The sequence below is a fragment of the Gymnoscopelus braueri genome (assembly GCF_963280865.1).
Source record: "Gymnoscopelus braueri genome assembly, chromosome: 17".
In the NCBI taxonomy this organism is placed as follows: domain Eukaryota; kingdom Metazoa; phylum Chordata; class Actinopteri; order Myctophiformes; family Myctophidae; genus Gymnoscopelus; species Gymnoscopelus braueri.
The window spans coordinates 28,398,202-28,539,619 of NC_137617.1; the positions used below are offsets into that span (position 1 = coordinate 28,398,202).

Sequence of the window (141,418 nt, forward strand, 5' to 3'; positions counted from 1 at the left end):
AAGCAGACAAGATTTTGCTCTTTTTCAAGAAAAGTGTCAGCAGAAGCTAGGTGAAGCTAGGTGAATGTCATTTTCAATAACCATAACGGCACAAACTATTGACATGAACATCTCTAAATAGCCTAAATATACAGTTTTTACCCTTATATAAAGTGGGAGATTATCGAGCTACAGAAAGAAATATTTAGGACATTTTTAAAATAATCCCCTTAAAGTCTTTGAATTTATACTGTGTGTATCAAATTGCAGACAATTGCGTCATTTTATTTAATATTTTTTCTGGGTAAAGACTCCCATGCTCTAATCGTGCCCCCCACCCCCCTTTGAAATTTGTCTTGGGACGTACAGTAGCTTATTATATCTGTCTCCTGAAAAGTGGATTGATCACAGCTCACGTCACGTACATGACATCAGGGGCGGATTAACCCTTCGTGGTGCCCGGTACTTGGACCCGGTTCGGTGCACCCCGGGACCGTTTTGTAAAGGGGGACATCTGGGGGAAAAAATGACGCTTCACCGGCGCGTTTCAATGTTGTAGCTCCTTTAGCAGCCCTGCTTCAAAATGTCGGCGTTTCAGCATTTTTTTTTTTTTTTTCCACGCCGTTTGGTGCCCCCCCGGGTTGGTGCCCTGTGCTTCAGCACCTCAAGCCCGTTGGATAAGCCACCACTGCATGATATCACAAAACAGAAGAAATGCCTCACCACCCTCAAGTAGAGCTAATTAAGGGTGGTGAGTGATGATTCATTTAGCAATCAGTAGCAATCTCGGAGAACAAGATGACAAGAGGCAGCATCAGACGAATAAGTGTGTTCTAAGGTTTATTAAACACAGGTAATATATAGTACTGGTGACATTATGTGATGAGGAGATATAAGTCATAACGGATACAGAAAGGAACAGAGAATGACAGGAATAAACTGTACACACAGTCCAACATGATGGCGTGATGTTCAACAATGTAGACGAGTTGTACTTAAACAGTGGCTGTATAATTGGGTATACAGTGTCTCGATAAAGTGGTGACCATGATGTCACAAGTATATATATGTATGCATACGCAGATGAGTGAAATGTAACGGCTATTTAATTAGTTAGTAATGTACACCTTTCTTTTGTACCGTAGTCTTGTTATGTGATGTGATGTGTCAGCTCACGATTAGTCATAAATTGATAACGTTTGCTAGTATTAGTGATAGTTCGCTCGCGACATCCACAGAGTTTGACATTGTTTAACATTCTCATTGTCGTTTTTTTTATGCAAGACACAAGACAGGACGCACAAAAGGAAAAGGCAAACGAATATCGACTCATTTTTCAAGCCAAGTGGTCATGTAAGTGCAGTTATAGTGATGGGCTTGCTACTGTAGGTCTTTTAGAAACAGAAAGCTAGCCAAGAATCTATGATTGCAATCGTTCAGTTTTACAGTAGCACATACATTTTGTTCTTGTTATAAGTGTTCATTTTATGTAAATGAAACCCATCTGTTTGAGCTTAAAAACCCATAGAAAAAGAACAGGATCTGCTTATTTAGGAGAGTAAATCACACGAGGCTTCAACCTCAGTGGGAGAGCAGGAAGTTAATGTTGCACAGGTGAGCAGTTAAAGGAAAAAATGTGCTATAACCACATGAACCCCAACGTCCCCTATTCTGGGGGAAACTTTTACCAGAAATAGGGAGGAATAAAAATACTCTGGAATATTAACATTGAGTATCTGTATGTCAATGAGTGCTGCTTATTATTCGTTTTATTTATTTTTACTTTATAGGATGTTTGTGAAGAAGTAGGGCCCAGTAGCAGGGTTGCCAGATATGCTTATTATAATTTCCACGCAAGAGTTTATTTGAAAATAGCCGATCTACAAGCTCACAACGTGTCGCATCGCGACGCGTTGTGAGCTTGTAGATCTGCTATTTTCAAATAGCTGATGTATATGTTAAAGTGCTCATGTGGCCCATAGTCGCTTCATTTGGGCTGGTTTTCCTAGACCTGGTTGCTTCTTTCTCTCACAGAATCTGGCAACACTGCCCAGTAGACAGGAGGACAAAGAAGAGCAAGGAGAGGAAGAAGAGGGAGAGAACACAAGAGAGGCAGAGGGTGAAGAGGGAGATGGTGAGGATGGTTAGATAGTATGGTGTCAGGAGGTCAGGAAGGTGTCGGAGACGGTTGATGTAAGCAGTCTCCAACCAACCATTCTCAGCAACTAGACAACCAGATAAACCCTATCCTAAATTCATTGTTAAGCAGTCAGTGGGAAAATATACATTTAGATTCCAAACACAGTGGTACAACTCCCAATTCCCACGACTCCATTTCAGTCCTGGTGCAGGAGGTGTGCTGTGCTTTAACTGCTGCAAAGCATTTCACACATAATACTGTACATCACCGTGGGCCAAGAATGCAAGGACCTGCTTCTATTTCAGCAGGCTTCAAGAGCTGGAAAAAGGCCATTGAGCGATTAAGCTTACATCATGAAATGTCTGATTGTCACAAGACGGCAATAACAACCCATCTGTATGAAGACAGAATCAGTTCAGTGCCAGCTGGCTAGCATAGGTGCATCACAGCGAGAAGAAGCGAGAGCATGCCTCTTAAAAATAATTGGTGCCGTGCAGCGTTGGCAACACAGGGTTTAGCTCTCAGGGGCTATGATTCAAGTGAGGGAAACTTTGATCAACTACTTAAGTAAAAACAGAAAAAAGACCCATGCCTCACCAGGTGGTTGGCAAGTAAAAAGGATGTTTACACATTGGGAACAATTCAAAACGAGTTCCTTGATCTCCACCTCCATTGTTTCGGGACATTGCTTACAAGATTTGATCACTTCCACACACTTGCAGTTCTCCATAATGATGGATTGCACTGCACTAGAGTAGTGGTTGAATTATCTATCTATTATTGTGCAAAATCTCTGTTTTGTGATAGATTGAGTGAGTGTATCTGATCTCCGACCGATCACCGGCCGATCGACTTCAAACTCAGCGTGCGTGTCGCCGAGGAGTCCAGTGCCAGGCATAAAGTCGTTTGGATAAGCGGTTGCTTACATGGAGATTCACTTGTCCAAAACCGCCGATCCAACCGATATGCCCAATATGGACATACACTGCCGACTTCAGGGATCTCACTGGTCAATAGAAAAATGCTATTGACCAGTTCTGAATTTTCTGCCCAAAAAGTGGATACTTAACACAAAAGGTGGGGTTCTGAGAGGCCCCCCTTGGAGAAAAGACTTTCAACACCACAAAACTGCCATTGTTTTGGTGAGTAGCAAAATTATAATAAGCATTATGGGGCGTGCTGGGACCAAAATTCAGCTCTGGGATTTTCCGAACCAGCCCACCGTTTTGTCAACGGGGGGGGGTTTGGTTTTGTCAACGTTTTAACCCAGCAACCCTATGTAAATTACGCCACTGCTGAAAAACGTCCCAGCCCAACAGTAACGTAACTAATAATTGGGCCGCGCGACCCGGAAATTACCGTAATAATCCTAAAACAGGAGCAAAAAAAATGTTTTATAATTTATTTTTTTTATTTTTTTGGGTGGCCCACCGGCCGTCTGGCGGCCCGTAAATGGCGCGGCCGTTCTGGAATTTTCCCGAATTTCCCAGTGGCCAGCACGTCCCTTATAAGAACTTAAGAACTAAATAGTATTAACAATGCCATTATAAACCATTATAGAATGTTTCTTAACCAATAATAATGTTAATAATAAGCATCTTATGGGGGGGCGCCCGCTGGCCTGGCGGTCCAGGCGCATACCACATGTAGGCTCTAATGCTCTCCCTGTTTCCTGTCACTGTGTACTATCAATAGAGGCAGAAAAGCCCCAAAATAAACTTATAAATATCTTATAAGCTGTTAATGCTTGTTAATAGGATGTTTGTTTGAAATGCTACCTTTATTACGAAAACCTCCGTCAATGCAGAAATCCCTGGCAGAGTGTTATAGAAAGCTGCCCAAAACGAAGGACCAGAGCTAGGAAAGGTTTTCTCATGGACCCTGTAATTATGCCATGGACCACTAGTGGTCTGTGTGGACCAATGGTTGAGAAACAAGTGGCTTACGTGGCCAGGCGTATAATGGAGCAGCAAACAGGGCTGGTATAAATATTCAGAGAACAGGCCATCACTCAAAGAGAGCTACCTACCGCTTGCTCCATATGTGCACTCAGGTGCACAATGTTGTGAACCTTATCACCCAACAAGCCTGTACTGCCTCGGCTGCTATTCTCAACTCACAATGGAACAGGCTCATGAGTAGCAGGGAATTTTATTTGGCAAGTCAGGGAAGCTTAAGTATATATTTAAGGGAATCGCAAAAACTGGGGAGGGGCCACAGCAGGCAATTTGACCTATTTGTCCCACAAGGTGGAAGTGCAATACATGCTGTGCTGAACCAACATATTAAGCATGTATTAAGTGCTTTGAGTGAGATGGCAACAGGTCACTAACAAGAGCAAGAGTTAACAATGCCGCTCACTGTTGCGAGTTGGTGAAAAAAACACACTTGTTGTTCCTCAATAGCAAGAAAGCAAAAAACAAAATAATGTACTCGTCATGTGACCAGACAACGCAACTTGCTCGCAATGGACTTGCTTGAGGTCACATGCTCGTGCACTGCTGCTTGCTGCTCTAATCAGATGTTTTGGTGTCTGAATGATTGTTCTCAAAATCACTTTATTCATTCATGCAGCACACTGATAATGACAGGGGGGAAACACACAACAGTGATTCTTCCTAAATCATAATTATAGTATGCATAAAGTGAAAAAAGACTCTAAATGCAATGGAAGATTGCAATTAGAGTATTTTTCACTTTATGCATAATATGAGACATTGTTTAAGTGATAACATATACTCACATTTGTTTTTGTTCAAAGGTAATCTGTCTGTCATTCTATTGTAGAATACAGTCATTCATTTAGGAAGTGGTCAGCGACAATGATTGGACGCTGGTGATGGATGGGTAGGAGGAAATTCTATTGAAAAAGAATAGCTTAGGGGCACGGTGGCACAGTCGGTAGTGCTGTCGCCTCACAGCTAGAAGGTCCTGGGTTCGATTCCCGCAGGGGACGCTGTGGGCGCTGGGGGCGTGTTCTCTCCTCCGCGTCATCAGTGCCCATACCCTAGGTGGGGTTGGCGAAAGGGCCTTTCTGTGTGGAGTTTGCATGTTCTCCCCGTGTCTCCTAGGGTAGGTACCCTCACAAAAACATGCAGTAATCCTGGTCACTATACTGCCTCCCCCTGGCCAGCTGGGGCGCCTGATGGAGGGGAAGGGAACTGGTTGGAATAACGTGTTCCTTCCACGCGCTACGTCCAACCAGGGAAACTCTCCCCTGTCAGGTGACAAGAAGGTCAGTTGGCTCTCATGCATTGAAGGAGGCATGAGCTCGGCCCTGGCCTCCCTAGGTTGGCAGAGGGAAGGTAGTGCCCAGGATTACATAGACAATTGGCACTGGGTGTAAAAAATAGGGTTACAAAATCGTGGGACAAAAATGTAGAGTTAAAAAAAAAAAAAAAAGAATAGCTCAGAGCAGTTAATTATTAAAACATGGAAAACATTCATCTGAACTAGTTCATCTTTAGAACTTAGTTCAAAAGGCATAATTGTGAACTATGAACGTTTACTAGATTATGTTCATTTGTGTGAACTTTAGCTCTAAACCCATTTAGACCTGGAATTCATCTGTGTCATTTTAATTTATTTGGCTATTTAAAAATAGCAGATATACAAGCTCATAGCACGGCACAGCGCTATGAGCTTGTAGATCTGCAAAAAAAAAAAAAATCTAGATTTTTTTTGCAAATCTTTGAATATATATTTTTTTAAAAGAATAATAATCTAAATATCAAATAAAAAAACTGGTCTCAGCAGGTCTACATGGGTTAAGCAAATAGTACATATTGTACGTCATGTGTGTGACTAAATGCATTTTAGTCATACCATCTCCGGAAATGGCTGCAATATGTGACTAAATATTCACACTATGGAGCCTTGAGTTCTACTCATCAGTAATTGCTATGAGGAACTTGTGCTAGCAACTTATAGTATAACATTTCATAGCCATTCTTTACCTTTAGCCATGATTGCCAAATGCAATACTACAGCTGAAAGAAAGAAAGGAAGACGGAAGGTGTTTTTGAAACAAGACCACACAGGCACAGAATTCATTGCCGGCATTGATCCATGCACTGAGTAATTAATAGAACAACACCCTACATACAGTATATCTTAACCCAGAAACCTTGTATCTCCATATTTCAACTTTTTTATGTTTTGTTCGTAAATTAATGCCTTACTTCATCGTACAAGAGTGTCGCACAAAAGTAGAAAAAAAAGAGCCAATCTACAAGCTTACAACATTGCATTGTGACGTGTTGTGAGATCTGTCTGCAGGTTTTATAGATATTTAACCAATGAAAAGTATTAACAAGAGCTTGTGATTAACGCTTTCAGACCGAGAACGCATCTGTGTGTCATTTTAAGATTTATTTGGGCTATTCAAAAATAGCAGATCTACAAGTTTATAGCGCGGCACCGAGTGCCGCGCTATGAGCTTGTAGATCTGCTATTTTTTGGGGGGAAATCGTGAAAATGTGTGCAAATCTTTGAATATCTGTTTTTTCCGTAGCGAACATTTTTAACTCTGTTACAACTTCTGGTTGGTCCCTGTAACAAAATATTTTGAGATGGGGGTCGGCGGCCAAAATTCATATAATTTTGGGGGTCCCCTTGACATGAAAAAGTTTGAGAACCACTGATTATAGCAACATTTTTTTTTTATTTTTTAAACTAGGATTTAGAAGACATTTGTAGAATCCCCCCAGAAGCAAAGATTTGAGTTACAAATGTTTGCTTTATATATATTCAAAGATTTGCTCAAATTTTCACGATTGACAGCTTGTAGATCTGCTATTTTTGAATAGCCCAAGAAATCTAAAAAAAATACACAGATTCTTTCCCCGGTCTTAAGGGGTTAATGACGATATTGGATCCATTTGGAACACATGATCTTTTTTTCCATTTCCTGAAGAGTAACCGTTTTGGACATCCAAGGTTTCCACGATAGCTAAAGCAGTCTCCCCATGCACTCATTGCCCAAGGAGGAAGAACTTCAAGTTGTTTGTTGCCTCCAAACTTGGAGCGAAGAACAACAATGTGCCAAAGACATGATCACAGCGTGCCATCGCCTTAAGGGCTTTGTGCTTATAAACTGACTGAATGTGCAAAGTAAACAATGAGTTTATCTAAATTATTAACTTCTCCAGATGAAATGAAAAAGAGGCACGGTGCGAGTGATTTGTTTTTTAGAAATTATTCATCTTCCTAAATCACTTATTATTATTGTTCACAGATTGCTTGCCTCCTTTAAGAAAAAAATGTCATAGTGCTTTTCTATGCTACTTTAGGCCACTTCAAGACTCGCTACCGTTTACCGTAGGGCTCGCCCCTGGATTTGTCATTATTATGATGGGTTAGTTGGGCTTTCCACTGCAAATAGTAAACAGCCTGTATGTCTGTTCACCATAAATGTGGTAATTCAGCATTTGTTATGGATTCCTGACCCTCGATGAGTCGATTATAGACAGACAGTATGAATTTAAAAGGCAGCAATTTAATTGGTTTAACTTTATGTTTCTCGTCATAGCTCCTCTTACTTTCACTGTGTGTGGAAGCTGTTAGTAGGGGGCGATGGGCAACATTTTGCTCACTGGATGCAAGGTGCTGAAATTACAATGCACCGTACATAGCGATCAAGTGCAGGTTTGTTAATTAATGTGAAACACTGATGTATCCAATCAAAGCTGAAATTTAGGACATAATGTGGACATAATGCTCCAAAGTTAAACTTTACACCCTAATTCGAAAAAGATTATCACGGTGCTGAGATACAATTGTAACGATGCAGTGCCATCTGTACGCCAATTCAGAACAAAGCCAATTAACAGACAACGACTACACGGAAAATGTAGAACCATATCTCAATAGCTAGGAAACGTGTGTGCTATTTTAATTCATAACCTAACTTGAAATTCAATAGACGGCACACACACACAATCTTTGTCCTCCAGAAACTTTTCCTGATGTCCTTCTTTTTGCGAAAACAATGTTACCCCCTCCGTGCTGGTGTAATACAGGGAGAATCTCCCTCCACATAGCCCCCATGAAATATTTGCCTCAGGGCGTTTTGTCAAACTTCTCCCACTTCAAAGTGTCTCAGCATCCAGAGAGTCCACGGGGGCTTTGGCATCAATTTTGGATCATAAAGTGGAAGAGAGAGCCAGGAGGAGAGAAGGACCTTAACAAGGAACCACCAAGAGCCAACCATGTTTTTGCTGATAAAACCCATGTGAACTGGGGTTAAGAGACTGGCTGCACTGAAGTCTTCGAGGGGACCAAAGATTTATTTACATTGCTTCGTCTTGTGAATTAATCTGGAGGCCTATTCAGCAGTCAGTGTGATGATGACCAAAGTAAAATAAACAATACAGCTCTGAGCTCTGCAGTACACAGGCAAGGGATAGCTTATTTTCCCCTTGTGGAAAATCAACTCATAAATAATTTATTTATATGGTTGCATGCCAGTGTCATGCGCCAAAAATTGCAGATCTACAAACTCGCGTTGCACCGTGACATGTCGAACCACGACCTTGTGAGCTTGTAGATCAACTTGAACTAATACTAACCCCCCGGCCCATTAAGACCTGAAGCCGATTCTACAAATGTTTTCTAAATCCCAACAGTTTTCTGAAAAAACGTATGTTTCTATATCAGTGGTTCTCAAACTTTTTCATGTCAAGGACCCCCAAAATTATATGTATTTGGCCGCCGACCCCCATCTCAAAATATTTTGTTCCACAGACCCCCAGAAGCAAAGATTTGAGTTCAAAATGTTCGCTTTAAAACAATATATATTGAAAGATTTGCACACATTTTCACGATTTTTCAAAAATAGCAGATCTACAAGCTCATAGCGAGAGTGCCGCGCTATGAGCTTGTATATCTGCTATTTTTGAATAGCCAATGTGTAAAATAATGCTTTTTAGCTCAAATCAAAAAGTGACACAGATGCGTTCCAGGTCTTAATGGGATAATACTTTGCTACCCCTGTCTTCAACAGATCACATCCAATAGGCAAAAGAGATACAGTATACACAGGTAACTACTGTATGCACAGGTAATTATGCCAACCAAAACCTGCTGTCTGGAGGCCCAGAGAAGCTGGCGTGCCTCCCCCACTAAAAGGACATGTGTTCCCTGGGGTGGATTCCAGGCGATGACATCCTACATTTGAGACCAGACATTGAAGGTCACCTGCCACACTGCTGCTTATCCACACAGCACTTAATCTTCTCTCTGTCGTATACAAAAGGCTCAATGGGGAGCTGCTTCACGGGGGTGCTGGGAGTGGTGAACCCCAGCTGGTGGCCACAACATGGGCCATCTCCTGCTGCTGACGTTAAGGGCTTATTTAGAAAAAGTTTGAAAGCTTTTAACCCCAGCCACGGTGTCCGCCGCAGGATGACAATTGGTTTATGGAACCTCCCGCACTGCTTTGTGTCACAACACAAGCCAATATTTTTTATAATACCTTTGCCAATATGGAACCCGGAATATCTATGCACACATCTGCGTGTGCGTGCGTGTGCGTGTGCGTGTGTGTGTGTGTGTGTGTGTGTGTGTGTGTGAATGTGTGTGTGTGTGTGTGCGCGCGTCTAATTCCCAGAACAATAACACAGGAAAGGAAATCACATAAAGTGAGATGCTGTCAGCTGTATTTTTTACAAAACTGTGGTAATTCACAGCAGCAGGTTACACGGCCTTCCAAGGGTTGTGAAAAATTAGAAATTAAAAGGATACATAATCCAATACATTCCACAAATGCACTTTATGTGACATTAAGAAAATGTCTCCCTCGGAAATTGAGTCAGAAATCAATGCAGCTCTATTATTTGTTTGAGCTCCAGAGGTCCATAACAAAGTTCTATATTTCTCCAGAGAGCGACCCTTGAACTCCTTGAACTGAATATTGATCACATGCCAAATATCATCGACTATAACTTCCTTCACATTCAACTGCATGGACACATAAGCGCACACACACACACACACACACACACACACACACACACACACACACACACACACACACACACACACACACACACACACACACACACACACACACACACACACACACACACACACACACACACACACACACACACACACACACACACACAAATTGAATTTTCCTACTATTCTTATCCATCCAAACTAGCCTTAGGCTATCTGTGTGTGAGGCTGAATTTGATAGAAAGAAAACAATATGTGAAAAGATTCATATTTGTAGACTTTATCAGCTGGGTGGAAAAGCCTAGCTTCCCAATGACGCCATAGCCATTACAGTCAGAGCCAGATTTAGTCTCCTTTATGGTAATCATCATCATTATTACTCAGAGGACACACACAGACACACACACACCGACACACACATACCCTGAGGGAGATGAGCAGAAGAAGAGGGAATCATTCTCGCCATCCACACATTGGCATTTTCCAATATCTCCTCCTCACCATGCAGGCCATATTCACTTTATTTGTTTTCAACACTCTACAGTAATTTCTCATCCTTCATTTTGATTCTCCATTTGCCAACACAGATTTAGAGCAGGATTTATTACCTCTCCCTCTGGCTCTTATACTGTATATCATGGATTACCAAAAAATTGCTACATTTTCATCCAGATATAGGCTACTGTACGCAACGCAACAGCAAAGGATAGGCTAGTCTGTCAAGCTTGCAGCTGATAGACTCCAGTGGCCGGTTGCATGGTGCATCTTAAGTCCCTGTCCACACATGTGCCCTGGTATGGTTTAAATCCTCTGAAAAAAATCATTCCTGTTCAATAAATGTACATTTTTGTCCCGTCAATAACATCCTTAAAAGGATATTCACAGTACCATTGTCTTTGCTCTGTCTTTGCCCTCAGTTGTCTCTCCCAAAGGGTGGGATAATAATCAAAGACAAAGTATAAATGCCCAACGTAACGCAATCAAATTGGCCAACAGAAGCATCGACAGTGATCTCGACTGGTCTGTGCTTTGTACATTCTGACTTGAGGCACTGCCTTGATGGTTCTTGCGCAGACAGCCGTGATGTGTTGCAACATTTCTTTTTGATGTACATACACATTGCATTAGGTATACTTTTTTGTGCAAACGGCCGCAGGATCTTAAAAGCAAAGCACTCTTTTTTTAAATTATTTATTATTATTATTTTCCAATCTCACAATGCGTTACGTCACATTGTGAACTTGTAGATCTGCTATTCTAATAGTCATACGATGAAATATATAGGGCTTAAGTGCTAAAGTCACCATTAACATTAATTAGTAAAGATTATTTGCTGGTAAACTCACAGACCGTCTTGGCCAAACTGTATTTGCCAACGTATTGAACGTAAATATGCGGAACAGCTTTTTCTATAAGCCAAAACATCGGGTCCAGCTTTACCTCCATCTGTTCCGATCACACACAAATGCACAAAAGGCATAGAACAGCGCGCACACTCATACCCCTCTTCCTCTGGTATTTCCTGGCCAGGTCATTTATCACACGTCCTCCACTATAAGCCACTATTCCTTCCTCCTCTATCCCTCTCTGCTGACCCAACTCTCCCCCGGTTCCTTTCCTCATTCTCCCCCCTCCAGGCCTTTCAGCTGCAGCACGATGGGCTGTTCATCACAGTGAAAAGCAGCCGCACGGCGCACACACACCACCACAGCAGCAGCGGCCCTAGCGGTGCCGCGCCGCGAGAGACCGTCTGCCGTTGTCAAACAAACACACGGCGGCGGCAACAGCAGAGCGGACCACATCGCGGCATAGAGGCTGTGGCCCCGCGGACAAATACAGAGAAACTGAGACAGATCCTTCTGAAACCGTAACATAGACACAGGCAAAGTCCCTCTCTCCCTCTTATCTGCACACACAAACACGTTCTGGTTCCAGATAGATTGCTTGAGAGAATTGTGCTGCAATCGCAATGTGGCACGGTGCTATGTATTCTCAGACTGCAGTGCCAGGGTCATTCCAGTTCAGTGTTTTCCGATGATAAAATATTCCTTGGATCCTCTTATACTACTGTATATAATCCCCCAGTCTGCACCCCCATACCGTCATGCACAGTACAAGCATGCAAAACTCAAATTGAGTCAAATTATACGAGGTCTTCTTAGTGTATGTAGGATTTCCATGCGACTAGGGCTGCAACTATAAGATTAACGATTATCGATTTTCTTAGCGAACATTGTATGTACAGTTTTTGACATAACTAATTTACAAAAATGTCAAATTCATTTTTTATAATTGACTAAATTGATTAGTCTGGATTAAACACTACTTTGTCAAAGGTGCACGCAAAAATAGCCAATCTACAAGCTAACCGCGCTATCTTTGCTATTTTTGAACCTTTCTTTTTACATTTTCACCTCTGTAACGGACCCATAGTGGGGTTTCCATATTCACAATGTGTGTCCCCGAGACTTATTTTGAAGGGTTTCCCGCCCACACGTCAGGAGCACATCAGCCGCATAGAGTTGGCACTGATTGGAATGAATCAAGTTCACCTGTGGTGCTGACGCTCAGCATGGGGGCTGCAGATAGCAGTAGATAATAAAACCTGCCTCGGTGGTAGAGGAGTAAACACTGCCTCACTATAATGGGACATGTGTAAGGTGGAAGGAAAATGTTTTGTTTTATTCCGGAAAGTATGGACAAGGCTTAAGGACGGACGGATAAAGGAAAGGACGAACAAACATCAAAAACGGAATGAGACTGTGAGAACAAGGGACGATCTACAATGTCCATTGGGTGGAATGTCATTTTATTTGTTTATGATGTATCGTTTTCAGTCTGAGGGACATCTCATCCATGCCACAGAAGGTTTTAGCACCTAGCTGGAGGGGGACAAGGTATATTGATTTCAGTTGAATGGTTTATTGGCCTTATTGTTGGTCTATTTTTACATGTATACTGATATGGGGGTTTATGTGTAATTTAGTGATGTATGTGTATGGGTTTTATGGGGAAATGAAGTATGGTGCCATTTGAGATTTTGATGACGTGTTTTGGGATTATTGTCGATTGATTTATGATCATTGATATGTATTTTATGCTTTCTTTCATTCAGTTTCTACGTTGGGTTATCAATAAAGACTTCATCAACTCATCAGTCGGCTTCACCTCTTAATGTCCAGCTGGATCCGCTACAACCTCCACGTTAAAACTGTTGCATCACTATTGTACTGGACTTCACGGTCCAAACCGCAATCCACCATATTCATAACATGCATACAGCACATTCACTTAAACGCAAACTTAAGTAGGCTATTGTAGAAATACACATTTTTAAGTTCACAAAATCCACTTTGTTTGCATTAGTTTGTGCAAAAAGTGTGATTTTCAGATAAATTATTGGTAATATTTGCACTTACATCATACCAATGTAGCTGTATGGTTCTATAAAAGTTGAGCATCACTTTAGAGTAAAATATTAATGTGAGGGGACCCTCACTTGTACACTTACTGTAAGTACACAAGCCCTATCTATATTTCGGGCAAGTGAACATGAACTTTGGGGCAAATATGACCTGTACTTTCCGGTGGGCAAGTGCTTTTGAGACCTTGGTGTCAAAACATGTGAGCAGTTGAGTTTTCTTTTCTTTTCATTACAACATTAAGTGGGAAGACGTGAAGCAGTGTGGAGGAGACAGAAAGTACAAGAATAGAGCATGGAGAGCCACCGTAAGACTGAAGGACACTGATAAGTGTAGTTCAAAGAGATTAACTCTTGAGGAGAAAGAGACAAAATTACCGTATGGTTCATGGAATTCCTGTGTGCCAAATGAGCACTTTTATGTCATGTGAGCACTGAGCAGTCTGATTATCTTTCTTTCTATAATGTTCATGGGAGCATTATCTAGCGTGATGACTATTTGTATGATTTTTGTTTTTGTTTTAACAAAGTTAAGTGGAAAGACATGAAGCACTGGAGAGAGTAAAAGAGAGGGAGCCAGCCTCCGCCTCAAGGACAGCGTAGATTCCGTAGAAGGAGAAAGACACAGACAGGTACAGAATATGGAGTAGAATAACAAAATGCAATCAATATGAGGTAAGAATAAGACCTATAGTTAAGCTCAAAAGTAGAATCTCTCTCTCTCTCCCCAATCCACCCTACAGTATGTGAAGCATATAAACAATTTATTTTTAATGAATTTCAGGCCCTGTTTAAAGGGTGACTACTATGGGGAAAATCACAGTGGAACCCTACTGCCCAGTTGTACAGAAACCCAGAAACATTTACTTTACTTGTCGAGGTGAAACCTAACCTTTTCTGTTCGCAGCTAAATGTGGATAAATGGATGTTGCAGGAGAGCTAATCTGCCAAGACGCCTTCTATCAGTCCATGCACTGGCTAAGCCGTGTGGTAAGGCTGGTAATTGTGCTCTGAAGGTATCACTTTCTCTGTTCCGTCTACAGAATGTGCTCCCTGTATGAGAAATGTGTTAGAGGTCAGGACATGGCAAATGTGCCACGGATCAGTTTGAAGATAAGCTACCAGAATGGTAAGAACTGACCGAGTGGGTGCCTGGTGACTAGCTTGTGCATCATGTCGTGTAGTGAATGGTGTCTTGTTTGCTGTGTGTGTGTGTGTGTGTGTGTGTGTGTGTGTGTGTGTGTGTGTGTGTGTGTGTGTGTGTGTGTGTGTGTGTGTGTGTGTGTGTGTGTGTGTGTGTGTGTGTGTGTGTGTGTGTGTGTGCGTGCGTGCGTGCGTGCGTGCGTGCGTGCGTGCGTGCGTGCGTGCGTGCGTGCGTGCGTGCGTGCGTGCGTAAAAATAGTAAAAAAAATAGCAGGTCTACAGGCTCACGTAGCGATGGGACGCGTTTTCACTATTTCTGCGTGACACCGTACTAAGCTCATTAGTTTAGTACATACATCTGACCAGCTCGTTGGTGCTTTGCGCTCCTGCATCTTTCTTGAGTACATTCACGTTTCAATAAAAGGAGAGATCACACCAATTTGATACAGGCAAAATGTTTGTTAGATAAACTGCAGATTTTGGCGATTAGACTGCATTAGCATTTAACGTGCATAGATTATGGATAGGAGAGAAAACCCTGATGGAGTCTAGACGCTGGTGGTGGCAGTGCAGATGAACCACCCTCCCTTCAGCTCTTGGACTTAACGAGGTGGAGCTGGGGTTGGTGGTGGGTTGCTGACTGAAAGGAGAATGACAGGTTGGAGGCAGTGGTATTTGATAGAACGGAGCCCAATCGCTGATTGGCTGGCTGCAGATAGGTTGTAGAATTCGATTGGTTAGTAGTGCTCACGCTTAGATGTGTGAATGAAAAGATTTTGACAGCGTGGGAAAACGGAAGTGACGCAGACTATAGCCAAGCGCTGCTAACATGAAAGGGTGACATCTTCTTTATTGAATTCACGCTTAGAGCTACATATGTTAATGTGGGACGTCCTTGTGACCGGCGCCCGTGTGTTGGTTCCCACAGCACCAATTTGCTGGTGGCTGGCAGCTCTTGATGTCTTTGGCAGTGTCCTGCTAGTCTCATTCTCCTGGCTGCTATTTTCTCGCTCACCCTTGGTATTCCCTCATACAGGTTCTTGTTGGTAACATGTGCACTCTTGCTGATGTTAAGTACTGCACGCAACATTCTGGTATAGCACCCGTCTAGAGACTTCTGCAGGGTTGGTTTCAGGGTCCAGCATTCACTGCCATAGAGGAGAACAGACTACTGTTGCATAGAAGAAGCAGAGTTTAATTTGTCAGGGGAGGTTGGAGTTACACTGGTTACACATGATACACTGGTCATGCTGTTCAGGGCCTTCCATGCAAGAGCCTTCCTCACTTTAAGATCTTGCTCGGTTGAGTTGACCCATGCGCCCAGGTACTTGAAGTCCTTGACTTCCTTCAGAGCAGTGCCTCTTGTTGTTGTCAGTGGTGGATGTTCCGATAAGGTTTCTTGGCATTTAGCCGAAGGCCAACCTTTAGCACACTCTGACTCCACTCTGGTCAGGAGTTCCTGTGCTTGTTATACGTGGTCGGAGAGCAGGCTGATGTCGTCCGCATAGTCCAGGTCTGTCAGGAGTGGACTACTGTGGGGTGTCGTCTCGACCTCCTTGATGTTAGAGTGATTGATTGATTGATTGATGTACTTTTATTTAGTAAGACATGAGAATCACAGTACATGGAAGTACAAATTCACAATACAAGGTCTACTAAACTGGAAGACTCATTAAGCACTTAGCTTGTTTAAGATGAGAACCCCATGCACACAAATCATGATGACATATAAGAGACAGACAGATATACACACTACTATACAGAATGTCATACAATCAGCTTTCAGGTTACTGGTATGAAGAGTGAAAAAAATATATACAAAAGAAGAAAATGAAAGAGGGGGGGTGGGGGGGGTAGGTTAAGACTTAGACAGGGGCCATTTTCGAATTGCAGCCTCCTGAAGGTGTATCTTTAGGGCAGTTTTGAAAGTGAGTAGGGTTTTACACTCCTTTACTCCTTTTGGTAGGGCATTCCACATTTTTGATGAATAGCATGAGAACGAGTTCATTCCCTTAGTTGAGACAAATCTGTGTTGAACATGATTTGTGGAGCTGCCTCTGGTGTTATGATCATGGACTTCATTAACATTTTGGAAGTATTTTGACAAATACAGGGGGATCCCAATGTTGTGGTGTATCTTGAAGACCAGGCCCATAGCAAGTTGCTGTACTCTGTCCTCAACCCTAAGCCATTCAATCCTAGCAAAATGAGCAGGGGTTAGATGGGTTTTGTGATTGAGGCCAAGAAGTAGCCTTACAAGTTTGTTTTGGGATAAGAGTGAAGCCAAGATCCTGCTCTCGTCCACTGATGGCCTTCCTGAGTGCATAATCCAGGACTATGATGAAGAGGAAGGGGGCTAGGGTGTCTGTCCCCTTGCATTACCCCAGCCAGGATGTCAAACTCCTCACTGTTGTCCAATTGGGGTCACCACCTTGGCCCTTGTTCCTGCGTACATATGGTCTCTATTGCCCAGAGTAGGTTGGGAGGGACACCATAGAAAAATTAAGAATCGCCTCAGGTCTTAATGGGTTAAATTAATCAAAAAAGTCATCAATAATATTCTTTGCGACACACAGGTATTTGGGGATGTGGCCAAAGGAGTCAAATCCACACAATAAGCACCTTGGCTTGCACCTCCAGCACACTCGCGTGATGTCGATGCCCTTCCTCAATTCGTATATACTAAGGTGTGATGTCACTGTAGCTAAAAGAATAATTGCCAAGGAAATAATCGTGAGTTGCAGCCGTACTTGTATGTATACAGTCCTGACCTCTGACCTGCCACTAATTAATGTGTCCCACAGCCCAAAACCCTGCTACACACATATTACCATCAATCACCATTAACGACGATGCTGCACAAGCTCCTTAGCCACATGCAAACCGGGGCACTGTGGTTGTAGTGACTGAGCCGCTGTGAGAGAGGAGAGCAGAGGTGGTTCCTTCTTTTATTTATCCTCTCTCTCCTCCCTTGACATAGGGGGGGAGGGGGGGGGGGGGGTTAATGGTACCGCCATGACAAGGTATGCACTTAGCACGACATACCAAATACGAAAGACAAAGAATTGCAGCCTTCGATCTAATTGACTCAAGCCAATTCATTAGATTAATTCATCCCAGGCAACAAATTGCTTGGAGGGTTGGTTAAACCCCTCAACAATCACCCATGTTGACTCAAGAGAGCGCTGGGGGAGCACTGGGGGGCCGTGGTACGCATCCTGGTTAGGCTAAAATAAATATACACACACCGACAAATGTAGGAGCGGATGTGAATGAGGGGTGCCGATGTTGTCCACATTCAAGGTTGCCAGATCTGCTTATTATAATTTCCCAGCAATATTTTATTTGAAAATAGCCGATCTACAAGCTCAAGATGCGACGCGTTGTGAGCTTGTAGATCTGCTATTTTCAAATAGCTGATGTATATGTTGAAGTGCTCATGTGGCCCATAGTCGCTTCTTTTGGGCTGGTTTTCCTAGACCTGGTTGCTTGTTTCTCTCACAGAATCTGGCAACACTGTCCACATTGACCACTTATGTCATGCTGTTTGAAATCATCTGCATGTTAAATTAAAGTTAGGTGACTCTAGGGATATGCTATATAGGGTAGTAGATCCCCGTGTGTATGGATATAGATTGCCTGTGTCCCTCATCTACCTTATGTCTCAATATAAAGAAGAAAAACGCTCGAGTGCCTACTTTCTATTTATGCCATTAGGCAAAATGAAAGGAAGAGAAATATGTTATCAAACTCATTAGGTTTGAACCGATTTGATGGCTTTCAACTCAACTACAAATTCATTATTGAAGGATGTGGATATTTAATCATGTAAAAAGGGTATTTTTACGATTCATTCAAGACAATATATAAATAAATAGAATTAGAAAACACAATATACTATTTGGCTCACCCTCTCTTTCACACAAACATTGGGATAACCAAACCTGTAAGGTTAGACCTCTGGAGAGCATGAATGCGCTCAGCACATTTCATGGCAATCTGCCCAGTTGACTTATGGGCAAGTGGGGAATAAAAAAGCTACCAAGTACCTTTGCCTAAGGATGGAACTAGGGGAAAGGCTATAGGGTTACCAAAATCAGTAGGGACTATCATCTGGGGAGCATGAAGGTGCACAGTCGGAGCATGTCGTTTTTGAGTTATCTTATTTGGGAGTAAGTCTCAACTCTATAACTACTACAGTTATCAATTGATCTATATTGTTATTACTTTGCACCTTGATTCACCTTCATTTTTCTTTACTTGTGGAGGAACTTGCTGCTAGTGTAGTTATCAATTATTTCCTGAAAGGAGCAAGGAAGCCAATTCTGTATAGATAAGCAACACCACAGAACAATGATGGATTATTTCTTCACAGTGATGAGAGTACTGAGAACGGGATATTTTATAGAATTTGGATAGAGATGCCAACTGACTGTGATTCGATGCACAGTTAAAAGCATACTAAATGATATGCACTGAGCAACCTGTAACTGGGTTGTAACTGTAAGTTTGAATATTTTTGTTTTGCTTTTGAACATACAAGTTCTGTTTTCTTAGGGATAATCAAGTTATGAAAGAAAAATTTGTTTAGTCCTTTATTGTCATGAGCACTCATAACAGAGCACCCAAGTCTGACGTAATTTATGCATCCTACCTCGGTCTCGGTGTTTCCCCTATTCAGAATTCCCATAGACGTGTTTAATATCGCTTCATATAAGAACTGTGTTACAGAAATAAACAAATGAGCCCGGAGGTTTGACTTGAAGGATATGAAGCATCAACTGACGGTGAGAAAACGCTAATGTTGCCGCCGCCGAATTAGTAAAATCTTCGCCCGAAACAGACTGTATCAAATATGAGTGACTGACTATCGTACTTTTATGAGCCTTTATTCGATAGGTACAGTTGGGAGAGAAAGAGGAAACATGGAGACAGAATAGGGGAGTGAAACAAACCTGATTCGCCCATATATAGGCATGTCACTATGACTCGGACATAACCATAAACAAAGATCCGGTTGTCCAGAGCCACAGATTCGACCACTATGCCCATATTCAATTAAATTAAATTAAATTCAAAGGAGCTTTATCGGCATGAGAAAACACACGTTTACATTACCAAAGCAAGTTCAAAATACTGTCGAACTGTCGCCGCGTCGTAGGCCCACAGCAAACACACACACACACACGCACACAAGCGGCCACGGAGCCGTCACTCCCACAACCATGAGAAGTTGATGTTTAAGCTGTTTGAGCGAAGCTTATGTGTGCTAATAACACAACCTGGATTAGAACATTGCACGTGTCAATCTGCGTGCTAGTGGTATGGAGATGACATCCAAAGCGTCCTCCAGCTCATAAAACGCAGTGTATGTGGACACGTAAATGAAAGTCCTTTGTACGTTTGCAGCGTTCTCTGTGTGGCAGTGGCCGGCACTCGGCAGTGTGTAGTAGTTCCACACATGCAGTTTGATCACCCCATTGCTCGCGGGGCTGTAACCATGGAGACGATAGATCCCATAGCCCGAACTCCGAATCGCCGGTGTTTACATATAAACCCTAATTAACAGCTTACATTTTGGGAAAGTGAAAAACGTGCGTCTTTATTTTGTGCATATGCAAATGGTCAATGCCCGTGTGCAAATTCAGATCAATTGCTCCAGCCAGTTTTGGGGATTGTTCATTAACGTGATCTGTGCCTATCAAATGGACAAAGTAAAGTGAATAAGTAACACTTTGACAAGATTTGCCCATGAACATGGCACTTGATGCCAACATACTACGACAGTTCTGTGGTTTCACTGGGAAATGCAAACATGGGAATGTATTAGCAATTCCACTGATGAAATAGGATGTCTGAGAGAAATAACTACCCCTTGGTGAAATAACATTTTTCTAAAACACACTTTTGGTGCATTAGGTCATTATTTAAACATCCAAGTGTGGCTGGAAACATGCAGATATTGCTGAGAAAGAAAATATTCATACTTAGCTACGCACAGATAGCTGTGAATAATTAATATTCAAGGCTGAAACGGCGCTATTAAAAAGTTGTTCTGGGACCGATTCCCATGATTTAATGTCAGCAATGTAAAAATCATTTCCTTTTTCTTACCACTACGGAGCCCAATCTAATGACTGATTGCATTGCATTCAAGGTTGATGTATTCTAAATACCTGCACCTCATTATAATATCCCAGTACAAAGTGTGCACCACATGATACCAGTGCAGCAGCAGGAATCAGCTCATGAACCTGCAGATATTACTAAGCCCCCACAAGGAGCCACCACCTTTTCAATAATGCATCGAGAAAAGCCCTTACACTTTGAATTCCTACCGAATTTTTTTTATTTTTATTCATCCCATCCATGCTGATATTTTATGCATTTCCAATGAGGTGTCTGCCATCATTAGGGCCTTTTTATCGGTTAAGTACTCTTTTAGGCCCACACGGTTAATTTATTTCTAGTCGATCTTAAAATGAAAAAGGAAGAGGTGGGGATGAAAAAGAAAAAGATGATGTGAGATGATGGACGGGCATTCCAGGCAAGCCGACGCCTCTGAAAACCCATTTGATAACGGGGTAGTGAGCATGACAGGTTTACCAGGTTTAGACCAGCCTGTGAGAGAGACATGAGATGAGTCTGGAATGACAAATCAGGGAAAAAGCCAATTTAATCTCCAGTCACTTGAATATGGTTTGCTTGGGGAAAGTGTCATTATTTCTCCCACTGTGCTACTGAATATGCCATACATGTCTGCAGGTATAAGTGTAACTGAGTAGGGTTTTTTTTTTTTCATCCCTTCCTGCCGACAGTCTTAAAGAGATCTTTGCTCCGTTTTTTTTTCTCTGTTCGTACTTTCAAATACGTTTAGTCCATCATTCCCTTCTGAATATCGGCTACATTTCAAAAGGGCTCTGTATTGCCATCAAGCCTAAGTGGTACCCAGTTTACCATCCTCTGAGGGTATATGGTTTAAATAAGCAACACTGGAGCCCACACAACACACTCATTAACAAGGCTCAGAGCAAACAGTGTTTCAAATATGCACATCAACTATTTATTCAGCTGCTGCACACACCTTGGTGTTATATAGCCTGTATTATGTATGAGGACTACACTATTACCCTGAATGCTGCAGTGTTTTGGGAAAACGCGTGGTGGTACATTAAACGGTACGGTGAAATCAAGTTTACGTGTTTTGAAACCCGTAGCATATTGTAGAAAGTACAGAAAAACAGACAGTGGTGTAAAGTAACATTTACTCAAGTACTGTACTTAAGTACAATTTTGAGGTATTTTCACTTTACTGGAGTATTTCAAATTGTCAGTACTTTTACTTCTACTCCACTACATCTCAGAGGCAAATATTGTACTTTTACTCCAATACAATTATTTGAAAACTTTAGTTACTAGTTACTTTGCAGATATAAATCATTACATTATAAAACATACATTAACCACTTTAGCCTTATTTTATACCCAGGCTATTTGAAAATAGCAGATCTACAAGCTCACAACGCATCGCATCGCGACGCGTTGTGAGCTTGTAGATCTGCTATTTTCAAACATTTTAGTACTTTTACTTTTGGTACTTTAAGTACATTTTGATACCAATACTTTTGTACTTTTAGTCAAGTACATTTTGAATTACGGACTTTTACTTGTAATGTAAGTATTTCTAAATTGCAGTATTGATACTTTTACTTAAGTAAAATATCTAAGTACTTTTTCCACCACTGAAAAAAGACAATAATTCTTGTATCCGTTTAGTGTTATCCACGACCCTGGTGGAGTTACATCAGTCACACATGCATCTACCCCCACAAGAGAAACTCTATGAAGCGTGTGTGTAGTGTGTGTGTACGCGGTGTGTACGCGGTGCGTGCGTTCCTTCGTGCGTGCGTGCGTATCTTGTGCGTATGCGTCTGGTTGCATCACACACCTCTGAGCTAACACCTAGGCGTTAACTGGTGTCAGTAAAGCCCGTGAGGACGGGGACAGACTAATACTGGTGTCAGTCTAACAAATGCTGCTGTCACTCAGGCCGTGTGTGTTCAGAGGAAATAACTGCCTCTCTGCTCAAACACTACCGCATGAGATTAACATGAGGGAGCGCCGCACGCTGACAACTTTAACGAGAGAAGGCGAGAGAGAGAGAGAGACGGCGGGAAGAGTGAGTCACAGTGTGTGTATTCTTCAATTTGACCTCTCGATAACTTTTGTTCTACGGAATGAGTACACTAATAGCTGATATATCTCAGAGAAGACAAACGAGTTATGGGAACGTGATTACATGATGACACGACAGCCCCACAGAATTATGGCGACCACATGGCGTTTATTCCAGCTGCGCTGTCGAGCCATTACTATGGCCGAGATATGTTCCTGGTGTCTTGCGATTATATATTTGTCTTTCCGGCTTTAGAATACATCTACAAACATGAGGAGGTTGTAAAATGATCACACGTGGCATAGAGAAAAGGAGCATATAGAATAGCTAGATATGGAAGCTTGGACGGATAAGGCGTAGTCCCAGATTCATGTAATTTATGCTATTTAACCTTGACATTCCGAAGACAAAGAGTATTGTAATGTGACTGTAGCATTTAGCACACAGACAAAACATGCACAGAGCTTAGCGCAGAGAGACTTAACCCCATTTTCATCCTCTTAATTGGTCAAATATTTGCCTAATTGGCTGTCGGGGTCATTAGTGTATGAAATTGGTTGTATGATGACACAAAGGAAAGAGATGGGCTGTGAATGAATTGGCGGTGGTTGTGATGGTGGAGTTCAGTTGGCTTGCAATGGTCCCATCTTGGATACAATAGGATTAGGCCTGAGGGCAAGGCAGATGGGCTTTTCCTCTGATAGGCCGCCTAATAAATACATGTAAATACTGAGCGGGGGACATGCTGTGAAGCTATTTGGCGGCTAATTGAAAAGCAATCACAAGCCTCTCCCTCTCCATAATACTGGCACAATACAATTAGATTGTTCTCTCAATTCCCTTGCTCTTTTTTTTCTGTCATTTTTCTTGATTTGTTTTGTTTCATTCTCCATCCAGTCCACTGGGGAAAAGGGGAGCTAAATTGAACCATTTTCGAAGTGGTTCTTCTGCTCTGTTCTCTTAAGTATCATTAGTTATGAGTGTACAGATGTATCTTCAGGGCTCACAGCATGTATCGGTATATCAACTTCACTGTGGAGTTTGGTTTTCTGAGAAGTTATCAAAGATCTTTGGCTCACAGTGAGATACCGTGTCCTCGTCGCTCTCATCCCACATTGGTAGTCGACACAACGCGTCAGCCCTCATCACCTTCTCTCCTTTCTGTGTGGCTCCTCCCTTTATGTCTCTATCCCTTATTTTTTTTCCTTTAGCTACAGTAACTCTCTCTTTCTGCCTTTCTCTCTGTCGACTATAAATTCTCTCTTTCTTTTCTATCCCAGCCCTCCCCCCTCTTCTGCTTCCCTTGCTTCCTTGGAGGGTTTCAGTCTTTCTTGGCACAATTTCTAATGCTGACTGCTCGTCCTCGCAAGACTGAGACACAAGTCTCCCTTGCACTACATAGCAAAACCCACTGTAATCTCCTCTCTGGCAGATTCAACCTTTATCCATATATTCATACTTTCTTGTCACCGTATCGTTCCATTGGCTCACTTTTCTCTTCTTCTCATTCATGTTAGGCTGATTGGCATGTAGTTTGCTCACCTCCATTTTCTATATTGTTTCTTTCTGAGCCTATTGTTACACCATCTGCCAAAATACACACTTCCATTCCTGTCTCTGTCTTGTTTCATTACAGCCTTTAGGGATTGCATAAGGGAAACGTTTATTTAACCACTGAAGCCCCATATACTTTGTATACAAACAGCGAAAATAGCCATTCTACAAGCTCACAACACGTCACATAACAATGCGTTTTGACCTTATAGATCTGCTATTTTCACTTTTGTTATTTTATTTGGGTGAAACATTGAAACATTTAGAAAATGTGCAGCCCAGGTGGGGTCATCCCTATGTTCCCCGCATTCTATGTTCCGTCCCCCACTAAGGTTAGGGTTAGGTTTAGGTTTAATGGTCCCGTGCAGGTCTACTCTAGGCTTCTAGAACCAGACAAAATAGTTCATACTTTAAACTAAAAATCTAGCAATCTGCAATCTGCAATCTTGAAACAGGTGGCATGTTTAACAACGTTTATTGGATTTCACGCAATGATCCGGGAGCTTTGGAAATGTATAATGAAGATGAAGTTGTGTGTCTAACACATGCGTCATACATTTTTATCAAACCGCAGCATACAGCTGTAAAGAAAAAGAAAAGGTCTGCATGAAAAACATTCCTAATTTCATAAAGGATCACCTGAAAGAGCATAAGGGTTTGTTTGTTTTGGCTTGGTTGATGTTTTAGTCTCTCCCTCTCCTTCTCTCTCCAGTTAATGAATAAACTGAAAATACATTTTCTGGTGGGTTCAACAATTTCATCCAATCAGGATACATTTTTATTGTGTTCCAAATTCCAATTTTGTCTCATTTCTTTGTTTCATCGCTTCCAATTTCACTTGTTTAACATGTATAAGTTCACTCTCCTGATTGGTTTGCATTGATTGGTGTAACCTGAAGATGTATTTTCTGTATACTAAAGAGCTGGAGAGACAGGGAGACCCCTGTTACTGAGCAAACACCTGTAGTAGTACTATATTCCCATAGTAGTCTATAGCAGTGGTTTTCAACCTTTTCTCGCGTCAAGGACCCCCAAATTGACACATATTAGCCCACGGACCCCCATTTGAAAAGATATGCCAGGGGCTCAACCATTTTGATTTATTGGGGGTCCCAATCTACACTGTATCATCCATCATTAGTGTTAATTTAACTCTTGAGTGTGTACAAATGGAACCAAATGGACCCGATAGGGTCCATTTGGTTCCATTTGTACACGCTCAGAGTTACAGACACATAAGGGTCAATTTGGTTCATAACTATTGATTTGGCTGGGGACCCCCTGGAACCCCCTCAAGGACCACTGGTTGAGAACCACTGGTCTATAGCAATGACTATAGCGATACTAAAAACTACACTTCAGCTGGGAGAAGCTGTCCTGAAGAGGTGGGTTTTTGAGTGAGGTTTTGAAGGCGGGGAGGGGGCCTGGGGGGACCTCCAAGAGGTTGGCCCTGGAGGTCACTGCTGGACCTGAGGGAACGGGAGGGGAACATAATGTTGGAGAAGATCGGAGAGGTAGGGGGGAGGCAGATTATTGAGTGCCTTGTATAGGTGGTAAACAGGATTTTGTAGTGGATTCTTTGTGGAGCGGGGAGCCAGCGTATAGGTCATGGAGGACGGGGTGTAATATGGTCTCTGGAGCGGGTACTGGTGAGCAGACGGGCAGCCGAGTTTTTTTCTTTATTAAGATATATATATATATATTTTTTTCTCTGCCTTCATTGACAGGAACAGCAGACCGACAGGAAAGGGGGAGAGAGAGAGGCCGTCGGGACCGGGAGTCGAACCAGCGATACGCTGCCAGGCCAGGCCGGACCACCAGCCCAGGTGCCCAGACGGCTACGCCAACCGTCCGGGGCCGGGCAGCTTATACGTTTTGAACGTATTGGAGTTCGTTGAGGACTTTGTGGAGGTGGTGCCGTTGAGGACACGGTTGCAGTAATTAAGCCGGGATGTGATGATTGATAAATGCGTGAATGAGTGTTTCGGCAAATGGAAATGTCAGAGAGGGCAGAGGGCCGTAGGCGGGCAATATTCCTGAGGTTTAAAAAAATGCAGTTTTGGTGATCTGGTTTACGTGTGGGAGGAATGAGAGGGTCACGGGTGGAATCGCATATTACACCAAGGTTACGGAGGTCCTTGTACTGTGGATGAACAGGCCAACATGTTAATGCAATTTGCGTTTCCCAAATATATTCGGCAGAATCTGCAGCATTCCTGCACTCATTTGGCAGTGAGGAGGACAGGACACCAACATATAATGACTTTACTTTAGCTAATCAAAAGCATTTTCATTTCAGTTATTTGTGATCACGCTAATATGATTACGATAAACGTCTCTCGATGACCTGGCTCAACCCCATGATTACTTTATTCTGAAACACAGCAGCACAGGGAACAGTTTTTAGGCTGGAGCAGTGAGCAATCCAATTATCTTGGAAGGAAGCAGAGAAGACCCAACACCGAACTAGCTGGAGGAAATTCATAAATGACCTATGCTCCCCAAAGAGCAAAAGGGTTTAAGTCAAGTAAGTCAGTGAGCAATGGCTGGCTTCTTGGTAAGGTACTACTTATTAGAGAAATGTTGTTGGCTTTTTAATACTACACATCTATGCTTTATTATTATTATTATTATTATATACAGGGTTAGGTAGCTCTCATTCTCTTAACCGCTGCATCACACTGGTTTCAGATGTAGAGCACTGCTCAAATTTGCATGAACCATTCATGGTCAATTCTGAACGTTAACAGAGCAGGATATCAGGCTTGTGCACATGTGCACAATTTCAGGATGATTGAGATTTATCAGGAAAAAAACACATTTACGTGGAGTTTCAAAAATGATGTTTCCCGTTTTGTGCGTACACACACACCGTATATTTCTACACCTAAAATATACACAGAGTTTTATCCATTTGGCTCCTGCAGTTTGAAGTAACAGAGGCAGTAGGGGCCTGACCTGATTTCCTTTTATTGCATTCTAATATCATCAAGTCCTGCAGAGCCGTCTCTTGTGCTGAGCTGCTGTGTATTACCATGTCATCACTTATTCATGACAGACTCTAAACACAGTGCCGGGATCTACAGCTGCGCAGCCCCAGCCTTAAGAATCATACCCTGAAATTCACACCAATGGAAGCCGGAGGGTCTAGGTTCATACCACAGCAACCAAGCACTGCGCAACACCCAAAGCGCACGCACACAGCACACACACGCACGCACGCACCCCCCCCCCTCCTCAGGCCACAGAGAGACTATGAGGAGTGTGATGTCAGAGAGATCTTCCACATCTAGACTGAAATGTAGGAGGGAATAACAACACCTGATAACAATGGTGGTTTGGCTTACGATGATGAAGTGGAAGAGGAGGCAGTGCAGAGAGAATTCAAGGCTAAGAATAAGTATATATGATCGTAATAATGACGATATGATTATGATGAAGATGGTGGTTATTATAGGATCCAAACGGTGGAAGACATACGGAAAGGTTAATTATATTATCTTAATATAAAACAAGCAGTGGGTATATGTACTGTATGTGTGATCCAGCCAAGTTCAAAAAGAGTAAAGCTTCTTTTGTATAAACTGAGCATTATACTACAAGTTTTAATCTGTTTGCTTCTCCTCGTGAGACTCATATTAATCCCATCTTTTATACATCACAAAATAGTAGTTTAACTTCTATTCTTCCTGCTGAACAAGTCAATTCTCATGAGTCTTGAGTCTTGACCATTATTATTATTATTTCTTCAGAACAATGGCGCTTGAATACAGTCAACGGTCGATGAGGAACATTTAGAAATCTATTTACCAAAGTGTCAGCACGCATCAGTGCAAATATTTTAGAACGGGAATTGGACAGCCAATTCTCGCTCTCTGGTAGGGAAGTTAATAGACTAGATGAAAGAGATAGATTTTCTCATCAGGAGTTATTTGAGAGTGCAATGGTCTTTCCAGTTGATGGGATGTTACTGGCAAATGAGGCCCCAAGTAAACCGGGCTTGAAATGGGTCTTACTTTTATAGATACAATATCAACATTGCTGGAGGCCAATGAGCACAGTGTAACTTTACTTTGAAATCGCTTAAAATGATCATTGTTGGGATCAAGGCGTACCAATTAAAAAAAAACTGGACATTTGATGGCACCCATTTAACACTCCCGCCACGTTCAAAAAGCACGGGCTGCGTAGGATGATCGGCCTATAGCTCGGTCTTTCGCTGCACGGAGTTATATGTCTCTCCCTTGGCTGCCTTGCTAATTGTTCACAGTGTAAAGCGGCTCCAATCAATGAGCTAAAGGTCTGATAAACGGAGCGTGTCAGGTGAGCTACTGCACCAGATCCATTACCTCCTGTAATGCTCTGTACATACATACCACGCCTTCCAGCCTGCCTCTAACAAAACAACACGCCATCAACACTGATGTTTTTTCACGCTGCACTCTGGATTGAAAACAAGCCCACAAAGTGTGCATTTAACCCTTCAAGACCGGGAAAGCATCTGTGTCATTTTTAGATTCATTTGGCTATTCAAAAATAGCAGATCTACAAGCTCATGGCACGGCACCGAGTGCCGCGCCATGAGCTTGTAGATCTGCTGTTTTTGAAAAATCGTGAAAATTGGTGCAAATCTTTGAATGTGTTTTTTTTTAAGCGAACAAATTGTAACTCAAATCTTTGCTTCTGGGGGATTCTACAAATGTCTTCTAAATGACTTGCTATAATCAGTTGTTCTCAAACTTATCCATGTCAACGACCCCCAAAATTATATGTATTTGGCCGCGGACCCCCCCCCCCCCCCCCCAAAAGCAAAGATTTGAGTTACAAATGTTTGTACACATTTGTACACAAAAATTTACACATTTTTACGATTTTTTAAAAATAGCAGATCTACAAGCTCAATGACACACAGATGCGTTCCCGGTCTTAATGGGTTAAACAGTTACGGCATCATTCTGTGACTTTTGAACATAAACAACCTAATTTAAGGGGATTTTACTGTACCACACAGGTCAATGTTAAACTCCTCTCATTCTTCAGAATGTCACTAGATGTTCAGAAAAGACTTGACTGAAAAAAATATCAAATACGTCAGCATGAATAATACAGATGATAGGTGACAGACCTTCAAGAGAGGAGGACTGTACTACTACAGACAGACATGCACCAAAATCTCTCCAAAAACCAATACTGCCACCTGTTGGTAAAGCAAATTTCACCATCTGGAGGACGTATATAAATGTAAATACAATAATGCAGTAATACCTTTAGTCACACACACACACACACACTGTAAGGGATCTCAGTGTTTCCATCATGACATTATCCCTCATAAACCCACTGATTAACATTTTTATCACAGATAATCTTCATCTGTGTCTCAACATGAAAGACAAAGATCAGCAAGTCAACAGAATATCAATGCAACACTCCATATGGAATTCTTTCTAGTGCAGTGTGCGTGTGCGTGTGCGTGTGCGTGTGTGCGCGTGTGCGTGCGTGCGTGCGTGCGTGCGTGTGCGTGTGGAAGGGGGGGGGGTCATTCTAAGTGCGATGACAGTCCCTCAGCCCACATTACATGTGGACGCAACAAGACACATCCAATACATACAGTACATGCACATGAATAATGCAACAGCCTGAGAGGAAATTAACAAACGAGGAGGACCCACTTAAGATTCTACATCACATATCCATCTGAGGCAACTTCACATTCTTCTCTCTCTCTCTCCCCCCTTCCTCTCTCTCTCATACTATATCTCCCTCACAGTGTCCCACCAAACACCCCCCCCCCCCCCATTTCTCTCAGGCTAAGTACATATATGTGTATATTCGCCGCTCTGCATGCCAACACCTGTCCAGTTCAACCAACACACAGGCTCGTTGAGGAGCACAGATGAGAGAGGCCGGCCTACGAGGGGAATAGGAAACCAACCCACCAAGGGAAAAATAAAGCGATAAAAAAAGATGAAGGGAACGAGAGAGAGAGCAGGAGACCGGGAGAGAGAGAAGAGGATAGTAAAAGAGCGATCAAGATAATGCAGAGAGGAGAAAAAGAGAGGGAGAGGAGAGGGAGAGGGAGAGAAAGCATCTGAGGCAAGCCAAGCTCCCCAGGAATTATTGAGGAGCGTCTGTCAGTTCGCGCCTGTATATCCTAAATAATGGATGAGATCCTCCAATGAGATAAAAACCTAAATTCCATGCGGTTACAAGGACATGGGCTGCAGTGAATACTAACAAGCCTCTGTGCACTTTCATTTCACTTAACGTGTGATCACGGCAAGCCCTCCGTTGCCATCCAAGTGCCGAGCATGCATAGAGTTGAGAGTTGTGTATATCATCATCACCTGCCTGGTGCACTGTGCCTCCTGCACGCTAATGAGCTAGCTGCTCCTGTTCCCTCTGTCACATACTGTAATAGTTAAGACACTTTTTGTTCATCTCTATGCTCTCTTTTCAGATTTGGCAAGCTGTTTTTCATATTCTTTCTTTGACAATGCATCTCCATCTCCTGTTTGCTTATTTATAAGGCGAGTATGTTGTAGCTAATGAATGATGTATGATGATCCCTAAGGACCTGTAGCTGTAGGTTGCCCCTGTCATGCACTGTGCCCCAACGTCCTTCTAATCATCTCCTCCTGACCTTCCAGTGACTCTTTCTGGATCATTGGAGTTTGTGACTTTGTGTCAGTTTGAGGTGCCGTAGGCTCATTTACCCAGCCCAGAGGCAGACAACATGTACACTCGCTCAGTAGAATCAATCACACCCCACACTTCGCAAACAACATGAACAGTGTAAAAGGCACAAGCAGTGTGTAACGCAGAGCAGTTCACTCCCTGACCCCCCTGTCAGTGAGCATTCATGGCAGCCCACACCATCAACAACATACACATCATGCAATCAAAGCCCCAAGGCCTGGCTAAAATTAGGACCATGCAATCTGTTCGAGAAAGTGCTGTTAGTGTTCATTTCTTTTTTATATAGATTTGTTTCTTTTTTTTAGGAAGGACAAGGTACAAAAGTGTCAATGTATTGTACAATTAATCGTACTTCCATTTTCTATTAATTATTTTCCTTATTTTCAACCCACCCACCTCCCTGATTTTTCCAATGCCAGGTGTCCGTTGTGACAAGCAAAAAACATATTTGTATGGAAATCTGACAGCAGGAGGCACAACGCACACCTACTGGCCTTAACCTTGTCTCACTGGGTGTAGCTTTTGACAAACTGGGGTTAATGGCATCATGCTGGGGCCAGTCCTTTGTACAAGACCAGGCTATGCGGGCATGCATGGTCAGTGTAGTATCATACACACCCCTTTAGAGAGAGGGACGGACATGGAGACAACCGAGAGGTCCTATGCCATCAGGCGTGTGTGTGTGTGTGTGTGTGTGTGTGTGTGTGTGTGTGTGTGTGTGTGTGTGTGTGTGTGTGTGTGTGTGGATATCTGGAAATGGTTGCACCCCAGTGATACCATTCTTCAGACAGAGGGGGGTGCATGTGGGTGCATGGGGGTGGATGGGAGAGGGAGGGAGAGAGAGAGAGAGAGAGAGAGGGCTTGACAGTGGAACAGAGTGAAAGAAATGGAACCATGATTTAAAGAGAGTGTGAGGGAGAAAGATATGTGTGTATTGATGTCAGCTAAGAGAATGTAGTACAGTATGTGTACTGTGAGAGTGTCTGTCTGTCTGTCTGTCTGTCTGTGTGTGTGTCAAAACAACATCAAACATAGTTCTAGTGATTAGATTACAATACAAGGAAAATAAATTAAACAACTCACTCATTTTGTGTCCAAAGTCCAAACTGTCTTGGAAAGATCTTCGGCTTGTGTTGGATGAAAAAGTCATCATCAGGCTTATCAAATACGTCCCATTTTGTTGTCACTTCGCCATTATTTAATATTTTCTGCAGACAGTGTAGCTATTGTGTTGATGTTGAGGTGCTTCTTTGCTTCTCTTCTTGGTTGAAAAAAGTTAAGGAGAAACCGACCGCCACATGTTAAGTTGGCTCCAGCTCTTAACCAAGGGTGACACAAAATTCCCGCCTTTTGTTGATAGCCTAATAATAAAGCAGTCACTGCTTGTTTACTTTTACCTTTTCAAATGTTATTTTTCTTCCAGTCTTTTGTTTTTGTTGACTGAACTCTTTCTCAGAGAGCCATTTGAAAAGGCCTACTGGGCTAGGTAGGCAGCCAGGTGTTACCAATTAGGCATTAGTACAGAAGTCCTGACGTTTGTATCGTTTATGATAGTCAGTAACTCATATTTGATACAGTCTGTTTCTGCCGAAAATTTAACTAATTCGGCGGAAGTAACATTAGCATTTTCTCACCGTCAGTTGATGCTTCATATCCATATGACTCAAACCGCCGGAATCATTTGTTTATTTTTGGAATGCAGTTCTTACTTGACGCGATATTAAACACGACTATTAGGGTTAGGGAATTCAGAATTTTGGGGAAAACCCGCGACCCAGGTAGGATGCGTAAATTACGTCAGACTTCGGCCTCAGGTTGTGATCAGTGTTGCCATATCTTCCGAGAGAAATAAGCAACCATGTCTATGAAAACAAGACCATAGAAGCGACTGCCACTGTGCCACATAAGTACTTCAAACCTATCTACAAGCTGCTATTAAAAATAAATCTTGAGGAAAAAAAAGTGCAAAATGTGGAATAATTTTGAAACATTTTAACAACACAAATCTGGTATGGCACAATTATTATAATTTCAGATGGGGGTCCATGGACACATACATGTTAATTTGGGGATCCTTGAAATGAAAATGTTTGAGAGCCACTGGTTCAAAAAATAATTAAAACAGTTGGAAGCAAGCCCAAATAAGCAACTATACTTTAGAAACAAGCCCCAAAAAAAAACACTATATTAACAAGCAACAAGCGACAAGTTTCCCTGCTGAAAATGAAGCCAATGCGGAAAACAATGAAATATAATTATGAAAGCAGTTCTCATTAATGGCCTTGAGGTGGGTGTTGCTATTTCCCCTCCTGCTGGTTGCAGAAGAATTGAAATGTCATTCCATATGAAGTCAATGGGACTTATTTCAATTATCATGTATGCCTTTTTGTTATGCTCCCTTTTTTTATTTTATTAATTATAGGCTAAAGAAGGGTATGTTTCTGGTTCTACTGAGTGAAGACCCACCCTCTCTCCCCTAATAAACAAAAGGTTTAAGGGAAAAAGTAGGTGTGATAATGATGTACCGTGCATGCTAAAATCATATAGCATACTATTATTTCTGACGTTCATTTTCCAATGCATACATGTATTCTTTATTTGTTGTTACATTTTGGAAAACAAACTGCCAACTTAAGGTTGAGGTGCCCACAAGATTTAGCAGCCCACTGAAGTTCAGTGACTGAACCTGTGTCCATTGGTAACACCATGGACCGATTTGTACGAGTTTTGGATCATATCTATAGGAGTAGTAGCAAAAAGTGTGTTTTTAAGAAAACGCTAAATGATCATGTCATGATCCAAAGATTCCAGGAGTAAAAAAAATGTGATTGTCGACATATGGGTCAAGAGTTATAGGCCAAAACATAGACTTAACCTCCCGCCCTGTCGAAGACAATTAATTGGGCCTGGCTGGTGTTATTGATTGTCACATGACAACCATGCGTTGGTTGGGCTGTAGTGGTAAACACGCTTCTCAGCCCAAGGGCCAAACGTGTGTTTGGAATACTGTGGGTGGTATAGTGCTCTGATTCGATGAGTGGTGAATCTGCAGCGAGCGCCGAGTTCACGAATCCAATTTAGTGGTGGAAGGGCACTCTAAGTTCTGCCGCTCAGAGAGTGCTCATTTACAAATGCACACAATGTTTTTGGCACTTTGCTCCAAGGGGTGATTTATAAGAAATAATGATGATGCCAAACCAGGAAGACATCAACTCGATGCAGTGCACCGTGCGTTGTAAGAGTGTCTGTTGTACATACACTCTGAGAGTGTACACATTTACCTGTAAAAGGGAAATTAACACTCCAGATTTGACAGTGCAGAGGAAACCAGCAGCCAGCCCAGGAGATACTCAGATACCATGACAAATAAGCTTATCCTTTGTGTTGTTATGGAGAGAGACTAGCCTATAGTAAGTTTGCTATCTATCTCATTCATACCAGGGGTGGATATGGAAAGAGTACTAATATCCTACACAAGTAACTTGTGTAGGGTACTGTAAGTATTGCTACTTCAATTAGATATAACTCAAGTAGAGGTTAGTGGTGTTGAAAACTACTCAATTAAGTACAAAAGTAACACTTTTGTATAGTTACTTACATCATAAAAGGGCCAATGTGGCATCCGAAGCATATACGTTTTAATAGGAATATGTCCTACCAACCAGTCCCTGTCCAATTCATCTTTTCTTTATAAGAAAGCTTTCTCACAGACTGACTGAAGAGGGATCAGACATACAATGGAATATCCTGACATCCTAATTGATTCATAACAGCATAAGGCTAACTCAGTGATTATTGCCTTTCCTTTGTAGTTGATGGATACTACATCAAGCATCTACTTATGTGAAAGAAAAGGTACAATTAAATGAAAGCGTGAATCATTTACTAAGTAACTGTATAGGTAGGCCTTAGGTTTTTCCTTACAATTGTGAGAGGCAATTGAGAGGAAAAAAGAACAAACTCAGAATGGTAAGATATAACTCACAATTGCGAGGGGAAAACTAGAAATTCAGGTGTTTTATTTTTATTTGGTGATGGAAATGGCAGCTCACATGGCAGCTGTATCTGGTTCTTAGCTGGTCTCTTATTCCAAACACACGGTGTATCTCTCGCCCACCTTGATATTTGTCTAACCTGGCTTATCTCAGTTTGTAACGGTCTGACAAATATTCAGAGGCTTTGTGTGATATATCTGAGCCGTAGATCTCTCTCCAACATTGATATATCTCTCAGAATGGGCTGCGTGGTGCTGGTACGCTGACAGCTTGAGATGAGACTGTTGAGACAAGGAAAGGGCTGGGAGAATATTCAAAGAGAGGGAGAGGGAGAGAGAGAGAGAGAGAGAGAGAGAGAGAGAGAGAGAGAGAGAGAGAGAGAGACTGAGTTGAAACCGTGCAGCTTCATTCAGCCTGATAGGAACACAAAAAGGCAGTAATGTGGCTACAATAAAGACAGGTTAGACCAGGTTCTCAAACTTTTTCATGTTAAGGAATTGACATGTATTTTGCCATGGATCCCCATCTGAAAATGTTTGTGCCAGGGACCCCCAGAGTCTTAATACTTTCAAGATGTTTTAATATCCAACGTATAAAATATGGATAAAGTGGTTTAAATGATTGTGATGCTGTATTAGCACATTTTGCTGGGGACCCCCTGGACCCAAGGACCCTGGACACCACTTTGAGAACCACTGGGTTAGACTGAGGTAGATGTTAGTCTTGAGTAGCCATACGTTCAGAGAGATCTCCCCTAAACTGATAGTTCTGGTAACATCTAAATTCAATGAATGGGCTAAAACTGGGTGGAGACAATTCAAAATGTTAAAGAATAACAGCACCAATGCAAAAACTTTAGGACGGTCCTTCATGTTGTTCATATCATTATGTTGTCTTGGCTTTTATTCTTGTTGTTTACGTCCGATATGTTGTTAATGAACTGTGATTGTGCCTCTGTGAGTTGTTTATTATTGTTTGTTATGTGCTGATGAGATGTTCTGTACAGCACTTTGGTACAACGAAAGTTGTTTTTTAAATGTGCTTTATAAATAAACTTGATTGGATTTGATTCATAATATGACGGTATGTAGATTGCGTTGGTAGGGGTCTGTGGGTTTGTTTGTGCAGTTTTTCTTCCAGCCCATTTAATACATTTTGATTTCCTCAGACGTAAATAGGTGGAGATCTCACCGTCCGGCTTCTAAGCTGATGTAAGCCCACTAACAAGAAAATGTACTTCCTTGGTAACCGTAGTAATCTTTCTACAATGGTGTGAACTCCATTGTCACCAGAAAGTCCAGTCCACACATGATTATGGTACTGGTCGGCTTAATTAACAACTTTTTTGCTCGTATTCTGGGCAAAAAGCCAGGCTATACCTGGGTTTTCATATGTTGTGTGATCATAGGTATTAATCAGTGTATTAGTGCATTAACTGTTCTATTCATTATTTAATTTTAAATTGAAAATTTAAATTGATTATTAACATTAAGAAGTGGTCCTGGATATAACTGTGTCTTTAAAGAATTATAAATGATGTCCTTTAACCATGCAGTAGTTTTTTCATTATTCATTGTTAATTCATTATTGATCATGTGAAAATTATTAATATAGTCACTCACAACCCATTCATACTACACTCTCCTCTTCTCTTTCCAAGACAAGACAGTTACCGCACATGTGCCCCTACAACACAGGTGCCAAATAACCTCTTAAGTGGTTACAATAGGACAGGGAGTACCCATAGTGCAGAGAGGTACATATAAAAAGCATTTATGAGACAACTTAACAATCTCGTCCCCCCCATCTGCCATACTGTACTCTCCATCCACCTCACGGCCTCGTGTGTGGAGTCCAGGGGAGTCGGTATACAGCACGATCGTTATTATCGCAGAGCAAGGGGTCCTATGGTGTTCCGGGGGCCGGTAATGGCCCACTTTGAGACGTGATGGTAGCTTGTCACAGGAGGCCTAATGAAGACAAAGTCAGGGGTTGTGGAGTGGGGATGCGTGGGTGAGGAGGGGCTAATGTTCCATTAATGGAAACCTCCGCTGTCCTTGACAAATCATAGGACTCGGAGCTGGCGCTCACACAGTGGGCGTATGTACTATAACAAACACTTACGGTATGAAACACACACTGATACACGTATATACACGAGGCCTTGCGTCACCAAAGGCGTACGCCCACGTTTGACCATTGTGACTCCATAATGTAGAGAGGGAGCAGAGTGAGGATGGCAGGTGTAAAATGTCTCACTTCACTTTCACGACGCCATCATACAGCACCATTCATAATCTTCTCATACAAGTCTAGAATGGGTGTCACAAATTAAGTAATCACTGTACAGGTAGGCCTATAAAAAGAACGCAGTGTTCACTTTATAGTTTAGTTTAAAGCATGTGAAGTTGTTTATGACATTATATGCCCTATGCTTTGTGTGACTTTGGCCAATAAAAATCTATACAGGCTTGTATACTTTTATGAAAAGGGAGGGAGACTATAACAATAACATTCAGTGATGTCAAGGGAAGCGCAAAACCAAGATCAGTAGTGCATGCTCTCTCTCTTTCTCTCTAGAAAACTGGTGTATAATAGGGCTTACCCTGTAGTCCAATTAAATAGGCTGTAAATTCCATGCACCTCTAAAATGCTTCTAAAGAGCTCGGAGATGTTGAGTAGAGCTGTAAAGGGATGAAAATGGCACACGTTGTGGCTCTAGCCTGCAAGACATCCAACGGCTATATAATGCTTTTCTGGAGCCATTGATAAAAACATTTGGAAAGTGGATGGTGTGGTGTGCTGTTAAGTGCGTTGTCATCCCCACACCAGGAAAGTTAGGTGATGAGTGGTCTAAGATGGGAAGAGGCATTACTACTAATAGAGGAGCATTGATTTCTCACAACCACACTATACATCATTCCGATGGGGGATATATAGAAAAATAGCTATGCTTAGGCAGGCAGATAGATGGGGGGGGGGGGCGCCCTACTAACAGACCACACACACATAAGCACAAAAACAAACCTGTCCTGCCCCCAATTGCATCCTGGGGCCTCAGTACATGTTGCAACAGAGTGATGGAGAGAGTGATGGAGAGAGTGGGTTGTAAAGGACTTCAGACCATTAGCTTCATTGACACCTGCCAAAGGGGGGAGTGGGGCCGGTGAGAGTGCTGATGTGACACACAATAACATTATGAAGTTGTTGCAGGGAGAAATGGCGGTGTGGTGCTGCTCTGACAGACCTGGCATTATTCACTCTGTCCTCCCCCTGTACGGGAGCGTCATGGGTAATAACCCCAGCTCTCCTGTCACTGCAAAGGCAGCCAAGGACCCGGTCCCCACCCCATCGCCCGAGAGCACAACAACACTTACAAGCACTTTTACAAGGGCTTGCAAGCACGCACGTCGCCTCATGCAGTCACAAAGCCACAAGGATATGTTCACTGTACTGTCAACCCAATTCAAATGTTTGGCTCATTCAAATTGGATTGACATTGGTTTTATCAAACAGCTAAAAAGAGAGAAAGAGAGAAAGAAAGAAAGAAAGAAAGAAAGAAAGAAAGAAAGAAAGAAAGAAAGAAAGAAAGAAAGAAAGAAAGACAGAAAGAGGAAAGATTCACATTCCTATTTGTTCAGAATGCACAAAAAACAATCTAACTCCAATTTGGATAGGAAATCAAATTTGGGCTGGATTTTGGCTGCCAGTCTGAACAAGGCCCAACATGCACAATGGACCACACACACACACACACACACACACACACACACACACACACACACACACACACACACACACACACACACACACACACACACACACACACACACACACACACACACACACACACACACACACACACACACACACACACACACACACACACACACACACACAGAGACACACTCACTTGATTTACACCTCCATACAGACTCCCCACACATTTGCTATAATAACAGACAAAATGATCACAAGTTGTTTACAGCAAACACCTTCACCTGAGGACATTGCCAGAGCTGTGGGAAAACTCAGCTATAAATATTGCGGTGATACTGTAATGCCGCAGTTTATATTATCATAAATCCTATCATTCCTCTGGTGTAATGATATGCACCAGCTCACGTCCTCCTCTCACCCTCACTGTTGTTTATGCTACAGCCTTTTAGACGTCATGAAACGTTTATAATTGGAAAGGGAACAGAAATGTATTTCATGCTTTTTTTGAGCAATCCAGCTGCAACCCCCCACCTGAGAGGGGAGAATGAAGGCATCAGCTCTCGTCTACCAAGACTCAGGTGCCTTAGCTTCTGGCTGACTGACTACAGCAGTGGTTCTCAACCTTTCAGGCCGCGACCCCCCAACATAATCATATTTGAACTGGGGACCCCCCCACCCTGACAAGCACTTGGAATCGTAAAAGTTGAGGTATTTCATTTAGTTTGACTCAGCAGATCTACAAGCTCACAACGCCTTGCGTTGCAAGGCGTTGTGAGCTTGTAGATCTGCTATTTTCAAAATGTTTGCCTCTGTCTTATATTATTTGACAATTTGGCCCATGTTTGACCAGTTTTTATAGTATAGTTTGTTGATTAATTGTTATGCAGTAATGGTCTTTTTTTTCTTCTTTTATTTCTTAGTTATTTATTTTTTTAGCTATAAAAAGGTCTTAAAAGTCCTTAAATTGTCACTTCACTGTCATCTTGGGACCCCCCAAAATCATGTGGGGTCCTTGTTTTTTAATGTTTAAGAACCACTGGTTTAAACAACATTAGGAAACAAGCCCAAATAAGCAACTAAACTACACTTTAGAAACAAGCCAAAAAAAAACGCAACCCACAACTAGAGATATTTTCAAGCAACTTTACAGAAAAACAAGCCCAAAGTCGCATATAATAAGCAGACATGGCAACACTGGTACTGGGTACAGTGCAGCGGGGAGAATTTCTGCATGCGGGTAGCAGCATCTATAGCCATTTCTGGCACACTACCAGAGTGCCCTCTTGTGGTTATTGATGGAACTGCACCCAACTGAGAGTGCTGTTTGATGCATTGCATGCAGGTGGTAGTGTGTGTGCTTGCTTGGTAATCTAGGCTATGTTTGGGTAGCAATAAATCAATGGGGAGCAACAACACATTGGCATGTTTTAACATCTTTCATATGCACTGACTGTGAAAGGAAAGACTCTAGTAGCAATTGTTTTTGGCCAGGTTTTTGTGGTCTGTGTGGTTCAGTCATGATGGTCTTGCCAGGCCTGCAATATGAGTATCATAAAGTAAGTTAATTGCACCAGACAAACAAGAACTACATGTTTCATGATGGTTATACTGGGGACTCCCGTTATAGGCTATATACAATTAATTATGTTCTCATCATATATTTGTGTGCAGAGGAGACCTTGTGTGCGGAGAACCTGCTGCCATGAATTCTGAGAGAGAGCTGTCAGGGAGGTGATGTTAACCTTATCTCTAAGGAGTTGTTGGACGTAAAGTTGTAGACTTGTCAGGATTAGAGACTTTCGAGTAATGCAATCCAATGGTTCTCTCTCTCTCTCTCTCTCTCTCTCTCTCTCTCTCCCTCTCCCTCTCTCTCCCCCCCCCCCTCTTTCTCTCTCCCTCCCCCCTCTCTCTCGCTCTCCTACAGCCACATTACATAAGGATGGCATTTGCTCAGTTTCACATAAGACACTTCACAGAGGTTGTAGGGCAACTAGCGGACCGCTGAACGAACCATAGTCTTTCAGAATATGCTCTCTACACTCTACAAGCCACATTAAAGTTTCAAGCTTTTTTGCAGTAAAAGGAGCTCTGACAAACGGTGATGGGTTTATTATAAGCTGAGGCCAGACGCTGACAGCATCAATAATTCATCTGTTTTCATGCGAGTTCATATGCCACCGACTTAGTTGAGAAAAATACAGGGCACTTGACTTGGGAGGGATGCTAGCCTGGTTGCTTGGGTCTTCAACAGGGGGCCCAAGACCTCTAATAGGTCCTCAGAGTACAGGGGGGCCACCACATTTTTTATGACGGAAAACACACATGGACATGAATCCAAATATTATTAGCAAAGATAATGTGTAAACAAACAAACAAACATTTAATTTACACAACACAAGTGCTGTCAAACTAATCTATGAAGCCATCAAAGCTGCAGTATCACTTGGCGCCTTCCATAGCCACTCCAAGCCAGTATGACATCTCTCAGATAGACATTGATGAGACAATCAGCTAAATATGGTGAGCTATAGCTTGAAAGCCTCTTATCAAGTTACATGGAAGGCTTACTTTTTTTTTTAATTCAACAAAACAAACAAAATTTAGTTGGTCAGCAATCTTTAAAATTATAAATTGATAAAGCGGTTTTACCCCTTTGAACACATGATAGACTGTGCTGCCTATATAGCACACGGAGTCAATGGACTGAAAGAGCATCATCATAAGCATAATCCCCAAACAATGGGCGCTTATTACTGTAATGATTCTTGGCCTTGTAATAATCCTCTCAGGGCAGTCAATGGGCACTGAGATCCAAAGACTTCATAAAATGTGAAAACAAAATTACAGCTTTTTATCTTCAGTATTGGACACTGGAACACAATAACATGGAACTGAGCAGTGGGGTGATAGATATGACTGCCAGTTGATGTGCTGGCAACAAGCACCAGTTTGTTTGTTTGTTTGTGTGTTTGTGCGTGCGAGTGTGCGTGCGTGAGTGTGCATGTGTATATGTTGGACATGTATGTACTGTGTGTGTGTGTGTGTGTGTGTGTGTGTGTGTGTGTGTGTGTGTGTGTGTGTGTGTGTGTGTGTGTGTGTGTGTGTGTGTGTGTGTGTGTGTGTGTGTGTGTGTGTGTGTGTGTGTGTGTGTGTGTGTGTGTGTGTGTGTGTGTGTGTCTGTGTGTAAGCTTCTCTTCTTCCCTGGAAAGCCCTGCCCTGGCATAATCTTTACATTTACATCTGGTGGCTCCTGCTCAAACTGCCAAGACCCTGTGAGTGTGTGTGAGTGGTCCTGGACCAGTCAGGTGTCCTTCAAGATATGCATTGCCGTGATCACTCTGTCCTGTAGATCTGCACCATACAGCATCCAAAGGATCAGACCCATCCTCACCAAGGAGTCTGTCCAGCTCCGTATCCAAGCCTCAGTCATCTCCAGGCTTGACTACTGCAACTCCCTCCATGGTGGCCGGCTGGCATGCTCACTCAAACCCCTACAACTTGAACCTCCCAACATTTTCTTGACTTCTGGTTGCTGCCTGCATCAAATTCCACTCACTGGTGATGGCCTACAAGGCAATCAAGGGCATTGCACCCCATGTAGATTACTATTTATATGCATTTGATGTAGTACCTCGTGTTTACCTTGCTCACTAAATTGCTCTGGATTAGTCTGCTAAATGACTGAATTGTAAATTGATATCTCCAGCATATAAACCACCCTGGCCTACACCCCTCCCTGCACACTTAGATCAGCTTAGATCAACGACATCTGTCCCTCTCTTCCCTACAACACTCTGCCGTCATCATGCTTTGCAGATGTATGTCGTTACTTATTCACATGTGATCTCGATAGATGTACTGTATGCTGTTTGCTTGTCTACAGATGCTAAGGTTTTGTGTTTACCTGGTACCCTAGTTACTTTGTAGCACTTTACCTTGTCCATTGTTGACAAGGGTTCATGCAATTTACTCCAATCTTAGACATAGTCGGTCTCTAGACATAGAGTGTCTGCTTTATGCCTGAATTGTTAATGGTGTGCTTGTGTGCATAATATACTGAATGTGACTGCAATGTGTTTGCGCATGTGTGTTTGCGCGCGAGCATGTGTGTGTGTGCGTGCATGTACGGCCAAAACATTGGCTGCCTGCCATAGGAATCTGACACCTGAAATCACTCATTTGCTTCCCCTTATGAGCAGTTTGAACCATTAAACCAACCTTTTCACCCGACAAAATATTCTGTCAACATCATTTTATGTCCAGTCAGTGCAATTTCAGAATATTCTTGCCCCTTTTTACTATCTGGGAGGGCTGCCTCGTAATGGAAAATAATCACTCTGTATTACAATCCATTGTATTACCACCCTAAAAAAAAAAGAAACTGTGCTGATGCACAGCACATTCTCTGAACGATGAGTCCCAGAGAAAAAGAAAGAAAGTGCAGCTCATAAAATGGGCAAATGCTGAACTGATGTGTACTCCAATTATGCTACTTGTGTGCTCGCCTGGCGAACCCCAGGAGGTCTGTAGAGTAAAAACAACAACAGCAGCAGCACCACAGCGCCACACACACACTGACACACACAACTAACAAGCTTTGTAGAGTCATCTGAATAACACTTAACCGTCAACAGTGTTGTCCTTCTGAATAACAGCGCCGGTGAAAAAAAGGCAAACTAATCCTGGCTGTAAGCCCTCGTAAAAATAGGACTGGGAGTAGAAAGCAGCCAGTGTAGAGTCGGAAGATTAGGCTCAGGGATTAGCTCTCCATTTGTTTTTTCTGAGAGCATCCGCTGCTGGAGGATGGTGGAGAGAGGAAGGGAGCCTGGGAGCACTGAGAGGGCCTGGCAGTACACACCGGCCTGTTACTCTATTCACCACACTGAGTAGGAGAGGAGAGGGGGGTGAGATGAGATGAGTTGATATGAGATGAGGGGAGAGGAGAGGGGAGGGGAGGGGAGGGGACGAGAAGAGGGGAGAGGAGAGAGGAGAGAGGAGAGGGTGGAACCTTTTTCTGCACACATATACAGTACAGTATGACTTCCAATGGGTAGAAGTTTTAATTAGAGGAGAAGCCCCTTGAGATGCATCATCTCATTCTCAAGGGGGTCGTCAAGCACAAGATGTGTGAATATACCTGTGTGTGTGTGTGTGTGTGTGTGTGTGTGTGTGTGTGTGTGTGTGTGTGTGTGTGTGTGTGTGTGTGTGTGTGTGTGTGTGTGTGTGTGTGTGTGTGTGTGTGTGTGCATGTACTGTATGTATGTATGTGCAAATGTGTGTTACTAATGTAGATCTGTGAGCAAAATTTCATTCAAGTCGCGCTTTATACATCAGATTGTGTGCCGTGTCAACGAGGGGGCTTTGCATAACTCCACTTCCTTCCTCTCTACCCAACTAATGATCATACTTAATCACAAGAGGCTCCGCCACAAATACGCCAGTCTAAAAAAGCCTGCCTTGCATAATGGTCAAGTCTGCCTGCAGGAAGGCACACTTTATCTCAGCGGAGTCTCACTCACTTCTGCTGCCTCAGCATTCATTAAGACCAGCGGCAGCCAGCCAAGGAAGCAGGGGTGAAAACTTAATGTTTCAAAGCGGATTGAATCTCGGAGGGAGATTTGGTTCGAACCGATATGCCTAATATTTTCATACTGTTAGGGAACCGCAAGGTGCAACATGCTGCACTCAATTTGCACTGAATAAAGTGGGCAAAGTGGGAATTCCACTTTGTCCAATAGATATTGGAGCACACTGTGGTTATATGCAGTCTTAATATATATATATATATATATATATATATATATATATATATATATATATATATATATATATATATATATATATATATATATATATATATATATATATATATATATATATATATATATATTATATGCAGGCTTTAATATTATACACTGTCTTAAAGGTGTCATGACATTCATTTTCACTTTTTTTATTTTCAATGTTTTATTTGGGGTTTTATGACCTCAATTACACCCAAAAAACCTGAACTTAAAACATTCAGTGGATTTTCTGTGGTCTGGGGTTTTCTGAATAATTAGGCTGAAAAGTAATCTGAGCTTGGCCCTTCGACAGTGAGGTCACAGTCGATTAATCCCGCCCACTCTCCTCCTCGCCCCTCCCCTCCCCTATCCTTTCCTTTGGGGGGGGGCGGAGCAGAGGCGATGATTGACAGGCAAAATCCCTCACCAGCGACACCCGCAGGCAAAGATTTCTTTTTTCATTGCAGTTGAAAAGGCTTTAGAAATGTGAGAGAAAAACACCTGCCATGGATCACTGGAATGGAATTTTCACTTAAAACTTTTTGTACACTTTTGAAGGACCAGGACAAAGACTTTGAATGTGGTGTAAAAGTGAATGTCATTAAACCTTTAATGGTGTTTACATGTTATGCAAAACGTTACGCAATATGCAATTAAATTAAGCCATACTATAAGACTCATAAGCTTTATATGTATCTCTGTAATTCCCTTTAAAAGGCACAAGTTGTCACAGTGCTTGTGCTTGTGTGCGTGTGTGTGTGCGTGCGCGCAAGAGAGAGAGGGGGGGGGTAGGCAGACATGTCACGTGTCTACATGTATGCAGTACAGTTTTAGACAGAGCTTGCTCTCTACTGTCTTCTAACAGAGCTTGCTCTCTACTCTTGCATGCACACTGCATTTCTGAGGGCGCATTTGCCTGTGTAACTTCCTGCAGATGCACACATACGCATGCAAAACCGGTCCATTAAACAGACTCACAGCAACACATGTTCTTCAATAACAATAACTGAATTAAGTATGTTATTGTGGTATTGCATAGTATCATATATTTTATATTTTGTATTGTATAGTATGTGTAACCAGGTAGACCTGTTACTATGGCAGCATCAGCCAGGTGCTCCCGTTTCAAATTAAGGGTGGGGTTTATTGTCACAGGAGATAAAAGGGCTGAGCTGCTTTCATTCAGGGGATCCCCTAGCTTGCTGTAAGGTTGGCGTGCCTGAGGAGGACAAGAGCTGGAAGGCATGGCGTTTCTAAATGTATCTGCATATTGGCCGCCTGGTGAATTAGTAAGTTATGGTAAAAAGTATGCCCTTAGTCCATGCTGTGCTCCTTCTCCTCCTCTGTTATGCCAGCCCAATATATGGTATTGTTGTATGTGTTTGGTTATTTATGATTGTTGGGTTTTAGTCTAGTGTGTATTTTAAAAGTTTGAATACTTTATACAATGTTGGATATTCAAGAAGGATGTTTTATGAAGGAAAAATAATGAACAGACTTTTTTTTATGAAGTCATTCTATGTCTTATTTCCATGCTCATCCTTGGTTAAACGAACCTGTGCATTGCATTGTTAAAGAGGACCTTCCCTCTAGAAAAAGGTGGCGTAGTCTAGTAGGCATTGTATATTTTATTACTATTATTCCCATTAAAAAGCCTCCCCCTGCTACATATGGAACAATGTTCTACACTATTATTCATAGTATTAACATATTAAGAGTTGATGGATGGATGTATGTATACTGTTTATAGTGTTACATTTATGTTAATTAGAATAATAGATATTTTTGATAATATGTATGATATGTAAGACAATGAGGAACGTTAACAAACTGAATAGGTTCATCATTAGGTAGGCACGGAGGAGGAATTTAGGCCTGATAGCTATTGCTTTGTCTAGTTATGGTACAACTTGTCCTTGTAGCAGCTATTATAACTAAGGTCTGTCCCTGCGCTCTTTGGCAGAACTACCGTACCACCGACATGAGTGTTATTGTAATTCTCCCCATGATATGTACATTAAAGCATAACCATCACCACCTAGAATATTGTCTCGATCTCCTCTTGCCTCACCAATTACTGATTGATCCATACTTCCACGACAGTACTGTGATTGTGAGTGCTTTCTAGCCATTGAAAAATGAAACATATTGTGGCATTTTCTAATGCAATCCAAAAGAGAAAGTGGGAAAGTGAAATATAGCTAAAAGCAACAGGGGATACACAAAGCAGATTTCAATACTTGCATCATGTGCAATTGTATTTCATCATTTCTAAAGCCTCTGGCCACCCACAGTGGCTCAGGAGGAGGTAGAACGGCTGCTTTGGACTCGGATGGTTCCCGCCGGTTCGATCCCTGGCTCCCCCTGGGTTAGTGTCGACTGTCGAAGTGTCCTTAACCAAGACACTGACTGAACCCCTATCTGCTCCAGATGAGCAGGTTGATGCCTTCATTGCCTTGCATGGTTTCCTCTGCCCATTGTAAAGCGCTTTGGATGCTGCAAATTGAATGAGATCATCAAGTTCCATATACTCAAATGAATCATAAAAGTATACATTGTCATGCTCTAACATGCAGGTGCAACAAAACGTAGCCTACTGGGACAAAATAACTGAACATACTGTACATATACCAGTGTGTACACTACAGGGCCTATAATGACATAATAGTTGACTAGCTTGTCTTGACAGTTGAAAGCAGTTTACTTCTGCTCCACTACATCTCAGAGGCAAATATTGTACTTTTACTCGTTTACTAGTTACTTTGCAGATTTTGATTATTATCACAAAACATACATTAATCACTTCAGCCCTATAGACATTTCGGCCATTTGAAAATGGCCGATCTACAAGCTCACAATGCATCACGATGCGACGCATTGTGAGCTTGTAGATCTGCTATTTTCAAATGATTTTTACACATTTTATACATTTGAAAACATGTGAAATGGGACATTCTGCATAAAGAGTAGCCTACTTACTTTCTACTTTTGGTACTTCAAGTACTAGTCCATGAGCCAGACAAGATTTCATTATCGAAAGACTGGGCAAAACCATACCCATATTAAATTGTTCATAGGGTCAATACGAGTAAATAAATATATGATAACCTCTCCACAGGAGCAGCTTTTTCATGGTTATCACACATTTTGTTATTTTCCCCATACGTACATGACAGGTGAAAAAATGACAAAATTTAAAAAGGAGTTATCATAATGAAACTTCCTGAGATGATTACTTACATGAAGACAATGATTTATCGTATTACAAGTTTTCTGAAATTGTATATTTAAATATGCAAATTAGGCATTACAAAAATATGCCCGAATCAACGTTGGAACATTGGACAAAGCCAGAGTGAACATTCTTATTTAATTTTGTTAAGATGTTGGAGTCAAAGGTTTTTAACGAGGGAATATTCAATATCTGGCTCAATTTTGGGGCTCTGGCTCATGGACTAAATGCCTAATTTGCATATTTAAATATACAATTTCAGAAAACTTGTAATACGATAAATCATTGTCTTCATGCAAGTAATCAACTCAGGAAGTTTCATTATGATTTCATTATTCGTCATTTTTTCACCTGTCATGTACATATGGGGAAAATAACAAAATGTGTGATAACTATGAAAAAGCTGCTCCTGTGGAAAGGTTATCATATATTTATTTACTCGTATTGACCCTATGAACAATTTAATATAGGTTTGGTTTTGCCCACTCTTTCGATAATCATTGCTCAATTTTGGGGCTCTGGCTCATGGACTATACATTTTCATACCAATACTGTGTGTACTTACCCAAGTAAATCTTTATTTCCGTACTTTTACTTGTAAAAGTAGTATTTCTACATTGCAGTATTGATACTTTTACTTGAAAAGTAAAACAAATGTGAGTACTTTTGTGCCCAATGCCTTTTGTGTGCCAGCTGAGCTCCGCCCCCCCCTTGCGGTATAAAAAGCAGGCGCGCACACTCAGTAGGTCTTCTTTTATAACCACGTCAGCCGGAGTAGTAGGATACCAGCTTCTCTAGAACAACCGGAGCATCACTGTCTAAAGGTAATGTCAAAACAACCTTTTTATTCAATACGTAATCCCTCATGCATGTTTCCTTTTGATTGCACAGCCTTTGCAGTTTGCACAGGGCTTGTTGTTCCGAATGGAACGATGATGATCTCAGGTAGCGAGGCAGTCGGAGCCTTTTGTTAATGGCCGTTGACTCTGAGCACTGTCTGTAACTATTAAGAGAACTATATCGTTGGTTCACCTTGTATCTTATCTTATAGTCGGTGTGAACTCTGCCATGCACTTAGCTTAGAACGATTTTGAAAACTCTTTATAGTCCGACTCAGTTAAAGTTCAGTGCTGGGTGTGAATGGCCCTTTAGTCGGTTGTTTCCGTAGCGTTAGCATAATGACTTCAGATATTGTAATAAAAGCTGCTGTGGCAACGGTTTCTATAGGCTCTAAACGTTGTACAGCATCAATAATACACTACCGGTAGTTACCCTCCTTTGTACACTTAACAATGGAGCGGTGCATAACGTGTCCTCCTGCTAACAAAGGACCATGTGGTTGTGTAACGTTAGGCCCCGAACGCCGGCTAATGGCAACATTAAGTGAACTTTTAGTGATTTATCTTGACCTTAAGAGTCGTGATGAAGCACTTTACTGTCGCTCACCGGGTGTGACAGATGGTTAAGTCAGCTCAGCTGGGGTCTGTCCTCAGGACCGATGCAGCTGGTCTGGTCCAGGCTGTCTATGTGCCGGCCGGCCTGGGCCTGTGCTACATGACATGTCAGCACTACTGTTGCCAGGTTTTACGAGAGAAATAAGCTACCAGGTTTATGGAAAACAAACCCAAAAGAAGCAATTTAAGGCAACATGAGCACTTTTAAACCTAAATGCGTCGGCTATTTGACAATATAGCCGATATACAAGCTCACACCGCGCGTTGTGAGCTTGTAGATCGGCTATTTTCAAAACCTTGCTATAAAAGATGGAAGATTTGGATTTTTAATAGCCCTGAAACATGACATCATACCATGACAGTCATGGTGCCGAGTCCCCCTGGTCTAAAGTTGTGTTCGATTTTTTTCACATTGCCATCTCTCACATAAACGTTCAGATTGCAAACATAAAGTGCTTACCCCCGAGCCACGGATGTTACAAGGCGACGCGGACCGCGATGAGTACCCGTATCTCCCGTATTGTTCAATAAAAAGCATTTAAATCCCATCGCAGGCACATTTTTTTTCTTTTTTTGTAATGTATCAGAGTGCAATACACCTCCCAACCATTAGTGTCGCATGGTTGAAAGTATCGGAGAAAATGGCCGGCGATCGGATTAAAATGCTTTTTATTGAACAATACGGGAGATACGGGTACTTATCGCGGTTCGCGTCGCCTTGTAACATCGGTGGCTCGGTGGTAAGCACTTAATATTTGAAATCTGAACGTTTATGTTTATGTGAGATGGCAATGTGAAAAAATCGAACACAACTTTAGACCAGGGGGACTCGGCACCATGACTGCAAGCGTCATGTGAACCATGGCTAGATTTTTAAACATTCTACAACACAAAAGCTCTCCTGTGGCACAAAATATTTTAATAATCTATTGGATAACCACTGGCTTAATTTTTAACTGTGGAAGCTTAAGCCCAAAATAAGCAACAACACTTAAGAAACAAGCCGAATAAAACTGCAACCTACAACTGCACGAGCCCAAAGTTACTTATAATAATCGGACATGGCAACCTTGGTCACCACCAGCAGTCGGGTCCCAGATCACATGCCGCATGCGCTAAACCCACCACGCCCATGCGCAACTGAGTCACTAGCTGGTGTATGATATCCCCAGGCAGCAAGGGATCAAGATTTACACAACATGCTTGGCTGGCTTTAAGACATCAAGCTCATGTCCTTAAGGTTATCCTATAGTAATAGAGGTAACCTTCATGTCGTTTGATTTGTGATGGGGTCGGGGGCATCTGGCCCCAGAGCAGACTGTGCCAGATGTGCTCAACAACAGTGAGTGATCCGTTTTGATGCCTTGAGTTTTGTATTGGTGTCCAAGTTTTCTGACTTGTGTCTACTTGTGTTTCAGAATCATGTCAAACGAGGAACGCACCTTCATTGCCATCAAGCCCGATGGAGTTCACAGGGGACTTATCGGCGAGATCATCAAGAGGTTCGAAGTGAAAGGATTCAAACTCGTGGGCTTAAAAATGACACATGTAAGTGAAATCTGTACCTGCTCCAAATTTGCATTAGTTGTACTTTTCATATAATAAGCCGAACGTTTTTAAGTTCTATATTTGTCATGCCCCACATTCACATGTGTCCTTGAGTACCTAAGACCTTAGAGACCTGAGACCAGATTAGCATCAAGTCAAGTGTCACATTCACAGTTATCCTTCCGTGCAAGCATCTGCCCATGGGCTTGGAGGTTAAAGTCTTCAGTCAGTCTCACTTCTATGTGGCCTATATATTGTTTGTTCTCCAGATGAATTATCCATAAATGGTGTTATTCTTATCACTAAACACTGATATATGCACTGCTTTGCTGGTAACTGTCAGAGGGGGTTTAACTCGTGCTTCCCCTGTGCAGCCGGTAGATTATTTTGTCTAAAGATGGTAATGGTTTTGTTTTGTCCCCCCCGTCACAGCCCTCTGAAGACCTCCTGAAGTCGCACTATGAAGACCTTAAGGACAGACCATTCTTTGCCAGCCTTGTCGACTACATGCACTCTGGCCCAGTAGTTGCCATGGTAAGATGGTGAAACGCAAACAGTTGGGCAGTGTTTAACTGTGGCACTTGGTGTCTGAAGTGAAAGAAATTAGTCTTTTTTTTAATACCCTAGACAAAATGATGGACTTAAAAAATGGTTTACCGCACAAGGAATATAAAAAAAATCACACCCAGTGTGAAGTGGGCGGTGTGGTCACAGTGGTCATCACAGTGATGGAAATTCACTTAAAGAAAAGTAATATTGTGGACCAACCATTGTACACCCCTAACTTTAAAAAAAAATCATAATTTTTTTTAAGGTGCATAGTCCTATTTATAGGGCTATGCACATGTGTCATGTGTTCACTAGCCAATCACAGTCCTGAATAGTCCTGAATTGGCCACCATAGTGTACAATGGTGGCCAATCACGGTGCAGGGTTAGGGGGGTACAATGGTGGCCAATCACAGCGCAGGGTTGGGGGGGTACAATGGTGGCCAATCACAGTGCAGCGAATGTCGATGTCCAAACCTCACATATAGGGGCGGTTTCACCGCCCAAAAATGCTAAACTTGCATCTCCCTTGTGGTTGTTTTAATTCCAGGTTTGGGAAGGCAAGGAGGCAGTGAAGACTGGCAGGGTGATGTTGGGTGAGACCAACCCTGCTGACTCCAAACCAGGCACCATCAGAGGAGACTTCTGCATCCAAGTCGGAAGGTAAGGGCCACTAGCATACTGCTGCTCCATCAAAGTACAAAGTTACCTTGAGTAGGCCAGTCACAATGATTACAAATCGCAATTATTTGAGATCATTATTTTGGCATGATCGTTTCCATGTTAGTGTTCACGTTTTGAAATATTTTCAGACTCTGCAGATCTAAAAGCTCTGCGACTCATTGTGAGCTTGTACATCGGCTATGTCCACTTTTTTTTTAACAGCTGTTGAGTATAAAATATGGTGTATTTTGGTCATCATATGAGGCATTATAGATTTTTCGTAAACTTGTTGATTATTGGCATCGTCATTGTATAAAAAAATAAAAAATAAAATCATAGCCCTGTGCAACTTTTTTACAAGGCCTAAAAGCCACACAATTAAATCGTTAATCCCTATTATTTGTATGACAATTAATTGCAAGTAAAATGTCATAATTGTGACAGCCCTAACTGTGAGAGCATCGCTGCTGTTTACATGCCAATCTGGAAGTGTGCGTTCTAGAAGGCGCTGATGAGCATACAATGCTGGCACTTGATCTCTTGGCTCAATTTGTTGTGTGAACAATTGTTTTTGTTTTCTTCCCCTGCTTGTTCAGGAACATCATCCACGGCAGTGACGCAGTCGACAGTGCCAAGCAGGAGATTTCCCTGTGGTTCAAGCCAGAGGAACTGGTGAAGTGGACCAACTGCGCACACGACTGGATCTACTAAAACTGCTCCGGCCATGACGTTGACCTTACACACTGGTTAAGGACCGGTTCACTTGCCTCCAAGCCTGGTTCCCCCAATATTGGAGGATGGAGGAAAAGAGATCTGTTTGTAAATCAGTGTTTTTGACATCTCACATTCCCGTTGTACCTCATCATACTGTACCTGTCTGATTGGTCTCTTTGTAGGCCTGTTGTCAGTGTATTGCTGGTTCCATTTCTATTCCTTATGCACATTGCATCACCCAGACTAAATGTACTGGTTCCATTCCTGACTTCTATTCCCCATGAACATTGCATTCCCCAGGTATACAGAAAATGTACTTTGTGTCACTTTTGTTAAATGGAGAACAAGTTTCCAATAAAAAGCACTTCATTCCCATCTTTGTGTCTTAATCTTTCACGTGTATGGTCAAATGGGTCAATTTATATAGATTATAAACTTGAAGAGACCCAGATTATTGAACTGATAGTCGGTACTATGGAGAGACTGCTACTTGAACTGAACCTTCTGTGTTCTTCCTTGTTACAATTAAACACAAGTAGATAAGACAGGTTCTGACAGCGTTGACGCTGCATTACATTTTTAAGAGACAGATTGATGCTTAGTATAACTCATTTAGTGCCACTGGACGTAAAATACGTCCAATGTAATAAGCCCTGTGCCACAGGACGTAAAAAAGAACCAAGATATGATGATTTGAAAATGTTCTGCTCCATTCACTTCTTGTTTAACTTCTTACTGAAAAAGGCTGTATCTCGGCTCCTAAGCTCTTTTTTTTTTTACAATGAATTTTGGCTGTGGCACTGAATGAGTTAACCTGCCCATTAGTGCAGGCTTTATCTGAAGAGATTAAGAATAGATTTGCAGCTAGCGCCAGTGGCTGAACTGGGAAGGATGCCAAAAGGCCAGCAGATAATGGCTGGCATTTTTCTCACACAGCAGGCTTGGAAGAGAACCATGTCACCTGTGACCTTCAAAGGTTGAAGGGCTCAAGTTTGAAAATTAAACAATTTAGGAATAGACAGATTCTGTATGTTCCAAGTAATTATTTTATTCAGTGTAAAAGTTAATCTTACAAAAACCACCTTTTCACAGCCATGCGGAAACAGTTTGCAATGCTTGTAAACAAAATGAGCAATCATTACAACCAATAATGTTCCATTTGATTTTATTTACAAATTCAAGAAAGTCTATCAAAGCTTGATCACAGCACAAATTTACCATATGAAAGGAAACGTGTATAGACGCTATCAAAAAGATGTACAAACTTTAAACTGCAATCTAATATGTACCTCAAGGGTCAGTGTTAATTTCAATAGATTTATAACTATTCTGAACATATATTTTTTTTATTTGTATCCAAAATAAATTTCGAACCATAACTTAACCCTCTCAATTCACAATAACAGTTTCTGACAATAATAATCCCAATACGATAAGTCATTTTTATCAAATATATATAGCACCACGATATAATGGTTGAATATAGTTGGGGCTATCACATACAAAAGACCCGTGTTAGTATCCAAGGAAAAAAAACAACTATCTCCAATCCAGTCCATGGCACTGTACAGATCTAAAAGGATTGTTTGGGTGTAATCACTGCAGAACAGCTTCCATGACAATCCTTCTGAATCTGAGTGTGGGACGTGACTGGGAGATGGACAGAAGGAACAACCAATGACAATTACAACAAAAACAAGCTCAGAACAACATCAGCACAATGTTTTCTTTTCTTTTTTTTCCAACAACATGCATTCAGTTGATCAACGCACCCAGTCCCAAATAAGCTCCTCACTCAGTTCTAACTGGTCCTGATGCCCGCATAAATCCTGTGATGGGCTGGATCTAAGAAATGTGGTAGCATATTGTATTACACTTGCTAGTTTTCACAGATCTTAGGGGTGGACATGTAGAACTACTGGGTGGGGGAGGCAAAGATGTTCATCATAGATTGGGAGTCAAGTTGAGAAGGGGATGTTTAGATTGACTACTCACAAGGGAAAATGAGAATGGCTTTAAAAGAAGCCTTTTTTCCTTAACAAAAAGAAATATGCAAACAGTGTTGATTGTGCGTTTGATTATTTTGGGTTATCTGGGAGAGGGTAGCAGCAAAGTTAGCCCATGAAACAGTCTTTTCTTTTGTACTAAGATATTATGCAGTTTGGTCAGTAAATTAAGATTGTGACCATCGTTTAAACGCTCAATTCTCCCCTTCCAAAATCAGGGAGGGAAATGAATCCTAAATGAATTAAATTCTAACCTGAAACCTATATATGATTGTGAGACACTACTTTTATTGCTCATTTGGTCTTGTAACCATAGCCGTCTAGTTTAGTTTAGTGTATCCAATGAAGCTGTAGACAAAGAAAAATGGAACCTTGTAGAAAACAGATTAATCGATAATCCTGTTAGAAATAACAGTGGAAAAAATCTATAGCAAAGCAAGAAGACGAGAAGAGCTTCACTAAACATAGCCTTGAACGTTTGAACACAAAGTGTTTCTACATCATCAAGCCACAACACAGAACAGTGGGAGTAATAAGCAATAAAACATTCATACATCAAATGGGAAGCAAGATAAGACCTTTTTTTTCTTTTTTGAAAGGGCAAAGAAGTCTTCTTTGCGTTGCTTTTCACAAACCTATGAAATTAGATTAGACTTGTAATGCAACCATCTTTTGGCGACGTCATGACGTGTGACATGCTGTTGAATAAAATAAAAAAACATATTTTCAAGGTGAAAAGTGTCAACAGGACGCAGTTGAAAATACATAATTTGTTATCAATCTAAATGTTGCATGACTGTTGCCAAAGCATAAATCAGGCATTATAACCAAGAACATGTTTCCAAAAAATGCTTCCTGAGAATTGAATTGTGAACCTTACTGGTATAAAGACAAGTTATGTATCATTTGCCATCACTGAATAGCTTAAAACTATTATGCTTTTCAATATAGTATTTGGCCATATACAGCAATGCTATATTGTCATTTATCAACCCCAGCTCACAAAATCACAGTTATACAATACAATTGAGTTAAATCATCTCTTATGTAAATTATATTTAAATGTAGTGATCTTGTCATTAGAGGTGTAAGACGTTTATTCAACATAAAATAATATGGGAACTATTATTGCATATCAAATTAGAGGACTTTGTGTGCTGTGAAAAAATCTTCCATGTTTGGTGTCTAGTTTTCAAGTGGAACATTTTAAGTTATAGTTTGCATATGCTATTACACTGCCTAGTTCACACGTTCTCTTTACATTTGCTAAACTTGCCTAGCATGAGGAGGTAGTAGATAAATAGCTGCATAAATCTAGCTGTAAATAACAAAAGAATGTGGATTTGTTTTTCCACACATGCATGCAATAGAGATAATTACAAACTAATCAGGATTTTTGCTCCATTCCATCATAGCTGCAAGAACCTGTTCTGACTAAATAAAAATGATCTGTGTATTATGCAACTTTTAGATCCCATTGTCTGTGTGAATGTTGCCTTCAAAAGTAATAGTAAAGCAGTGCATCATTTGTACTCTTATTACTGACTAAAAACATGTTATTCTGTGGCTCAACTGAATAACTGACTCGAGTTTGCATCCATATGGCTCTGACAAGAGAACTACCCAAGCGATGAAAAACAAAAGTAATGCTTTGCATATCATTGTAATGTCTGACACATCCGTTCATTCAGTTTTCACTCAACTGCTTGGTTAAGAGATCATTACTTCTGTTTTCTCAGAGTAGACAAGCGTCCATGCTTTTCTACGACCACATTTTTATTACAAATGCTGAGTGAGAAGAGCTTCCAGCTTCAATTTTGGACCCCTTTGTCCTCCGCTGGGTATGAATGTTTACACATGGTTCAAAACAGTCAGTAAATCTGGCTGCGAAAGCCGATACCTGAAGACTTGTAAAGGTGATTTTCAACAGGCAAATCTGACTGGTTTGACTACCTGTAGTGCAATCAGTGACAGTGTTCGCATAATGTGCCCATAGCGACCACAACTTGCATACTATGCATGGCCAAAGAATTTTCTATGAGTGAGTATGCAAGTTTGGACAATGGGAATCAAATAACTTGTCAGAGTGTGCCCCATCATACCAGTAAGGTTTCTGATTTATACAATATACTCTGCTGGTCAGCTATTGGGACCCCTTGAAATGTTACCTTTTTTTTTTTTTTTTACCCCATCAACAGCTTCACTATTTGTTCTCAGTATTATATAACAAATTTATAATTTAAGGATTTCTGGGGGGAAATTACATCCAAAGTAAGATAATCTATTGAGGTTTTAAACATAGGAAAAATAAACCTTAAATATCAGAATAATTGTAGATAATACGTTTTTCACAGTAAACACTGTGTTTGGTCTTAGTGACAGCTGCCTAAATTTGCACAGTAAACAAGCAAACCCAACATAACTAAATGTGTAAACATTAAACAGGATTGCTAATTGTCTGTGTTTTCCAAGAATAGGTACATTTACCAGATACATGTGGAAATACATCCTCCAATTACCAGGTTCGAGGGATCACTGAAGAGTCTTTACAGAGCTAAGTGCAGAGTGTGCTTGTAAAAAGCCACTCACATTCATGCATGTGAATCACTGTAATAAGTTGCAGACAAGATTTAAAGGAGAAATTCTCCCAGTACGTTTAGAAATGTATTAACATTTAAAAAGGACAGGTTACCAAAATAGAGTTCCAATTATGACCCTAGACAAAACAATGAGTCACAATGAGTCTTCATGCAACGCATTGTAAGCTTGTAGATCAGCTATCTAATAATTTTGACTTAAAACCACTTTAAAAAGGGTTGAAAAGTCTTCACCTATTAATGACATGCCCAAAATAGGGACATCAGGGTGAAAGTGGTTAAATGTATCATGATCTATTTTGATTCTGTAATTTTTTTGAATTATTAAGTGCAGCCGGGGAAAATGTCAACCTGTTTTTAAGAGAAGGTAACAAGGGGGACCAATGCTGAGCGTCACTGTACTATTCAAAACCCACTCTTTAAATCACATCTGTTATAGCTATATACTGTAGTTCTATATGAATAGGTCTCATCATACTTTATGAATATAATCACTCTGATACATACAACATCACACATTTAAGTACCCCATCCAGCCACCAAAAAGAAAATACAAAATAAGTAAATCATTTAAGACAAATGAACTAAAAACACTTGATAAAAACAGAAAAAAGCAAAATATATATATATCAAGACTTCAAGTACTATAAACAAAGCAAGTCCTCCTGGCAAAATTGTTCAAAAAACAAAATTATAATCAAAATATACATCATTCTGTTTCCATAATCACCCTCTGTTCTCTCTCCAGGTCAATGGGAATTCTGCCTGTAACGTTAGTAGCTGGCTCTCATACCTGATAAAAGAAAAAGAAATCGAAAGACCTGGCTCAATGAATGTTTTGTCACAGTTTCTACAGGTCTCTGTGCGTGGCCCAGACTTGGGTGGGGTCAGAGTATTGGCAGAGGCAGGATGGAAGGCCGAGACAGACCTACGTCTAAGCAGGACTCTCAAGGAAACGAGGGGTTTTGTGTGGATACTTCCAGAAGTCTAATTGTCTGGGTGGCTTTTCAGAGAGGAGAGGTGCTCGTTGCGGAATCATCCAGGGTGGTACGACAAAGAGAATGCCCAGATTTCAGTAACCCACCATTCCCCGGGTGGTTTTTTGGAGAGGCACAGAGCAACCCCCTCACTCATAACCCTGTAGGTGGTGTGAGGAGTGATCGAGCGTTGTGTGTGTATGTGCACACACGGCTACGAGGTTAGAAACAGAAAAACAACAAAAAAAAGTTAACTCTTGGAGAAGGACCATTCTCAGAAGCATGAAACAAGCCTCCCCTCCTCCGCCCTGCCATGGGAGGGGTGCAGTGTTGGTCTATGAGTGTTGGGTTTCTTCTGAGGTGAATTTGTACTGTTGTTTCCCGCCATCCTGTCCCTTGGGTCTCCATTGGTGCACCGTGACCCGTTCCATCCTGCTTGGTTCCTCTGACCTCAGGGCTCCTGTTTGATGTAGTAGCTGCCTGAGCCGTTGCTCTCTTGGTCGGAGATGCCCTGGGAGAAGGTAAACTCATCCACCTCTGTCGCCTCCTCCTTCAGTCGCAGCAGAGACTCTGGCAGTGGGGGGGCAGAGACAGAGAGAAGGAAAAACAAGATGAGTAAGTTGACAAACATGCTTCTAATATGAGGAAGAACCTTAGTGTTGGTTTCCAGTTTCTTCCCAGTGGTTAAGTCAGATAGGGTTCTCCATGCACAGCAAGCACTGACTTAGCTACATGTTGTCCCCAGTTGAAATGGAAACAAAATTCATGCCATATGATCATCCAAAAATAGCGCAGTTATGTGGCAATACATTGATAATGTTCTTTTTTTTTTTTTTTTTTTTACAGTGCGGTTTTGTTCTTTACCCATCTTCTTTACCCCATCTAAGCTTAACACATTTCAGATTTTTTAGCTGTTTTATGCCAGAGATTTTTCATTGAGAAAAAAAAAAGTACTCAGGAGTCGAGATACAGAATTATTAAGTTTTAAGTTAACAAGGAAGTGGATGGGAGTCTAAATCTTCAAAAAATCATATCTCCTTGGTCTTTTTTTTTTTTTTTTACGCATATATGCGTTCTTGGCACTCAAGTGATGGATTCAAAAGAACGCATATATGCGTTCTTGGCACTCAATGTGTTAATACATTGTTGCATGTCGGTCGCTCACCGAAAACAACGTGTTGCATGGGTAGCTTGAAAATCTGTCATTTTCGTAGAGCGACACAGTCATGTGACAAAGTACAAGTTAGGCTTTAACACAGATAACACTTCTTGTTTTGAGAAGAACAATGAGATGACAGAAGAACATGAATCACAACAAGCACACATTCACCAAGTTCATTGAACAGTTGAAACATGCAGCATCAACAGTAGTAGCATCCGCCACACAGCTCCACTGTGAGGGACCTACTTTGGGGGTTTTCCCAAACCGCTCCTTTAAGCAGCACCCTCTGCTTCGGAGCGCTCAAGTGCCGTGCTTGGTTTTTCATTAGTGTGCCGTTTACCTGGTTTGTGGGTTTGGTGGAGGTGGGTGCGGGGCCGGGGGCGAGTGGGCCCCTGGGCGGGATAAGGGGGCGGACTCTGCTCTTCGTCCCCCGAGAAGCTCCTCCTCCTGCCTGCCTGACTGAAGGGCCGTCGACCAACTGGAATCTTCCTCTCTAAACACCAAGCCAGACTCGGGGTAAGCTACCAGGGGCTTATTACATACAGGGTTCAGTTCAAGTCGAGCTTGTTTTAATGTTCAGATTGAATGTAAGGGGGAAAAGGTTAGACCTCAGGTGAGAATTGAAGCAGTAAACCCTCGTGCCATTATCATGTTGCTGTTGAGCCCATCTGAATAAGCCCCTGGTACTCATGACTGCCAGACCCAAGTAAGCAGATGCACCATTAACTAACAAGAGCAAAGCTAAAGCAACGCCATCAAACTGCTTGAGAGATGCTCCATGCAGATTATACTTTAGTGTACTGAAAGATCAGTGCACCATAGTTTGGTGTGAAAGCCTAGGCCTTTTGCTTTAAAGTGTCAACAAAAAACACCTTTGCTTCGGTGTCACACGTCACGTCATTCAATCCAAAAAGGGCCCAAAACACAAATGTCTATATCTTTCACACTGTGCCAAAATATTCTGTAACATAGACAAGTCAATCTGCCGGATAAAAACATTCCATACGTACACACCAAACACACAATCTGACCAGTGAGAGTTATTAAGATGAATGTCCACCTCTAGAGAAACTGACAAGTGACAAGAAGAGGATGGGGAAAGGAGGAAGTGGAAAGACGGGATGGAAAAGAGGAAGCTAGACTGACAATATAGGAAGGATTACTCACTTTTCTTTTGTCCCTTGTACTGTTGGGCCTTTTTCTTCTGTTTGGGCACAGTTGGTGTCAAATCTCTGGTACCTGAATAAGAATTAAAGTACTAGGACTTACATTTTGAAGAATACAGTACTTTAACCACCCTTTAACCAGCCCTAATTTAACCCATTTAGACCTGAGGCCTTCTAAATCCTGGATTTCTGAAAAACTTTGTATTCAATCGTTTCTCTATACTGTATATATAGCAACAACTAGACACAGAGGTGTTCCCGGCTTGAAAGGTATAACAACGTATAGGTGTTCCAGGTCTAAATAGGTAAAAAATATATATATATATATATTGAAAAGGTTTCAAAAATAGCCAATCTACATTAAAGCTCAAAATTAAACAGGTTTTGTTTATTTTATTCTACGTTTGCCTATAATGCCAGGGTTAAAGTGGTTAAAATGTAGAGTTTAACACCTGACATCCAAGTCTCTGAAATTCAAGAAATGCATCAGTGTGCATTGCTCACTCTGTGCAGCGGGTGGCTGGAGTTGGTATCCGGTCAGCTGACACCAGCCCACGGGGTAGAGGTCAGGTGACTCGCAATCCACCCATTGGTCGTACTCGTCTTCCCAGCCGTCAAAGTGGATCCGCAGCAGCCGGTGGACAATCCGCGTCACCGTGCCGACACACACCAGCCGTGGTTCCATCAGATCCACGGCCTCCAGCTTCATGCCCTGGCGGAAGCCGTGATTTGGGACATCCTGGAATGCCGAAAAATGGCAAGAGGGAACAAAAAATAAGAATAAAAATAATCATTTTACACACTGTAAAAGCAGATTCTGATAACACAAATTATTCTGATATTTTTTGTTTTTGATGTACTTTTAACCAAATCCAAAAACATCTTCCATCTTCACAGGGGAACTGGAGGCAAGGCAATTAAAAAAAGGATGAGACTTAAAAAATATATACTATTAATGAAACATACCTTGTTAAAGAGCTTGACAGGAGCAGCTATTGAACCCGTTTCTCTGAGGTAGTCAAACCATTTAAATGGCAGTTTAGTGTACCCTGAGGGACAGAATCATGGTGAAACTGGTATATTAGAAACCCTATGCCAAAACAGGAGGCCACAGACAAGAGGTCAAAATAAAAAATGAACTAAATTGTTCCAAGTAGATTAGGTTTCTAATAAAGACATTTCATTCTGAGGATATGAGCGCCGAAGGCTGATTTGGGACAGCTGGGTGTGTTCGAAGGTTAACCCATTCAAACTGGGAAAGCGTCTGTCATTTAGATTTTTGCGTTGGCTATTAAAAAAAATCACACCCAGTGTGAAGTGGGCGGTGTGGTCACAGTGGTCATCACAGTGATGGAAGTTCACTTAAAGAAAAGTAATATTCACAGTCCTGAATAGAGTCAGCGGTGGCCAATCACGGTGCAGGGTTAGGGGGGTACAATGGTGGCCAATCACAGCGCAGGGTTGGGGGGGTACAATGGGTGGGGGGGGTACAATGGTGGCCAATCACAGTGCCGCGAATGTCGATGTCCAAACCTCACTTATAGGGGCGGTTTCACCGCCCAAAAAGTGTGACAAACTACTGATTCAGAAGGCATTTGTAGAATCGGCCTCAGGTCTTAATGGGTTAACGAGGAAAGACGGGTACCTCTAGGGGGCGTGAGTTCAATCTCGTTGATTTCACAGAAGCCGACGGGGTAGATGGAAGGAGACGTGGAGTGATAGCAGAACCAGTCTGAGCCATCCACCGCCTCCGAGCCATCGATCCCAATCATGAGGTACCCATCAGCCAACACCTGTGCAGAGCAGACAGAAGACTGAATCACAATATATGGAGGAGGGTGGGGCCAGAGTCATGACAGCGGACTGAAAACCCTCCTCTAAAATACCATGTCATTCACTTCTCTAGTAGTGCCATCTCTCACTTATATTTTGTGTCAAACCGGCTCACCTTTCTTACAGTGGCTACACATATAGCTGAGAGATTGAGAGGATCGATGGCCTCAAGTTTCATCCCGTCCTTGAACCATTCCCCGTTCTGGTCCACATCTTTCACCTAGCGGAGCAGCAAAGAGGCATTAGCAAACCTTCTCACGCCAATACACATAAGACCATCCAAAACAAATACCGACCCAAATGTTCTTAAACTGATCATGAGACCATTCAATACTAATGAAGACAAGTTACAAATAACACACTGGATATATAATGCACTTTAACCACTTAGGGTTTATTTTGTCGTACGACGGACAACGAAAATAGCTGATCTACAAGCTCATTAACGTGTTGCATTGAAATGCGGTTGATTGTAGAGCTGCCATTTTTGCTATCATTGAGAAGGTTTGACTATAATGACATGCTCAAACGGCTGAAGGTTGTTCAAATGTAAAAAATAAATAAATAAAAAGAGATGATTACATTAATGCAAATTAGAACATTTAAATATACTTAAATTTACCTTCTGGAACAATTGTGAAGGAGCATCAACCTGACCCTCCATCTTCTTGGTCACATCTGGAAAACAATGAACAAGAGATTTATTTATAATGCTTTTGTTAAAGGAGGTTACATTTTCCACTAAATGGCCAAATTAGATTAGCCATTAAAAATAAAATGTATATTTAGTAAAGGTATTGCTCACATGCAATAAATTGTAAAAAGTCACACACAAGTTCTCTCTTTATCTTCTTTAAAATACCTTTTTAAAACATACTTTTATAGAAGGGCCTTTCCAGGGAATAAATGTTATTCGAGTCCCATAATTGTTTTTATTCTATTTTCAGTTTTATGTAAAGAACTTTGTTCCAAGAAGTGCTTTATAGATAACTAATGTGTGTGTGGGGAGAGAGACTGGTGGTTTTAGAGAATGGTGGCACCATGCCAGCACACAGCCTGCTAAATACCATTGTCTCCACAACACAGCATGGAAAAAGGCAAGTTACTGCAGGATGGTAATACGTTTTGTTCCGACTAGGTGATTTCATGTGGTGTCAAATTTATGGTCTAGCCTACACAAGTTTGCCGACCAGGAAGTGTCAGGTGATCAAGTCAGGGAAATCGGGATTCTAATCTGGATGCAAACGAATTAGCCAAATTGTGACGTGATCACAACTCAGCCAATCACAAAGGATATCAATGAAGGTTAGCCATCTTTTATGTTAAGAGTCAGACTTTGCTCAGACTGGAAATCCAAATCCAGCCCAAATAATCTGATTTCTTATCCAGATTGGAGTGGGACTGGTTTAATGCAGTCTCAACGAGGCTAAGTAAAGTGATTCAAATATGATGCCAAAAATCAGTTTCAATGTGGTTTTTCGCTGTTCAGACTTCATAAAACCAATCTGATTCCAATCTGGATTGGCCAAAAATCTGACTTGGAGTGCCAGTGAACATAGCCTTATTCCATGCTCTTCTTCCTCATGTGGGAATCAATAACATATCCAGAGGTACTGAATACAGATAACAAACCACACATATGGCAAATATCCACATAAGTATTCAAACATGGAAAACACACACAAGTGACATGCCGTTTAAAGTGGTAAATATATGAGTTGACGCTTGAAGTGGTGCAATCCGTTTGAATGTGGTGTTAGCATCCAAACCTACCAGATCTCTTGAAGCGGTGTCCGATGCTGCGGGACCAGCCTATGTTATGGATGAGGGGGCTAAACATGTGGCACCAAAAGTCATCAGAGCCGTCCTGGCTCTCCTCATAGACCAGCCTGAGGCGTCCTCCGATCACCTGCTCCACCAGCGCCACCCGTGTCCGGCACAGGTGGTTCTTATCTACCACCTCCACCCGCATGAATTTCTTAAAGGGGAACTGCATGTTGTCATGCACCTAAGGAGAGGATGTATTCAAATGAAGAAAATACACAGGATATATGATATATCAGCCATGCTGAAATTTGGTATAACTTGGGTTGTATACAATTTATCATCAGTTTAGACTCTAAACAGTATAAATATACAAACATCTATAATCTGTACATTGAAACTATACAAACTATAGGATGCCAGGTCAACAAATGAACCTGGCATTTGTCTAAATAACATGATATCTAAATTACGTTTTAACTTTTGCATAAGCCTGCAAGTGCTACGGGCTAAGGTGGAGTCTGAAGAGGTGTAGCTACCTTGAGCATGATGTAAGACCAAATATTGTCATCAATGGCGTTTCTTTGAACAAGGAACCTTAATGGCGATTCCATTCACTTTAATTGTATGGCAAAACAGTTCTCAACATTAACAATTACTGATACGCCAGTATCGGTGTCCTATAAATGTGTTACATAAGAGAACTTCCATCAAGAGTAATGGCAATACAATATTTTGTCTGCTTTGTTTGTAATTTTGAGACCTGTTTCACCATTCTATGAGAGTAAATAGAATCGCCACATCTAGTTTCTTGCTCACAGAGGACAGAAGCAATAGATAACTAGAAAAAGTGCTCCTCGGAGCACAGGTCTCCGCCAGGTCAGGTACGTTATTCTGGCTTCCTGGTGGCGCTATAATAGGCCAATGTGAAAAGGGTGCCATTTATTGTTAGGTCTTTCACGGCAATCAGACACTGAATTCATGATTTGAGGCATTTTGTTCCAAAAATGTGTTTTGCTAAATTAGACCTGCTGGTGGCGCTATAACAAACCAATGTGAAAAGGGTGGCATTTCTTCCTCGGCATAGTGGGAATGTGCGTGTGAAATTTCACGGAAATCGCAAGCTGCGTGCATAGTTTGAGGCTTTTTGTTCAAAACGGACCAATCCTGCAAACTTTGGAAGCCAACCTTAGGCAATGAGGATGGAATATGGGAAATCGGACAGATCTGTGTTGATCACATGACTGTAGAGATACTGTGTACCGATTTGCATGACGTTTGGATACAATCTGTAGGAGTAATATAAAGAAATGGGTTTTGCACAAATCGGCCTCCTGATGGCGCTATAACAGGCCCATGTGAAACATTTGGGGCAGAGGTTCTGAATTGGCATCCAGGGAGTGTGTGTGCACAGTTTCGGAGCGACCGGGCCAACGGTGCCGGAGATTAGCTGCTAACACACAGACAGGACGGACGGACAGGGGGTAAAACATACTCTCTCGCCATGCCTTTCGGCCTGGCGGAGACAATGACTGACAATATTTTGACTTATATTATGCCCAAGGTACAACACACGGTTCGACTAAAGTCCAACATAGCTTTAAATTGTCAAGACAAATCCATAGGGATGCTGCTGATTTATATGAGTGTGTGCGTGTGTGACACGTACCTTGGCAGTGAAATCAGGTGGCAGTGTTTTGGCTCCAGTGAGACGTTTCACAAGAAAGGCTTTCCAGTTAGAGTACTTATGTTGTATAGCTGTAAGGGAGACAAGCAACAATTTGCACTCGACTCCACAACTATCCAGGAACATAAAATAATAAATCACCAATAGTAGATCATTAGGATGGATTTTGCCTGGTGAGGTCCAGGTGGGAAATGCTGCCTCTTGTGGCATCTTATTTTGGGCCTCTATTATACATCTGCTGACAAAGACCTTTCTCTGTTCCCAAAATAGCCTGGTACAATCAGCTTAATTATAGAAATGTGTGTGTGTGTGGTATATATTGGGTAGGTATGGAGGACTTGTCACAATCCTATCAATGTGACTTTTATTCTCAAATAGTCTTTACAGAATTGACACAATTCAGTCATTTTATCACCAACATGTCAGATTAGTCCAAGAATATTTGTGTTTACATCGGCTGACAAGCAGCATGGATGAGTTGACACTTTGGATGATGTCAAACCCTCATTCCAAGGACTGCGATTATGCCTATTCAAATTTAACTACTGCAAATCATTACTGACACCATGCAAAGTTTTACATTTGCTTGACTTGACAGTAGACTGATAGTGTGTCATCAACATATCAGAATGGACCTCTCCAGGCAAGGATGGGTTGGAATTAGAGCCCAAATTATGCCTGATTTTTGGGCCCAATCCCGATTTTAGAATCCTAAACCACGGTTTCTTGTCGTTTTGACCAATATTTGGTCAAAATGTGCAACAATTTCTTATCAATTAGAAAAACTTGGATTAGATTTGATGAAGTTTCTATTTGAGAACATTTAATTTATATGCAAACAATTTTTACATCTTTAAATACAACTTTTGCTAATGTTCGCTATAATGACATGCCCAATACAGAAGGGGCTTCAGGTTTAAAGTGGTGAAAAATCGGGACAAATTGGCTGCACAATTGCATTATTCGATATAACAAGTCTGATAACCATGTATCGACCAAACCGATACATCAGTCTGGCTCTAGTTTGAATGAGACTCACATTTTGGAGGTACGAGGGGCTTGCCACTCGAAGCACACCACCCCACCGGGTGCACTTCAGGAACACAGAGATTACACCAGAAGTCCTTACTGGTATCATTGTCAAAGCCCTCATACCGCAGGAGAGCCTTGAACCCTGGACAGGAATATGCAATCTACAGTCAAAATCCATTCACACACTTACAATCTCTCAATATTTACACCCACACACAGAAAACGTACCTTTTAAATCTTTTGTGAGAAAAATGATTTAAGCCCTATATAGTTCAGTTGACCGGGGTCCCACAGGGAGTCCCCCCCTCGACTCTAAATCTCTGTCTAAAATAGCCGATCTCCAAGTTGTTAGCTTGTAGATCTACTATTTACACCAAATGTTCACCCATTATAACATGCCGAGAATAAGGACACTATGGTTTGTGTGGTTAAATACATTAAAAAAATTGAAAAAAGATTGAGCCTTACCTGCTAGCTTGATGATTCCCGCTATCCAGTAAACTTTAGTGGAGAAGTTGGTATCCGAGTTGAGGACTTCAACTCTAACTCCTTCTTCTATGTCTCCCCAGCATAAACCCATAGGGGACTGGAACACAAGAGGTATCAGGCCAAAGCTTATTCCATTGAAATAATTTGGCCAAAGGGTTTTAAACAGTTAATGAATTGACACTCTACCCGATAAATCAGTGGTTCTCAACCTTTTCAGGCCGGGACCCCCTAAAATAATCATATTTGAACTGGGGACCCCCACCCTGTCAAGTACTTGGAATTGTAGGAGATGAGGCAATACATTCAGTTTGACTCGGTTCCACAGATAAATATTGTGAAAATAGAAGATCTACAAGCTCACAACTCCTCACGTTGCGAGGCGTTGTGAGCTTGTAGATCGGCTTTTTTAAATAATTTTTTACCTTTATATTATTTGACAAGTATTTATAGTGTAGTTTGTTGATTATTTTTTATGCAGTAATGGTCTTTTTTATATATTTTTTAGGCATTAAAAAGATCGTTAAAGTCCTTAAAATTGTCACTTTACTATACTCTGGGGACCCCCCCAAAATCATATGGGGGGTCCCGACCCACAGGTTTAAAACCACTGCGATAAATCACCAGGGGCTGCCCAGCAACAGTTTGTACTCACATGTTTGAAACAGCTGACTGGAGCACCACTCGTGTTATTGCTACAGATGTATTTTCCCCATTCAAAGATTTCAACAGGGATCACTGGGAGAAATAAAACATGGAGTTAAGTAGAAGGTATTTTCCCACCATAACACCACTGCCTTTTTTTTATAAACATACCGGCTTTTGATTTGGCCTGGTTCTGTTGACTTGCTTGGTATTGGGCATATGCAGCCAGCTTCGCCATTAAGGGTTGTTTCTGTAAAACCTTTGCCTTTTTTGTTGGTGGTTTGCCCTTAAAGAAAGGAAAACACAATCAACACATCAATAACACTGAATGAAGACAGTTTGATCCAGTCTTTAATGCATTTTTGCATGACCCTGATGAAGGCATTGTTGCCGCAACGCGTAGGTACATTTTTTATTCTTGCTAAGCATTAGCCAGACTATTAAAAGGCGTTTTAACTTTTCCACAAGAGTGCCTTGGTCTCATCCTTTGTTGCCATGAAATCAAATGTGGAGAACAAAACATGCAGTGCACTGAGTTTGCACACTTACCTGGAGTCTTGCCAAGATGCTAGCTTTTTTGGAATTTGAAGAATAACTCCTGGAGCAGGATACACTGCAGAAGCGCTTGGTTTTGGAGTAGAACGCGTCTCGTACACCAACCATCCCACACATCTCACAGGTGGCTGTGCAGGAAAGGCCAACACAAAAAACACCATTAATGTAATAATCATGTGGCAAGCATTGTTAATCTATATTATGTATTCACTACACTGAACTATATAAATCCATTCCATATCACAAAAACATGGCATTGCAGAGTAATTATAATTGCAATTTATAGTTTATAAATGTATATAAATAATGTATATACACATAATAGAAATAATGTATATACATAAACATACGCATTTGTGATTCTCTTCTCAACATTGACAAGCTTTACCCTTCAGATCATTTTGCACACCAGCATGTACAAACACATTAAAACCGGGAAAGCATCTTTGTCATTTTAGATTTTAGCGTTGGCCATTCAAAAATGAGCTATGAGCTTGTACATCTATTTTTTTAAAACATTTTTGAAAAATCTTAAGTTTGAGAACTACCGATTTAGAAGGCATTTGTAGAATCAGCCTCAGTCTTAATGGGTTAATGTATATTCAAGCATGTATAATGAGTCCCATAGCTGTAATAAATGTTTCCATCTACTAACCCATGCCAGCCTTGCCATCAGGGTAGGTATACACTTGTCCATTGTTCTTGATGATGGGCAGGGTGGCAGGAATGGAGGGCACCACCTCATCCTCACTGTCCTCTGAGCTGGAACTTGTGGTGGACTCCTCGCTGCAGCTGTCATAGCCGTCAAACATGCCGAAAGAGTCTCTCCGCTTTCGCTCTGGACGTGAGGTGCGTTCAGCCTTTTACAGATGGAAGAATTATGGGGGGGGGAATGGGTTAACCTGGTAATAAAGGAATCATAAATAATAATTATTTGCCTATAGATCTGTGCAGCTTTCCCAACAACATAGCTGAGCTGTCAGACGTTGGATAGTAAGCCACCAGAATAGGGAAGTTGACACACACACACACACACACACACACACACACTTATCATACAAAAATAGCCTTGGATCAAGACTATCATAAATGTATTTTATCGAGTCTGACTTTTACTTTCGTATAGATATAAAAATGTAAAAATTGATAAAATACATATATGATAAGTCTTGATCCAAGGCTAATCCAACAGTAAAATTCTACTCTTCACAAATATGCTAAAATAAATAAATAAAAATAATTGCAGGAACAAGACAAGAGCATTGGCCATCTGGTCGTTGGGACCATCATTAATGTTATTGATTATTTATCTACTGTGGTAGCAGTTTCCTCATCTGAGCATCACAGAACAGCTGACAGTTACAAACGCTATATTTTATCCTCATTCTCAAACAAACAGCAGTTTAACACGCAGCAAAGCACCAGCCCATCATTCAACTTCTACGACAAACGAGACACAGTCACAACAAACAGAGAGAACCAATTAGAAACACCTTGATGATGAGGAAGACGGGGGGCCTTTATCTGACTTAGCTCCTAGTGCTAGCCACCATTAGCACAGCTAGCTAGCTAGCGGAAACCTGTTCTTCCAGTTTGTATTAAAAAAGCAAACGGCAAAACAATTTCAATCACTGAGCACTCCAACACATAGGGAACAAATATAAGCATGGTTTTAATTTACGTTAGTTAGGCCTTGGGAGGTTTAATTAACAAGCTTTCAGTTTCATTTATGTTGTAGCAACATAAATGCTAGCTTGCTAACAGACAACAACAAAGGAGGAACGCTAGCCCTGAGCAGATCCTCCCTGATCGGAGCCTCACGGCCCTTAATGTTTCACTATTTTACTCACCAGATCCCTTGTGTCCTCCATTAGCCCCTCATGTAGATGACGTTGTGATTGACTGGGCCAGCTGATTGCGAATAAAGCCCCCTAAATCGGGGGATGCATTGGGCTTTTAAATGGTTTAAAGTCTAAAAAAAAAATGAATACAAACCAAAAGCAGGATATCAACAATTACAACTCCGGCGTTTCCGCGCATGTGTGACAGTGTTGCCAGATTCTTCTGTGACAGAAACAAGCGACTGTCTCTAGGGAAACAAGCCTAAAAGAAGCAACTATGTGCCATGGCCATGGACTGAATATTTTGGAATATTTTAACAAATCTTGTATGGGGGGGTCTCTGTTCTCTGGCACAAAATATTTTTAAATGGGGTGTCGGTGGACAAATGCATATTAATTTGGTGGTCCTTGACATGAAAATGTTTGAGAACCACTGGTATAAACGACATTTAGGAAACAAGGCCAAATAAGCAACTACACTTCAGAAACAAGCCCCAAAAAAAAACGCAACACAATCAAAATACCAATATTTACACGCATCTTACCAGAAGAACAAGCCCAACGTCGCTTATAATAAGCAGACATGGCAACCCTGATGTGTGAGCGTAACCTACTTTTCTGTGATTGGTCCAGGCCGGAATGGGGGTGGGTCACAGACTGATTTAGAAAACAAAAACATTGGGACACCCATCCCTTTGAAAGGTACTATACCATGCCAGTACATATCATATGCCAGTTTCAAGGTCCATTATTTATTCGGCATTTGAGCCACGGACCACCATTTGATGAGATTTAGCCTCTCAGAACCCAAGGTTTAGAATATTTTGTTATTGTTGGATAAGATATTGTCCACAATTTCCATGCTGTATTGATGTTGGCGCCATAGTAGCCCTAGAATGTCTGTGATCTTACATACATTTCAAGTATTCCAAATACACAGTCATAGATCTCTCTCGGTCCGCCACTGTGTAGTGCCCATCTGCGCGGCCATAAAAGTGCTCTAAACTCCGTCTGTACTCACCCAATAATTAATTCCTAAGACGTCTAGTCATATTTTGTCCTCTAGTTTCATATCCATGTGAAAGTTCTGCCAGAAAACGTGTGTTTAGTCAAATATCTCCACTTATTCACGAGCTGCACACGGACGAGTTCTGTGCGACGCGAGGGGCCAGGAATGATTGCAGCACTGAATATACGTAACTTCCTTAAGGACGCACAAATGTTTGGGACACACAATTGACAGGTGCTTGTGATTGATGCGGGGTAATGAATCATCACCTGCCAATTGTGTGTCCCAAACATTTGTGCGTCCTTAAGGAAGTTACGTATATTCAGTGCTGCAATCATTCCTGGCCCCTCGCGTCGCACAGAACTCGTCCGTGTGCAGCTCGTGAATAAGTGGAGATATTTGACTAAACACACGTTTTCTGGCAGAACTTTCACATGGATATGAAACTAGAGGACAAAATATGACTAGACGTCTTAGGAATTAATTATTGGGTGAGTACAGACGGAGTTTAGAGCACTTTTATGGCCGCGCAGATGGGCACTACACAGTGGCGGACCGAGAGAGATCTATGACTGTGTATTTGGAATACTTGAAATGTATGTAAGATCACAGACATTCTAGGGCTAGCGCCATAGGAGAGATGACAGGGAAACGTTGATCAAAATAACAATTATTTTACATCCTCTAATTATGTAGATTTCTTTTAAATTAACTAATACAGATGTTCAACAATAATTTAACTCTTGAGAGCGTAAAATGAAATCAAATAGACCCGTAAGAGATCATTTTCCGCTCTCAAGAGTTAAAGATCCTATACGGGTCTATTTGGTTACCAACTCTCCATCCTGGAACCTCCTCAAGGACCACTGTACTGCCACCATTGTGAACAGAAAGGGGATGTCAAATATATAAACATTTGAATGAATATGACATGATCTGCTTATATATTATTCTGCACTATATTTGTATTAGCTTATTTAGGTGAATGCTGATTTTGTATTCAATGTAATACAATGCAATATGAGCACATCAATAAAAAATGTAACATCCTTCTGAAAATAAAATAAGTATCCCATGGCCATAAATAAAATATGCATTATGTCTTTGGATAATAGCCTTTATCTAACAAACATCCAAGCAGATCATAATTGCTGCCGTCCGGCAGAAACATTGTGCCTCTATATTTCAACTCGCCCCTCCTCGTAAATGTAGGTCTGCTATTTTAAAGTGAAATGTCTGTATGTTTGGGTTTTTTATAAATATTGAGCTTGTATCTATATCATAACTACATTGGATAAATTGGAACACAGGTTATTTTTTCCATTTCCTGAAAAGAAACCGTTTTGGACATACATGAGGTTTCCACCCGACAGCAGCAATATGCTATAATGCTTAACAATTTGATATACTGTATACAGTGATCTGAAATAAACACATGGCACTTTAGTCTCTTTAACTTTATTCAGCAATACACACTTATGGTGTAGATATAGAGCTTTAATGTTTTATTCACAGCAATATTTAAGACATTTAAAGGGATAGTTCACCCCAAAAAAGGACTTATTTTCTATCAATTACACACCCCATGAAGCCTTGAATTCATGGAGATTTTTTATATCTTTTTGTCGATTTCCTAAGACAATAATTTGCTGACCGGTGGAAAGATGCTTATGTCTCCGGCAGGAGACTCAAAGTTGACACTTTGAGTCTCCTACCGGAGCCGCCACCGGTCATCAAATTATTAGCTTAGGAATGCGACAAAAACAAAGAAATCTCAATGTATTCAAATCTCCATCGGGTGTGTAATCGATAGGAAAAAAGTCATTTTGGGGGTGAACTAACCCTTTAAGCCTTTATTATTATTATTATAACTCTGCTGCAGACACATTTCCATATTCAACAAAATCCGAATAGAATGTTCAGTACAGTTCTTATATAGTAGCATCTGAAGCCTTATAAATAAATGTGTCTTTAAATCTATTTGATTTACAATTTACAAATATAAAAATAAAAACAAAACATAAAACATAACCATTCAACAATGGCCTTCTGGTTCCGATAACTCACATCACAGTGCTTTAAACAAATAATACTGGAATTCTGTTTACTCCTTTCTTCAATTCTCATACACATAACACTGTAAGAACAAACTGAAATAAAAGCAGCAATAGGCTGAACAGAACAGCACGGAAGGCTAAATATAATCTCAATTAATCCCGTTTTCGAACTACACATTTGGCTGGAAGAACTGCCTGTTGCACACTTGTCAAGTAATTATGGCTTCGTTGAGGGTTCATGTGGTTGTGGGGGGAGTGTCACTTCATCCCATTTATACTGATGGAGTGGATAGTCAGTGCTGGAAGCTGAGGGGAGAAGAGACCTTTATACAGACAAATAGTGGTTCACCAGGCCTCCATAATGTGTAGATGGATTATGATATTAATCAGAGAGGAGGTTATTGAATACCGTAACACTTAGAACTTTGGTCTTAGAGCAGCTCGTCCTCGAGTACATCATCAACACTTCCTGAGATTGAGGCAACTTCTGAGGTATGAAGAGAAATAATTTAGTTAATGGATGCTCAGACAGTGACCATACATGTGAGAAATACAGCAATGAAAAGCATGTATTAGTCCCCTTTCTATCCTATCCCTGTTCATATTGAAACCACCACATTAGTGTCTTACATTAAGTGCCAGTGTGCTACCATTGCAGAATCAGAGGAGGTGCACTGGAATAAGATATGTCACAGATTTGTCTGTCTGTCACTGTATATGCAGATATGCATTTGTATGCATGCATATACACTTTGTCCACCAGAGGATGCTGAAAACACACACCAAACCAAAACAAACTTTGGCTGGAACACAAGTATTCACCCCAAATGCAAGGCAATGGCTTAGCTATGCACAACTCTAGGTTTGACGCTTTGCTATAGGCCTACTGGAGCCACATTAAAAAGAAGACCGCTGCGGTCCTGAACAGCGGCTGATAGGAACACACACATACAAACACACACATGACCACACTGATCTACAAAACTATGGTCTCCTTCTACACCCTCTTGACTGCCTTGCACATCTTCATCTCAGGTGCTGGTGACGGTCACGGCAGCGTCATTAATCAATAACACCAAAAAGTTTTGTTGGAGACAGATGATCTTCTCCTTTAACCAGTTTGTGTTAAACTCACCTGACAGGCTGATGCAGGACAGACTTAGCTCGGACGTTGCTCCCATCACATCATCCTAAGGAAGAACAGAAGATGAGAATGTCTTAAGCCTAAGGCATTAAAAGGAGTGACAATGTTTTCAGTGGGGGGAAGAGTCTGTCATCATAGGAATCTCATTCTCTATCCTTTCCCATTTTCACAGTCAGTGTACATGAGAGAAAGAATGCAAGCCAAAGTTCAGTCACTCACCAGCATTCTCTGAAGACAGCCAAGGTTGTCCCCATCAACCGTTCCCATATCCTGGGACCTCACAGCATGGCCAAGCAGTACGAGCTCCTCACCCAAGTCCACAGCCTAAAAACACACAGAAAGAGGATAGAACACCAAAATACTATGAACAGCAACAATACAAACAACAAACTGCATACATTTTTTTTTAAGTAAACCAGCGGCCACCCAGAATTGTAATATAACAGGTACAAACACACAGCAGACCTTGCCCTCATTGTTGTCATAGAGCTTGACGCTGGGCCAGGAGGAGACCTCAGAATGAGAGTAGCTGCATAGTTTGGCCAGCAGGGGTCTCCACTCAGCACAATATGCCAGCCTGTCAAAGTCATCCATGGATTCCTCAGTCCACACCTCTCCTGGGGAACCGGTTCACAACAAATATAGTTTGAATATCTAGATTGATATATAGCTAGATACGTTATTGGGGGGGGGGGGGGGGGTATGCATGCATTTATGTATATACACAATTGCTTACCTGCTGGCTTCACTCCTGCTAAGCTACACTCGATGGCCTGGAACGGTAAACTGAGGAAGTCGCTCCTGAAATGCAAATGCAGAACATTACCAAAACAAAACATTACAGTCATTAATTGTGCCATTTTGGTACTTAGTCATTACATAATAGTTTGGCTTCTGCATCTCCTATACATAGATTATAACCTCCCCCCAAGCCTTTACCTCATACTGCAGAGGCAGTCTCTGGGTAGCTCCCCGTTGTCTCCAAAATCCACATAGTACAGATCCACCAAGCCTGAAGGCAGGACCCCTAGCACCCTGGCTCGGTTCCATTTGCCTTGTCTACGATATGGGGCGGCCACAATGTCCCCGACCACAATGGTCTCAACCCTGTGCTCCTGGAGGACATAAAACCATGGTTGTTTAGACACCCAGAATAATCCATATTCGTAAGATTATAAGAACAATGGAACTTGGTTCCCGCAGTAATAAAATTGCATGGTGACAGGGCTCATTGCGTGAAATTCAATAACAACTCCACTTCTCTATCAACAATGATTGTGACTGAACAAACACTCTATAGCAATCAGAATATAGAGCTTTAACTTTTTAAAGTGTGTGTGTGTGCGTATATCTATATACACTACATTGTTTCCCTCAACAGAACGCACAGGCTGCAAGATTTTGCCTTACAGTCAGGTTTCCGATGCTGTAAAAGCGGTTCATTTCTTCGGTCAACTTGTCCAGCTGAAGGGAGCGCACCCCAAGGATCTGGATCCAGAAATGGCTTGGGTTTTCTGAGGCGGACACAAAAACTTCCAGGTGCTCATCGGGCTGGAAGCTCAGGTCCGGGCTGGGAACTTGACACAATAAGAGCAAAAATGTGAACACACAGAGCATTTATTTGTGTAGAAAACAGCAGGCTTTTTTTGTGGAAAGGCCCTCCCAAAAAAGTGGATCACACAGTCGGCATTTAGTCTCAACTTTCAACTGAACTTTTGGAAGTTCAATGCTTTTAGAAGGCGGAGGGTTTCTGTGCGCTTTTTCTCAACTTTTGGAAGTTCGATGCTTTTAGAAGGCGGACGGTTTCTGTGCGCCTTTTCCTCCCATAGAGGTTCAATGTAAAACGTTTGGAAAAAAATTACGCTGTGTTTTTCATTTGCCTAAGGACTCAATGTTACTCTTCTAATCCACCCGATGTGCTTAAAATGTGCAACTACTTTGTCTCGTCTGTGCATTTTCACTTGCCTATTGTAAGCTACAAGCTTCTCTTGCAAACAGGTGAATAGGAACAAACTGAACTGTGATGAATCAGGAACATGTACAGTACCTCCCATCACATCTAGTTCATATCAAATAGTGTCACCCAAATAAATAACTGTAAATTACTGTATTTGTAATGAGCTATTGGATGTGTCCACAGAAATACAGCTTTTAAAACTTGCAGCTAGGGTACGCTGATTTTTGGTTAAAACAAAACGTATTTGGTTAAAAGGTTAAAGCACTATATTCTGATAGTAATCATTGCTATATAGTGTTTGTTTAGTGACAGGAGTCTCTCGGTCTCTCCAGCTCTTTGATGAAAAGAAAATACGTTTTCAGGTAGGTGCCAAAATGTCATCCAATCAGGAGAGAGTACCCATTTATCAGCTTAAATTTTAATGGTGTTCCAGTTCCAATTTCGTCTGCTCATTTCTTTGTGTCATCACTTCCAATTTCACTCGTTTAATCTGTATCCTGTTTGAGGTCTCCATCCTGATTGGATAAAATTGATATTCCGACCTGAAAATGCATTTTCTGCTTAACTCATATAGTGCCAATGACGTCTTTTGACGGCCGTTTTCAGTGTGCCATTAGTGCCAGTTTGGTTATTTTTTTTTCTTTTTAATCTCAAAGGAACTAGGAGAAAACGATTTTCAAAAAGTTAATGCTCCATCCACTTCAATGTTAAAATGTAAACGGAGAAATGTTTTTCTCCGTTTGATCCATAATGCCTGTGGCATATGGATCAACAAGCTTGAAATAAGCCTGGCAGTGAATGAGTTAATAAAGAGCTGTAGAGACATGGAGACTCCTGTTACTGAACAAACACTCTATTCTATAGATGGGTTTCCGCGCGACGTCATCACAGAGCAGAGTGCGCAATCTGCGCATGCGGGTGGTAGAACGAACCGGAAGCGCCATTCACTCTGTTGTTATTTTCGGGATTTAGATAGGCATAATGCTGCTATTTTAGGCATAATAGGCATAATGCTGCTATTATATACAAACAGATCCAACTTCCGACAAATCATTTTTATTGAAGATATTAGAAGTTATTACAAACTGCATCATTTAATCTACTTTCATTAAACCCGGTGAAGACCATTTCTTTTATGAATGTACATTTGACTAGAGCTGCTGCGGGTAATAGCGCCCTCTACTGCTCAACCCTCCACTGCGCGCGCATCATCCTCTCATGTTTACAAACAGGAAACCCATCTATAGCAACGAGTACTAAAAGAATATAGAGCTATTTAACACTTATCTTAATCAAAGAAAATCCCTTACCCTACCTTTAAATGTACAGTTCATGGAAGAACAAAATCTGGTAATAACAGGGTAATCATTATTCAGGAGGAAATAAGCCTGTGGCATTCCAACTTTAACTTTTGAAAGCAGCAACGTACTTTCAAACTTGGACACGTCAGACAGCGAGTCTGGTGACATGATATCTTCCTCCTCTTCATTTTTCTCCAGATTTGGGGCTCTGAGCTCCTTTGCCTCGTCGTCACACATTACTTCAGGTTCTGCTTTGGTGCCTTTGGCCTCAAGGTGCTCCTGTTCCTCTGCTTTGACAGAGTAGGGACCGTTGTTGTTCAAAGCCAGTGGTTTGACCTCCTCCATCTCTGGCATCTGTACCTCAAGGTCCCGGGGTCCCCTCTTGTGGCGGAGGGCAGAGGCTTGGGAGATCATCTTTCTCATTGTCAGGTCCTCCCTGACTTTCTCTAGGATCATCTCCTGAAAATAGATAACATTAATTCCTTCTTAAATTAACAGCAATGTGAATGCACTGATAGCATAAATAATCCAAGAGGCCCAGTATTAGTATTACAGCTTCGCTTATTGTAGGAGTCGGGTCTCTCACCTTGGCCTGTTTGACTTCCTGACGTGTTCCTGTGATTGTTACGTTGCCCGTGGCCTCTAGGCTCCGTCCCGTATCCTTGGGACAAATTACTTTGGCCCCGGTGGTCCTTGAGATCAGCTTAATAGACTCGCCCCCACGGCCTGAAACAAGACATTACAAGACCACGTGGCACAAAGACAGACCTGAATTTCGTTGAAGCACAAGTTAAAAGTAAATGTCATCACAGGAAATTAGTTAATTTTATTGGTAGCAGGCTTTATAATGTTGGAACAAGAGGCCTGAAAAAGACTAGTCTAGAAATATTGGTGCACTCAACCAAAAAACAAGCTCATCTTGATTAAGTTACCTATGATCCGTCCAAAGGCTGTTTGAGGTACCTCTAGGGTCTCAATCGTTGGCTCACAATCTATGGCCAAGTTCTCCAACACACAGCTGGCCAGCAGCACCTGTTCAGGGGACCCTTGAAGCACTAGGGACACAGCAGCCTGGGATCCCGGCTCCCCCAGCTCAGAAAGCACCTTTACGTCAGCTCCAGATTTCTGTCTCACCTAAAATGTGTGAGCGAAAGAGGAGAAAACAGAGTTAGCAACAGTAGTGCCACACATAATAGGGCTCACAATTCACCAAAACTTAAAAGTCTGCCTCCAGCAAAGCTTACTTCCGGTTTGAAACACTGCAGGTACCGGCTATGGCAACCACACGGATTAGCAGGTGGATTCTCAAAGTAAATTCAAAGTGAGTGTGACAGTTGGGATAATAGTATCCCCTTGTGCCAAATACTGCTTCAGGAAGAGCAGCTTACTGTATATAATATATATTTTAAGCATATATGCATCATGCGGATCTACGATGTGACGTGTTGTGAGCTTGTAGATCTGCAATTTTCAAAATGTCTTAATGTGAAAAATAAAAAATGTGGAATATTCAAATCTTGTATGGGGGTCCCTGGCACAACATATTTTACAGCTTACTGTATTGCTTTTTCTGTTAGTAAAAAAACATGCATTTGTCAAAAAAGGTCTATGGTGCCTCTGTAATTAATGTATGGTTATTGGGCATGGGAAACTGTTAAAATATAATGGAAGGGGTCTTCAAAGTGAATTTTAAGATCCAAGGACAGGACTGCAGAGGAACTATAAACCATCAGGGTTATGGAGATCATTTTCAAATGTTGCTATGTGAATCACACAAGAATTGTATTTACACTCACCGTATCCATAAATGTGGCTTGACATTTGCAAATATTTCTGTAAACTTCAATGGGAATTGTCATCTTAGACTCCTCAGCATCCACCACTGGAGCTGTCAATGACAAAACAAATTGCTGAATTTTAAGTTTCCTACGGCATAGTGATAACATCGATCTAATGACCGAGGAAGCCAAATAAACTCACAGTTGTCAGTGCTACCAAGTTGTCGGTAGACAATATAGCCCACAGTGGCCCCAACAGAGAGTCCTGCTGCCAGGGCCACCATCTTGCCTGAGCTCAGGGTGCTACTCTCCTTCACTGCGTCCATGACACGATGTGCGGCCAGTGGAAGACTCCACCTGAGGGGAGAAATGCGGAAGTAACGTATGAAAAAGGTAGTGCACGCACATCCGTGGCCCAGGTGCTAGACAAACAAAGTATAATGAAAAAAAGAATAGAGTCTGCACACCGGTAAAGTTGCAAAAAGCTCCACTTGGTAATTTATTGCTCGTCAACGTTTTGGCCTGTTCAGACCTTCATCAGGACATATACAGTATGTATATGCATATATGCAAAATATATATACACTTGTAATGTTTGCCAATGACCACCATAACATCATCAACAACATACAGTATGATTTGTGACTAGGGCTGCAACCAACAATGTAATTATTTGATTAATCTACCGTATGCAATTCATTTAGAGCACAGAATGATGGTAATTTAAGGTAATAATTTCCCCTCATGGATGAATTAAGTACCTACCTACCTACCTAATAAAGTATACAATTATGGTAAATGCTAAATTACACTTTTTATGAACCTAGAGTAGACAGACATCTGAAAATGTATTAATATCAGCAATATTCTCTTGACAATCAATAATAAGAGAAAAAGATAATTTGATTACTATTTGTTATATACTGTAGTTCAAGTGGGTACATTCAGCAATGTAAGAAACATAAAATGTAGTGTGTTATGGTTTTTCATTGCACTCAAGACTGTATCAGTAACCAGCTCATTAATTTGTTGCTCGCTTTTTTAGCCGAAACAGAATTCATCATGCAGAACAAACATTTAAGCATAGCCAGTCAAATCTCATTTCATACACTCATGATGTATCCCGTCACTCCATCAGTAATTCTTCACTTGGCAAAATGTGAGTCACTAGCATACAAGGGCAGAAGCAGTGAAGCACATACTACAAAACAAAATAATGTATACATCTAGTATAAATACACACAATCCACACACACACACACACACACAGCGCTATGGTGCCTTTAAAAGCGACAAGCCAAAATGTGTGCAGGAGACAACAACCCACATTAAATACCAGAGTTGGGAAACCTCCAGTCAGTCCATTAAAAGGGTAATGCAAGAGCACAGGATACACCCCCGATTTTTACAGGGCTTTTATCATTGTACAGCTATAACTATAACTCAGGGTATGACAAGAAAATGAGCTGGAGGTTATCCAACGCTATAAGTGAATATTTGCCCACTCAGAACCAGGGACCAAGCGGACTGTGACACAACACCACCACCATGCAGAGGCGTGTCTCACTGCGAGAGGAGGGCTCTGGGGCTGCAGCGGAGAAACACGTGGGACTTGGACACTCCCACGTCCATCTTGGAAGAGCTGTGACAAAATGACCCAGATCTTATTGGATCTAGGTTCTAACTGTTTAAGTAAAAACAATGGCAAACGTTTTCAGCATTCACACAAGATGCCTTGGCAGGATAATCTGTATTCTGTACTACCTTTATAATTCATCAATAGCGGGAACAACCTGAAACACCTTTTTGAGCTGTAGGCTTGTAGAGCCCCCGAAAGCAGACAGGTCAGTTTTACTGAGAGAAATGGTTCTCAACGTGGGGGCCGGGCGGAGGGGGTTCCAGGGGTCCCCAGCGAAATTTGTTAATATAGCATTCAAATCAGTTTTACCACTTTAATCAAATATGTGTCATGCTGATCTACGATGCAACGTGTTGTGAGCTTGTAGATCTGCAATTTTCAAAATACATACTTCATCAATTTGAGGGTCCTTGATATGAAAAAGTTTGAGAACCACTGAGGGCTTAAGTGGTTATAGAGATATTAAACATTAATATAAAAACGTGTTTGAGATGTGAACCCATACCCTCTACATGGTCAACACTGAGTTCAGTTAAAAAAAGTTGTTTATATGGATCAGTTGCACTTTGCATTTTGTCTATGGTCACAATAATTGAAATTCAATAAATATGGTCACATATCACATATCGCCCTCTTTCGGTTGACACTTTACCTCTACTGCACTGCTGATTTGTTCTCTTTGGAACCATTCTGTCAGGAAAAGGGGTCAGTGGACCATGCCATTAATAGTTGCAAGGAGATACCAGAAAACAAAGGTAAGGGTGGACAAGTTGAGAAAAGTGGGATTTGAGGACACGACTTTCAATATATTTTTGGTAGTAGAGAACATTACAGGCAGATATATAGCCTATTTGGCTGTTTAAACATTAAACCCTGATTAGGATATGGTTTATTTAAAGGTGCAGTAAGTGATATTTATTGTCAAAATAAGTGTTAAATAGTTCTATAATCTGATAGCATTCATTGCTATCGAGTTTTTGTTCAATAACAAGGGTCTCCCTGTCTCAACAGTTCTTTAGTAAACAGAAAATGTATTTGTAGGTCAGGATACCAATTTTATCCAGTCAGGAGAGAGAACGCATACAGGATACAGGATAAACTAGTGAAATTGGCATGATGACACAAAGAGGAAAAAAAAATTGGAACTGTTCATTTGAAGCTGAAAAATGGGTACTCTCTCCTGATTGGCTATAATTGGCAACCCACCTGAAAATGTACTGCATTTTCTGTTAACTGAAGATGTTAAGAGACACAAAGAGACCACTGTTACTGATTGTGACTGAACAAACACTATATAGCAATGATTACCATCAGAATATAGAGCTTTAACTTTTTAAAGTGTGTGTGTGTGTGTGTGTGTGTGTGTGTGTGTGTGTGTGTGTGTGTGTGTGTGTGTGTGTGTGTGTGTGTGTGTGTGTGTGTGTGTGTTAAAGTTTATAGGCCCTTTAAATGCTCAGGTTTATACATTAGATGGCAGTATGCGTCAAGAATACTGGATGCCAACAACAGCAAGTAAAAATCAAGAAGAAGAATGAGCCAATGAGGCAAAAAATAGCTGTAAATAGGAACGAGGGGTAAGCACGCACATCCTAAAGCAGTTAATCGGGTGCTGGACAACAATACGTACATGAGAAAAAGAGGGGAAGAGGGGAAAATAGCTGTACACATTGCATTTTATTTTAATCTACAGTTATTGTATTTCCTGTTAATCATTACTACACTCGTTCCTGGCTGTTTGACTGGCATTGATTTTACACGATATTTAGTGTCTACAGAAGGGTTTCAAATCACTATTTAGTATTTTAGGTGCAACGTGTTCGTGAGTGTTTGGTCCCAGTTATTCGCATGTCAGAAATGCGCTTTTCGGACACCATATTGGCCTTCTGTGCAAATCCGAGGACACCGAGAGACCACCAACCTGCGTGTTTGTCTGCAGAGATCGTTTCTCCCCGCAGTGCTTCAAGCGCAGATAGATGAGCTTTTGTGGTGCTTCCTCTCCGTCTGAACGACTACTACGTTGTTTCGAACCCCGCATAAGTTCCACCGGCCGGTGAGCGTCAGAGCGTGTATTGCCGAATACCAAAACGCTCGCCCCAAAATACAGTCGCCCCGGGGAAAATCCCGCGGTATATTCACCTGTTATTACAAAACGTAACCTCGGTTAACTATGCCTGAAACCTAGCCTTATTCCTAAACGTAACCGCAGTAAAAACGGTGCCAAAACCTAACCTTACTCCTAAACTTAACCTCAGTAAAAACTAAGCCTAACTCAAAGCCTATTTCTAACCTTATCCTCAGCAAAACAAATAGGATACAAGAACCGCTGGTCCGCGAAAAATAATAATAATGGGGGCGAGCGTGTTTTGGGGCGAGGCTTCCGGTTACCGTATAGCCTACTGTATAACGTAACGTTAATGTAGATGTTGTAATGTTATGCTATGCGCGGTTCTCCGCGATGCACGCATCCTGCTGTATCTGAAGTCAGACCCTGAGAGACGAGGTGACGAAGACTGGCTGTCGATGTGAGGACAGCCAAAACGTCAGAGAGCCATGTATGTCCAGGTACAGACCAGTGGTGGTGTGAAGTAACTAAGTACATTTACTCAAGAGACAAGACTGTATTTAAGTACAATGTTGAGGTACTTTACTGGAGTATTTCCAATGTTCAGTACTTCTACTTCTACTCCACTATAGTACATCTCAGAGGCAAGTATTGTACTTTACTCCATTACAATTATTTGAAAACTTTAGGTACTAGTTACTTTGTAGATTCGTATTATTATTACAAAACATACATTACCCACTTCAGCCCTATATACATTTCAACCATTTGAAAATAGCATACAATGCGTCGAGCTTGTAGATCTGCCATTTTCAAAAGATGTGTATACATTTGAAAACTTGTGAAATGGTACATTCTGTACGAGTACTTTTACACTTTTTAAGTATATTTTGATACCAATACCTTTGTACTTTTACTCAAATAAATTCGAACATTTACTTGTTGTAACAAAGTATTTCTACATTTAAGTATTGATACTTTTACAAAATATATGTAAAAAATTTGAGTACTTTTTCCACCATTGGACTGTAGGTACAGACCGCTCCACAAGCCTGGCAGGAAGCCCTGCAGACGAAGCAATGGTAAATATAGGAGAGGACCTAACCTGTCCTGGACTGAGCAGCTGTTGTTGCTGGAACAGAATAAACCTGTACATCTTATTCTTGGCATCATAACAGCTCTAACTTGCATAGTTTCAGTATGCACTCTGTTTTTACAGCAGCTCAGGCTCCAAATAAGAGTTCTTCATTGGGACACCACCAGTCACACTACAATTGATTGTCAAAGGGCGGTGTTGGGGCCAAAATGTGATTTATTTATGTATGTATTAAATCACTGTGTGTGGGTGTTGATTGCACGGTTAATCGCCACCCTGGTGGAAAGGTAGCCTACAATAGAACCTAAATCTGACCTCAAATGGGTAATTGGGGACAGGTGCGCAAGTTTCGATGTCTACTGTGAATTTATGAGTGATTTGTTTAGAAAGAAACAACTATTATGTACTATGGCTGATCTCAATTATCACTATAGAAACAATAAAACTGGCACATCCACAGGTGCAGGACCAACAGTGGATATATATATAATAAATAATAAAGTGCACACACTGTAAATTTAAAAGAAGCTAAGGCTTGGAATGTGTAGGCTCCAATTTTCACCAGGAGCTGTGCCAACTGCCATCATCAGTACTTTGGGTATACAGCTTATTGTTGACCAGAAATGTCATTTGTTGTGAATAAATACCACCTGAGGTGGACCACAGACACACATTGAGCATCTCCCTCACAATGTTCCCCCAGCACAAGTTCATTTAAAGTTCAATAGGGGGTCAACATATTTGACAGGGACACAAGAAAACAGAGCGTGGGCAGTTTATTTAGACGTTTTATACCTGGATCCAAGGCAATCTCAAGTGGTTATTGGCGTAAATGATTTGACGGGGATTCTAATTACCAATTTGCCAGGAGAGCAATCAATAGGTTCTGGCAATCTGACATAGTTTGCCTGGGATTGCTGACTGCGTGTTGGTGAGGATGACGAATAAATAAGCTCCGCAGTTATGTTACTGGATGAGTGCCATGTTCTACTTGTACATAGGATTACGTTATTTGGTTTGTTTCCATGTGTCACTTTTTTTGCTGTTGCCCTCAAGACTCCGAACGACCACAAACTATCACGTGCTAAGAAACCAGCTAACGCTACAGGCTACAGCTACAGTGCATTTGCTGGCTACAGATGTACATAATGATCCAACACCATGACATTGTCAATACAACACGGACATTGATTGTGATATTGGTCTAGTGTTGAATATTTAACGCCAACATTGTAAAATAAGATTTTAAAGACTTACACGTAAACCTTTTCTCTCCTTCGACCGCTGTCACAGTCTCCCCAAGAACAGAACAGTGTTGCCACATTTTACGAGAGAAGTAAGAGACCAGGTTTATGAAAATAAGCCCAAAAAGGCCCCACATCATGAGCACTTTAAAACTATAATATGCATCGGCTCTTTGAAAATTGCCAATCTACAAGCTCACAACGACGCGTTGGGTAGATCTGCTATTTCCAAAAAACACTTGCAATAAATGTGGAATATGTTTGAAACACAAATCTGGTACGGGCCTCCCTGGCACAAAACATGTTCATGAAAATATTTGAGAACCACTGGTTTAAATAATAATTAAAACATTTGGAAACAAGCCTAAATAAGCGACTACACTTTAGAAACAAGCCCAAAAAACAGCAACCATCAATATTTACAAGCAACTTAAAAACAGAAAAACAAGCCCAAAGTCGCTTATAATAAGTGGACATGGCAACTTTACCCCCTCGCAAACCATGCACCAAGGGTACCTCGTTCACAACACCGGCTGCGATTGGCTAGCTGGGACCCTTCGTAATTTCTTAGCCAATCATATTAGTTCAATCGTCACAGAGCCCACCACAGCAGTGGTTCTCACTCGTGGGGGTCCCCACATGATTTTGGGGGGTCCCCAGATGACAGTGAAGTGAATGTTAAGACCTTTTTAATACCTCAAAGGAAAAAGATAGAAAGAAAAAGATTGCATAAAGGTCATTATTGCATTCAAGAGTAAACAACTATAGTATAAAACATTGGTCAAACATTGGCCAAATTGTCAAATAATGTAAGAGGCAAAAAAATATTTAGAGCTTGTAGATTTGCACATTTTTGCTATTTTCCCAATATTTATCTGTGGAACCGAGTCAAACTAAATGTAATGCGTCAACTCCTACAATTCCAAGTGCTGTCAGGGTGGGGCGTCCGCAGTTCAAATATGATTATTTTTGGGGGTCACGGTCTGAAAAGCTTGAGAACCACTGCACCACAGCACAAATACCACTACAATCATATAAATAAAAAATACATTTATTAACATGACGTAATCAATGATACACAAACAAAATTAGGCAAAAACCTGAAATAATTTTACAGACATCTTAAAAAAATACAAAATATACCCTTATGTATCTTGTGAACAACCAAATAATCCATTATAACTTCTTCCCAAAGTCAACTGACAGAGGGTTCTGCTCTGAGCATCTGCATGGCATGGATAGGTTATAAAAATGTCTTATCAACCACACGTCACTGGCTGACGTGAAGAACTGAGTCACATTTACGTAGTGAGGTGAGGAAAAACTCTGCAGTTAGTTAGTACACACTTAACTGAACTCAATTCACAGTGTGCAGCGAACAAACCATAATAGAACAGTAAAATCATTTATAACATTTACATTGAGCAAGACTGAGCATCCAGCATTTATTTTTCATGCAGCATAGACTGAATGCTAGTGATGTAAAATTAACCAAAATATAAAATGGGGCTAACAGAAATGAGTCATTACTTATTGTAAATGTACCTGTTAAAAATGATCTTATCTTGAATGGCATCAGATAACCGTTACCTTTTTTTTCTCCACCCAGCACAGCTTTAGTGCCTTGGAAACCATGATTACCAATTAGTGCTTTTACATCATATTCTCAACCATTTCTCCCTCAGCTAGTCCATGTACACAGATGTTAACGTACGGGCTTACGAGGGGACACTATCAAAAAAGCGATTAAGAAGGGTACGCAGTTAATATCAGAGCAATGTTTTGTGCCATCTTGGATTCAGGGCAGGTTATTATTGTTTAACATTCGTGCGAAGAGGGTTCAGTGACATCAAATCACATGGTAGCCAAGTTCTGTGGGTGACAACGTAAACCAATTCGTATGGCAGTACTTGGTGACATCAGATGCAATGAAAGTACAACAAAGAAGGCTAGCTTCATTGCGAAGACCATGGACGCTACAGACATAGGCTGTTAATGGAACATGGTTACCATATGAATAAATGGGCCTAAACATAGTCTAAATAAACTGAGTGGCAAGCTGCAGGCTAGGAAGGATATTTGGATCCGTTTTATCAGGGTAATAAAAGATCAACAACACTGGCTTATTTTCCCTGGAATATGCTGGTCAAGAGATGATATCACCAGCTACCCATGTGCATCCTATTAAAATTGACATGTGGGCATCACAAACATAAAATTCAGATTTGATTGGCCAATCAAATTGGCCATATTGGTACTATATGATTGGCCAAGCTTTGTGTGACGTAGTGCTCTGATCAGTGCTACTAGATTTTCAGGCCACAAAGCAGCCTGAAAATTGAGATGTGAAGGCCACATAGTAGCCTAAACATGTAGTACTACAAATGTGTTCAAAACAATCACAAGTGTGTGTAGCCTGTAGTTTAATGAGAGATTATTATGGTTTAATTTATACTTTGTTCCACATTCCAAGCTCAACAACCATACTTTCTATTGAAATAAGTGCCGATACATTTTCCAATTGAAAATATCGCTTTTGCCAAGTTAAAAGGTTGCGCAAAAAAAGTATAGATTTGCTTAACATGTCTATGATGTCTATTTGTAGTTTAAGGACCACTTGTATTTTAGATTTGTACGCTGTGCAGCACTTTGGTCAACCTTGGTTGTTTTTAAACGTGCTGTACAAATAAAATTTACTTGACTAAAGTCAAGATGATTGATATAAATGATTTATTCTAGAATGCCTGTGTGTTTACCCATTGAGTTGGGAAAGTTTAAAGGTGAAAAGGGCAGGCAGACAGGCTGAAAGAGAAGGCAATTGAATGATATGAAGCACCTTTCAGGTGACTGTGTGATATTGTATAATACCACAGATGGAACCTTGTAATTTCTTTCAGTACATTGTTCACTACAGTATTCTGCTAAAGCCTTGCTAGGATCACTGTACTAGCAGTTTCTCACTATCAAAGAAACTAAAACATTTTTTATAGCGCAAGATTTGCAGTGGCATTCCTGCACATTCTTTAGATAGGTTTATAAAAATGAGATCAATTAGACTTGATCCTTCACATCAAATTAAAATTAATCTTCATTCCTTATTGTGTTACAGCATAAATGACCTTGGCTTTACTCAGGAGTTAGTTTGTGTGGGGGATGGGGTAAAAAAAAAAAGAGAAGTATATTGCAACTTAATGGAGTGAATATTATCTGCATTATGGCAGAAGGAGAAGGGCTGAATTACAAAAGTCGCTGGTGCAGGACAAGGTGAGTAAAAACGTCAGAAAGAAAAAGTCTGCTCAACAGCTTAATATTATGAAAACTATTTTACTGTGCGAATACACATTTCAACTGGTAAAAGTATGTAAAACAGGTTATTTCTGACTACTTTACACTGTTGACTGTTTTAACACAGCAGTGAGATTGTACTAATAGCTTGTATGGCCTAACGTGTTCTTTATATCTGTTCTCTTCTTCTTGCATCTTCGTTTAATTGGAGCTATTGCAAAATACAGTATGTAGCTTTCTCTGTATTAGATGTATAGTGTTTCTGTTTAACATACTTTTCCATATTGTGTCTCTACTCTGGACACGTGATGGGATAAGCCACTGTAATCATTATCACCCGACGAAGACCAAATTGGTCGAAACGTTGCAGTTTTCGGAGCATTAAGCCGTTTGGTGGACTTTTTCTTTTTTAACTAGAAAAGGGCCTGCAGCTCATAAATGCTTCTTTGTAACTGGTATCAAGCTGCCTGAAAGGCAAGAGGTAGCTTCACACCCTTTCCTATATGTAGTTACATGCATGTCAGGCCAATAACAAATGTCATTCTTACACACATACTGTATTCAACAATATGTTCTTATCTTTTGCTGCCAGGCCTGCATGGTGGCCGTAAAAGTCTAAATAAATGTTAATGGTAAAGACACACTAACATTCATATACAGTAGGTCTGTTAAATGAAGCCTGCTTGTTGCGCTAAACTTTAAAAAAAAACGAGAAAAAGGTTTGCTCCTCAGAGTGCAGGTCTCCACCAGGCCGGGTTGTGGAGTTGCATCATGAGCCAAGGAACCCAAGAGAAAAGATTTTGATTGTACGACCTACGGTTAAAAAATTATAGACCAAAATGTGAATCAGCCTGTTATAGCACCACCATTAGGCCGATTTGAGTGTGAAAAGTTTCACGCTGATCGGTCTAACGGTGCCGGAGATTTGCAGACACACTCCCGGGCAGATGGACTGACAGGGGTGAAAACATAGTCTCTGGCCATCCGGCCTGGCGGACATCAAAAAACATGTCACAGTCTAACATCGGTCCTCTGAGGTCTAATGTGGCTGTTTGAGGACTAACCACTACAGCTAGAATTCCTCAAGAGGAACACAAGACTTAGATCAAGATCACAACGGAACTAAGATTAAACAAAATCTGGCCAAAGTGAAGTAGCTAGGCAAATGCCTCCTTTGAGGAGCTATTTCCAAGACAATGGTGAAGCACAGAATGAGTAGGACCATGCAGGGTGTTCATCTCGGGTGACAAACCCAAAGAGGGAGAGTAAAAGAGAAAGAGCATAAGCTCTTCAAAAACATTCCTCATGCCTTTAAAACAAACTTAGATTCATAAAATAAATATGTACAGCTTTTTGGGCTCTTTTCTATTAAAAAAGAAGAGATAAATTAATATGATAAAATAATATATCGATCATTTCAATAAAATAGAAACTGAGAATCTCAAATATTTGCATCATGAAGCCCTACTGATGCAATTTGGTTGATATCTACCCCACCAAACAGTGGCTGCAGTGCTTTAGAGTTGAAATGGGTCAAGTGCCTTTGAAACGAGTCATGGATAGTGATTGTTAGAGGTGAAGCAATTCACCACTTCCCCTTTTCCAGAACGCCTTTTGGTTCCCAGTATAGTCACATGATTCAGTTCCTTGCGAGAAACCAATCAGAATGGAGAGTTCATTCCCAACTTGGTTTCAAACTGGAGCTTCTGCCTCTTCTGGTAGCGAACCCGCACCCTGTATTGGAAAGAGGGGAGAAAAACTATTTTACTAAAACACCTTATACAAGAAGATAAGCCCATCAACAATTACCTTGAACTTGGACCCTGAATACTGAAAAGACTGACCCCAAATGAAGGCAGTAGAACGATGACTACAAAATATGAACGGAGACATTTACTTTCTACCTCTCTTGTAGAGTACAGTGCTCACTTCCGTGCGTGATTGTACAGATGTACACATGGATCATTTAAAAAATCGCATTATCAAAATGTTAACACGTTTACCAGCATTATCACTCTGGTTCATAGGGTCCTTTCATCCTGGCTGTGTATCAATCAACCCATTTCAATGTAAGCTCAGAGAAAAGGATAGAATGGTCTCGTCTAAAACTAATCCTCTGTAATCCAACTCTCATCTCATGTGTTTTCTCTCGGATCTTAAAACCAATCACTTCTTTAACTTCAAATTTGTCCCTTCCTTCTCTCTACCGTCTGGTGCTCATGAATCTGCTGGATAGCCCCACGATGTCATTTTGTATGGGTTTAACATAGACAGTACTATTTGTATTCTGCGTTTCCATATGCAATACTTTCAATAGGACTATTTAACACTGACTAATATGTTAACATGTTCAGTACGTATTTCGGTTTAGAAGCCACGGTTCGTTGTTTTGTCCCACCCCCAACCAGAATGTATAAAACCAAAACCACACAGCTCACATTCTGCATATATTCAAAACAGTAAAGTAGCATCACAGTACTGCCTCCATACATTTCTGTCAGATTTGTGCTCATAAATATGGGATTTCGGTCACACAGTGCTCAGAAATCTATCAAGTATACATTCTTTCTTACCGTATCTCATTGAGCTTCACTAGTTCATTGACCAACACCACCAGTAGTGTGGACAGTGACACCAGCAGCCAGGCCTGCAAGGGAATGTCCCCCATGGTAAAGGTCATGCGGCTGTTCTGGTCGCGCCATAAGTGGTAATCCACCGTAGCCTGGACCACCTGACCAAACAAACTGGACAAGAGAAAATATACTTTCAATAAATATGGACTGAATGATGAGAGCGGGAATATGTGAGATGGATAGAGAGGGAACGCCCCCTGCTGTTTGCATTCAAAATATAAGTTGCCAAATGCCAATAAAATGGATCTAATGCACATTTCAGGTTGTACAACACATAGTTACATTATGTTGTCCCCCTTTCCCCAATCTTTAAAATATGTTAAATTATTTAAACTGATAGTTAATGACAGAAATATTATTTTAATGAGCATTTTTTCCAAAGCGGACAGCAAAGCCTATCGTGTTGATGCTGCCACTATCACACGAAGCAGGGGGTATTTAAACATGTCTATATTCCTCAGCTGACTTGTTAAATGCTTATATAAAGGTATATAAAGCAATAGTAAACATCAGTCATATGCTGCTGCTGATTCTGCTGCAATTAATTTCTTATGTGCTAATTATAGTTTCTCAAATGCTTTAACTGTTTTTTAACACATAATTAAAAAGTGTCCCTATGGCGATTAAACCTTTTCTTTAACACAACCAGCAGATGGCGTAGGTCTACACCAGGGGTAGGCAACCTTAGGCACGGGTGCCAACATTGGCACAGGGTAGGATGATCCCTGGCACAATGGCATAAGTGTGAGAGAGAGGATTTTTATAAAAAAATATTCTAAAACTCTAAACTGGAGAGGGAGTCTGGGAGATAGGTGGGGTTATTGCCCCCAAAAGTCTAATGGTCATTACATCCTGATCAGTGAGAGAAAAATGTTTCTGCTCAGATGTTGAACTTAATGTTGACATGGCACACCGACTAAAATGAATAAAACATGGCACTTCATGTCAAAAAGGTTGCAAACCCGTGGTCTACACTTTCACTCCCTATACAGTAGATACTGATGATGACTTACACCACAGGTACAGTGAGGCACCACCACGTGTTGCTGAAGGGACTCTTTTTCCAGAGGGGCTGAGAGCGGTGCACGTAGCTCAGGGAGAGCACCACTGGAACATCAGCACAGAAATAGAAATAGACAGTACATGTTTTAAAGAAAAAGAAAAACGTTTATCCATTTTTAATCTGAATCCTGTTGTTCTATTGTGAGGAGAAAATCTGATATAAATCTTCCCAATGCATTCTGTGTCATCGTCTCAGAGCTCACTCTCAAAAAGCACTGAGAATACTTGCCAAGTAAAATGTGTTTTCATGTCCTTCTCACAATAGAGCAATAGGATTCGGGGGAAAAACTTGGCCCTTATTAAAAATTCCTTTACTGTCAGCATTTGCTGTGTGTGTGAGAGAGAGCTCCTACCTATGTGTAAGGCCAGGAAACCCGCCATGACCTTCTGAGTAAGCAACAGACCATTGGAAAGCTGAATGAACCACTTAGGGGCGTCCTCAGATGAGCTGCATAAAAAAAACACACACATAGCATAGTCATGGTATTAATTCATTAAAGACTTTCACAGTAGCGTCCCAGAGAGAAAAAAGCAGATCTACAAGCTCACACAGATCGTCATACAACTAAGTAGGAGCGGTATTGCAGTCGCTGTACCGCACTGTTGTGACAAAAAAAGAGCTGAGCCAGAAGGCAAAGCTCTCGGTCTACCGAGCAATCTTCGTTCCTACTCTCACCTATGGTCATGAAGTGTGGGTCATGAAGTGTGGGTCATGACCGAAAAAATAAGGTCGAGGATACAAGCGGCCGAAATGAGTTTTCTCAGACGGGTGGCTGGCATCTCCCTTAGAGATAGGGTGAGAAGTCACAGTCAGTCACCCATGAGAGACTCGGAGTAGAACCGCTGCTCCTTGACTTGGAAAGGTGCCAGCTTAGGTGGTTCTGACATCTAGTACGGATGCCTCCCGAGCGTCTCCCTAGGGAGGTCCTACTGCACGTCCCACTGGGAGAAGAACCTGTGGCAGACCAAGGACCAGATGGGGGGGATTACATCTCCACACTGGCCTGGGAAAACCTTGGGATTCCCCAGGAGGAAGTGGCGAATGTTGCTCAGGAAATGGAAGTCTGGAGCTCTCTGCTGAAACTGTTGCCTCCGCGACCCGACTCCGGATAAGCGGTTGAAAATGGATGGAACTAAGTATATAGGGCGAGTGGTAAAATCTCTCACATCATTGTTAATACTGTATTATCTGAAGACTTGACCAGTGCACTGTGGATGGATTTGCTTATACGGTACATCTATTACTTGCATTTGCAGACTCATAGATTCAAGATGTGTACACAATAAGTAGAATTATTTGGTTTAGGTTCCTCCACATTGTAGCAGTAATAACAACAAAAAAGAAATATTTAACCACTTAAACCCTACTTGTTGACGGAGTACTCATGGTCCCATCCTTTTTGATCTCAACACCAACGCGTTGCGAGCTTGTACATCTGCTATTTTTGCTGAATGTTTGCAGCAGAATAGGGATGCTAGGGTTCATGTGGGTAAATTAAGAATAGCAGCAACTAAGTTGACAATGAAGGACTGTTACTCCTACTGTACCTGGCTATGAGTATATGAGAGCAGTTGAATGTGGTGTTGCTGCTCATGTTTTCACAGAACCCTTGCAGTGTGAAGCCAAAACCCAGCAGGTAGACACACATCGTCAGACCGAACTTCAACAGGAAACAGCCCAGGAAGTAGTTCTGGGTCTGATGAATGAAGACATGATGGCAAAATATTGGACAAATTGCATGCCAAGTGAAAAGACAGGGTGTTGAATTTGGAAAAGGTACAGTGCAGAATCCTGAGTGTTAATTTACCTCAAGAGAGTGTAAATAATTGACACTACGGGTCATTGTTTTACAAGTTTTACAGTGAACAACTTGATAAAATTGGTGGTTATGGACCCATCAGTAGCTGAAGAACGCATAAGAAAAATTCAGCTCAGCAGCCATTATAAATGATCCTACCTTCCTAGGAATGGAATCTAGGTTCTTCCCTGTGGCAACATTCATGACTGAACTGTCTGGAGGCTTCCCCAAGAACGACATACTGTCAACACAATGCATATAGATCAACAGTTAGGACACAGAGTTATGCATATAAAGAAAATGTGCATTTATAAAATTGCCATCCTAAAATATTGATGTCCTCAAGTAATACTAATGTGAGTGTGTGTGTGTGTGTGTGTGTGTGTGTGTGTGTGTGTGTGTGTGTGTGTGTGTGTGTGTGTGTGTGTGTGTGTGTGTGTGTGTGTGTGTGTGTGTGTGTGTGTGTTACCTGAGCAGTGGGCAGCTAAAGCAGGACAGCCAGAGGATGTCAGTTGTGTTGATGGGAGGAGGGAGCTGAGCTAAACATGCTAGGAACTAGAGACAAGCAAAGACACCCTTAATCAAACCTGACCATCCACGAAACCGTCTTCCCACATATAATGAACACACCTGATTATGTCCTGGGAGGCATTTGACTGAGGCCATGAGGTTACATTGACCAGATTTGTGATATATGATATCATATAGAGAACATTATGTTGTCTAGAACATTCAGCTAGTCAGCACACTCCTCACACAAAATAGGTCCAAACTAATTAACTTAAATTAAGTCAGTGACAGGATACCCATACCATCCAATAAAAAAAAATGCTGTAAATCCTTACAATATACACATAGTATTCATTTATACAAGGCAAGCGATATGGCACTCGAACTTGTGGTCTGGGGGCAGCCGTAGCTTAGTGGGAAGAGAGGCTGTCAGAAGGTCACCATTTAGCCTCCCAGCCTCGGTCTAGGTGTCAAAGCGTCCATTGGGGAAGACACTTATCCCCTAACTGCTGCCCCCCAAGCACTCATGACCATCTGAGCAGCCACCAACTGGGTCAAGCTGAAACTGAATTTCCCGAACAAGATTAATAAAGGTCTACAAAAAATATCATGAATAGTCACAGCTAGAGGACGCCGTAAGTCAAAACCCAGTATTTAGAGCCTTTTTAGTATTTACCAAGTTCAAGAGACATTTTGTGTGATACCTTCATATCAGCTTTAGTCACATGTTTTTTCTCTCACCTGGATGATAACGAGACAAAGCTGGCACTGCAGCAGGAAAAGGAAGCACTTGCGGATGCCATAGGTTGTGTGTCGTGCCTGGAAATAAATTCATTTGTAAACAGATTTGAATGAATGAATGAGTTGTTAACCCATTAAAACTGGGAAAGCATCCGTGTTATTTTAGATTTTTTTAAAGGTTTGAGAACTACTGATTTAGAAGGCATTTGTAGAATCGGCCTCAGGTCTTAATGGGTTAACTGCATGAGCATCTTTTCTCCATCCCTCACCTGCTCTATGAGTTTGACAATGCTGACGCTCTCCCCCTGGTGGAAGGTGACGGAGCAGCCCAGCGTGTTGAGCTGCCCGGACAGGCCCAGAGGAGACAGGCCCTCCGAGTTGCCGTTGAAGCCTCCAGTAGCGTAACCGAAGGTCTCCCACGAGCAGCGGGATGGGTACAGGGGTTCCAGAGCAATGCTGGGGGGAAGAAAAGGGGGAGATGGTCCATTTGTGTGCATATAGACATGTGATGTATCAAGGACATCTATTTATACATTTTGTGAACAAAACAACAGCTGTTAAGGGACATTTGTTTGTGTGTGTGTATGTATGCGTGTGCTCGTGTGTACCTGAGATCACTCTGCAGAAACAGGCAGCTGTTACGAAAATTGGCAGAGCTCCCCAGACAGCATGTGACCTCTCTGTTCTCCTGCATGATCTTCATCATTTCACACATGGCTGTGGACACACATCATTACATGTATATGTCACAGGGAAATTGGCAGTCCAGGGAAATTGACAGGGGAGCGCTAGTTTTATAGGCGCGGGGCGGTGCTGCGAGGCGGGGCTTTGATGCGAGGACGACGACCACAACAACAATATAACAACCAGGAAGCTACGCTAGGGGAACGCTGAAAATAAAATGGATAATATGAGAGAAATACTCAAGTAAAGTACGAATACCTCAAAATTGTACTTGAGTAAATCTACTTTGTTACTTTACACCACTAGTACAAAGCTCAGTGGCGCACTTCGATAATCATTGGACTCCCCACCCACTACCACTGGGAGCCGGGGTTTGACTCCCGCTCGGGACATTACTTTTTCAAACAACCGCGGACTACTTTTTTTCGCTGATAAAGTATAGTTTTGGACCATGACGGAGGCGCGCCGACTTAGCAGACCTTGAGGCCGAGGAGTCGCGCCCGAGCGCCTCCAGGCGCGAGTGCCCGCGACGACCGGCCGATGGTCTGCTAGTCGACTTAAGCGCCGTCCGAGTTATGTACCGATAGGCACAGAATCGTAAATGATGTTGTGGGGACTGCGTTTGCCCCAAGTGCCACTCACTGCACTAACATAGCCCGCCAGGCCCGCCCCCTTGTGCTTCAACTGCATGGAATGAGGCTGTGTGTGTGTGTGTGTGTGTGTGTGTGTGTGTGTGTGTGTGTGTGTGTGTGTGTGTGTGTGTGTGTGTGTGTGTGTGTGTGTGTGTGCATGCGTGCTCGTTTGTGCATGCGTGCTCGTTTGTCCGTGCGTGTGTGGTGTGGGGCTCATGTCTGGCTTGCATTGCCCTCTAGCGTTGATTCTACAGAATTGCCTGAGGGGCGGTGAAAACAAGCGTACCCCTTTCAATTTCCCTGGAATGCCAATTTCTCTGTAACATATACATTGGATTCTGGATTCTTTTCAGTGGTTAAAAACAAAGGGATAAATTAGGTGACACAACTAACTTTTTGACTGCTAAATAAACAATAGCTACACAATAGTTGAAGAATTGCCGACGCAACCACATTAAAGTTTATTCATAAACTTGACATTCTAGTTTTCACTGGCAGATAGACAGATAGTTGGCCTTTATTGATCATGAGGGATATTCAGTTGTCATGGCAGCACCACAGTAAGGAACACAGGGAAAATAATAGAAGATCATTCAGAAAAAAACATCCAACTACTGTATATTAGGCACACAGGATTTGATGGTGGGAACATGTTATTGAGATACAGTATTTGTAATGGTTGTTTTTTATTTAGAAGGTAGGACTGATCCACCTTTTACACTGAATGGCCAAAAGGGGGCATGGCAGTCGCTGTGGCCAATCACATAACTTCAGAAAACATTCACGTAACACCGCGATAACCTCGTTCCCAGACTTTTCTCATCTCTGTGAAGAAAAGCCTGGTAACGAGCAAATGCAGAGCGTGTCTATAGGGCAGGACTTCTGTTGTATGTACTTCCCCCGGAAGCTGTCTTTTCTGACCAATCACAACACAGGTTTCATGCAAGGGGAATGTAAACAGATCTGCAAAGCATCAACGCAACTTGGACGGTACTTCAGATACTTTAGGAAAGACACTCTCAGTAGCAGGTCTTGCCCAGCATGCAGCCGTGCACAAAAAAAAAAGACCTCCCTGGATTTTAGAGCATCTTCAAAGGGGCCATGTGGGGTGTCAACTAAATCAGGTCAGAGCCAAAAACATCCTGGTGGATCCTATTCTCTCGAGCCAGACTGTTGACTCACACAATTTCCAAATGCTTCTGTCATACAGTCTGTACAACTGAAGCGCTGAAAACACTCTCCCTAGGGAGGTCCTCGCTGCACGTCCCACTGGGAGGAGACCCTGTGGCAGACCAAGGACCAGATGGGGGGGGATTACATCTCTACACTGGCCTGGGAACGCCTCAGGATTCCCCAGCAGGAAGTGGCTGTTAAATTGGTTGTAACTGTAATTGTATTCTTGCTCTGTAAAGCACTTTGAGCTGCATTTCATGTCATGAAAGGTGCTATACAAATAAAGTTTATTATTATATTATAATGTTGCTCAGGAAAGGGACGTCTAGAGCTCTCTGCTGAAACTGTTGCCCCTGCGACCCGACTCCAGATAAGCGGTTGAAGATGGATGGATGGATGGATGGATGACAGCTTTCTTTCTCGGCTTTCAGGGGGTGTAGTTCCAGACTATAGCATTCAGAGATTGTGGAATAGTTGTCTGGCTACGCGAGACTAGTTGGATCACCACCAAGCCTTTTTCAGTTTAACTTTTTCCCAAGGGGGATGTGGCAACACTTTATGGACACAGTGGCTCCTTGGTGGAGGTCTGCACATTTCTCTAGTTTTGTCTTATATTATTGTTCTTATGTTGTTTTAGTAAATATACCCAAGATTATCTGTAAAACTGTATTTAAACACAGAATTCAAATTGAAATGAAATAATGAACAACATTCAAAACATTTAGACTCACTGTCAGGTGTGCAGTCAGTGAACAGCGGCACTAAAAGTGGCACGTTATCAATGTTCTTCAAATGTGGACGAACTTGATGGATCCCACGAGGTAGCTTGGCCTGGGGAGAGGAAGTAATGAAAGGTAGAGGGAAATGAAATTCAGCAAAGACATCATGAAATGGCATGTATTTTCAACAAAGTTCATTGAGAGAGAAAGCAGCTCATTACTGTAAGAATGTAGCACTAACAGATTATTATTCAATGAATGTACCTAACCTTAACCATGAATTAATTTAGACCATAAAATGTTAAAAGGTGATTGTTCTGAACCTGCAGTTTAGCCTGCAGTCACAAAAACATAACTTTTCAACAAGCAAATGTGAAACGAGCATTCACATTTTTGGTAATTTTTTTGTTAAAACCCACATACTGTATATATATATATATATATATATATATAGTAGTTTCTATGAGAGATCACTAAAATGAATTAAATTACAAAAAACGTATTAATCTTCTGTCGAGTGATTATTTGTTTCATGCCTATTGTGTGGTAAACCCATTCAACAATAGCAGGGTCAGTAGTATTACCCTATTGCAGTCGTCCTGGAAGCTGGGAACGTCACTGTCTGTGGGCTGGAAACTGGCCAGGTCAGAGTGGATCTCCTCCTCTGGGAGCAGCGGTCCTTCAGCCTCGTCTCGAGAATCTGCACTCAAACACAAACCACGTCATCTCCAAGGAGAAGTCAACCCATGGATATGCATACGCCTGATTTATGCTAGGTTGTGCATCATGTCTACAAGCTCTACAAGCTCACAACGTGTCACGGTGTGACACGTTGTGAGCTTTCAGATCTTCTTTTCTCGATATGCGACACTTGCAGATCTTCTATTCTCGATATGAGACACAGGCTAGAAACTGAGTAAATAATCTTGGAATCACATGGCAATGCTGTGGTTCGATGTGCTTCTATGTGGCCAGTCTGTGACGTCATTTGCCTGTGACGTATCTATGACGTATGATGTGGGCAAGGTTTTCAGCCAGATCATAGCCACTTGACTTCCCTTATGAAATTAAAAGTTAAAATATTTCAAAAAGTTTAAATTACTAAGTTTGCTGCTAATCGGTCCTACGGTTTGCAAGATTAGCTCCAGGCACATTAGACAGACACACACACACACACAGACTCTCCTATATGCCATAAGTAGACACTAAAAGGGTGTGGGACTGTGGTTACCTTGGTGCAGATCATCGTGCAGGGAGCCCTGGCTAGGACTGGGGTGCACTGGTCCTTCACAGGGGCTGTCTCCGTTTGGAGTCAGAGAGATATGACAGTTCCAGCCTGTCTCCAGACCCATCTTCTCTGCAAACACCTGCACGGATAGAACGTTTAAAACCTCGTTTCAGAGGGATTTTGTACTTGCATTATTTGCAAGTGGTGCCCTCCCCAGATCATTGTGTGCGTGCACACGTCTGTGGTGTGTGTGTGTGAGAGAGATAGAGACCTTGCTGCGGAGCTCATCCTCCATGGAGAAGTAGACGAAGCGGATACAGGCGGTCACCAGGGCGTCGATGAGTCGCACCGTGTCCAGCCGCGCCTGGAACTGTGACGACACCATGCCCATGAAGATTTGACCGCTCAGCGCCTGGATGCAGTCCTCACGCTCCAAGCCCTCGCCGATGCCCTCTGCAAGGACGACACCAGAGAAAGGTGGCAACAGGAGAGAGAGATGGAGAGAGCGACAAGGAGGGGGGTATAAAAAACATGCTTGTGTGAGGAAGGAGAATCCCCTAAAGAAACCGCATGTGTGAAAGGATATTCTATGAGATCTCTCATCTTTTGTTTTTAAACGTACTCCCTTGAATAAATCTAACCTCCAAGTTGTCTCCCTCTCCATGCTCTCTATCCTTTCCCTTCCCACTGATTTGCTCTCTCTCCATTCCAAGCTTCATCCAACACATATCACTCTCTCCGCCTTTCCGCAACATTCCCATGACCCATCAGCCTCCCTCCAACCAAACCCATGGTCCTTCCTTCCTACCATCAGAGCTCCAGCTGTTCCTGCGAGAGCTGTGTTTGATGGGGGTGGTGGCCGGCAACTCCACCCCAGAGAAGAGGCAGGGGCCTGGGGCCAGCTCCACGCACTTCCCATTCAGCTTATTGGACAGACACACCTGCATGGGCTTGTAGGCAAAGGCAGAGCAGTAGCCCGACAGGCAGGCACGATGGTAAAAGTCCAAAACCTTTTTTCTGAAAAAAAAAATAGGTTTAAATGATAGTTAGTGGAATGTTGCCAGCTGATTGCTCTCTGACAGAAGGTTCTATTTTAAGAGGGGGAGGATGGGCAGTTTTATTTATTTAGATAGAATAGTAGAGTCAGTAAATTGAGAACACCGTGGGGGAAGGGCCTGCAACACAGTTCTGCCGGATTCCAACTTGGGTACATTGTTGCTAATGGAATCCAACTTGGGTACATTGTTGCTAATGGAATCCAACTTGGGTACATTGTTCGATGGTCGATGCACTATCCACTCACCAACTGGCAGCCCTGATAGAAGATTTCTCATCACAGTAAGGAAAGCAAGCTTTAAAAGGCATGTGGATCATTTTCCCCATCAAAATCTAGCCTGTGTGCTTACCTGTCTGAGCCCAACAGGGGGTAAATGTCGGACCCATCCCAGAAGTCAGTGCAAGCCTCCAGGATGAGGTCCGCCGAACCGTGTGACAGCATCTGGACGTTATCTGTAGAACAGAGGATGAGGCATTTACCCGTTCCTGTTAACAAAGTTGACAAATCTAACACTGTTCATAATATGGATTTGCCAATAATAAAAAGTACATTTCACTGTTTTGGAGACAGGTGAAGATAGACACGGGAAAGACACGGGAAATTACACTACAGAGCAGGGGACCAAAACAATTTAATTATCTAGTCAGACATTTATGACCCCATATAGAGAACCCCTGGCAGGGCACGGTTTGCAAGCGCACAAAAACATTTCCACCTCCCACTGCTACAACTCCATTCTAGGGGAAACACTGTAGTGCAGTGGTTCCCAAACTTTTTAGATTAGACATTTGCCCGGGACCCAAACTACTGAAAATAGCAGATCTACAAGCTCACAACTTGAGAGAGATAGAGATAGAGGTATATACAGTGCTGTAGTGTATACTCACTGGAAGAGGAGTCTCGTACAAAAAGGGACATGAGGTGGGACATGGGAGGCTGCCGTTTGATGAAGGGCTGCAGGCGTTTTGGACAGGACTCCTTGTTCTTTTCACCAGAGGGCAGCTGGTATAAGGCAAGGTGGTTCTCCTGCTTAAACAACTCCCTCGCACCGGGGGTAAAGCCTGACACACACAAACACAGGAAATGGAAATTAGACATAATTAATGCATGAGTGCATGCGTGTATCTGTGTGAGAAAGAGAATGTGTTTAGTTTGTGTGTAGGAGTTAAATGATTAATTACTAATTGTCAAATTCGTATGAATAACGAGGTATCATGTAACAAGACTAAGTATAAAAGCTGTGCTGTGCCAACCAGACCAAAGACATTTAAACTGACTAACTTAACCATCCTTAAAGCCACTAGTGGGGCTAATAAATAATAAAAATAGTTGTTGTTAAGAGGCAGAATTGGGTGGGTTGGGGTGGTGTATTTAATATTTAATTCACAGAGGGAGGCAATAGAGAAGGGGGGGGGGTAAGTTTCATCCTCTGCAGAAAATGAAGTTGTACATAACCCATTAACACATTGGGTGCCAAAACCGTATATATACGGTTTTGCGCATACTAACGTTGAGTGCCAAAACCGTATATATACGTTTAAAAAAAATAAAAATAAAAATACTTTTTTTTTTTTTTTTTTCCTTCACAGCAACAGGAAATATCACTCCTACAAGATTTAGACTCCAATCCACCTCCTGGTTAACTTATGACTTCAAAAACCTGTATCTCGGCTCCTGTGCACTTTTTTTTTTTACAATGTTAATTTAACTATTTTCAACTGGCTGCAACTATGGAATGGATTTCCGAATGTTTTAAATTTTTTCCCCCCGATTGTACGAGACCTGTATGTGTGTAATGAGGGGATCACCGTGAGGACGGTGATCACTGAAAATATTTTGTGACTACTTGAAAAAGGTTCAAAATGTTTAAAAAGTCCTGGCACTCAAAGTATAATATTTTAATAAACCTCTGGCACCCAATGTGTTAAGACCTGAGATACGATTCCACAAATGTCTTCTAAATTCTAACAGTTTTCTAAAACACTTATGTTGCTATAATAGCAGTGGTGCTCAACATTTTATATGTCAAGCACCCCCAAAATTATATGTATTTGGTCGCCGACCCCCATCTCAACCCATAATAAGAAAATATTATGGGTTAAGCTCCTCTTGAAACTATGCTTGGCAAAAAGTGCCGTACCATTAGGGCTGGGCGATCAAACAATCTTGATAGTTGATTGCGATAAAATGCACGTCAATGACGAAGATAAGCTATGGACATTAATACTCAATATGGATAGATCTAACAGTCTATCACACAGCTAAAATAAATGCAACAGTGTCAGACTGCAGTTCTTAGCTTGCAAGTCAAAGTACACACTCATTTCCTACTGTGACTAAGAGTTTATATTGAGCTACCAGCGGGGAGGAAAGTGCATGTGAAAGTGATTGAAATGGGGGAAAAGCAGGAAGTACAATTCCCTGGAGGGGGACTTTCCACAGAAAACGAACTACTACGAAATAAGGACTGTTAGTTACAGCAGTGGTTCTCAACCTTTTCAGGCAGTGATCCCCCAAAATCATCATATTTGAACTAGGGATCCCCTAAAATAATCATATTTGAACTGGGGACCCCCCCCCCCCCCCCCCCACCCCACCGTGACAAGCACTTGGAATTGTAGGAGTTGAGGCATGACATTGGACTTGGTTCCACAGATAAATATTGTGAAAATAGCAGATCTACAAGCACTGTGAGCTTGTAGATGGGCTATTTTCAAAGATTTATTATATTTGACGATTTGGCCAATGTTTGACCAGTTTTTATAGTACAGTTTGTTGATGACTGTTTATGCTGTAATGGTCTTTTTTTCTTTTTTGTATTAAAAAGTTCTTAAAAGTCCTTAAATTGTCACTTCACTGTCATCTGGGGAACCCCCCAAAATCATCTGGGGGAACCCCCTGGGGGTCCCGACCCACAGATTGAGAACCACTGAGTTACAGCACTATTTGAGCACAAACACTTTCCCCTCTGTGAGCAACCGTGCCATCCTCACCTATGAGCCGGGACAGCTCGCAGAGCCCCCAGGGCACGTGCACGGGCAGCACGGCGCCATGGCTCTCCTGCAGCGCCAGGTTGGAGAGGTGGTCAGAGAAGCGACACAGCTGCTGCGTGACGCTGGCATTGCACAGGTTGAGCATGATGTTGAGGCCCAGCGGCTTGAGCGAGGGCAGGTGGCACTGCCAGGAGAGGTCATCGAACTGGATGCTGACCGGGTTCTGCTGGTCCTGCGACAGGCTGAGCATCTCCAAGTGGTAGTCACACACAAAATCATCTGCCTCCGGGCAGCCGAGGTCCTGGAAGACAATGGAGGAATAACGAGAGAAGAAAAATGACAAAAAAGTTAGAGAGCAACTAATGCAAAGCTCACAAGTACAGAAAGGAGTGATTTGTGTTTTACTACACTTGTGGCGGGGGTTTGTTGCTTTGGTCCCCCATATAACAGTGGTTTTCAACCTTTTTCGCGTCAAGGACCCCCAAATTGACACATATTAGCCCACGGACCCCCATTTGAAAAGATATGCCAGGGACTCAACCGTTTTGATTTCTTGGGGGTCTTAATCTACACTGTAATCATCATCATTAGTGTTCATTTAACTCTGAGAACCAAATGGAAAATGGATCCATTTGTACACGCTCAGAGTTACAGACACATAAGGGTCAATTTGGTTTCTAACTATTAATTTGGCTGGGGACCCCCTGGAACCCCCTCAAGGACCACTGGTTGAGAACCACTGCCATTTTTATATTTAAGATGTTCTTTTACAGTTAAGGTTACAATTAATAAGGCACATAGGCAAGTACTGGGTTCAGACGATTAGGGATTAGGGTTAGGGCTACGGTTAGAGTTAGTTTGAGGGCTAGGGAGAGAGATTTTGCAGTAAGGATTGTGTGTGAAAGGTAGTGCAAGTGATTTTAGTTTTTTATTCACACAAATAGGTTTGTGTTAAAGGTTAAAGCTTCACATTCCGATTTTTGTTCCCCGAAAAGGAAAAAAACATCACTATTAGTTTGGGTCAAAAAGTCAAATGTCATCTTTAACACATTCCATGCCAGACGTTAATCTCATAATGTACTCACCAGTGCCAACGTGTTATTGTTGTTTTTTTGTTTTTTTCACGTCGCCATAGACCTTGTTAAAATCCTTAAGATTGAGCTGTGCACTGTTTGTAAACATCGCCGACATCTCACTGATTCTACCAGTGAAAACCACGTGTCAAACGGAGCTCCATTGTTGTAGTTAGAACGGTTTACGTTAAACAGTGATATGCGAGGAGAAAAAACTACAAGGAGAAAATGGAGTTTCAGTTTCGTCATTAGAACGAGGGCCGACGGGATCGGCAAAACCGGATCCCAAATAATTCCGTTTCCGGTGGTCAAACCGGAACCGGAAATGGATAAAAAAAATCCGAAAGTGCACTTTTGGTGAAATCAACGCGAACCGGCGGTTCGCGTAGATCTACGCGATTGGCACGTGGCGGCTTTAAATAGGTTCGCGTAGATCTACGCGATTGGCACTCAATGTGTTAATGAATACTTGCTTTTGACATACCCACAAGGATACAAATACGAGTGTGCGTGTGTGTGTGTGAGCTACCTGTTCCGGGTCCTCCTCCGCCTCCTCCCCTCCCTCTGTGTCGTGGCTAAAGCTGACGTTGGATCCTGAGTGGTGTTTGGTGCGTGTGTGGATGTGCTGGGCTGCCAGCCGCGGACGCAGCACATCAGACGAGCGAGCCGTGTCATGGGATGTTTCGCTGGGCTCGGGCCCCTCCCCCAGCTGAATGGAAGACTCCATCGGCAGACAGAGGAGGGCGTCTGCTTCCTGGACCTGTACGGACAGGAGGGATAAACAATCAGGACGATTCGACAACTTCAAAATACCAAATGTGGAATTCATAGGGATTGACTAAGTCAGGGGTCTTTAATTGATTCACTGCCAATCACGTAGATCTACGCAAACCTATTTAAAGCCGCCACGTGCCAATCGCGTAGATCTACGTGTAATATTTTTTTTTCCCCAATTTGACCCAAGGAGATATGATTTTTCGAAGATCTAGACTCCTATCCACTTCCTTGTTAACTTAAAACTAAAAAATTCTGTATCTCGGCTCCTGAGTACTTTTTTTTTTCAATGAAAAACTCTGGCACTGGCTAAAAAAATATGAAAATACCTCTGGCAGTTAATGGGTTAACAGGGGGTCCGGGACCCCTAGGGAGTCCTCAGAGCTACTACAGGGGGTCTGCCAAATCTTTGTGTGATGGGGAATATTAGCCTGAAAATAGCAGATCTACAAGCTCACAACGCCTCGTGCTACGAATAGGGCACAGAATAGGCATGCTGGGGTTCAAGTGGTTAAAGATATTTTGAAATATTATTTTCGTCACAGAAATGACCAACGTTGACAATTTGCTTGGCACCACTTTAAGGGTGAAGGGTGAAGTTACAGACTATGTAGCATTCTAAGATTGTCTTCTGGCTTGAGAGACTAGATAATACAAGTGTAACTTACATGCCACTTACATAAATGGGCAGCAGCCAGGATGACTGAATAAATATTTGTATTGTGAAGGACAAAAATAACAAAATATGTATAATGAGAGTGAGACAGATAACTGAAAAAAGGTGGAACTGATTAATTATAATTTGAATAATTGACAACAAACAAAGACTCATGCAAAAATAGCAATTTCAAGACTATCACAACAAAAACTTTTTTTAAAGCTTTTTTGTACTTTTTGGACCATTTTTTTAAAGTATAAAACCAGGCTTAAGTGATTAAAACCAGCAAAAGACAATACTTATGCCATGTCACGATATCTAGTCTCATATCACGATATGGATATAATATTGATACTGTATATTGCCCAGCCCTAGTAATGATGAAGAGTGAATAAGCTATACTCGTCTTCTCATAAGGAAGACACACACACTCACAGTACACACACACACACACACACACACACACACACACATTACCTCATCCCTGTCCTCATCACCTTCCATGCGGCAGAAGGAGTTGACGGACAGGTCATCTTGAAGGTCGTCTTGGCTGTCATGAGAAGGTTCTACTCGCCCGCTGAAAAAGAGCACCGTCTCCGGACTGGGGTTTGGCCATGACAGAATGCCCTGCTTGTCTACACAGCACAGCACCTACAAACACATAATATGTACAGTATGTAAGTAAGCTCACATTTTGAGTGTATATAGTCTACTCATTTATATACCTACTGTGTGTGTATATATAAACATTATCTTCGCTGTCAGTCAGAAACCTGTTCAAAACCATTACTTTTCAGGAAATGGAAAAAATAACCAGTGTTCCAATGGATCCAATGTATTTTTATTTAGTCACAAGCTCTTGTTAATACCTACCTGGTTGAATAATGTTGGTTAAATATTCATAAAACCCACAGACAGACTAGATCCTACTAGATTAAATCTAGAGATACAATTATTCTGCCTGTCAGTTAGGATATACATATGCTTCAGAGTGAATTACACACACACACACACACTACTCACAGTGACAGATCCTAGGATGTGTAGCAGGCTGGAGGTGTAGCAGAGTGTCTGAGATTCTCCCTTCAAGACGCCCACCAGATGTCTCCACACGGAACGCAGCATTTCCTATACATACACACACATCCACAAACAGTTAAGGTCATTACACACCGGCGATTATGCGAATATACGCAAAATTCGGACTCGTTCCGAATAATTAAAAGACGCTTTTTCGCTCCATGGAAGCTTGCATTGACTTTAAGGTTTTTTATAAAAAAAGGAATTATTCGCATGAAAAAAATCGCCCCCGGTGTAAGGAGGAGACCGCTGCTCTCTGTTCAAAACAACACTCCTCAAAAATACATTCAAAAAGCCTCAAGTGGTATTTTTGATAATGCTAAAGCAACAAATCAAACAATTGTTTTTTATTTAAGCTAGCCTGCTGTGGCGTAGTTGTGGAGTTACTGTAAAAGATTAGGCTGAAAAGTATATCACTTTTTTAAAGCAAATAAATAGGCCTATATGAGCTTTATGACCGACATAAAAAAAACGGCTGTTTCTAAATGTAAAAAAGTGCTACTGTTACATGAGAAGGAGGCAAAGCCTAATGAGATGTGTGAATTTCCATGCTCTCCTTGGCTTTGTTTGATGGGAGTCCATGATGGCCAGCACAGCAGGGGACAAAACAATCACAATGAGCAATCACTGCTCAGTCTTGACACAGTCGAGTGCAGCTCCGTGATTATTTCAGAACCACGGTTCCCTTCCTTGTTACCTCTCCTTTTTTAACAAACAAGGCAAATTAATTAATCCCAAAGAAGGAGATGAGGAAAGGACACAAGGAAAGGAAACCCCACAGGATTAATGGTGTGGGTGCCTCATTGAGGGTCATTTTCAGTCATGCAGAGCAGGCAGACATGGGTAGAGCTGGAAGGGCATGCACTTAAGCCCTTCTTAGAAACACCTACGTATTACTGTTTACCTGGCCTATACTGTGTACTTTGTCATATGACACTATGTTCTCAGTGCGTTTGGCTATATTTAAAAATAAAATAATGTTTTTTTTATATATTTTGGAAAATTTGACCAAACTATGTACACCAGTTGTATGTTTAAAGATACCAAGGACAGGTCAGTAACGTCACCACTAAGCGTCATAAAGCAGAAATGCTTCAGACTCATAGGGCCCTTTGCTTGAACCTCAAAACCAAATAATAATGTTGTCACACCATGGATGAATTGTACTTCACACATCAAGCGTATGTTTTGCTTGACAATGTGTATTTCAACTGATACATTTCTCTTTCGTGCCATTTTCAGTTGAAAAGTCATCGAGTGATACTTGTGTGGGCTGTGTAACTACAGGCTACACACACTTCCAATTGTGACATCACTGTCAAATCCTTGGTTTATTAATTCTAGCCTGCCACTTACCCGTTTATTGTTCTGTAGCAACAATACAATAACCAGAAACAACAGAGCGAATGGGATTTACTGTATTGATTGCAGCTTTTCTCTGATTACCAAAGATCAGCAGGCAAGGGGGAAAGGGATTACAGACTGGGTTTGCTCAGTAAAAATCTGAGACTGTGGCGAGTTTAAAAAGTGTGAAAATGGCAGGACTGATTGTCAAAATAACATGACAAAGATGATAGGAATCATTTGTGCAATCAAACATCCAAAAGTTCATGGTCGAAGAGTGTTGATAGTCCATAATATGAAGAATGAGAATGACCAAAGTGAAAGGAAATAACTGGCCGTGCAAGATGAAGAAAACGAAGATATATATATATATTTTTTTTAAACTAGACGAGAGGATAGACAGATGAACAATCAAAGAAGTGATCATAATCAAAGATGTCCATGAAGGTTTCCATAAGTCAATAGGATGGAGGAAAGGGTATAGTGAGAGCTGTGTACAGGGTTCCACAGAGGACGGGGTGCAGGGGTGAGGGCTGCGAGCGAGTGGGAGCGAGCGAGCGAGCGAGCGGGGGAGCGAGCGAGCGGAGGAAGGGAGACAGTGAGGGGTTATACCTGGGAGGACACCACTTCCGTGTAGCTGCTTAGGGTATCCTCAGAGAACTTAGCAAGCTGGGGCAAGAGAAGAGTCTAGTTAAAACACAGAGGGAGACCCTCTCTGCGTCTCCTCCGTGTGTGTTGTGTTTGTGTAGACGTTCGTTACAACATACAACACAAGGGCATGTACCCTCTCTCTGTTAGGAGCTATACTGTAACTCACTCTTCCTGTTAATGCAAACAAGGTTACAAGGGATTGTGTGTGTGTGTGTGTGTGTGTGTTTTAAGTGTATTTTTGTCTCACCAGGCCTGTGGGTGAGGCGCGGCTGGACTCGGCAAGAACGCGGGCCTCTCCATAAGCATTGACCAGCACCCACATAAAAGGGAAGACCAGAGGCAGGATCGGCAAAACACCCATCAACTGAAAAAAACAATTACATCTCATTCAACTTCTTTTTAATCTTAATTTGAAACTGCGTACTTACAGTAATGTAATCTATGTATTAAATTAGAGAGTGAGTGAGTGAGTGAGTGAGTGATATAGATATACACACACACACACACACACACACACACACACACACACACACAGTATAAAGACTATATACAAATAGTCTGTACCTGCAACTGGAAAAAGTTGAAGCAGCCAGGGGTGAGGTTGGGTGCATCACAGAAGTAGCGGACAGTATTCACCAGCAAAAACGCCACCTAAACCAAAATTATTGTTTTAAAACAGGTAGAACACGCAATGCCAATTAACAGAAGGAAACATTTTCAAACTCATCTAAGTGCTCACCAGCACAACAGGACAGGTTATCTTGGTCATAACTGACTGCACAGTGAACCTCTCATTATCCAGAGCCGTGATGGGCCGAATCAGGGCCATCTCCAAACTTTTCCTGTTGAAAGAAAAAGATGGCAATGAAAGAAGATTGTTTAAACCAATTCCTTCTTCCTCATTGATTCCTGTCTTTAGTGAGGTTGGTGTTTGGCATGTGAAATCACATGCCGTCTGAGTGGCGTGCCAGTGAGTGCCATGTCTGAAGACCACATTTTTGTTGTAAAACACAATATTATGCACAAGGTTCAGCTTCAAAAAACATTATTGAAACAAAAAACATGATTTTTGGGGGGCCAGTACTTTAAGTAATTCTGCAGCCTAGGTGCACAATACATAAACCCCCCTTTTCAGTGTCTGTACGGGTGTACTGTAAGCGCAAAGAGTACTGTTCCGTACTAGATCTGGAAGATATACTACGGGCACGTACAGTATATACTGTATATATACTTAATAACTTTTTTCCAGTGATGGTTCAAAGTACAATGAGACATATTCCAGTGTGTGTGCACCAGTTAGGTCAGACTTGTATATCCTCACTGTAAATGGACGATTTACGATAAAAAAAAAGAAAGAAACCGCAATCATTGACCACTTTGATTTGGCAAAACAAAGTCTGGAGAATCATTCGGATGATGTGAAAAAACATTTACCCAAAAGCATTACTTCTGAGAAATAATTAACACTCTCTACCAACCAACACACTGTCAGCTCAGTCCGACCTTTCTTTATCCTATGCTATCCATGTATAGTATACGCTGAAGAGAAAACAGTAACAAAACACAAACCCACCAATAGCCCAGTAGTTCTTAAAGTGGGGTCCAGGGAACCTCAGGGTTCCTTGAGGGGGTTCCAAATGGACCCTTAGAGTATCTTTAACTCTGAGGGCTCCATGTTGAGGACGTTAATAACGCCTGCCGCTAGGTCTTAACCATGGTCTTAAATTGCGTCATGGGGGTGCGTCCAGCACAATGTTGGTATTTGCACGACGCAAAAATGCGCCTAGCTCTAGCACAATAGTCATGGGGGTCCATAAAATGAAAAGGTTAGAGAACCCATGCACTAGCCCAACATAGCCGAGTCACCAACCTGACAATGTCCAGGACTGGTGTGCGGACAACTCTGAACAGCCGGTGCTGTTGGGGGCTCTGAGGGCCTCTCTTTTCATTGGCCAGCGGTGAGGGAGGAGGGGAGACTGGGGGGAACACGTCTCCTGGCTCCAAAATTATGTGCTCGTCATCCTGGGCACGGGTAGACACAGAGGAGACAAGTAAAGCCTGAGTTATTCTTAGTTGTGTGCACTGAAAATAGCCACAACGCCACAACAATAGCCACAACGCATTGCAGTGCAACGTGTTGTGAGCTTGTAGATCTGTGGTGTGTATAGATCTGTGTAGTTCACACAAAGAGAGAGAGAGAGAGAGTGCATGTGTGCGTGCGTGTGTGTACAGTATCAATACACGTTCGAACCTTGATCCCCCTGAGGGAAGCAAACGCCTCTTGTCCGGGTCTTAACGCTATAACGTCCCCTTCCACAAGCAGACTGACGGGCAGGTTGACCAGTTGGGAGTCTCGGTACGTCCAGTGGAGGGACCAGGACGGAGACGAGGGAGTGTACAGGTCAGGGTAGAGAGACGGAGACCACCGTATCGCCTCAACTTCACACCCTGAAGTATAGTCTTTAGTGGGGAAGTGAGGAAGGGGGGGCAAGGAGACAAGAGAGGGAGGGTGTGGAAGATATAATAAGACAACGTTAAAGCGTTTCAATGAGGAGATGGTGAGAAATTCAAAGAAGAGCGAGATCAAAGGAGGGTGTTAAATCTCAGACTTTAAATGTTGAGTGTTATGGATACTTTTGATTTGGTGTCTGGGTGACGCAGGGGTATGGTTCCAGTCCACCACCATGTAGACTGGGGTTTTGACTCCTCCACGGTGCCTCCGACCTGGCCGGGCACTCCAACGAGCACAACTGAACGTGTTCATGGGTGGGAAGCCGGCAGGGGAGGGTGTTCAGTCACTGGACTAGCAACTTCTACTACAGGTTGGTTGGGGCACCTGATCAGCAGAGGGAGTGGAACTGGGAGGGATAGCGAGTGTTCCTCCACACTCCCTCCCAGTGAAACTCCTCCCCGTCAGGTGAAAAGAAGAGGTTGGCGACTCCATACGTTTCCATGGTTGTCTTCTACACCCTCCCATCAGTCCCCTGACCAAACAGTAGGGGTTGGCACTGACAGGCACTACACAAACATGTGGGGTATTGGCGTTTGGCCATGACTAAATTGGGAAGAGAATTGGCGGGCAACAACCTAAAAACTGTTGATCAAAATCTACTCGAGTGGATTTCTCACCATTGAGCTGTGCAATGATGAACTTGAGGCGTCTGACCATCTCGCTCCTCTTGAGCTTCTCCTGTCGGCCAACCAGCAGCAGGTTGAGGATGAGGAGCAGGAGAAGAGCGGCAGCATTCATCAGCTCCATGCCAGTACTGAGAACAGAAGAGCCGCAGATGAATATGACTATGAATTCAGAAGATCAATTTGTCAATTCACACAAGGCAGTTAGTTGTCTGTGTGATGAAGTCAAACGCATCATTTTGCATACGCAACGCATGCAATGCAATGACGCAAAACCGAAGTCAACCATTATACAGATGGAATACACACTCTTGTGTTCACTAACCAGAGACCTCTGAGTCACTGGTTGGGCTCCCTAGGTCAAGGCCAACCTGCTACCCCCATGTATTCACACGGATGAGTCTTTCTTTAGCGGGGAGTCGGGGACACATCTTTCATAGATATTCAATGCAAAAAAACATTTCCATTCAGGTGACCCACCTGCCCTGCGGCTGGCTGCCAGGGCAACAGACCAGTCCCAGTACCACCAATAGAGTGAGTGCAGCTCCTGGCCAATGGAGACAGGAAGGACGGTTGCCATGGTAAAGGAAGCTCTTCAGCCAGCGTTCCTATGGTTACACAAACAACAGAAAACTATGATTTGTAGCAACTTATGTAATACATCTGACACACATAACACATAAAACTTTGTTTTAAGAAGTTGGATGAAGAGGTCTGCATGTGTGAGTGCATGCGTGTGTGTGTGAGTGTGTGTGTGTGTGTGTGTACCTGTAAGGAGACTCGTCTGCATGTGGTCTTCTGATCCTGTTCCAGCAGACTGGTCAGCTGATCCCTGAGCGTGGTCAGAGCCTGGCCTGTAGTCAGGCCTCGAATCACAGCCCCCTCCTCCTGTAACACACCGTCAACACTGTTTACTTAAGACCCTGTAAAGTATGTGTATGTGTGTAAAGTATGTGTATTCTAAAATGTTCACACCACATAATAATGTGTTATTAACAAACAAGACAAATATTAATGTTTTTTTTAAATGCCACGTTTTGAAAAGTACGTTTCAAAAATAGTGCTGGCTATATTTGCATATTTTCAAGGATGCACTTTGGGACACCGGAAATATGGAGTGGTTTTTCTAGTTCATTGTATGTGGGAATGTCTTCAACAGGGGGTTTGGAACCCCTAGGCCTAGGGAGTTGTCAGAGATCTGTCGTCACAGATGCTGATATGTGGCTGGCTGGCTATAATCTATCCATACCGGGAAAATAGTTTAGCCTGAAATTAAGTGATTACATATTGGATAAATACTTATCTAATGTAAATAGGAATGCGGGCCTTTCCCACAGTCTCCCCTCCCACATCCTCCTCTGTCTATGACGTGTATCCACATAGAAACATGAACACACATAAACATATGAACGCCTTGATGTACACACACATTCTCAGGGTTCAGCTTTCAAACGGTCACATCCCACACAGCTACACTATTAATAACAGCCCATTCCCCCAGAGGAACAAAGAATCAAGAAAATCCTCAAGACTGACTTAAAGACAGACACACACAGGAAACCTAAGCCGTCTTAGTATAATAGGGCACGCCCACTACCTGACCTCGGACACCCAAACACAAACACGTGCCTCGTGCGGATTATACAGGCACATACACACACGCACACAAACACACTTAGCGCCTAGAGGCTTACCTCAGCCTCATTTCTCGGACACGCCTACACAAATCACCAATAGGCTGACAGATGCAGAGAGGAAACATCATATAAGACAACCAACTTACTGTCCTCTTCCTCCTGACAAAGAAACCGCCTCCCATCTTCAGCACCATGACAACCTTGCCTTTCTCTGCCTTTCTCTCTCTCTCTCTCAACACTATTACTACCACCACTCCAGAGCTAAAAGGGAGAGTCTATAAAAGCAGCCACAGTGTGTCAGGAGAAAATGTTTATATTCTAGGGACTACATTTAAAAAAAACAGTGTCCCTCTGTAGGAGAAATTGCTTGGTCATTTCGTTTGACTAATTTCTATAGACGGGAACCAGCCAAAGATGATTTTAAACCTCACCCAAATCCCTCTCCTCTCTGGGCCCCATATAGTGGTGCCTGCCTAGGTAGCCAAATCCAGCAGCCAAACAAACCCCCAGTTCATTTCAGTTCAGCTCAGCAGCTGGCTCAGAGAGACAGAGAGAGAGAGAGAGGGGAGAACAGGGGGGGGCACGGGAGAGGAGAGGAGCTGAAATAGAAAAAGCAGGATGGACAGAGAAGAGGGAGAGAAAGCGAAAGAGGCTCTTTACACAAGAGGACCATTGCCAACCTGGCCCGTATTACCCTAGTAGGGCTTTGTTCCACTTTTGCCAGCAAAGCGCATTCTGCAGTGAGGTAGGGATGCAGAACGAAGGTCCAGTGAAGAGAGAGAATGAAAGATGGCAAACAAGAGAAGGGCATGAATATAAGAAGCTGCAGGCAAGAGAGGGGGTAAGATATGTAGCACAAGTGTCATTTACTGAACTCCCTCGCCCGATATCTTGACAATGATTGTGAAACGGAGTCTGGAGAAAAGTACAGATTCTCTGCACTTAAAGGGATATTTCACTTTCAAAAAAACTTTGGGTCATTTTATTGTCTACTCAGGCTTTAGTGACCCCCCCAGACCGTTTTTAAGTTGCTTGATTCAGTATTTAGATATCTGATTTTGTCAGACACGCCCCCTTCCTATACAAACCCATTATAACTTCAAACTCAATTTTTAACATTAAAAAACACCCGTCCTTGCTTCTGGTGACTCACCCTGCCCTCCTAATACGCGAGGCAACCGTGTTTTTTCGATTAATTTTTTCATTTATTTTATTTTATTTCTTTATTGCATTGAATTTTTTTCATTTTCCCCAAAAAATATAAAAAATAAATGAAAAAAGTAATCGAAAAAACACGGCCCCCTCGCGTATTAGGAGGGCAGGGCAATTGAGTTTGAAGTTATAATGGGTTTGTATAGGAAGGGGGCGTGTCTGATAAAATGAATATCAAATATCTAAATACTGAATCAAGCAACTTAAAAACGGTCTGGGGGCTCACAAAAGCCTGAGTAGACGATAAAATGACCCAAAGTTTTTTTTAAAGTGAAATATCCCTTTAACCTCAATCAAACTCTTCACAACTCTGCCAGGATCACATAACCATAATGCAGAAGAATTGACTGCTACTGCTGAAGAAAGACATTCAAGCTACTTGCTCCATGGTCATAAAATCATTCTGCACACTTGTTCTCCGACACATGAAATTATGATGCAATATGATGATGGTCCAGTATGTCCGACACATGTCCAGTAATATAAATAGATATGATTTGACAAACACATACTTAAAAAGTAATTTACACATGGAAAGTGAAAGCAGAGCTTCTACTCTACCTCAACGACTTCTAGGACATTCATGTTTCCCTGAGGAAGAGAGCTAGTGGCAACTGGCGACATGTCATGTTCTCGCTTGTACTGCTAAGAGTTAATGATTACATAAATGGAAAGCTACATACAGGTGTGGAACACAGAGAGGAAAAATAGATGGCCTCATTGTTGAACTTATTCAATAACTGGCCAAGGGCTGGCCATTTTCCATTCCTGTGCAGATGGCGTGCTGACTCAGTGAGGTTCTCCTACATAATATCTATGTTTAACTATAGAATGGTTTGATTAACTGACCCTTCTATATGACTAATCTGAAATGCCAGAAACATGGAGGAGGGAGGGTGACAGATGCAGTGAAAATGTATGGGATGGGGAATGTAGCGCTGGGGTCGTAATTGACACTTTTGACTTTAAACTTGTGTGAAGGACAAAGCAACAGCATAACAACAACGTCATGATGACCTTCCTCTTGGTCATCTAAACAATAAGCATAAGTCTTTACTCTTTAAACAAGACCTCCACTTATATATTAATAGATCTGCATCACCCAGTACACTTATTGTGTCATTGTATCCATGTGTGTGTACAGTAGTAGGATTGTGACAAAAATAAATAAAACGTTATCACGATATAGTGCTAGCTGATTAGACTATTGTGATATCACAATAATTTACAGACCATAGGAAGACATTTCTCAATATTGTCACATTTTCTCAAAACGTTAATTGTCTCTGTGGAATGTGGGACTCTATGCTTTGCATTATTTATCAATAACCCCTTGGGATTATCTTGCTTATACCATGACCACTTGCACAAATGTTAATAATACAATATAACTTATACAATTGGGGTGGTTGTACAGTATATGGTCTCCCTGCTGTTATTGAGACATTTAGATCATGTGTCTAGGTTGGACACAATCTTTGAAACAATCCTGTCACAATTTTATTATTATTATTAATTTTGAACGGTGATGAGCCTACTACATCAAAGCCGTGGTTATCTGAAAATAATGCCAATCTCCTACCAATCACAAATAGGATTATGTTGCCTTATTACAGTTACTGCCTTATGCTCCCTTATTACTGACTCCCTACTGCCTTATTACTGTCTCCCTACTGCCTTACGCACGAACCCACCAAAAATATAATACAATTGGGTTGGGGTGGTATTTGGTCTCCCTGCTGTTCAATTGAGACATTTAGATGCTGTGTCTAGGTAGGACACATCTTTTGACACAATCCTGTTTCTGGTTTGACACGCTTTATTGCACGCGACTTATTGACGACGTCTGGTCATCCTATATATACAATGTATTTCCAATATGAGAATAGCTTTTTTTCCCCCGCCCAGAGTGTGCGCAAGCCGAGCGTCCGTGTGGGGCTACATGCATTAACATGGAGCTGAAGAAAAGCAGCGTCTGTGTACTTATGCTCCAGTGGGTTTTGTGCGTTATGCTCCCTTATTACTGACTACCTACTACTGCCTTATGCAGCCTTACTACTGACTCCCTAATGTCTTATGCTCCCTTATTACCAACTACCTACTGCCTAAATTGTGTTTCTTTTTGCTTGTGTGTGTCTTGTATAAAAACGACAGATGTACTTTGTACGATGTCAATAAATAAATCATTGTTTTAAGAATCTCTGTGGCTATTGATATATTGCCAAGCGCTGTTCCCTTGCGCTATGTGCTATTAGCAGAGTGTACTCCTCAGGTTATTCTAAAACCCCAAGGGCCAAGACCTGTGTCATATAAACACCCGGCCGCCCCAGGGAGAGGTAGTTATCATTAGCAGATGCTCAGCAGCCAAACGCAGAACACACTCACCTGCTTCTTATCCTGCGGCTCCATGGCGACCAGAAGCACTCCACATACTCTGCTCCTCTAGCGGCCAGTGACACCAAGGCAGAGCCCTCACTCTCTGAGCTGGGCACTGCACGCAGAACCGTCCCGCGCGGTCCTCCTTGAACGTCCGTCTCCGACAGCCACTGCACGAGTCCCCCAGCCGAGGACAGAGGAAGACAGAGCAGCCTCGGTCCTGGCTGGCAGCACCACCTCTCTCCCAGCGTGCTCTGCCAGTCTGATGGGAGGAACACCCTGACCTGCAGGAACCGGCACAGAGAACCGAGGAACTGTGGGAGATGAGATTTCCTTTGGGAGATTAACTGTAGTTCAGGTCTGGCCAAAGTGTGGGTGTCCTCGTCATTACGTGCATTTATGGATCTGTGGATGAAAGGGGTAAATAAAGAGTGCAAATTATTACATATACACAGTGAGCATAACTAGAGAGAGGCACACAGACACCCGCACCCAGGCCAGAACCTTGAAATGTGGGCCAGGTTAATGGCTGCACATGTCATGTCTTTTTGCCGATGGGTTGAATTCCACACCTTTGTCAAACCAGTCCGATCTACTTCTATGGCACATTCAGGCTGTCTTGACATAACAAGAGACTCCAGGCGAGCCCAGGTGGCAACATAATAGTTGCATTGAAAGGGTATCAAGGGGCCCAGAATCTGTAGCCTCACTGACTGACCACATAAGCAGCTTCCTCTCTGACACAAAACACTCACTGAACCCCAGAGTCAGCAGTCTCCATTGGCTCAGAGATGACAGTGCTCAGCCAAACAGAGAGGAGAAAAAAAAAGACCACCAGACAGAAACATGAGAACAAAGTAGCCTTGTATCAAGACTATCATATATGTATTTTATCGATTTTGACATTTGCATATAGATACGAAAGTAAAAGTCAGACTCGATAAAATACATCTATGATAGTCTTGATCCAAGGCTAAGAACAAAGGAGATTCTGCAAAAAGAAATGATGAAATCTTTGCACGTGACTATTGACAGTAATAAGGCAGTAGGGAGTCAGTAATAAGGGAGCATAAGGCAGTATCTGTAATAAGGCAACATAATCCTATTTGTGTTGCCTGTATAATGCCCTATTGCACAACTTAAAAATACATTTCTTCGAAACCAAATTTAAAACAGTTAAGGCGTCCAAATAATAGTTATTATTCTGCAGGAAACTGCTGCTAACTTCGTCACACTGACATGCTTTAATCTTCTGCTGGCTGACAGTGATATTATTGTGACTGTCTGAGGCGTGGTGTCACTTTCCCTCTAGGATCAATGTGCATAGTTTACAACCACCATAGCTTTACTTTAGCTGTCCTGCAGGCTTTAGCTAGCAGTGGTGGAAAAGGTACTCGCATGTTTTACTTAAGTAAAAGTACCAATACTGCAATGTAGAGACAATCTGTTACAGGTCTGGTATTCAAAATTTACTTGAGTAAAAGTACAAAAGTATTGGCATAGGGATAAAGTGGTTAATGAATGTTTTGTAATAATAATCCAAATCTACAAAGGTAACTAAAGTGGTAACTAAAGTTTTCAAATAATTGTAGTGGAGTAAAAAGATCTGAGATGTAGTGGAGTAGAAGTAAAAGTATTGACAATTGGAAATACTCCAGTAAAGTAAAAAATACCTCAAAATTGTACTTAAGTACAGTACTTAGTTACTTTACACCATTATTGTGTATTATTGTGTATGTCTGAGGCGAGGTGTCACTTTCCCTCTAGGTCTAGGACCAAGCTGCATATAACCACCACCACTAGCTTTACTTTAGCTGAAGCGGTCAGCTTTAGCTAGCGAGTTGGTCTCGAGGAAACCCAATGATTTCTGACCTCCAGTTTTGAGTGATTTGACCCAACTTTGAAAGGCTGACAGAGCGATGCTGTGCATCTAATTGACCCAACAATATCACATTAGATGATACAACAACACAGCTGTCAGTCACTTCAAACCAGAGGCAGTCGAAGCAACTTCAAATGTGAACACTGCTCAGTATTTTGCTAGTAGCCTTTTTTATTTGCACAAGCTAGCCAGATGAATACCAAAACACTCGCCCCAAAACACAGTCGCCCCGGGGCAAATCCGGCGACCTCGGAACGGTCGGCACCTGGTATGCCTAAACCTAACCTTGTTCCTGACCGTAACCTCAGTAAAACAGTGCCAAAACCTAAACCTTATTCCTAAACTTAACCCCAGTAAAACTATGCCTAACTCTAAACGTACTTCCAACTTTACCCTCATTCCTCAGTAAAACAAATACAATAATACAAGAACCACTGGTCGGCTAAAGAAATGGGGGCGAGCGTGTTTTTGGGGCGAGTCTTCCGGTTACAAGCCAGACGACTCTCTCGGTGTCAAAAGCAGATGCTGCGTCGTGTGGGCTGCAAAATTAGACTATTTTTTTGTCATAAATAACTCGAGTTACATGTAATAACATGGCTTGGCACTCACCAGCAGATTAGTGTTGTTGCTTAATGGGGAAATTAAATGTCCTTTAACGTTCACTTGTATCTCGGACATCCACCACACAGCCTGAAGCTTCCCCACGGAACAGCCATGTTGAGTTGAGCAACCGAACAACGTTGCCAGGTTTTGAGAGTGAAACGAGCAAACAGGTCTACGAAAACGAGTCACTAGCCTGGTAAATCCCCCCTCCCGAAATCTCATTTGCATTTTATTTCACTGTGTGAAATCAAATGCAAATGAGATTTACGGCTAGCAGTTCACACCAGTAATAGACAAAAAGAAAAATGAAAAAGTGTAAATTAAAGCTAGAAATCTATTTTATCCATTTTCAATTTTTTTTATTCAGGGCCAAAAATTTGAAATTGGAAAACGAGTTATTATCCCTTTTTATTGCCATTGGTTTTAGAAACAAATATTGAAATCCATTTTGGATTTTATTTTGGTACACGGATTGATAACAAGCTTAAAAGAAGCCACATGAGCACTTTTAAACATATAGCCTATGTATCGATTATTTGAAAACAGACAATCTACAAGCACACGTTGCGAACTTGTAGATCTGCTATCTATTTATTTTTGAATCATGGGGGAAAAAAATAAGGGACATCTTGGGGGTCTCGTCCCTGGCACAAAATGTTTTTAGACGGGGATGAGTGGACAATTACATATTAATCTGGTTTAAACAACAATAGGAAACAACAAGCCCAAATAAGCAACTAAACTTTAGAAACAAGCCCTTAGGGGCCCTCATTCAAGGTCATTATGATTATGCATGCACTTCATGGTATCACAACACCTCCAATGCCTTAAAAACAAGGCTCCAAACATCCCAAAACAAACTTGTAAGGCTACTTCTTGGCCTCAATCACAAAACCCATCTAACCCCTGCTCATTTTGCTAGGATTGGATGGCTTAGGGTTGAGGACAGAGTACAGCAACTTGCTATGGGCCTGGTCTTCAAGATACACCACAACATTGGGATCCCCCTGTATTTGTCAAAATACTTCCAAAATGTTAATGAAGTCCATGATCATAACACCAGAGGCAGCTCCACAAATCATGTTCAACCCAGATTTGGCTCAACTAAGGGAATGAACTCGTTCTCATGCTATTCATCAAAAATGTGGAATGCCCTACCAAAAGGAGTAAAGGAGTGTAAAACCCTACTCACTTTCAAAACTGCCCTAAAGATACACCTTCAGGAGGCTGCAATTCGAAAATGGCCCCTGTCTAAGTCTTAAAGGGTCTACACCATGAAAATCACTTTTTTCTTGTTTTTTTGTATTTTTTGGGGTCCCCAGTGTCTCTTGTACCCCAAAAAATGTTTTTTTTTAAAATTCAGTCATTCTTTCTCATTTCATGGATTTCCAGAATGGGCGTGTCTGAACAGGCGATCTCAGAATGGAAATGTTTATGATGTCACAAACATTAATGATGGCAAACCCAATGTTAAATGAAAAGTGCCCGAATCGCTCCGAAACTACCCCCTACTAAGTGGGGGTCTACGAACAAATACTTCGGGCTCTGATTTTGGCTCCGCCCCCCGGAAGTGGGTGAAACAGGCACCTCAAACACTTGGTGGAATTGTTCAAAAATGTTCAAAGTGTTTTTCGATTTTGTATTTTTCTTAGATGCTTCTTTTTATGCAGAATTTTTCCTTTTTTTTTTAATAATTTGTTTTAAATTTTTTTTTATTAACAGACAGAATTGCTCAGTAGCCCCCCCCTGCCCAAGAGGACGTTTTGGTATTGCAGCTGAAAGTGCTGTATAAGCCAGAGACAATTGACTTGGGATGAGTATATCTGAGTGATGATTTAGGCTCAAACCTTTTGAAAAAGGTTTGAGGGACATACACCATATGATATTAAATATCAAATATTATTTTTAAATTCATGGTGTAGCTCCTTTAACCTACCCCCCCCTACCCCCCCCCCCCCCCCCCTCCTTCATTTTCCTCTTTTGTATATATATATATATATATATATATATATTTATTTTTTCTCTCTTCATACCAGTAACCTGAAAGCTGATTGTATGACATTCTGTATAGTAGTGTGTATATCTGTCTCTGCCTCTTACATGACATCATGATTTGTGTGCATGGGGTTCTCATCTTAAACAAGCTTAGTGCTTAATGAGAGTTCCAGTTTAGTAGACCTTGTATTGTGAATTTGTACTTCCATGTACTGTTATGTACTGTCATGTACTATTCTCATGTCTTACTAAATAAACTACATCAATCAATCAATCAATCAATCAAAAAACCGCAACCCGAAAACTACCAATATTTACAAGCGACTTTACAGAAAAACACGCCCAAAGTCTCTTATAATAAGCGAACATGGCAACACTGGCAACCAAGCAACCTAAAGGGCGGGGCGGGGCGTTGTGCTGACGCAAAGAAGTGTTACGGTGCTCTCATTGGAAGGATCGGAGGTTTACTCTGTTCTGATTGGTGGTTACGAGAGGGGAGAGAGTGGAGGTTTACTCTGTTCTGATTGGTGTATACGAGGGGAGAGAGATTGTATTCTCCCCTGACAAATTCTACAGCTCTGTTTTGAAATTGGAAACCTTATACCTTGCATCTTGAGTTCCTCTCTTGTTTGTCGCAGTGGTGGAAAAAGTACTAACTTTTTGTTTTACTTAAATAAAGTATCAATACTGCAATGTAGAAATACTCTGTTACAAGTAAAAGTCAGGAATTCTAAATTGACTTGAGTAAAAGTACAAAAGTATTGGTATCAAAATGTACCAAGTACCAAACCATACACACCATGTTCTTATTTTGATCATAATACCCAATTACTGCATGCCAAGTCATGGTTGACACTTGTTTACTATGACACATTATGAGTCCACTAGTACTAGTGGTTCTCAAACTTTTTATTTGCAAGGACTCCCATAACTCGAGTGCACAAATGGAACCAAATGAACATTTGGTTCCATTTGTACAGACCTGTTAGGCCTATGGTCATTCAGGGCTATCTATATGTGTTTCTGGTATTGTATTGTATATATAATGTATTATTGTCTGCCCATTTTGTATGTCTGTGGCACAAAAAAAAATTGGACAAATGTCCACCACAAGCCAACATGGCAATGACCCCTTGGAAGTACTCATGCAGAACTCCCACTTCACAATTAAGTTTTCAAATGTATAAAATGTATTATGTGCATGAGCTTAGATCAGCTATTTTCAAATGGCTGAAATGTATATAGGGCTGAAGTGGTTAATATATGTTTTGTAATAATCTACATCTACAAAGTAACTAGTAACAAAATGTTCAAATAATAGTGGAGTAAAAGTGCAACATTTGCCTCTGAGATGTAGTGGAGTACAAGTAAAAGTACTGAAAATTTGAAATACTACCGTAAAGCAAAAATGCCTCAAAATTGTACTGAAGTACAGTACTTGAGTAAATGTACTTAGTTACTTTCCACCACTGGTTTGTCGTTGGTAAAAAGCTCATGGAATGAGTAAATAAATAAATATATACTGTATATAAAGAGCATTTAGAACAAAACACCAAGCTAATTTTTTTTTTTTAGATGCATTTCTGTCCCAAAATAGATACATAACTTGCAATTTACATAAGTCTGTTTTGATTTTCAAATGAAACTGTACGAGTCGAGCCCATTAGTAGGAAATTGATAGTTTAATGGCTCTTCTCAAATAACATGCCTGGCAAAACATCTATGACGTCAGTGAGTGGGTCATTGGATTGGATGAGTCAGTCAGTGGCGTGATTTCTGACAGATTCAGCTGCGGAGCTCTGAATCTGTCTTGAGAGAGTAGAACTCCAACAACACATTGAATCAGAATCTAGTTTAGTTTATTAGCACATCGTAATATAAAATAGAAACTATACATATCAAAAGAAAACACGATATTGAGCAAGAAAAATGAAGAAGACAGCAGGCTTATTTGGAATCGTTTCCTTAATGGAAGAGGTCATAAAACAAAAACAGCATTCATTACAAGTTCAATAAGAACAATACAAAATAATACAAGTTTATAAGGGGAGCAGCAGTGCAATAAATAAAAACACAAACTGCACAAAAGAAAGAAAAGACAGATTTATTTTTTTTAAACTACACATCAGAACTAAATCATATGGACTACTAAATTAGATAGATATATTATATATTTATATATTTTATGTTTCTTAATATTGGCAAGGATAGTGATGACTTAAAGGACGACTTCACCGATTTTCAACATATCTTCATATAATTGGTCCTCACTAATACTCATGATAAAATGGTACCATTTTTTCCTACTTGGTCTGTGTCTCAGAGGAGGGCTGTGGACAGTCCAGAAACCCGTCTACCAGTGACATCATCGTTAGGCATGATTTTTTTTCCCCCCCAACAAGATTTCACATTTTTTATTTAGATTTTTATTAACACAAGAGCATTGGCTTCTTTTATTGCATCTTTCCAGGAATAGAAAGCCTGCAGTTTCTATTAGCTTGGATTCCCCATTGATGATGTCACTGGTAGACTTTTCCTCGCCCCTCCCGTTTGTATGCGAGAGCTGGCGAACTTCTGGGAACTCAGATTACTGGTAGACAGGACTCTGAACTGTCCACAGCCCTCATCTGACACACAGACCGAGTAGGGGAAAAAAAGTACAATTTAATCATGAGCATTAGTGAGGACCAATTATATTAAGATAGGTTGAAAATCTGTGAAATCTGTGAAGTTTGATGGTAATTTATGTTTAGAATGATAAATTAAAATCATTTATTTCTCTTTGTTTTGTGGTGTAGGAGTGAATGTCAGAAGTACAATGAAAACAATTTATGGAATTAATAGGGAATGTCTGTTTGCATTTTTTTTATTTGAACATACACAGAATTGAAAAACATTTGCCTCATCTATAGACAATAATGATTGAATAAATAGCTCATAAAATCATTCTCATAAACCTTTGAGTTTTGAATGATCAGTAATTTAGTTAAATATGATGGATATGTAGCAGCTCAAACATTACAAATATTAAAAATTAAAAGGCGTGACTGGAAAAAAGTAATATGGGGGAAATTAAGCTATAATAAAGAGTTAATTAAATGAGACGAAGGATGAACCAGCAGGCAGATGTTTCTCAATATACAAATTCTGTGCACAGTCGTGGTGTAAAAGAAACAAGAAAAAAAATAAGTAAATAGAACCATTTTTGTACTACATAAACACAAATGCTCTCTCTGTATAAAAGACAATTCAATACAAATAAAATAAACAGTATTATCTTGGCGTGACTGCAGGAAAACCTCATCCTTTACACTGTACAGGAATAAACTAGTTAAACATATCTATAGAACACTTAACATGCAAAACCAAACAACCAATACAAATAAAATAATAAACAGTATTATCTTGGTGTGAGTGCAGGTAAACCTCATCCATTACACTGTACAGGAATAAACTAGTTAAACAGATCTATAGAACACTGAACATGCAAAACCACACAACCAACAAAACCCTTTCTAAACGTTGTGGATAATAAACAAAGCTGAGCCATAACCTGCACACAGGCAGTGCACGCACACAATACTGCACACAGACAGACACACAGACATTAAGCTATTTACGAGTGGGTTTAAGGAGTTTACTGCAGTGACTTCTCTGGTCTTAACCTATTTTAGTTATGTTAAAAGTGTTATTTCTTAATAAACGGATACATTTCAGAAGACACATGGATGTGATTTTATTTGAATTAATTCTACAAATGTATGCCTTCGGCGCGCCTCCTTCCGCTGCGTTCGCAATAACTGCTAAACATATGTCTACAATGTATATCTAAAAGAGGTAATTTAAACATGAATTATTTTCAACAAATCATCTAAATATACAAGATTTCCAAACACCTGACTTCCATCCCCAAAATCTGATAATGTTAATATATTCCACTATAAATATCACTACAATTAACGGACAAATACTCACTCAAAATGGCGACAGCTGCTAAGAAACAGAAACTGGAGGATGAATCAAGTGCCACGGGATTCATTTTTGACCTCACTATAGTAAAAAAAAAATCACACCCAGTGTGAAGAGAGCGGTGCCTTTCATGAGTTCATTTCGTTAGTTACTTTTTACAGACTTTGATGACTTCAAAGTATTTTTACTCATTTTTACGTGTTTTTACTCATTTTAACATCTTTTACTCATTTTAAGTTTTTTACTCATTTTAAGTATTTTTACTCAGTTTAGGAACTTTAAAGTATCTTTACTAATATTTAAGTATTTTTACTCATTTTAAATATTTTTACTCATGTTAAGTATTTTTACTCAAAAGTGTGTGTGTGTGTGTGTGTGTGTGTGTATAATTAGTGTAACTGGTTGCATCTTTGTGTTGCAATCAGCCGCAGCTGTTGAGGCTGTGCTCAAACATACAGAGGGGCCGTGCTCATACGGACACACAGACAATACTTCAATTTCAAACTTCAAACAGCCGAAAACCTATATATAGAAGGAGTATCATTTGACGGCAACAAACATTGAATTTTCAAAGATGCCGAAGAAAACCAGCACGCAATAAAACTGGCAAATATCAAGAAGCAATACAACAAATGTAAGTTTAGTTTACCCATATATATATATATATATATATGTGTATGTATGTGTATATATATATATATATATATATAATTTGATGATTTTCATTGATCTTTTATTAATGCTATTTCAATATGGTTTGGGCCTGTACTGCCCTATACAAAGCAGCCCTACAAAGCAGTACAACTACTTTTTTGGACACACCGACTTATTTGTGTATCTCAAAGGTCAAATTAGCCTTCGTGATTTTAAGGGATAAACAAATTTCAATAACAGATGTAGGCCTACAGTTAGTGTAAGATCACTTATATGCCGATATCTCATTTGCCTGACCAGTTAAGTCACTTTTAATCCCATTGTTGTTTCTTTTGTTCCTACATAATATGACCATAAGAACTAAATGTCTTTATCTAATATTTGTATTACAGACACAAGTACCCAATATAATCGTGAACACATATTCCAAAGTGTTATTAGCCACAGCCACCTTCAAAATGAAGGCGAGAACAGAGGATGAACCGTTTAATATCGTGGACTTTGGCAACCTGCAACTAAATCAAAAAGTAAGTATTGAATTCAAGCTTCATCATTTGACTTATTAGAGAACGCACGTTGTAGTTTTTTTGCTAACAATTGCTATTCAATGAGAATGTAACTGCATTTTGGTGTGACTACGCCCTATAGTAATGTTTGTAATTTGTGTGGAAAAAGTGTTTAATAGTATTTGCACTTTTCCCATTTGTATCTACATAAACGTTCCGATTTCAAATACAGTATAAAGTGCCTACTCCATAGCACATATGTTAGTTAAATCCGATCCCCCAGAAGTAACTATATATTCCGTATTGTTCTAAAAAGCATTATAATCCGATCAGTGGGCATTTTCTCATACAATCACAATGCAGTACATCTTCTAACCAATAAGGTGTTTTACTTAAAAGCATTATGGAGAAAATGGCCACTAATAGGATTCACATTTTATCCAACAATATCAAATATATGGATACTTCTGAGGGCCGTATACACAATTGTAACATCTGTGAGACTGAGCATGTATTATTAGTATGTAGATGTAGTCTACAGCTCAAAATAGGAGACTGTGCAGCAAGTATTTTGAAGATCGTCTATCAGTAATGCATCGGAAATAACTTATAACCTAATATCTTGTCTTTTCTTTTGTCTTTTGTCATAAGATTGGACAAATTAACTCACACTGCTGAAATTATACACCGAAGAAACCATCTACCCATCAACTGGACCCATCAACCTCAGAAATAGTGGACCCCACAGGGAAGTGCCATCTGACCATTTGGGGAACAGCAATAAAAGCCATGCAGGAAGAAGGATCATCATACAAAATCACTGATCTGACATACAAAAACTATTCACACCCATCACTAAGCACCACCCCAGACAGCACCATCACTGCACAGAGCACCGACATTCACATTCCCCAATCAGTATTATCCTATTTGGTCATCCTTAACGATCTGAAAACCCATGTGGACAAGACAACTGTCCTGTCCTCAGATCTCCAAGCCCACGTGGACATGATGTTTGGCCGGGTCTCTCCTGATGCTGTAAGGGCATTTCTCTCAGACTGTGCAAATGAATGATTCTAGTTTAAAGGGATAGTTCACCCCCATGAGAGAGGCTTCCCACCTCCGAGAATAGACTTTTAATAACCCAAAACAGTCTTTGTTTCGGTGAGTAGCGAAGTGATTTGGTTTATTTTTACTATAAGTTGGTGTCCTCGCAGGGCAGTGGAATTCCTTGTCTATTAGCAGAGCCGGGCGCATGGCAGGACGTTAGAGAGAACTCATTAATGCTCCGGACCAGGGCTAGTATCACAAGTAACCTAACATAAGCTAATAATGTCTTGTATTTTCCTTGTCTTTTCTCATAAGATTGGAAAAATCAGTCAAAATACTCGAAATCCACCCACCAAGACCCTACAACTCATTCCAAGGACCAACACAAATTTACGACCTCACCACAGCAGATCCAACCGGCAAGACTACCATCACACTCTGGGAATCCCAAATCGCATCCATTACAAATCACTCCAGTCCACATACACCTTCACACACCTAAAAAAAATTCAACACCTCACTCACAGCCACCTTATCCACCACAATCACACAAACACAGAACATGCACATCCCACAGCACATACTAGCACTCACAGTAGAAACACACCCACACAACACATCACGACCATCACCGGACCTATCACCACCAAAATGCACTGCACCATTTGCCATAAACACTACGAGCACTTCGACCCCAACACTGACTACAATAAATGTGCACACTGCAGCTGGCGGCAGAAATCCACAGACTACATATCACAAACATCAGGCACACTTATCGTCACCACCACACCCCTACACAGAGTCACCCTCAAACTAACAGCAGCAACACTCACTCACTATTTAAACACCAACCACCTCCAACACACCCTCACCACCCCAGAATCCATAGAAGAGCACCTACTGCGCACAGGCACCTTCACTATACCCCCAACCTTTTGGTCACCGCACTCAGCTCACCAGATACACACAGCCAACCATCAACCTCATCATCATCACAACAACCTGAACTACCCGAACCTCAACACCCTGACATCGATGAAGAAATATTAACAGCCGCAACCCAGCCAGATAGGATAAGAAGCCAGAGAACAAAATCGTCCAAAAATAATAAGTGTCTTTTTTTTGAAGATTTTTTGAAAATATGATTTGTTAATTTATGTTTAATATATTGTTTTATTTATCAATAAAAATAATTGATCAAGGAAACATTTTTTCATTCTTTAAAATGTTATATGAATGTTGTTGTATAGATGCATTTTACAACTATAGGAGTTATACAATGCCGCACTTTACATTTTGACAGAAGAAAACAGTTGTGAAATGTTTCAACGTTCCTTACAGAATGAATACTTTGTACAAGAGGTCCCTTTGTCCAAAGGCAAATAGGATAACTGGTATAATACTAATAGATATCCTTCATTACAATCAACATTTTGGAACTGGAATAGCACCTTCGCACCGAAATGTAAATCTACCTATATGAGAGTGACTGAAACTAAACACAAGCAAGCCATTTCACAACTTATGCATTACATCATTCACACAATGTCAAAGGCACATGAGCAGACTACTTACAAAGTAGCCTACAACTGTCATCAGAAGGGGTGAGCTCTAGGGGGTGCTCAGGGGGTCGGCGACCCCTTAGCTCTGACACTATGAGGGCTGGGGGCTCACGCATGCTCCACATGCACACACGAGCACGCACAGTCAGTGGCGGTCTTTAACACCTTAAAGTTTAAACGATAGCCTCTCAAGGTTCACGCCGTCAGTGGCGAGCAGTTCTCAATAGCCTCTACCTGGCTGCTTTGCATAACATTAGGCTACTCGAGAAAAGCCATGGACTTGAATTGAACGCGTTACATTCCTCTCACAATGAGAGATAACAGTCTCTGCACTGCAGAGTGTGAAGGGGATCGCTTCTCTGACCCAGTTCTCTGAGACAAGATTATTTTAACTACTTATGTGTGGGTGAGTCTATGTAAAGGGCTTTTATATAAAACTAAAGGAAAATAAAATAATGAATTAATTGAAACAAAAACAAATTAACAATGCAACAAAATAAGAAATATAATTACATTAATAATCACATGTTGAATACAGTATTTCAACTAGCACTGAGCTGAGTGGCTATGTGCACATGCCCGCGCACGTGCGTGCGCCGTCAGGTCATAAAATAGAGCCCCCATAGCTCAAAAATCCACAGCTCACCACTGTATATATATATATACACACACACACAGATATATACACATATATATATATATATATATATATAAGTATAAGTCTTTCCGTCCCTGATGGACCAAGCCTCTGTTTTGCTAACTACTCTAGATCACTGGTTCCCTAACCATCTACCGATAGGAGACAGAAAGTAGCCGATCTACAAGCTCACAAAACCTGAAAAGTTGTGAGATTGTAGATTAGCTATTTTCACAATGAAGTATGTCGGAGTAAGAGTAAAAAAATACTCAAATAAGCATTTCATGTTATCTTTAACAATTGCATCATACATTGACAAAAAATACTCTCGTTGCTATCTGAAAGGTTGTGAGATTGTAGATCAGCTATTTTCACAATGAAGTATGTCGGAGTATGAGTAAAAAATACTCAAATAAGCATTTCATGTTATCTTTAACAATTGCACATGCATTAATTAACAAGGTCATGTTTTATGCAATGCCCCCACTCACCCACCCACCCTAACCTCAGTAAACACTACATGTACAACTAAGAATGCCAAATCATGATCATTTCAACACATTGTCAAGGACAGGGATCGAACCAGCAACCTTTGCCCTCACAGACTGCCTCTTTTCTCATTGAGCTAGTAATATGGCATCCCTGACAATGTTTGTTGATATGTATAATTCTTTCCGTCCACTATGAACCAAGCCTCTGTTTCACTAGGCTGCGCTAGACCTCCTGCTTTCGTGCCTAGAGGGGCGGGTTTAACATCTCCGGAGAGAGAATGCGTGTGATCCCATTGGTTCACCGATCTGTCCGTCAGCCCCCGCCCCGTCAACACAACATTACGAGCGACGCCCACTGCACTCTGGTTGGTTGGGGAAATGAAACTTCCTATACCGGGTACACCGACACGCTGGTCCAGGCTTTTATTTTTTATCACCGCCTGGGATTTTTGAGTAATCTGCACGAAACCTTTTACATATGAACTTAGGACCTTTGCCGACAAAACGTTAGTGAAAAAAATGCAGAAGTTAAGAGCCAATGACTGTTTTTCATATAATTCAAAATGGTGGGAGATCTTAAGGTCAGAGGTCAAAAGTCATAGTGTGAAAGTTGTTCAGCATGAGGAGACGCATGTGTGTATCGAAGTTTCATGGCTGTAGGTCAAACAGGGCATGAGTTTTACCTGTTCAAAGTTGGCATTTTCAATTGAGTGCTATAGCGCCACCTTTTGACGAAAGATTGTGAGATTTATTTCTTGAAAGTTTTTCATGACCATCTACCATATGGCCGTAAAAAGCGACAGCACGGTTCAGCCAGAACTGCGAAAAGTGGCAGAAGTGACAGAATAATGCCAATATTAAAACATGCCATGCTTGCAAGCCTGGCCCTGTAATAAAATAAAAAGTAATAGCTAAATAAGAGCCACAATCCGATCTACCGCTTCGATAATCGGCCGATAAATCGATCATGAAAATAATCGTTAATTGCAGCCCTATTGTTGAGTTCATGGTGATGTCCTTTTGATGAACCATAAGGGTGACAGCTGTTGGAGACAAGGAGATATGAGATGTTTCTGCTACGCTGAACGTCTGCATCATAGATGCTTCCTGGGCGTCTTCCTAGGTCCTCTGGAGTTGAAGCCGACTGATGGTTTAGAAGGTTTCTTAATTGATATAAACACACCGTGGAAACAAAAGCATAAACACAGTAGGTCATCAATCAGGAATCAACAAATCAATAACATCAATAGATCACACATGACAGGTACAAAAGGCAAATATGATGCCCAATAAAGAGTGATCACATTAGTGTACGTAATTATTTTTGCTTTGAGCAATTTATTTAGATTTGATAGTCATTTTATATTCCCCTTTAAACAAACCATAACCGTTTTATTTCCATTCTTGGTTCCACATAAAAGTGAAACAGTTTGGTCACTAGGTGGCAGTGTGAGACTTTTGACTCACCTTCTGGGACTGTAGTGCAGGAGCCTCTCCTTTCTTCTCATAAGGAGACTCGGTGAAAGACAGAAGACAGTTTATTATTCAATGTTTTAACCTGCTTTCCAGGTAACTATATAGCTGCCATCAGGTGCCATAGCCTGGTGCCTGTAACACAAACAAACATTAATGTCAAAACACCATAAAATAGTTGTGCATTTTTCCACAAACTGAGACATATTACCAATACAATTCTTAGAAAGCGCATAACACCACATTGACCAACCATAACAAACCACCTTAGACAGTAAAATCCCCAAATAAGCTCCACAACTTAGAATCATACCATCGACAGTGCTAGAGACGGTCAGATTGTTTTTATCGAGTCTGACTAGGGGTGTGCCGATATATCGTCCCGAGATATATCGCGATACGTTTTCGTGACGATATGTATCGTTTTGGGGAAAAAAATAGTTTTGAATTTATTTATTTTTTACAATAATAATAATCAGGCATGCAAACAGCCCGAGGTGAAAAGGGTGACAACATGTTGTTTTTTTTCGGGTCAGGTGTCACACTATTGCACTATTTGGATTCAAAATGGCTAGTGGAAGCTGAAAAGCTACAAGTTTGCGTGTCTGAATAATGCAAAAACAGAAATATTTGTTTGCATTTGCTTTTTTTCTCCCCCATATATTTTCATAATAAAAAAGTGCGTATCGTATCGTATCGAAATCGTATCGAAGTTGTGTGCCCAATATCGTATCGTATCGTTTGGTGAAAATAGTGTATCGGCACACCCCTAAATCTGACATTTGCATATTAATCCAGGTCAGACTTGATCAGATAAATCTATGACAGTCTTGATCCAAGGCTGCCTATGACAGTGCGAGTTAGCCTGACACTCAGCCTGAATTCATTTCGCCTCTGTCTAGCAATTCAGAGGCTGGAGCCAGGCTACAAAGTCTAGTTTCACAAAATTGACATTCAAAATAATCTTGTTCCCCTTCCAGCTAGGTGCTAAATCTGTTAATTAACATCGTAGGTGTTGTGATCAGGGCCGGCCTTGTCCATCTGGGGGCCCTATGCAAGAAATTGTTGGGGGCCCCCCTACCCCACAACACAGTGGATTGACAGCTACCGTTTATGCCATTATACTGTATTAACGTTTATTATATAATAATTAGGCATTGCATTTGCACCTCTATCAACACGAAATGCAACAGTTATTTTGCTGGTAATTAAATACAGTCACTGAAGCACCTTTTCCTTACTTTATTGTCTAAATGCTTAGGGTTGAACATTTAACAGTTATCGCCAGAGGTGATGCGCCCAACATGTTCTTTTAAGACTGGATCAAACTTGGCAACAAGTTCTCCCTAAATTGCCATCGTTCTGCCTGTTGAGGGTGTCCACTGATCCTCTTAAAGCAAGGTTTCTCTCTGCTGAGGACTGAATGATGGTGATCAAACGAGTGAGCACCCCTCTCCATCAATTCTGCTCTGCTTGCAAGAGAGCCATCTCTGTCCGGTCAATTGTTTTTCCTGTTTTAAGTCGACGTTCTAAGTCCTTCCATGCAAGCAAATGTTTGACATGATCGGGACTTGTTTCATGCAACTTCAATATTGCCCCGATATTGCTTCAGTCAGTCTATAAACAAAAACATTTATTTACCATGGCAACATAGACAGTTAACTGACCAGCAACATTATCCATTATGGTGGAATCCGCAACAAAACCAGGAGTTACAGTACCGCTGTCATATCCAGCTGCCATGGCACTTGAGGGTATTGGGTCAAGGTCAGAGTGGTGCGATGATGGGCCTGGCATGAAAAAGTACTATATCAATCATATCTAAATTATACATCTTATAAACGAAAATATTATTATTCCATTGGCAACATAGACAATTAGACAGTCAACTTACCTGCATCATCATCCTCTACATCCGGACCAGGAGTTGCAGTGGATAATGAATCCACTGTGGATTCATCTCTGCTGTGTGGGACAATACAGATATATCCATAAATAGAGCATAGAACATGCAGAGTAGATTAAGTACAAGAAGACAACTGTGAATTGTGATTCATTCATGGGGTTTACTTATTTTATATTGGCTAAAGCACAAGCTAGTAACCAGTATACAGGTTGCACACACTGCTATTCAAAGAGAAGGCTGTGGGAAGGACATTTGAACTTACCAGTGCTTTCATCATGTCTGGTTTGTTCACCAGTGCCACCACCAAAAAAACTTCAGGACTGCTCCTTCTGTTATTGTGAGCAGAGAATAATGCATTATTGAAACTGGAGGATACAACAACCATAGACCTACTGAATGGTTGTTTCATTACCAATCAACACTGCATGCAAAATGTCCATCTTATATCAAACAAATGTGTCCCAAAGAACATAAGGGTTATTATCATCATCGCCTTGGTTTAGATAGTTGTCCAGAAACGCATACACAATTAAGGTCGAAAATGGCCACCGATCGGATTAAAATGCTTTTTATTGAACAATACGGAAGATACGGGTACTTCTGAGGGCCCAAACAGAATTTTAACATCCGTGGCCATGGGGTCAGCACTTTATATTTGAAATATTAACATGTATGTATAGTCCATGAGCCAGACAAGATTTCATTATCGAAAGAGTGGGCAAAACCATACCTATATTAAATTGTTCATAGGGTCAATACGAGTAAATAAATATATGATAACCTCTCCACAGGAATAGCTTTTTCATGGTTATAACACATTTTGTTATTTTCCCCATACGCACATGACAGGTGAAAAAAATGACAATTTAAAAAAAATAGTTTAATATCATAATGAAACTTCCCCAGTTGATTACATACATGAAGACAATGATTTATCGTATTACAAGTTTTCAGAAATTACATATTTAAATATGCAAATTAGGCATTTAGTCCATGAGCCAGAGCCCTAAAATTGAGCCAGATATTGAATATTCCCTCGTTAAAAACCTTTGACTCCAACATCTTAACAAAATGAAATAAGTATGTTGACTCTGGCTTTGTCCAATGTTCCAATGCTGATTCTGGAAAGTTATGCAAATTTGGGCATATTTTCCTAATGCCTAATTTGCATATTTAAATATATTATTTACTCGTATTGACCCTATGAACAATTTAATATAAGTTTGGTTTTGCCCACTCTTTCGATAATCATTGCTCAATTTTGGGGCTCTGGCCATGGACTAGTAGATGTACGGGCCGTAAAGTGAGAAAGTGCAAACACCCGGTTTAAGTTTATCCATTACGGTCGTGACAGACGACCGTCGTGTGATCCATGGCTAGGTTAACAAACCCATAGCTGTTAATAATAAGCGTTTTATCGCTAGATGTCCATCATCTGATAGAAATACACAGTGAACATTACCTTGTGCACGTCTCTTGACTTCCTCAAACTTCTTCTTTCCCGCACCCGACGGGTTTAAACGTTGTCGGTTGATGCTCACAAGGACAAGGTGTCTCATCACTCACAGCCGTACCGTGTGTGAGTTACAGACCACTTGTTAATGAGAAGGATATGATGGTGATTATGTCCATCATCAGCAACCCAACTGAAACAACACATTATAAACTACACGTTAAAACCAGATTCAGTGGTGGAGGAAGTACTCATGATGTTTTTTTACTTGAGTAAAAGTATCAAAACCACAATGTAGAAATACTGTACGGTATCGAGAATGTAGCCTACTTGAGTACAAAAGTATTAGAATCAAAATACTTAAAAGTGAAAGTACTCGTTACGCAGAATGTCCCATTTCACAAGTTTTCAAATGTATAAAAATCGTTTGAAAATAGCAGATCTACTAATTCACGCATTATTAGCTTAAATCGGCTGGGTTTTCAAATGGCCGAAATGTATATGGTTGAAGTAGTTGATGTGTGTTTTGTAATATTAATCCAAACCTACAAAGTAACTTGTAAAATGACCATGGACCAGTCACATCACTTCCTCAGTCTGTTTTGGCGATCGAAGTGTGACCATAAGGGTCCAACTCAGTCAATTAAAAATAAAACCGTCTTGACTAGATCCATTCACACAAACACTCAACAACATTGCTCACCACAGCTGAGCTTCATTTTAATCCCGAATCTCCAAGCAAGCTGGTTCCAATTGACGTTCAATCAATCAGTATAAGTAGCCTGGGATCAATACATCTGTGTTCCGTGAGCAGAAATAACGGAGCAGAAATAAGACTTCCGGTTGACGATCTCTTCAGAATAAGAGTACCCTCTAGAGTAAAAAGAAACCATTGAAAACCATTGAAAAACGGTTCATTTGCACATTAAAACTATAAATTAAGCATTTAAACGAAGCTATATAACACATATTATGTTACTGTGTAACAAAAACGGATTTAAAACATTAATAATTTATCTAAATGGATAAATGCTGTTCAAAGGAGTGCATAGCCTATACAAATTGGACACTGGACAGGAGACGGAGCTTGGTGCCGGAACTTGCAAGGTACGCACGCGTTCGGGGAGACCCCCTCTACACCGCCACACGCTCCGCTAAGCGGCACAGGTGCATTTTGAAAAGTGGCGGGCCGTCCAGTGAGGTCAGGGGTCAGAAAAGGGCCTTTTTCAGTGCATAGCCTATACAAATTGGACACTGGACAGGAGACGGAGCTTGGTGCCGGAACTTGCAAGGTACGCACGCGTTCGGGGAGACCCCCTCTACACCGCCACACGCTCCGCTAAGCGGCACAGGTGCATTTTGAAAAGTGGCGGGCCGTCCAGTGAGGTCAGGGGTCAGAAAAGGGCCTTTTTCAGTGCATAGCCTATACAAATTGGACACTGGACAGGAGACGGAGCTTGGTGCCGGAACTTGCAAGGTACGCACGCGTTCGGGGAGACCCCCTCTACACCGCCACACGCTCCGCTAAGCGGCACAGGTGCATTTTGAAAAGTGGCGGGCCGTCCAGTGAGGTCAGGGGTCAGAAAAGGGCCTTTTTCAGTGCATAGCCTATACAAATTGGACACTGGACAGGAGACGGAGCTTGGTGCCGGAACTTGCAAGGTACGCACGCGTTCGGGGAGACCCCCTCTACACCGCCACACGCTCCGCTAAGCGGCACAGGTGCATTTTGAAAAGTGGCGGGCCGTCCAGTGAGGTCAGGGGTCAGAAAAGGGCCTTTTTCAGTGCATAGCCTATACAAATTGGACACTGGACAGGAGACGGAGCTTGGTGCCGGAACTTGCAAGGTACGCACGCGTTCGGGGAGACCCCCTCTACACCGCCACACGCTCCGCTAAGCGGCACAGGTGCATTTTGAAAAGTGGCGGGCCGTCCAGTGAGGTCAGGGGTCAGAAAAGGGCCTTTTTCAGTGCATAGCCTATACAAATTGGACACTGGACAGGAGACGGAGCTTGGTGCCGGAACTTGCAAGGTACGCACGCGTTCGGGGAGACCCCCTCTACACCGCCACACGCTCCGCTAAGCGGCACAGGTGCATTTTGAAAAGTGGCGGGCCGTCCAGTGAGGTCAGGGGTCAGAAAAGGGCCTTTTTCAGTGCATAGCCTATACAAATTGGACACTGGACAGGAGACGGAGCTTGGTGCCGGAACTTGCAAGGTACGCACGCGTTCGGGGAGACCCCCTCTACACCGCCACACGCTCCGCTAAGCGGCACAGGTGCATTTTGAAAAGTGGCGGGCCGTCCAGTGAGGTCAGGGGTCAGAAAAGGGCCTTTTTCAGTGCATAGCCTATACAAATTGGACACTGGACAGGAGACGGAGCTTGGTGCCGGAACTTGCAAGGTACGCACGCGTTCGGGGAGACCCCCTCTACACCGCCACACGCTCCGCTAAGCGGCACAGGTGCATTTTGAAAAGTGGCGGGCCGTCCAGTGAGGTCAGGGGTCAGAAACGCAAACGCGGTCATTGGACGCAACCCCACACAACCCCACACAACCGCACACAATAAAAGAATACAGACAAGGCTTTGAAAGTTTAAAAAAATACCTTTTAATTACTCTACTAATAAAACAGTGTACAAATTATCAAAAAAAAAAAAAAAGAAAGTTTCCAATATTTGTTTTTAAACATTGCCAATTGTCTTAAGGTGGACTGAGAGGCTACTTTAGTAGTTTAGTAGTCACAGATTTGATCAATTTACTTTATGTGTGTGTGTGTGTTAATAACAGCACTCATTATTCAAACACAAATCATGCAAAACTGTAAAAATGTGGAAGTTCTAGGAAGTGCAAACCACACTCAAAAGTATAAAATGGTACTGCGTGCAACGTACCTAAATGCAAACATCACTCAAATGTATAATAAACGGGTACAACATGCAATGTACCACGGTGCAAAGATCACTCAAATGAATTTTAAACGGGTACAACGTGCAATGTACTCAAAAGTGCAACACAGCAAACATAAAGTGCAAACATTTTACACACACACACACACACACACACACACACCACAAATTGATCAAAAGATAGATGTACGTATATAAAGCAAAACCAGCTCAGTCCAAACATTGCATAGTCTTGTGCTCTAACGTTTGTTTTTAGATGATCACAGTAAGCACAAATAAAATAAAATAAAATTAGATTAAATCAAAACCTAAAGGGAAAAAAAGCAAGACCAAAATGAAATTCCCTCCTGGTGTCTTGGGAAGATGTCAGTTCGGGTCCTTTGCATTCCTCCATTGGCAATGTTCTCCTGCAACATAGACACAACAGAACCTTTTAGGTAGTTTGTCCAAGGTAAGGTAAATCATCACAGTACATGCTTAAACTTTGTACTCAGAGAATTAACTTTCCGCCTGACAACTCATACATAACACAATCTCGCTTTTCACGCTGGCTTTTGAAAGTGTTGAGGCTCACATCAAACAGAATAGCTTTGGAAAACAAACAAGTGAAAATACCACAGCTGCTGCCGTCTTCTTGTGCTATGAAATTGGGACAACTGTGATAACACTCATATCTAAATGTGATACTCATACCTCTGCCATACAATGCAAAGTACTGTAAGGCTAAGTACTTTTGCAGTGGAAAAAATACCTTAACCAGGTCTTGCTCATACACACGTAGTGAATCCATTATCACAACATCTAATGCTATAACATCACCCTTCACTGTCTTTTTTGAGAAATCTACCGCGATGGCTCCCCAATGGGACTTATTTGCGTTGACAGGCAATATCACCAACTCATAATTCCACCAATTGCCTGATGCTCGTGGTACATCTGGCAGGACACTGATGTCATCACACCAAGTACTCTGTAACTGTTGGCTGACAAAAGTGCTGGGACAAATATACGCTTTTTTTTCAACACCAGAAAGCAAGAGCTGATGGTACTCATCGATCGTCTTATCACTCAGCCACCCGTTATTCTCACATTTCTGTGTCAGCGGTAATGCAAAAACAGTAGGCGCGCATGAAATGCTTTCAACTTTCGATGCACATTTTTTACAGATGTCTGTATGTTTTGCCATAGCAGTTGTTTGGACACTACAATCATGCAACCAGATTAATAATTTGTGTATCAAATCTAGTGGGTCATTGTGCATTGACAAGGACAACGCTGGGATGCTCTTGACTAATTCTTGAGTGACACCATGGATTGTTTTAGCATCAAATGTGTGCCCTGGATTTTGAAAAAACGCTTGGATGAGAGCTGCTAAATTCCCTGGCATTGATGACATCGCAACCATATAAGTAGGTGTCAACTGTTTCAATTTATCTTGTACTACTTGCAGATGCAGTATCGATTGTAGGGTTGCATTTAGCCAACAATTACTCTCATTCGGGTCTCCCCGAACGCGTGCGTACCTTGCAAGTTCCGGCACCAAGCTCCGTCTCCTGTCCAGTGTCCAATTTGTATAGGCTATGCACTGAAAAAGGCCCTTTTCTGACCCCTGACCTCACTGGACGGCCCGCCACTTTTCAAAATGCACCTGTGCCGCTTAGCGGAGCGTGTGGCGGTGTAGAGGGGGTCTCCCCGAACGCGTGCGTACCTCAGAAGTTCCGGCACTAAGCTCCGTCTCCTGTCCAGTGTCCAATTTGTATAGGCTATGCACTGAAAACGGCCCTTTTCTGACCCCTGACCTCACTGGACGGCCCGCCACTTTTCAAAATGCACCTGTGCCGCTTAGCGGAGCGTGTGGCGGTGTAGAGGGGGTCTCCCCGAACGCGTGCGTACCTCAGAAGTTCCGGCACTAAGCTCCGTCTCCTGTCCAGTGTCCAATTTGTATAGGCTATGCACTGAAAACGGCCCTTTTCTGACCCCTGACCTCACTGGACGGCCCGCCACTTTTGTCTACACCTTAGTGCCGCTTAGCAGAGAGTGTGGCGGTGTAGAGGGGGTCTCCCCGAACGCGTGCGTACCTCAGAAGTTCCGGCACTAAGCACCGT

At 41.5% G+C, this 141,418-nt stretch overlaps 4 protein-coding genes and 1 long non-coding RNA gene across 8 annotated transcripts; 1 reads left to right on the forward strand and 4 right to left on the reverse strand.

Annotated features, from left to right (window-relative positions):
- Positions 1–48,559: 48,559 nt before the first annotated feature.
- Positions 48,560–53,103, forward strand: nme2a (NME/NM23 nucleoside diphosphate kinase 2a). The gene is made up of 5 exons (XM_080455945.1): positions 48,560–48,625; positions 50,674–50,803; positions 51,236–51,337; positions 51,902–52,014; positions 52,611–53,103. The coding sequence occupies exons 2-5, from the start codon at positions 50,678–50,680 to the stop codon at positions 52,723–52,725; spliced, it is 456 nt and encodes a 151-aa protein (XP_080312071.1). The 5' UTR covers positions 48,560–48,625; positions 50,674–50,677; the 3' UTR covers positions 52,726–53,103.
- Positions 53,104–53,760: 657 nt separating this feature from the next.
- Positions 53,761–70,653, reverse strand: mbtd1 (mbt domain containing 1). The gene is made up of 17 exons (XM_080456393.1): positions 70,489–70,653; positions 69,294–69,498; positions 68,633–68,766; positions 68,255–68,369; positions 68,094–68,176; positions 67,421–67,538; positions 66,960–67,094; positions 65,903–65,991; positions 64,243–64,477; positions 63,092–63,147; positions 62,585–62,689; positions 62,282–62,429; positions 61,603–61,685; positions 61,141–61,375; positions 60,638–60,709; positions 59,811–59,963; positions 53,761–58,878 (listed from the first exon to the last, which is right to left on the reverse strand). The coding sequence occupies exons 1-17, from the start codon at positions 70,507–70,509 to the stop codon at positions 58,760–58,762; spliced, it is 2,106 nt and encodes a 701-aa protein (XP_080312519.1). The 5' UTR covers positions 70,510–70,653; the 3' UTR covers positions 53,761–58,759.
- A 2,332-nt stretch (positions 70,654–72,985) lies between these two features.
- Positions 72,986–85,827, reverse strand: tdrkh (tudor and KH domain containing). Of its 3 annotated transcripts, none has more exons than XM_080454918.1 (14): positions 85,780–85,827; positions 79,928–80,082; positions 79,744–79,835; positions 78,880–79,081; positions 78,534–78,673; positions 78,076–78,406; positions 76,100–76,266; positions 75,629–75,804; positions 75,426–75,490; positions 75,155–75,306; positions 74,909–75,013; positions 74,681–74,735; positions 73,955–74,032; positions 72,986–73,851 (listed from the first exon to the last, which is right to left on the reverse strand). In XM_080454918.1, the coding sequence occupies exons 2-13, from the start codon at positions 80,049–80,051 to the stop codon at positions 73,977–73,979; spliced, it is 1,665 nt and encodes a 554-aa protein (XP_080311044.1). In that variant the 5' UTR covers positions 80,052–80,082; positions 85,780–85,827; the 3' UTR covers positions 72,986–73,851; positions 73,955–73,976. The 3 variants fall into 3 exon arrangements, with proteins under 3 accessions (XP_080311044.1, XP_080311045.1, XP_080311043.1); XM_080454919.1 differs by lacking the exon at positions 85,780–85,827 and adding an exon at positions 83,283–83,490; XM_080454917.1 differs by lacking the exon at positions 85,780–85,827 and adding an exon at positions 81,293–81,503.
- A 974-nt stretch (positions 85,828–86,801) lies between these two features.
- tmem94 (transmembrane protein 94) lies at positions 86,802–120,839 on the reverse strand. Of its 2 annotated transcripts, XM_080455171.1 has the most exons (32): positions 120,714–120,839; positions 118,232–118,627; positions 113,766–113,885; positions 113,478–113,605; positions 112,992–113,128; positions 112,114–112,322; positions 111,733–111,884; positions 110,602–110,704; positions 110,427–110,513; positions 110,110–110,226; positions 109,824–109,880; positions 107,811–107,915; positions 107,265–107,438; positions 105,885–106,115; positions 104,283–104,583; positions 102,177–102,350; positions 101,639–101,741; positions 101,041–101,249; positions 100,504–100,685; positions 100,236–100,371; positions 99,589–99,704; positions 99,017–99,116; positions 96,405–96,513; positions 96,066–96,252; positions 95,797–95,874; positions 95,015–95,100; positions 94,705–94,786; positions 94,295–94,443; positions 93,100–93,194; positions 92,698–92,791; positions 91,625–91,795; positions 86,802–90,785 (listed from the first exon to the last, which is right to left on the reverse strand). In XM_080455171.1, exons 2-32 carry the CDS (start codon positions 118,253–118,255, stop codon positions 90,713–90,715), a joined length of 4,089 nt encoding a protein of 1,362 aa, XP_080311297.1. In that variant the 5' UTR covers positions 118,256–118,627; positions 120,714–120,839; the 3' UTR covers positions 86,802–90,712. The 2 variants fall into 2 exon arrangements, with proteins under 2 accessions (XP_080311297.1, XP_080311298.1); XM_080455172.1 differs by lacking the exon at positions 109,824–109,880.
- Positions 120,840–132,703: 11,864 nt separating this feature from the next.
- LOC308103991 lies at positions 132,704–135,284 on the reverse strand. Its single transcript, XR_013934784.1, has 5 exons — positions 135,216–135,284; positions 134,942–135,012; positions 134,715–134,837; positions 133,042–133,182; positions 132,704–132,737 (listed from the first exon to the last, which is right to left on the reverse strand). It is a non-coding gene; the product is annotated as an uncharacterized lncRNA (long non-coding RNA).
- Between the last annotated feature and the right edge of the window lie 6,134 nt (positions 135,285–141,418).

Bases quoted from the DNA above. Each gene is read 5' to 3' on its own strand.
- nme2a (XM_080455945.1), top strand. From the start codon at position 50,678: ATGTCAAACGAGGAACGCACCTTCATTGCCATCAAGCCCGATGGAGTT. The intron at 50,804-51,235 runs GTAAGTGAAATC...CCCCCGTCACAG, and splicing joins TGGGCTTAAAAATGACACAT to CCCTCTGAAGACCTCCTGAA. The intron at 51,338-51,901 runs GTAAGATGGTGA...TTTTAATTCCAG, and splicing joins CTGGCCCAGTAGTTGCCATG to GTTTGGGAAGGCAAGGAGGC.
- mbtd1 (XM_080456393.1), bottom strand. From the start codon at position 70,509: ATGGAGGACACAAGGGATCTG. The intron at 68,370-68,632 runs GTAAGTGTGCAA...CCTTTCTTTAAG, and splicing joins GCATCTTGGCAAGACTCCAG to GGCAAACCACCAACAAAAAA. The intron at 68,177-68,254 runs GTATGTTTATAA...TATTTCTCCCAG, and splicing joins CCAGGCCAAATCAAAAGCCG to TGATCCCTGTTGAAATCTTT.
- tdrkh (XM_080454917.1), bottom strand. From the start codon at position 81,357: ATGGACGTGGGAGTGTCCAAGTCCCACGTGTTTCTCCGCTGCAGCCCC. The intron at 75,491-75,628 runs GTAAAGGCTTGG...TTTGCATTTCAG, and splicing joins GACTGCCTCTGCAGTATGAG to GAGCGACTTCCTCAGTTTAC. The intron at 74,736-74,908 runs GTGAGTGACTGA...GTTCTTCCTTAG, and splicing joins GCTGTCTTCAGAGAATGCTG to GATGATGTGATGGGAGCAAC.
- tmem94 (XM_080455171.1), bottom strand. From the start codon at position 118,255: ATGGAGCCGCAGGATAAGAAGCAG. The intron at 111,885-112,113 runs GTTCGAACGTGT...ACCCGTGCCCAG, and splicing joins CTTCCCTCAGGGGGATCAAG to GATGACGAGCACATAATTTT. The intron at 95,101-95,796 runs GTGAGAGAAAAA...GCTTGTCTCTAG, and splicing joins TTTGTCTCGTTATCATCCAG to TTCCTAGCATGTTTAGCTCA.